We start from the raw sequence: 144179 nt of genomic DNA on the forward strand, positions 1-144179 counted from the left end.
AAGGTTCTAACACCTTCTAGTCTTTCCATAGGAACCAAAGTCTTAGCATTCTTGAGAATAACCTTTGCACACTAATCTTGCTTTATTTCTTGAAACTTTTCCATCTTCATTTAGCTTATTTTTAAATACCCACTTTGTACTGATTACATTTTTATCCTTAGGTCTAGGAACAAGAGTCCAAGTTTTGTTCTTTTCTATTTGTTCTATCTCTTCACTCATTGCTTCAATCCAACTTTCATTTTCCAAAGCAACCTTAACACTTCTAGGTTCAAATTTAGCAAGTAAACATGTACCTTTTAATTTTCCTCTTGTTATTGTTCCATCTAATTTATCTCCAATGACCTGATCAAGTGCATGATGCCTTCTAACATATCTTGCTAATATGGGCTCTTTGGTCTTTAAATGAGTTCCACCATCTTCATTTTGAATTTTAGTTTCAAGCTTGAATCCTTTTGTTTATGACTCAGGTCCATCAAGCTTGATTTGAACTAGCTCAGTAGCCTCTAATTGAGGCTTGGGTCCTTGTAGCTCGGGTTGCACTGTTTGTAACTCGATAACTATTAGAGTTTATGGGGACTCAGGAGATGAAGCTTCTTTTCTCTCAGATAGATTTGGTAGGGTATCAGGTTCATAGTAAACAAATTAGTTGTAATCTTCTGGCTCCTTGTTGCTTTCTTCTTCACTCTTTTCTACAAAATTATCAATTCTGACATGTGCACTTTCTATGATTTTATGAGTAGAAAAATTCAAACATATGTATTCTTTAATTTTGTAGGAGTATCTTAGAAATATGCCTTCATCACCTTTTACATCAAATTTTCTTTTTCTAGATTCTTTCAATATATAACATTTTTTGTCAAATACTTTCAAGTAACTTACATTAGGTTTGTAACCATACCATAGTTGATAAGGTATTTTGTTTGAATCTTTCTTAAACTATACTCTATTCAAGGTATGAACTATAGTGTTGATAGCTTCCTTCCAATATTTTAAAGCAACATTCTTTTCAATCATCAGGGTTCTTGCACAATCTATGATAGATATATTTCTTCTTTCAACTATACCATTCTGTTGTGGTGTACCAAGGGCTGATACTTGTCTTTAATTCCTCTTTCAATGAAAAATTATTGAATTCATGGGAGATGAATTCACCACCTATGTCTTATCTTAAGCATTTCAATTTCTTTTCAGTTTCTTTTTCTACTCTTGCCAGACACCACTTGAATTTTTGAAAGGCTTATGATTTTTCTTTTAGATACATTATTGTCATCATTCTAGAATTTTCATCAACAAAAAGAATGAAAAAAAATTCTCCACTATAGCTTTCTATTCAATGGGTCCACATATGTCTATGTGAACAATTTCCAACACTTCTCCTAACTAATAGTCTCTTCTTTTGAAACTAATCTTTCTCATCTTACCAATTTGGCAATTCTTGCATAAACCCATGTTAGGATTTTTCAAACTAGGAATACCTCTTACTCTTCTATGTTTTCTTATCTTAACCAGATTATCAAAGTTTACATGACATAGCCTTTTGTGCCATAGCTAACTTTCCTCTACTTGAGCAATAAAACATGAACAATCACTAAGATCAAGATAAAATAGATTACCTTTTGTTTGCTTGCTAGATCCAACCAAATTTCCTTTTCCATCCAGTAGTTTGGCTTGTCCATTCACGAATTCTACCTTGAATCCAATGTTATTCAACTATGCCACACTCAGTAGATTATGCTTTAGTCCTTCAACCCAATAGGCATTGTCACATACAAGTTCTTTAGTCAATAAAATACATCCTTTTCCTTTTATGTTACAAGGTTCATTGTTTCCAAATATTACACTACCTCCATCATAATATTCCATGTGCTCAAATTTTGTTTTTTCTCTAGTCATATGATGTGAGTAGCCACTGTCAAAATCCATATATCATTTTTGCTAACATGAGAGATAAGTATGTGAAAAAAAAAAGTAGATGGTGAGCGAGAAGGGGAGCGGGCAAGTGAGTGGGCAGGAGAGAGATCGAGAAGCGCATGTTCAAATTTCAAACCTGGCACTAGGTGTGAAATCTCAAGGAGGTGGATCTTGAAAACTAGGTATGCAAGATGGGATCCAAGCTGATTGTGGAGAGGCAGAGTCTAGGGATGGGGACCCACGTGCAGCCAGTAGAACCCAAGAAAAGCCAGTAACACAATCCAAAGTGGATAGGCCAGGGAATCTCCCAGTAAAATGGCCCTCACTCTTTGGTGTTAAGCCTTCTAGTAAGTCCTCTTTCCCTCTGGTTAAGGTTGTGTCAAGTCTGGAAAAGGGATCGTGCACAATTTCCATTCTAGACAAAATTGTTGACCACAACATTGCTATGATGTCGTCCACACTTGTGGGGAAGTTTATGGGTCAAAGACCAAACATCAATGTAGTCTGATCCTTCACAAAGAAGAAATGGACTCTGAAAGGGCAGGTCAATGTTATTGTTATGGCAAAGGGTTTTCTTTCTTTTGAATTCACCTGTAAAGAGGATATGGCTAACACCCCATGTAAAAGACCCTTGATCATTGGAAGGGATACCTTCGTGTTGTAAAAATGGTCTTCAAAATTGGATTTAAACGAATCTTTCTTTTAGCAACCTCCAGTATGGTTTAGACTCCCTAAGCTACCCTTGGAATTATGGAATGAGGATGTCTTTATGGGTGTGGCCAATTCTTTTGGAGAGCTTCTTTCTATAGACCCAACTACTGCTTCTAAGAGTAGGCTGACCTATGCAAGGATCTGTATAGGTGTTAGGGAAGGGGTTGATATGCCTAAAGTGGTGTGCTTTCAGTCAAAGCTTGGCACTCATATTCAGCAGTTAGATTATGAGAGTGTCCCTTTTAGATGTTATCATTGTTTTAAGACAGGCCATAAGGCTTTTCAATGCCCAAAAGAAAAGTTAGTTCAGAAGAAGAATCCTTCTACTGCTCCTCTCTTCAGGGTCAAGAAAGTATGGAAAAAAATTAAGATCACCAACCAAGGCCAGAAGGGTCTTCTTTTGGAAAATAAGAAGGTTGCAGAAGCTTTAAAGAAGGTAAATCAAATACAACCTTCTAATTCCATTTTTCCTCTGGGCATGGATGGAAAGACTGTTCCTTGGGATGAGCTATTGAAGACAGCCTCAAATTCCTCCCTATTCATTAGGGAGCGGCAAATGATTAATGTCCAACCCCAACTGAATGAGGCTGCTCTGGTTGAGGAAAGGTTGGATCCTCAAGTGTTTTCAGGAGATGTAGAAGGTAAGGAAGACCCATAGTAGGCTATTCAGGAGGCTATGATGTTAAGCTCTCCGCTTCCTATGGGAGGGCTTAACTTGGCTTCCATTGAGGAGGAGAAGGATAGAGTTAATAGGGATATTATCATCTATCAAGATCCAAAGAAAAATCTTGTTTCCTCTATGGCTAGAGGGACTAGTATAGGAAAGATGGATATTTTGGTGAAGAATCTGGACTAGTGGGAGGATCTTCCAATTAACACAGTTTGCTCTCAAGGCTTCTAGGTCATTGAATTTTGGCATGGAGAGTGAAGTTCTTCTATCCCCAAAGCCTAGGAAGAAAAATGTTAGAGAACCTTCTTTGGCCTCTTTGGTGGAGACTAGGAGCAGTTGCAAACCAGATGTGGGCTCAGTGGCCAAAAGAGGCAAAAAATTAGAGAAGGAAGCCAGAGAGGAGGAGACTAGAAGAAGCTTGGTGAATGGGCGCCAAAGAACTCTTCAAAAGTGCTCCAAGAATTAAACATGAAGATCATATCATGGAATATTAGGGGCCTTAATGGAGCCCATAAACAAGAAATTATTAGGAACCTGATTAGAGATCAGAGACCAGACTTCTTGATGATCCAGGAAACTAAGATGAAAAAGGACTTTTTGGGGAAGATTAAGTTTAGCAACTTGATGAGTGGGGAGGCTTCAAAATCTGATGGTGCCTCTGGAGGTCTACTAACCCTTTTTAACACCAAAAATTTTAGAATGGAATCTGCTTACAATGAAGGTAATATTCTTTTATGTAAAGTTTTTCATATCCCTTCCAATGATTGCTGGTTCTTGCTGAATTTATATGCTCCCAACAATAAAAGATAAAGAAATAATTACTAGACTAGAGCTTGAAGTCTAGTGCAGAGTAGCAATTTAAAGAAAAGAATTATTATGGATGACTTTAACACTCCTCTGTTGGATGAGGAGAAGGGAGGTCTACCTCCGGATTGGGAAGGTAAACATGACCTATCAAATTTCATTAATGGTCTAGATTTTTTGGATATGGACCTCATGGGAGGTGCCTTTACTTGGTCAAATAAATGCATTGGTCAGGACTGTATTCAGGTTAGACTGGACAGAGCTCTTATCGCTCCCAAATGGATGCAGTCTTCCTCTTGCAAATTAGCTCTTTCTCCCAGAGTGGGTTCTGACCACTCCCCTATTTCCCTTTCAATTGTTCCTATAGGCCCCAAAATGCCTCCCCCTTTTCATTTTGAAAAAATGTGGACCTCCCTCCCTGATCTTTTAGACAAGATAAAGCTCTGGTGGAGTATTGATGTAGAAGGCATAGCTATGTTCAAGGTAGCTAGAAAACTTAGCAATGTTAAAAGAATGGTTAAAGCTTGGAACAAGTCTAATTTTGGCCACATATTCTTTAAGAAGGAAGTCCTATCTGACAATATTTCTTCTATCCAAGCCTCTATTTAGGAGGATGGTTATGATGAGTTAAACAGGGAGGCTGAGCTATCTATCCTTTCAGAATTACACAACATTATCAGTAAAGAGGAGAAGTTCTGGAGACAAAGATTAAGGGTTAACTGGCTCAAAGAGGGAGACCAGAATACAAAGTTTTTTCATCTTACTGCTCTAAAACATCGAGCTAATAATAGAATCACAGGTTTAAAGAAAGGACAGGGTATGTTGACCAAGGATGATGAAATCTCTATTGAAGTTGTTTCTTTCTTCTCCTCCTTGTTGTCTTGGGATCCTATGCTATCCAAAGCGGATCAGGATGACATTGTTTCCTGCATCGCTCAGATCATCCTTCCTCACCATAATAAACTACTTCAGGCCATTCCCTCTAATTTGAAAGTTAGAGAAGCTCTCTTCTCTCTGTCGGCTGATAAATCTCTTGGCCCTAACGGTTTCCCTACTTTCTTTTTCCAAAAATTTTGGCCAATTTTGATGAAGGATGTGGTGAAGGTTGTTTAGGAATTCTTTGGGGCCATAAGCATTCTAAAGGAGATTAACTCTACTTTTTTAGTTCTCATTCCTAAAATTATTGGAGCCAATTCTTTGGACAAGTTTAGACCTATAAGCCTATGCAATTCTTTTTAAAAGATCATTTCGAAGGTTCTTACTTCCAGGTTGCTCAAGCTCCTCCCTTTGTTAATATCTTAGCAACAAACTAGTTTTGTCCCAGGAAGACAAATTTTAGACTCGATAATGATGGTGCATGAAGTGATTCACTCTATGGAAGCTAGAAAAAGGGAAGGGATGTTACTTAAACTAGACCTATCAAAAGCCTATGATCGGGTTGACTGGTCTTTCCTAGATATGGTGCTTAAGGCTTTTGGGTTTGATGACAAAACATGTAAGCTAATTTCTCAACTGGTAACTACTTCCTCACTTGCTATATTAGTTAATGGATCCCACTCTGATTTTTTCAAACCCTCTCATGGTCTTCATTAGGGGGATCCTCTTTCGCCTATTCTCTTCATAATCTTGGCAGAATGCATAGGTAGACTTATTGAGAAGAATAAGAAGGAAGGGAGAATCAAAGGTATTAAACCTTCTTCTAAAAGTGCCCCTTTTATGCATCAGCAATTTGTTGATGATACTATAATGGGAGGGGAGGCTTTTTTTAAGGAGGCAAAGGCAATGAAGGACATCTCAGATACCTATTCCAGAGGGTTGGGACAGCTCATCAACTGGGATAAGAGTTATGTCTTCTTTATCAACACTCCTGAGGATAGACAGAAGAAAATCTCTAGAATTTTGGGATGTAGTGTGGAGAAGCTTCCCTCTACCTATCTTGGACTCTCTTTGGACACGAACCCTCCTGATGCTTTCTGGAACAACATTATGGATAGATTCAGTAAGAAGTTGGTTGGTTGGAAAGGGGCCTCTTTTAGCCAAGCTGGAAAATGCCAACTGGTTAAAATCCACCCTTCAGAACTTGCCTATTTATGCTTTGAGCCTTTTTGTGATCCTTGTGAAATTTGTTGAGAGGATGGAAAAAATTCAGAGAGACTTCTCATGGACGAGGGCTAAAAGGAATAAAAGGTATCCCCTAGTTGCTTGGGAAAAAGTCTGCCTCCCAAAGAAAAACGGAGGTCTTGGCATCAGGAAGTTAACTTACCTCAACAAATCTCTTTTGGCTCAGAAAATATGGTGCATCTTCAGTAGCATAGGGGAATGGAGATACATTTTGGTAAAAAAGTACATAAAGAGGCCCTCCAAACAATTTACCCTCTCCAATGAAGATATCCCAAGAGCATCCGATGTTTGGAATGGTTTTTTAAAAGCCAGGGACCTGGCAAATTCTAGAGTCTCTTGGAAATTGGGAAATGGGGAGGATATCTAGTTCTAGTCCGATAGCTAGCTTAGTCAGGGCCCTCTTATGAACAACCCCAGCTATGAGGTCTAGTTGAATGACTACATCAACCTATTTGGGCAGAAAGTAAGTAACTATAGGAACGACCAGGGATGGATAGACCTTTTTGTCATCTCTGAAGATCTTAATCCTATTATGATAATGCTAAACTCTACGGCCCCAAATAACAATAGGGATGAATTGGTCTGGGGAGATAACACCAATGGGCTATATACTGCTGCCTCTAGGTATTCAGCCCTTTGGAGATTAAATGAGGTCCCTCCTTGGTCAAGGGCTTGGCTCCCTTGCCTCACTCCAAAAATTAATATGTTGTATTGGTTGGCTTTACAGGAAAAAATCCTCACCCAGGACAACCTCATTAAAAGAGGTCATATTATGCCCAACAAATGTGTGTTATGTAAAGATCAGATGGAGATTGGCAATCATTTGTTCATTCATTTCTCCTTCTCTAGGAAGGTTTGGGTTTTCCTCACCCAGGACTTGGGCTTTAGCCAGTGTGTCTCTTTTAACCTTTTGGATCTCTTTTGTCAATGGAAATGCATGTTCAATAGGTTTGATCTTTAGGAATTAAGTTCTTGGATCCTGCCTCATTTCGCTTGGAGCATTTGGAAGGAGAGAAACAATAGACTCTTCAAAGATAAAGAGGAGCTGACTATAGTGATAGGGAAGAAAATATTTGCTAACATTAAGAAAAACTATTTAGTGAGGAAAGGGGGAGATATAGAATTAGGTGGCAGAAAAAAGGAGAAGGCAAAAGATAGAAAGATGAAAAGACAAGAAGCCAAATAGATTCTCCCCCCGGAAGGATGGCATAAAGCCAACTTCGACGGAGCTTCCAAGGGAAATCTTAGCTCCTCGGCAAGTGGAAGCATAATAAGGAATGAAAATGCCTATGGTATTGCGGCCTTTTCCCTCCCACTGGGATTTCAAACCAACCACTTTCTGAAAGAAAATGTTGTGTGTAATGTTGTCAAACTGGCTTTTGAAATCAAAGTTACTAACTTAAGGCTTGAAGGGGATTCGAACAACATTATAAAATGTATAAAAGGAAACTCTCAACCATCATGGTCGATTGCTAATCTTATTGATGAGACACGTGAGACTCTTGCCAAATTTAGTAGAGTCCACGTCACTCATATATTCTAGGAAGCTAACCTAGTAGCCCACAGGTTTGCTAATATAGGGGTTAGTGCAAACCAAATTATGACATGGCATCCCAAAAATAGTTTGCTGGAAAATGTCAAAAGCATGATCGAACTAGACAAGATCCAAGGAAGTATGGAGAAGATCAATGTGTAATTATGAGTATGAATGGGTTAAGGGGAAAATGTACTTCCCAAAAAGGTAGCATGGGAAATCGTAATAGCTGTAATTTATTATAGACTATTCGACATGCTTTCTAGGTCATTTTTTGAATTTGCAATAGGAGCAACAGAAAGGTTAATTCTTTCTGCATTCTGCTCATACACAGAGGTTCCCATCAGTTACAATGTGAGGTGCATATGAGAATTGAGGGTGTACAAAGTGTAGATATGGTAGGTGAAAGGTGCAGAAAGGAGTCGGTGGGTGAAATAGAGAAATGGAGGAGTAGGGAAAAAGTCTGGGAGTAGCTAGAGCAAGGCAGGATTACCAGATACATTACGAAACTGCATAGATTTGATCAGGAGGTGACCAATAGCATGGTTGGATCATGGAAGGCTGGTAGATTTAAGGTGAATGGGGTCTCTTTGATGATCAGTGAGGAGGTGATATCAATTGTTTCTAAAATCCTGATTGAGGGTTTTAAGTTCTTCAAGACAAGAAGCTCTTAGCTAACGTTGTGCAGGATTTTGTGAAGGATGTGGAGGAACTGAAAGCCCTGAAGAAAATTGACACATAATATGTTCCTAATATCATGAAGAAACTGTGGAGGTATGTTCTAAGAGTTTTAATCGAGTATGTTACTCTAGACCCTAGGTTTGATCAGGCTCATACCCACCACTTTGTTCTTTTGAATCATTTTCGATACAACTATAAAAAAAAATTTCCTTTTTACTTGTTAACTTCCATGAGCAAGGCAGTGGACAGCTTCAAAAAGAAGCCCACTGATAACCCTGCTCTGCATGAGGGGCTCTTGTTGCTTATTTATGAGCACTTTAAGGCTTAGACAATAAGCAATGCCCCCCCCTCAGACTGAGAATGTGACCTCTAGAAGTTCTAGCTTCTCTTCATACTCAGATGATATTTAGAGCTTAAGCTCTGAGGATGACGGGATTGCCTCTGCTAGTAAAAAAGTCACCCATCAGGTCAAGAATTCGCCTTCTTCCATAACCCCTAGTAGAAAAAGCCCTAGGGCTCATGCGCAGAAGCAACCTGTGAAGGATGAGAAGGTTGATAGCGATGATGAGGAGGACGAGGAGACGAAAGAGGAGGAAAAGAAAATGCAGGAGGAAAATAAGGAAGACTGGGAAGCAAAGAAATGCAAGAGGGAGGGTCTGGAGGATGAGAGAATGCAGCAAGAACTGGATATGTCTTCGCTGCCTCTTTCTCCTATCCATATTCATGCCCAACCTGAGGAGCATAAAATGGATTCTGAGAACAAGGGAAGGGAGGTGCAGGTTAAAGACGAGAGGAAAGCTTGGAAAAACTTTAATGTTAGGACCTTAAAAATGGGCATTTTAGAGAGGCCATGAACCCGAAGGTCCTCGTGGAAGACCAAGAAGGGTCGCGGCTAGAAGAACTCATAGACCCAACGATTGTGGCTATTTTAGATAATGCAAGGGAAATTAGGATGAACCTCTTGAACAATGCCCGTAAAAGTATGATTGATAACTTTAGATCAATTAAGTGGCTTTTCCATGAGCTGGAGGAGGTCAAAGAGTAGGTGGGTCATATGGAGGAAAATAGGAATGGTGCGGATTTTGATAATAGAGATGGCCAAGGTGAGAGGTTCATTTTGGCAGAGAGAAGGATTAACAACCTCGAGATCTACAATCACAATCTCTTAAACTAGATGATTTCACTGCTAAGCTCCATTAACAACAACATCATATCTTTAATTGGTTGGATCAAAGAAAGAGATATGAAGGAAGATGAGGAAGGAAAAGACAGGGAAAAAGCCAGACTAGTGGTTGACCCTACAAAGGACAACATCAACAATGGTCAAGACCAGGAGGATCAAAGGGCACATCAGCAGGAGGCTGAGGAGAACCAGATGGCCTATGAGGCTGCTCAAGTCATGCAAGAGCTGGAGAGAAAGAACGAGGACTAATCCACTGCCTATTCTTTCGTTTCTATCTGAGCCTTTTTTTGGCTTTTTGTCAGGGCTTTTACCTTTGTCGATTCTTGTTGTTTATGTTCCTGGTCTTTTCTATGTTCTTTGTTGTTTGGCTGGGCCTAGCGCTTATTATCAGCCTCTGAACTTGACCTCTTTGGGCTGTGCTTTTCACGCTTATTTTTAGCCTTGTTAATGTTTTAACTCTTGGGTTTTAGGGTCCCTATAAAACTTGTTTATCGAATCAAAAACATGAGAGATAAGTGTCATCTTATCTCCTTCATCATCAGATTCATCTTTCAAGGTCTCATTGACCACCTTATAGATAGTAGGGTTTCTCTTTGCCATAGTAGGGGCAACTGGGGTAGAGGCATTAATAGGAAAAGTGGAGGCACCAACAAAGGCAAAGGCAAGTGTAGTAAAGATCCTTAGCTATAAAATAAGGTTTCTTACCTTTGTCCTTGTAGTTCATGTAGTTCTTGGAGTCCTTCTTGCCTTTATGCTTATTTCTTTTCTTCTCATCCTTGATTTCCTTATTTGGAAACCTAGCAGCAATGTGACAACTTCTTCAAAATAAAAGTAGATCATAGGAACTTTACCTTTGTACTTTCCTCTACCTATGGAATACTTCCTTGCAAGTAGGGCTTCAACAACTTCAAGATCACTAGCTAAATTTTTTTCTAATTTTCCATCTTCTTCACTTCCTGATTGATTGGACTTTGATTTCTTACCCTTTTCTTTGAGTGAAAATTTAGCTTTGAATGCAGATTCAATATTCTTTGAAGCAGGAACATAGTTATCATAGTTTTCTAATTAAAAAGTTCCCAAACTTCCTACTAGAGCATCCAAGCCTAATTTTTTATTTGGATCACATCTCATTTCTTGAATAAGAGACACTCTAATTACATAAATGGGAAGAAGAGTGTTGAGCACTTTACTTATAACAATTTCCTCCTTAATGTCTCCTCGAGATGGTTTTCTTGCAGTCACACTGGAATTGATCCTTTTCACATATTTTGCAATGTTTTCATCTTCTCTCATTCTCATTTGATCAAATTGTCCTCTAAGGCTTTCTTCTTGGGCTCTTCTTACATTGTCATCTCCTCCATAGATATCTTTTAGTTTGTTCCACATTTCATAAGCAATTTTGCAATCTTTTACCTCATCAAATTTAGCATAATTGAGAGCAAATGCAATATCTATCATCATGATATTATGATTCTTCTTTTTAGCAATATCTTCAACTGATAAAGTTCCAATGGGAGTCTTGTATTCATTATCAAGATACTTGCAACCTAAATCACTGATGGTATCCAGATGTAACCTCATAAGTCCTTGCCATGCCACAAAAATTGTCTCTGATTAGCTTGGGAATCTCTCTTTTGTAAGACATCCTAATCTTTAGCTTAGGTCCTTGAAACTTTCTCTACAAGCACCAAAAGCTCTAATACCAATTGTTGGAAATATAGGAGGAGTAACTAAGAGGGGAGGGATAAATTAGTTACTATTAAAATAAATCTTAATTCTCTTAGATGTCAGTATAGAAATGCAAACTGAAAAACCAAATATTATTGAAGCTCAGTAAACACATGTTGGAAATCTGATTGAAAAGATCATTGTAAGAAAAAGAATACTATCAAATCAGGAGATTGTTGCAAAGAAGGAAGATGGTTAATAAAGAATGTTTTCAATCATTGTTTTGTCATTGATGTCAAACCTGCTATTTGTTGGAATGACAATTGCTTATAAGGTCCAAGTACTATCACTTAGTTGATTGATGAAGAGGATTTAATCAACATGATGTAACAAGAGTACCTAAGGAAAGGTTGAGTTATGGTTTTGTAATGAAGTGCAAGGATCAGTTAAGACAATGGTTAAATTATGTATTGATAACATACTTGAAGATATAGAGGTTGGCCACACTTAGAAACATTAGAGGAATAATTTACAACAAGGTTGATTGCAAAGCTTAACTAAGTTCATTAGTAAGTGTCGAGCAAGCTAGTTAGAGCAAAGAAAATTTTTTAGTTAGTGTTGAGCAAATGAAAAATCTATTGTGTGCCAAGTAATATAGAAGGAGCCAAGCATGGTCAAGTGCTGAGAAAAGTAACAGGTGCCGAGCATCAGAAAAACTTAGTAGATGCCAAGTGAATCCATAGTAGGTGTCGAGCATTAGTAAAATGCAGTTGATGACGAGTAACACAATATGTGTCGAGCACTAGAATTTCAATAGTGTCAAGTTGTTGCATTATTTGAAAAGTAAAAGATTTTCCAAATCTAAGTTGATAAGTTTATTACCTTGAATTTTTTGAACTAGTTGGAAGATAAGGATGATGAGCTAGTGGCACAGAATTCTATGTAAACCATTTTTTAGCAAATGCAAGAGGAGTCTTCATGATGTTTCTAGAAGGAACAAGATGTGGGTTAGATTCAGTGAATCCTACCTAATCCATTCGAACTAGAATTAAAGTAGGGAAGAATGAAGCAGGAAAAGCAATTTCAAACTTCTATTTAAGGAGTCACAGACCAAGAAGCAAGATTTGTTGGAGTGTCAAAATTGCAAAATGGTTGGAAGGTGTCAAGGAGAAGGAAGAACAGAGCACAGAGACTCTGCTTTGATAAGTGGTTAAAAAGATGATTGCACTAGTACATAGAGCACAAAGACTCAAGGAGACAAAGCTTGAGAAAGGGAACAAGTTGTCAAAGCTACAGAGACTAAAAGTCAGGCAATGTGAAGAGCTGAATAGAGATCTGAACCCTGCAAGATAAGTTGTGAGTTGTATCAAATCAAAAGCCCTCATTGTTACTCTCTAACAATTGTATTAGTTAGGGTAAAAAAAATCCTATGGACTTGGTTGGTTTAATAGCCATTTGTAAATTCTTTAACAGGGTGACATTCCAAGTGAATGTTCTAAAGTCCTCTAACTAGGCCCACTTCTAACAAGGTGGTTAAATCCTTTAACCAAGTCACATTTAACAATGTGTTGTAGCCTTTAATAGGGTAGGCCTTTCATAGGGCATCACTTCAAAAGAGTGAGAATTGAGTAACATATTACTAGTGGTTTTTCCCAAATTAGGTTTCCACATAAATCATTGTGTTATGTGTTGATCTTTTCATGTGTTATGTTTGCATGTTGGTTTATAATAACTTGCTAAGTAGGAAAGTTTAAGCTTGGATGAATGAGTAGTTTGATAGGCTCACTTTACTTGATGAAAAAATTTTAATTGGACATTTGGACCTTGAATAACTAATTCAAACCCCCCCCCCCCCCCCCCCCCTCATTTATTCTAAAGCATTTCTAACAACACACACACAAAATGTTATGACTCGGTAATAACTAAATTATCTTGGTAAATAATTAACATATAAACCTTTAGATGTTATCTATGATTAACATTAGTTTAACTAAGTTGCAAAAATATAACAGAAAATAGCATGAATATAGCAGACACCAGGATTTAGTATGGAAACCCAATTTGGAAAAAATCAACAATTGCAACTAGTTACTATTTTTCACTCTTCTGAAGTGAGCCTTGTTAGGAGCCAACCTTATTAAAGGTTACAAAACAAATTTTTAGGTGTGACCTTGTTAAAGAATTTAATCACCTTATTAGGAGTAGCATGGTTAGAGGTCTTGAGACAATTCAATAGAACTACCACCTTGTTAGAGGATTTGCAAATAGTTGTTAAGCCAACTTTGTTAAGAGATTTAGATCACTACTACAATGGTTAGAGAGTAACAATGAGATGACCTGATTTGAATGCAACTGATTTGCTAATTAAAAATCTATGTTCTGGCTTGTACTTGATCCTTCTTGATTGAATATATCTTTGCTGCTCCACAAGGATATTCTGTTTATCCTTCAAATTTGCTTCCTCTTCTCATCACTAGCTCTTCAATCACATCATCATGAAATACACATGCACTTTGAAATCACAACTTGACCTTATACTTATATCTTTCACTTTGTCAAGTCAGCTCAAATACAACTTAGAATAATCAATATTCATCACCTTAGTTGGATGGAATCAATAGATAAAACAATTAAGCTTAGTAGAATAAAATAAGAAATTCCTTCGTTAGTCAACCCAGGTTGATAGAAACTGACTCAGAAATAATTTCCTTTGTTAACCAATAGAACCTCAATTAACACTACAAACTTGTGAAAATCCTTTGGCAACCGAGTGAGCTCATTTAGCATTGGTTCCATCTAACTTTCTTTCATTAACTGAGTGAGCTTGGTTAACACTCACTTTCTATAGATTTTCCTTTGACACCCGAGTGATCTCGATAGACATTACCTTCTGAACTAGGCAAACACAGGAACACTTGATAGACATTGAAAACTATCTTCATTACCCAAGTGATCTCGGCATACGTTGACTAATAATGATATGACATTTGTGTAACATTAAAGACAATAAACAATAATCAATTGTATCCAATAGATTTGAAAATATTTTCTAATTGATATTTGATAATGATCATGGATTGATAATGTATTAATCATGCCCCCTTAGGAGTGAAATCAAAGTATGACCATGTATGATAATAATTTCAATCAATTTAATTAATGAAAAGTGTTTAACTTTGATTATAAATGATGTAGGAAAGATTTGATCTAATTTTAATAAGTTTGCATATATTTTAGAACATGTTATGTACTTGTTTTAGGGCTTATTGACCAAGTTTGACCATGTTTGAACTTAAGTTGACCATGATTGACCAACCATTTTGAGCATGTAGAATTGTTTAGAATCAAGTTGATGAGATTCTCAAGTTAATATCATGTTATGTTGATTGATTGCATAAGTGGTCAACTATGTTTGACCTAAAATTTTAAAATCATCATTTTAACTTGATATATGATCTCAGATTTCAATTTTGATCCACAAAATGAACCCATGACCAAAAAATTAGGTAGTGCTTTAAATTTCACACCAATCAAAGTACTTTGAAAATTAGATCAAAATGTATATATGGCCCAAAATGCCATTTTAAAAATTATTTCACTCAAATGACTTTTGGAGAGCCATCAAAGAGACACTATGCCTATGCTAGTGGAGAGCCATTGTTTCAAGAGGTAAAGGTGACATAACTAGTTGCACAGATACCTGACTTTGGTATGCTACCAAAAACTCACATTTTGGTTCCTTTTTTAAATTATTGTAGTTGAGAATTTTCACGATTTTAGCATTTTTATATTGAATTTTTTTTTTTTTTTAGAACCTATGTCATCATATATTCCTCTAGGAAACTTGTAATGGCAATTTACAAATAATGTCTATCATTGTTTCAAAACATTAGAATTCTCATCACTGACCTGTTAGATCTTATAAATACAATATTATAAACCCAAGAAACTTGTATGCAAAAGCTTGTCACAAGAGAAGAATGGAGAACAAACAAATTGCTCTCAAAGAGTAAAATGCAATAAAGAGAAGCAAATATGTGGAGGCCTGAATTCACAAATCCATGAAAGAGGAAAAATTGCAATTGAATCAAAATTGTATTGAATTAACTTAGATCACAAAGAGAGATCAATCCTTATAACTAACCTAGGTTGTATGATAATAATTAATAAAAGAACTAATTATTATATGCCTAAAGTTTAGGTTAAGTAAACTAGAGATAATAAGTGACTTAATAATTTAACCAAAATGATTTGATTAATATAGAAATATGTTATTACTCTAACACCCCACTTAACATAAACTTAGGGAGTAGCTAAAAACTTAGAAACTATTACTAAATTAAATTTGGGTCCTGACAACAAAGCCTAATGAGGTACCCAATCACAACTAAATATTTGTAAATTGGAGAAATAGAGAAATCAGATGGGAAAAACCTACTCCAAGAAGATATGGAATGAATGTTGAAAGACTAGTGAAGGAGTACAGAAGCCTCCAAACTAGAGAATGTCCCAAAAGATAGGAACAAAGAGAATGATCATGAAGAACACCACTTAAGCATGAGGTTGTAAACTCTATCAAACTGTTGATGTCAAGAACCTCCACTAAATAGAACATGACCCAGTAGAGAAGACTAAGTCTGTAGAGATGATCAGTTGAATATGGAAGATATCTTCATGACCTCCAAAACTAGGAATGAGAGAGTGTCCATATGGTAAAGTATATATCTTACTGAAATGCATAGGTACCCAACCATTGCACCTTCCTAGTACATAGGAACAAATATTGAATTCTTAGCTCACTCTATCGAATCAAGAAAGCATTAGAACCAATAAAAACCTTCTATAATACCGAGAAGTAATACATGCACACTGAAACTGAATGCATAATCACCTACAGAATGAAGAACCAAGAACATTGAGAGTGTAGAAGAAGTAAAAATCCCTATGAAGGCACATGTCATTGACACATCATGAGGCCAATATCATGGAAGAAACACCCACTTCACAAAGGAAGATGGAAAAAATGGCCAACATGAAACCCCCCAAGACACTTTATATGTAGTGTGAGTATAATAAAACACAAAGATGTATAAGATCCTGAAATACAATAGAGTGGCACTTTATCTCAATCTGTTTTCATAAACATTCTACAAAAGATGTCATCAAAGATTAAAAGAGACATAAGACCGCTACAACAGAAATTACAAATAAAGACAAGTTGTCCCATGCAACAAAAATGATCCCCAGACCAGAAATAACCAAGATATTCACTAGATTGTAAAAATATAAAAAATTGAATAAAATATATCTGGAGAGGAATCTACAACAAAAAATCATCAATGGAAAGAGCACAAAACAAGCTTTCCAATGATTTTATTTTTATTTTTTTTAAACAGAGTTTGAATGCTCAGGATATGTCTCTCGGAGTGCAAAATAGAACCTATGGCTTTGAGTGTAAAAATAAGTAAAGAAACAAAAAAATCAGAAAACAAAACCTATGCCATCATGATGGGCTTCGAAAGAGCTTTTTGATGATGTATTATTCATTTAAAACTATCTTCGTACACCCAAGATACGACCACAAAACCATCAGCAAATATTTATGACAAAAAACTTAAATGAATGATTATTTGAAGGTCATCAAATTTTAGCTCATGTGAGAACCTACACAACTTTCAACACTGACATCCTTGGCTAACTCAAGTACTAACATGCATCAGTACTTGCTCCAAGAAGTGTGCATGTTTTATTAAAAAAATGTTTCACCTTTTTCTTAAAAAGAAAATGCATGCATGGACTTAAAAAAATTTCTTGAAAATGTTTTCATAAAAAGAAAAACTCCTTTTAAAAAAAATAAATTAACAAAAATAATTTATCGCTTCTCAAGAACCATGCCTAGACCATATGGTCAGGGGCAAAAAAATTGCCTCACCAATCAACTGTGTCCAAATTTAATGTATTTTACATGAAAATAGGAGTTTTTGGGTGCTTTGAACTCAACAAAAATGTCCATTGGGCTCAAAGAGACCTAAAATATAGTTTCCTCCCACCAAAATCTAATACAAATAAATCTCTAGAAAATAATGGATCTAAAAACCAAGGCCAAACCTCTTGTGAAGAGACCAGGGGCATGAAAGTCTGAAGCTCTGATACCATGTTAGCTTTGAGATATACAAATCTTTTAAACCCAAGAAGCATGCAGGTAAAAGATTGTCACAAGAGAAGAATGGAGACCAAAAAAAATTCTCTGAAATAGTAAAATGCATTAGAGAGAAGCAAAGCTATGGAGGCTTGAATTCACAAATCCATGAAAGAGGATGTATCACAATTGAATCAAAAGGATATTTAATCATCTTAGATGACAAAGAGAGATCAATCCTTATTAAAAGATATCAAAACTCTAAAAAGTAACTAACCTAGGTTGCATGATAATAATTAATAAAAGAATTAGTTATTATATGCCTAAAGTTTAGCTTAAATAAACTAGAGATAATAAGCAACTTAAAAATTTAATTAAAATAATTTAATTAATAAGGAAATATTTTATTTCTCTAACATGACCCACCCTTATGTCATCTGAGTCTAAGAACCATTAGGTCTTTTATTGTTTGCAATTTAGGTTTAGCTCATAGGACTAAAAAATCTTGTATGGTTCTACGAAAATCTAGTGAACTTTTTGAAAACTTATTTTGTTGTATGAATAACAATGAGCATTTTTAGGCTATTTTTTTGTGTGCACTTTTTCAACTTTGAATATGGACTCCTTGACATACGTAGAACTTTTATATGTGGTTGTTGCAATTGATTTCATCCTTTCTATTAGCTATATAAATCATGTTATGATATCCCTTATTTTGATTTTTTTGTAGATGTCAATGCTAGATTTCTAGTTCAGATCCACCTATGGCGCTACTATGAAATTGGCTAGAGATCTTTCTGATGTTGATCTTGCACACAATGATACTGTTAAGAAGTGAAGTCCACACACAACTAAGGGTGAATCAGTTCTGATCAAATATAGTTAAATCTAAACTTATAGAACTGATCACCAACTATTAGAACAATGTTGCACAAAAATAGAAACCATACACCATAAAAAAATTATTATTTTTAACTAGGGAAACCATTGATCAGAGGGAAAACCCTAATGGGGATGGTACCCACAATATAATGTACTAATATATAAGTTCTTGTGAAAGGATGTGATTCTGTTAAGAGTCAAATACAATTTATTTTAGTACAACAGTTTGTATTAGAAAAAAAATCCTCATTAGGAGACCTTAAACCCTTGCTAGAAGGTTCTAACCCAATTAAAGGTTGATAAGAACAAGTAGACCCACTTTTGAAATGCTCTAACAAAAGTGAAAGAAGGATCTCTTAGGATAACATAACCAACAAACATGAATTGACTGATCTGCAACATACTTGCTAAAAATAGTTCCTTTTAAGTCCACTTAGCCATCCAAACATCATCTCTACTCCAATATAATAATTCAACATCAAGGTTCACATAATATGTATCTAGACATACCATACATATTGTGCATCTATCCCAAATAATGAAAATATTATTTTTTTCATAGCCTCTATACAAATGATTAATTAGGTTGGCTTATTAGAGCTTCCCCAACGTACAATTAACTACATAGGACCATGATAAGGCATAGATCCTTCATAAGAATCTATAAAATCATTAAATTATGTTTCTCACATGCTATAGTGAGAATATAACATTTTCCAATGATAATACATACACTACATAAGCTCACTTGATTGTTAGTAAAATGCATCACACATTACACACCAGTGACCTTTCCAGAATTTAAAAAAATGACTCACAAATTTGAATATACACACACAAACAAGTCTTCTACCATCCTCCATGCTCGCCAACATTGATTCTTTCTCACCATTAGGATATAGAAAAAATACTACAAGTGCCTTTGTCATATTTTCTTGTGTACTATTTTTCTACCAGTCTTCACAAAACAAAGCATAACTTAGCCATAATATCATATAAATTATAGAAAACATAGATGTGATGTCTATACTCATTCTTCTACACAAATGTGAGCTCACATATCCAAATTAGTTAACCACTATCTATGTTGAACTGATAAGTAGCCTGCCATATACAAAATCTATGTATGTCATGAACTAAGCAATATATATTGATATTAAGGACAAAACCTATCATTGATAAGAACATCTATGTAACACTCGCAAGTTCCAACAATATCCTCAATTCCTAACAACCTCCCTTTGGCATTGATGACAACATATCTAGTGAAAAACTATCAATCCAAAAGTAAACAACAAAATACAGTTTTTTGAATATCCTCAACATATACAGTCTTCTAACATCCTATGCATATAGCTTCCTAGATGAAAGTTTTTTCACTAATTTTCTCCCTCTTTGACATCAATGTCAAATGAGCCAATATGCCAAATACCAAGCTCTTTTGCAATATTTTCCTCTTAAGACGTTCTCTCCCCTTGTAAGGAAGTTTTCTTCCCCTTTGATAATAAACTCTTCAAAATTACCTATATTTAATCAAGTTAATCTGATACCTTAAAAAATGTTAAGTACCAACAAACATTAGAGCTCTAGAGTTAGCTATGCACCATGAAACCTGTAATGTCCTCTTTTCGGGACATTAGAAAAGTTAAAAAACATATTCATATAATATTAAATTTGACTTGGAGAGTGTGACTCAAATTATAAAAGGTCAATTTAATATTATAAAGTGGGTTAAAAATGACAAGGAGAGATAGGACGAAAGCTAAGAAGGGAGTCAAAGAGTCATTATTAAGAGAATAAAAGGAGAAGAGACTCATTCATTTGATATGTTTGATTTATGATTTGGATTTCAGTTTCTCTCTTACGGGAGTTATTCGAAAACCTTCAACTTTCAACCAGTGTGAGGATGTAACCCCTCATACCGGCAAACAGTGGATGCAAACCCATTGTATGTGGAGACGTCACTTAAGGTGTTTCGTATGCACTTATAAGTTCTTCTCTTAATGTTCCAATCTAAATGTAAAACTATGTTTGAGATTGGATTTCAAGTGTTGGTTATTGTATTGTTGTTGTATAATGCAATAACATGTTTTATGAATTTTATGAGAGTTACTAGTTTTACACTGTTGATTTGTAATGCATTTTCATATGCTTGAATCCTGAATATTATTCTGAGAAAGAACAGGTTAATATCTATTGGATTATCTATTGGTTTCTATTGTTTAAGTTCTGAATATATATTGAAGAAGAAATTGGGTCAATATCTATTTGGGATACTTCAGTGGTATCAAAGCTTTGAACCTACCAACCTATGAGGTTAAGAAATAAATATAGAATATCCGAGTTTGGTAAAATTTCATCAAACAGACAAATTTGGAAGGAGATGGTTTGATTCAAAAATATTATAGGGTATTCATCAAGCATTCACATGTTTGCAAATCATATCTTTTGGAAAGAAGCTGGCCTTTCAAATGGAGTTCTGATTATTCGAGTGCCTTACCAAATTCTGAAGGCAATATCAGACGACTCAGGTTCAAAGTTATCGAATAGGGATTATATCATTGCTGGAGTTTTTTCGGGGGTCTTTTACTAAGTGGAAGATTGTCGCGTATGAATATCTTAAGGAATAATGAAGGTGGGGCCATTACTAATTGAACAAAAAAATCACTATGCAAAAGTTATACAAGATTTGCCGTCAAAAATTTGTGCTCAACCATTTCTTTAATTGGGATTTCCAATCTGAGCGACTATTATAGTGGGGTCCAAGAGCAAGTGAATATATTATGAGTTTTTTTTCTTGGCTTAAGAAAATCTTGTTGTAAGTATTCTAGGGAGAATTGTTTCATAATTACTTGGCAACGTGGCAACATTCCCAAACGTTATTTCTGCAAACTATAGAATGCAAATTACTATTTCATCATTTTTGGGCTTGGTGCCGGCACCCCCCCGATTGGAACATTCATTGGAGCAGTGCTGTCCAAAGGCAAGATCCAGTAAAACAAGCGTTAACAGGATACCGCATAAAAGTGTTAAAAATGGCTTGCATTTAACATAGTTGATACGATGAAGACCTGGAGAAATTACCAAGTGTACTAAACATGAAAGAAAAATGTCAGAGAGCCTTCATGTTGTCGTACATGTATTGAGAAATGGATTGTATTCGGGAGTTGGTAATGCCTTGTGGAAGAAGGAACCAATAAGCTAAAACCTTTTATTAATTGGGGTAGACTATTGTTTGACAGTAGACAATATCCTTCTTATTGAATTTTACGTTTCTGAGTAGGGGCTAGGCCTAAAGCAGATTCAACGACAATCATAGAAGGAGACTCAAAGATAGGTAAATCGAATTCTATTAACCATCTTGTGCCACCAATAGAAGAATGGAAAGTATGGAATGTTGAAGAAGAACTGAGAGCTAGGTAGAAAGGAGTCTAAGTGTAGATGTGAGGATAGCGGCTGGAAGTTGGGGTGCCAACGAGAAGAACATGGCTAGCAGTCGGGGGTGAAGTGGAAGTTATTGTCAGTCATTCTAGGTTGTGTTAGTTGTAACAGCAATTGCAAATGGTATTACATCTACTTCTAGCAGGCATAACCGAGTCAATGACACACAAGTGTTACTCATAATTATTTTGAGAATCTTTTTCAAGCTTTGGAGAATGGTTTATTAGATGTGAGCATTCGACAAGAAGACAACGGTAGAACCAATACCTCTAAGGCTTCTAGGAACAAGGAGGGAAAAGGTGGATTCATAAAGGTTGACACATCAAAGAATCATTCTAATAGAGATGACAATAATGCAGTCATTGGAGTTGTAATCATTGTACATTTGCTAATTTGAGTTCTATGATTGTCTGTAGCATGTTTCATCATGCACAGTGATACAACTGTGATTACCAAATATCATGAAAGACAGCATAGATTGTAAAGCTCTACATCATTTTCATTTGATCTTGTTGTCTATGCTGACCTTTTAAGAATGTTTTTATGTAACCTATAAATTGAAATTGATGCTCTATATTCAAGCTCATGTTAGATAGGAAATTTTAGGGGTGGAAATTAAAGGTTTACTGAAGCTAAGACTTTCTCTATTTGAGTATACAAGCAGTTGTTGCATGTTAAAGTAAATAATTAATTATTAATTATTTATTCTATTTGCTTAAGCTTACTTAGGTCATGCATTTATTTAATATTTTATATTTAATGCATGTAGTGGTTAGTTGTTGACAACACGGGAGTTTGTTCCCTTCTAGTTGTCACACTTATCTTCTACCACCTTCTAGCTTGTTCTACAAGCTTCCATGAGCTCTTTATAAGCGGGCTCTTCTCATTGTATTTTCAACATATCACATAAGGCATTCTCATTATAAATACATTTTCATTGTATTTGCACATATTACTCTCATGTCCGTTTAGGGTTTTTCCCTTGCTCCATGCTCTTCCTCTTCTTGGCTTCTCTTTGACAGATTTTCGCATGCAGGTGATCTTGGGTGTCTTCGGAGTTGGCTTTTCTCAACTCCAACATGGTATCAGAGCCTTCCTGCTGCTGCCTCGTTGAAGATATTTTGAAGCCGTGATTTGGAGTCACAAACCCTAGTTTGTTTGTGCAATTTTTCTTTAAATCGGAGGATCAGCATTTTTTTAGAGCACTTTGGGACCAAACGGACATCACCATTGGATCCGGAAGGCCGTTTGCAGTCAGGACTCATATAAAACTTTTCGATTTTGGACATAGGGCATTTTTGGAGATTTTTTGAAGCCTCCAGGGTCTGCCGTATGGATCATACGGACGAATTTCGCAGAAAAAAATTTAAAAAATAAAATTTTCCAGCACGCCACCGCGGGGCCACCACCGCGCCACCCACGCAACGGCCGCAGCACTCAGCGCCGCCCGGGCTAAGCTCGGCCTCCTCCGCCACCTGCTAGCCACTCCTTCCGACGGCGCCTCCCCCTGTGCAGCTTCGTTCCCAGTCTCTACCGGCAGATCTGCCACCTCCGCTACTCCATGCCCAATCTCCGCTGCACAGTCAGCAATAGGCATCAGCGCCCAGTCACCTGTTCTGAGCGTGACACGAGGCAGGCGTGCCACGTGGTACATTGCCATGTGGCCCCTGCCATGTCATCTTCTGTACCTACCACGTGGCGATGCCACATGGCATCCTTTTTGCGACGACGACATCCAAGCCATCAAATTTAATTGCCTAACTTGCTGACGTCAGCGTTGTGTCATCACCCTGCCTTGCACCTCTCCTGATTTGCTTTTGGACCTACTTGTGGTTTTTTGGCCATAACTTTTGCATACGGAGGTATTTTTTCGATCCGAAAGAAGCGCCGGAAAGCTGGTTTCAAGACGGAGATTTTGGTGTAGGTAGTTTTAGGTTTTGATGCATTTTTATTGCTTATTTTTTCAGTTGAAGTCCGAAGTCCTATTTTTGACTCCGATAAGCATATCTTTTGCGTCCCATGCCTGTTTTTTGAAAAATTTATATTTCTGGAAAGTTGGTTTTGTGTACTTTTCAGAAATGTAGTCCTTTTTCTTATTTTTTGGCCTCTACTCTTTCTATCATAGTTTTGGCATTTTTGCTCTATGGTGGATATTTTGAGTGTTTTAGGCCTGAGGATCATTTTCTTAGCATGGTTTGCTTTATTTTTTGCTGTACTTTCCTTTGTTGCAGCTCTTTTTCAGTTCTGATCATTGTAGCTATCATTTTGAAGCACTTTTTTGTTTCGCACTGAGATAAAGTGTCACTTTTGCATTCCGGGGATCATGAACATTGTTTTGAGTCAGTTGTACTTGCACTATTTTCATAAAGCACCATGGGGGGGATTATTTGTTTGCTATTTTAAGCATTCTCCCTTTGTCAAGTGAGTGTCCCTTCCACGACATTAACCCTATGCAGAGTCAGTTTGACCGTGTCTTTATCGGTGTTTGTACCTCTTTCCCTCTCTCCTCGTTCTTGGTTCGTCTGCAAGAGACTTTGGCCCACCTTCTCAGTTGCCTGTCATCACACCCCGTCTGCATTAAGGGGGGGTTATGTTGTTGTTCTAATGCATCTGTGGTTCGATGGTTCGATAGTGTGAACTATGTATTCAGTGGTTGATCCTATGTACAAGGCGATTGTAGTGGCTGGCCACCTATGCATTTCGGTGAGATGGATCATCTACCATATAGACATGCTCGGTTCGTGCCTTCTTCTTCCATGGAGGTTTTTCTAATCAGCAGTTTGGCAAATTTTGCGGCTTCTTCATGCTTCAGTGATGCTGCTTCTTCATGATCGCTTCTTGTTCCTGTTTTAGGGGACAATTTCCCTAGTTGGACTTCTTCAATTCTTCACTAGGTTACCTCTTTTTGGGGGAGGGTTTTTCCCATGTGGTTTTCTCTCTTTCCTCGTTTACAGAGGTTGCATCTTCTTGCATTGTACTTGGGTACCTAAAATGGCCTCAATGTCGGGACCCATTATGCATTCATCTTAGTTTTGTGAGCTTAAGGCATTTCCCTAAGTTGCACTTAAGGGGGGGTGTTAGAGTAAATAATTAATTATTTATTATTTATTCTATTTGCTTAAGCTTACTTAGTTCATGCATTTATTTAATATTTTATATTTAATGCATGTAGTGGTTAGTTGTTGACAACACGGGAGTTTGTTCCCTTCTAGTTGTCACACTTATCTTCTACCACCTTCCAGCTTGTTCTACAAGCTTCCATGAGCTCTTTATAAGCGGGCTCTTCTCATTGTATTTTCAACATATCACATAAGGCATTCTCATTGTAAATACATTTTCATTGTGTTTGCACATATTGCTCTCATGTTCGTTTAGGGTTTTTCCCTTGCTCCATGCTCTTCCTCTTCTTGGCTTCTCTTTGACAGCTTTTCGCATGCAGGTGATCTTGGGCGTCTTCGGAGTTGGCTTTTCTCAACTCCAACATTGCAAAGCATTCTTCCTTCTAGATATAATAGCTAAGTAGCTAAGTTGTCGGTGAAAGTTGAGTTTTGACTGGAAGTAAAGCTTGGTCACACAACCGTAATAAATGGATTGAGCTTTGTATGTAACAGCTTGAGCATATAATTGTGGGTCTCATTATATTATAGTAAGGGAAAAGCTTATGTCAAATGATTAGAATCTAAAGAATAGCAATTAGTATCAAGCATTATTGAAGGTGTTGGTTTCGTAATCTTCAACAAACAGAGAGAGGGAAGTTTCTAGTGTAAAGTTTGGTTGTTGAAAATATATTTGAAGCTGAAAATACTATGGGCACTCTTATAGCTATAAGAACAAATATTGAAAAAATATTATAGCAAACCAGAATAACACCTTGGGATAAAATCATGAAGAATGTCATGAAGCAACCACAATAGTTAGCCCTGAATTTTGTACCCAATATAAGAGCATAAATAATCGATATTTATAGAGTATAAAAGCCTTCCTACCCAAGTTTAAAATGACTTATCATTCAGTGATTATCTGGATTTTCATCTAGAGTAGTAAAATAAGACTAATATGGAAAAAGGGAAGTATGTGGAATTGGTTTAGGACCTCCTAACAAAACACCACTACAAAAATGTGTATGAAAAATTTTTAGTAGACCAAAATCATCTTATAGAGGGTCTTGAAAAAGAAGAGCAGTCAACTACCATTAATTTACAACCTTCTCGTGATCACGTAGAAGACGTTACACAAGGTACAAGTTTCTATGTTGGTGATTTAGAGGTTAGCTTTGACAAGTAGGTTGATGAGGTTGGTTGCACATGAGGTAGTAGTAGGTTGGAATCTTTGTATGATGAACCATATATTTCTGATACTCGTGACATGAACTTAGAGGAACAATCTAAGATGACATTACAAGATGATAAACCACTTCAACATCACAATAATGAAATGCATACCTTAAAGAACTAGCTAAAGGTTGGTGAAGACATGGTTGTGGCATTTTCAGTACGTTATGACAACACTCACAAGATGGTTGAAGATCTCTACAGGAAGGCTCAAAGGGAAGTGGAAGGAGATTAGCCTATTGTTGTTTTGCGAGTGGTCAAAACAACTCTTAAAACTATGAAATCAAATTATTTATGTTTGCTTTCTGACAGGGATTATATTATTAAGGTTACTAAAATATATGTTGATCAGTTGAATATAGAAAGAAATGAGATTAAGGATCTCAACAGGGAGCTTAAGTATACTCATGAGGCAAAAGACCAGTGCAAAAATGTGTATGAAGAATTTCCAGCAGACCAAAATCATCTAATAGAGGGTCTTGAAAAGAAGAGTAGTCAACTACCATTGATTTGTGACCTTCTCGTGATCACATAGAAAATGTTACGCAAGGTACAAGTTTCTACGTTGGTGATTTGGAGGTTAGCTTTGACAAGAAGGTTGATGAGGTCGGTTGCACATGAGGTAATAGCAGGTTGGAATCTTTTTATGATGAACCATATATTTCTGATGCCTATGACATGAACTTAGAGGAACAATCTAAGATGATACTACAAGATGATGAACTGCTTCAACATGACAATAATGAAATGCATACCTTAAAGAACCAATTGAACGTTAGTGGAGACATGGTTGTGGCATCTTTGGTACGTTATGACAGCACTCACAAGATGTTTGAAGATCTCTATAGGAAGGCTCAAAGGGAACTGGAAGGAAATTGGCATGTTGTTGTTTTGCAAGTGGTCAAAACAGCTCTTGAAACTATGAAATCAAATTATTTATGTTTTCTTTTGGACCGGGATTATATTCTTAAGGTTGCTAAAATATATGCTAATCAGTCAAATATAGAAAGGAATGAGATTAAGGAGCTCAAAAGGGAGCTTAAGCATGCTCATGAGGCATTGGATGATTTCTCTTCAGGAAGTAGAAAATCAAATCAGAATCACGAACCATTTTCGTGAACATGAGGGTAAACAGAGGCAGGAGTTTTTCCAAGAAGTAGTTGAGGAACTTGATAGCATTCAGAAGACTTACAACTTGGATGGTTGTCCCAAAAGACCAAGTACCAAAGTTTTAGATCACATTCAACTTATAGACAACCCCATGTTTGAAATGGATGTTGATTGGACTTCTGATAACCCCCTTTTTAAGATAAATGAGGGAACTCCTTTTGATTGTCATGAAGAAGATGATTCTGAGTTTGAGATATGGAATCCTAGTATAGTTCCTAGCAATAAATCTTGGTCACTAGATGGGAGTAGTGGTTTGATTATTGTCAATTGTCATTGGATCAGTTTGAATATGGTTTTTGATTTCACCCCATACAGGAGTTGGATGGATCTCTTGCATGAGTCATTGAATAGATTTTGGTGGAATATTGATGAGAGCTATGTTTCAATCATAGTGAATAGCTTTTTAGCTTCACACTTACTCATAGCACCTATGTACTTGGGAGTTCTCTCGATTTATGATGACAGTATGGTTTTTAATGTGCCCGCGGTTTTAGTTTCAACTTTTGAGTAGCTTATTTCTTACATCATCTATTTAGGTCAGGTTGTCACCATCTATTGGGTTATACATAACCCCTAGATACATTTCTACCTCATCATATCAGCTGGTCATGACAACAAAGTTTGGATCTAGGTGTTGACAGGATGTATCTATGGCTTGTTGAGGATTTTTTTGTAGTTCTACTTAGTTTGAGATTAGATGCGAGGATAATCAGAGTTGTGTAGTCTACGGGTGCAATGATATTTCATAGATTTGTATCGAATCCAAGGGTCCACTTAATGGATGGGTTGCAAAGTGACACCTTGCTTCACAGTGCGGTCGAACTTCTTCTCATATTAAGCTACAAGGCTACCTGCAAATTCATATGGGATCCTGGTACTGATTGCTTGAGGACAAGCAATCTTGAGGAGGGAAGATTTGTAATGTCCCCTTTTCGGAACATTAGAAAAGTTAGACATATTCATATAATATTAAATTTGACTTGGAGAGCGTGGACTCAAATTATAAAAAGTTAATTTAATATTGTAAAGTGGGCTTAAAATGACAAGGAGAGATAAGATCAAAGCCACGAAGGGAGTCGAAGAAACTACTAAGAGAATAAAAGGAGAAGAGACTCAGTCATTTGGTATGTTTGATTTATGATTCGGATTTCAGTTTCTCTCTTGTGAGAGTTTTTCGAAAAACTTCAACTTTCAGCCAACGTGAGGACATAGCCTCTCGTACTGGAAGATAGTGGATGCAAACCCATTGTCTGTGGAGACGTTACTTCACGTGTCTCGCATGTGCTTACAGGTTCTTCTCTTAGTGTTACAATCTGACGATAAATCTATGTTTAAGATTGGATTTTGAATGTTGGTTATTGTATTGTTGTTGTATAAAGCAATAACATGTTTTAAGAATTTTATAAGAGTTACTGATTTTACACTTTTGCTTTGTAATGCATTTTCATATGCTTGAATTCTAAATATTATTCTAAGAATGGGTTAATATCTATTGGAGTATCTATTGGTTTCTATTGTTGTTTCATAATACATTTGCCTATGTTTAAGTTCTCAATATATATTGAGGAAGAAATTGGGTCAATATCTATTTGGGATACTTCAGTGGTATCAGAGCTTTGAATCTGCCAACCTTTGAGGTTAAGAAATAAATATAGAAGCTCTGATTTGTAAAATTTCATCAAACAGACAAATTTGGAAGGAGTTGGTTTGATTCGAAAATATTACTAAAGAATTTAATATTGTTTTATCTAAAGTTTTGTACTTGTTCTTGAACTTAATCAGTGTATCCATCCTTTGCAAACTTAAGTAGATAATCAATGCACGATAATATCACTATCTTAACTGATCTTTGTACTCATTTTCCATATCATAACTCAATCTTTCCTCTAGGTGCTATTGTTACCTCATTTGATCAAATCATCTTCATCAATCAAACAAATGATAGTACTCAAATCATCTAACCAATTGTCTTACCAGCAAGTAGCAGGTTTGACATCAGTGACAAAACAATAATTGAAACACATTCTCATACTTGTATCATTTTGTGTTCAACAATTTTTGCATATTTTAAAGGTAAACCCTTGCCTTCTCTTGCCTTTTTCTTCTTTATGATAGGTTTTTGCATACAGGAATCCTGTTGGATCTGTGGATTTGTTGTCTTCAAATTCTTTAGCTACAATAAGATCACCAAAAATAAAATACACTTTAAACAATTATGTTGTCCTAGAATCTACACATTGAGTGTATGTTCTTCATCATTTCCATAAGTCTTGCATAGAGAAAATAATAGTCAAGCTACCTATGGTCAATTTTAGCTTCAATGGATTAAAAAGGTAATCCTTCTACTAAACTAGGTCGTAATCAAGATTTTGTTCATAAAGATTTGAGTCTGTCCCTCGTTACAGCTTTTGATCAACTTGTTTCTTACATCATCTATTTAGGTTAGATCGTCACCATCTACTGGGTTATACATAGCCCCTGGATACATTTCTATCTCATCATATCAGTTGGTCATAACAACAAGATTTGGGATCCAGGTGTTGACAAGATGTATCTATGGCTTGTTGAGGATTTTGTTGTAGTTCTACTCAGTTTGAAACTAGATTCGAGGATAATTAGAGTTGTATAGTCTACAGATGCAACCATATTTCATAGATTTGTATAGGATCTAGGGATCCAGTTGATGAATGGGTTGCAGAGTGACACCTTGCTTCGTAGTATGACCAAACTCGTTCTCATAGTGGGCTACAAGGCTACTTGTAGATTCATGTGGGATCCTAGTATTGATTGCTTGAGAACAAGCAATCTTGAGGAGGGAAGATTAGTAATGCCCCCTTTTCGAGACATTAGAAAAGTTAAAGACGTTCATATAATATTAAATTTGACTTGGACGATGTGGACTCAAATTATAAACGGTCAACTTAATATTATAAAGTGGGCTAAAAATGACAAGGAGAGATAAGATGAAAGCCAGGAAGGGAGTCGAAGAGTCACTGCTAAGAGAATAAAAGGAGAAGAGACTCATTCATTTGGTATGCTTGAATTATTATTTGAATTTCAATTCCTCTCTTGTGAGAGTTATTCGAAAAGCTTCAACTTTTCAGCCAATGTGAGCATGTAGCCCCTCATGCCGACAGACAATGGACGCAAACCCATTGTCTGTGGAGACGTAACTTCAGGTGTCTCGTATGTGCCTCCAATCCGACTGTAAAACTATGTTTAAGATTGGATTTTGAATGTTGGTTATTGTATTGTTGTTGTATAGTGCAATAACATGTTTTAAGAATTTATGAGAGCTACTAGTTTTACGTTGTTGGTTTGTAATGCATTTTCATATGCTTAAATCCTGAATATTATTCTGAGAAAGAACAGGTTAATATCTATTGGAGTATCTACTTGTTTCTATTGTTAATTCATAATACATCTGCCTATGTTTAAGTTCTGAAAATATATTGAGGAAGAAATCAAGTCTATAGCTGTTTGGTATACTTAAAATTAAACCAGTCCCTCTAAGGAGAAGTATGTGCATCAATTACTCTTCATAAGGTGGGGCCATCACCCCAATCATACCTAGAGATACTCAAAGGCATCCTTAGCCAAAGATTTAGTAATGATATCTACCACCTTCTCTTTTGTACTTACATATTTCAATTTGATTTCCTTCTCAATGACTTTCTCCTTAGAAAATTGTACTCCATAGCAATCCTCCTTTTTAAAAATTTGCACTCCGTGCATTTTTCTCTATAACAAATAGGTTAAACTGGTTTCTTATTTAATTGTTAAATTGATCTCAAGAGGTCATTTGATCTTGTTTCCTTAATATCATGAAATACAAGAGAATCTTAAACTAATTTAAAACATGTGCTACTAATTTTGACTTAGCAAGAATCCTTTTTTTCAATGTATAACAGTGCATGTTTAAGTATATACCCTAGTTAAACTAGCAAATGGGTATGATATTATGTCTCTAATCTCCTACAAATGATGAAATCTCCATCTTAGTCTCCACATTCAATAGAAGCTTCTTTGGTAGACTCTTCTTCATCAAAGAATGCCTTGCCTTATAACTTTTTCATGAGTGACTTTAACAAGATTTTCATGATCTCATTTAGGAAGGCTTGTTATGGTAGCTTCTATTTTGAGAAACCTTTTTTCAACATCCATGTATTTCTCTTCTTTATTGTCCATGATCCTCATTCCTTTTCTCCACCTGTATTCTCTCCCCAAAGGTGATACAGACAATCCTCTTGTCCTTGTAATGTATATGAAAGAACAAAATTTCAAAGCTTTCACAAAGGAGAGACACAGCATGTATCGACATGGCATTGCTTGGAACTAATGGGGGAAACAATCATTTCTATAACACATTTCCAAAGGTTGTCACATCCTACTTCTGGTTATCAATCCCATAGAATAGAGTTGGTTCGACCTAACTAGACTTAAAACAAAAAAATTTAATTATTTGATGAATCAATAATTTTTTTTTAAATACTTAAATTCTATAATTAGAATTATTTTCTTATAAATATTAAAATTTGACAAATAAAATTCTATATATATCTCGTATTAAATATTTTTAATAGATATTTACCTACACATAACTAATTTAAATTGAATATAAATACTGATGAAGAAGAGAAAAGTAAAGGTTTTGAAATTTAAGATTTCAATTTCCTTCACATAACTTATGAAAATCTAATTTCAATATTATATAATAAAAACTTCTTAAAAATTAAAAGAAAACACTCAAAAATTGCATTAAAATGGCACTTAAAAAATTGTATTAAAAAAAATCTCATAAATAGGAGATCCTAAAAAATTGTATTAAAATAAAATCTCATAAATAGATGTATTCTCACTTATCCTCCACCTTCACCTACCATATTAGGAAGGAAAGAAATCTTTACTAATAGAATTTCAAATCTTATGGGCCCATAATGTATCATCTTTGAATATATTACTTTGTTTAATTGACCCAAACATCAACTTCTTATTCTTGTTTTTATTACTGTGAAATAGGAATAACATGAATAAATTTCAAAAATAAGAACCACACTAAATTTATGTCAAATGACCTACCCTGATCAAGATGGAACGAACAAAAATATTAAATCAATTCACATTGCTTGTTGAAGATGCTCTATTTACTATTGTGAGAAGACACTGATTTAAGACTATATAGTTACTTTGGAAAATTATATAAAAACCCCTCATCATAGATTTATTCTTATTTTGTCATACACTTGAAATACAATTAGCATTATCTTATGTACAATTGAAATATGCAGTTCAGACAAGGTGCCATGTACAACCACTGCACTGCATCGTGAGGACTGGAATCTCCTATATGAGGAAGTACAAATAATTTACTTGCACAACAGATTGTCTGATGGCAGCTTTCAATGAATGACAAACGCGTGTTGCATTCAAAAACATCTTCTTTCCCGGCAAATCATTTGACACAGAGAAATGCCTATGAATCGTGTCTAGTTAGCTCAGTTCTTTTAAAGGAAAAGCTGCTAAGATGTTCCTTTATCACTTTTCCATCTCCATTTTATACACTCAGAGAATTCCCACCATCCCACTCTATTTTCTTCTCATCAGCACAAGATTTGGAGTGCAAATCTGGAAGCAGATTGCACACACACATTTATCACCACAAACTGTCTCAACTTCTGCTAATGCAATTTCAGAAGAGTAAAAGAATTTAAGTTTGAAGTTTTTGCTACACCTATTAGTTCAGAATGATCAAATTCATAAGATGTTTACTATTGCAAGAAGAGAAGACAGCAAACAAGCTAATCTTGGAAACATGTTAAGAAGAAACAGTGATCAAATAAATGGACTTACAATTGTATTTACGTACCGCAAGCATATAGAGATCTCCTCTTTTTCTCTTCTGAATGCAATTCCCCGGGATCTTCATCACGGCCCCTTTTGGTATAGCATTTATTATATTTCCCTCTTAAATATTGGGAATGCTTATCATTTGTCCCTGTTTTCAGACCTATCTCATTAGTAATCAAAACCATTATTTTGAAAAAAAAACGATGAGACCTTATCCCCAGCCAAATGCAGTTGCTAGATGCCATATTTGACGCCTTTGAATAATCTTGTAGACATGGAGATTATAGCAAAACAACACAGCCAAAAACAGAATCAACTATACAACTCGAAGAAATCATTTGTAACCCACCAACGTTGTCTTCTATGGTTTTTCTTTTCTTTGGTGTGTTTGCACTTGTGGAATCCTCCCACAACACTTTTCTTTTGTCACCAATGGCCACTGCTTCAGGATTTGTAGAGTTCAAGTTCTCAGAGCAACTGAAATTGAAGCATGATCCTGCACAAAGGTTCCATGTCAGGTTCTATAAAGACAGAAAATGAAAGATGATGAAAAAAATTTGTTGAAATGCTTGCTTAAAATACAAAGATAAATCATAAGTGAATGATCCGACAAAGGTACAACCACTGATATGAGATCCATTCTCATATTTTATTACTTTCCAATACTTCATTTATTGGAATCTCCGAGCAGATCAAATAAGATTTCACAAATCATCTTGACATAATTACTCCACATCACTACAATATGTGTGTCAAGATTCATCGATGTAACCGAATTAAGTTCCATTCGGAAGGAAGATATCTTTAAAGGCAGACTGGACTTAAGAAAAAAACCTTCTCTTCAAAGAATATGGAAATGGTGCAATGAAAAAGGTACCACTAAAAGTGAAAACAACGGTGCTGATATATAATAAAAAGAATATAGCCTAAAAATATTTCATATCAATTATAGAAGGCATGTGAATTGAATTTGTGGTCTCTAACCTGGGTTGGGACTAATTCCTCTTTCTATTCCGAACCAATAAACAATTACTTAGTACTCATGGGTATCAAGTACATAAGATTGAAATGTGACAAATGTTCTTCCACAATATAGTCACTAGTTCCAACTAAGATGAATGGTTGCTAAAACTTATGCGTATGCATATATGTATGCACATATACATCATACATACATACATGATACATATATACACGCTCATACATGTATGTATATATTTGTGTATATACATATATACACATACATACATACATACATATATTTATACATACATACATTTATACATATGTTTATATATACACACACACTTATGTTGGAATTTAATCTGCTCCAATTGCCATTTCTAAAGGATTTTCATACATTATCTTCAGTATTCTTTTAGTATCAGTACCCCTCAATTCACAACTGCAGAAAAGATACACATATATATCTTTTCTCCAGGATACGCAAGGTTGATAAATGGAAACGGAAAATTTTGATTAACTTTTAGCATTAGGATTAGGAGTGTTGCAACTTAGCAGAGACACAACTACTTCCATATTGTTGTAAAACTGTGGTGAGAAGCAGACTTCCCTTCCAGATGTGTACTGAAGACTACCAATATAAATCAATGTCATGAGCTCAAATTGATGTATATACCCTGTCTGAATATTGCTATAGTAATAAATACATGAATTCCCTATTTAATGATTGGTCATTTATTAATTTCCTTGCTTTGATCAATACCATGCTAATCAAATTTAATTAATCAATATTATATTAATTAATAATTAACAATATAATATTTAATCAGTAACATTAATCTAAATATAATGTTAATCGTTAACATTAGTCTAAACATAGCATGACGAGTCATGTATGTCCACACTGGCATCCGTTTGGGACAAGAGAGAAGTCGCATCTCATGGAGAAAGACCTAACCCATACACAGATTAGTATAAGTAGTGGAAGAGAAAACAGGACATTGGCATCAAACAATAACAGGGAAAACCTCAGGCAACATAGAGATTACAAGAGACAGTAAGTATTGACAGAATATTATCGGTGGTTATCTGCAGTGTGGAAACAAAACATGTATCACCACAACTCTCCCATTTTGCACATTATTTGAGTAAGAATATGTACGTCATATGCATATGGATATCATATTCAGAGACATTAGTAGGATTAATTTAGAATATATAATTTTACTAGTACAAACTATGTGAAATATAATCATGACTGATTTCAGGCATTCTGAACAATCACAGATTCACATCTATGATTTAGATGCAAGAAATCTTAGGAAGTGTTGATCTCTATTTCATTTATTAATTTAATGCCTATAGTTGGTAAGGAATTTGTGAAGGGAGAGAATCAGGAATAATCCAGTCAAATTGAGGTGGAGAGTCCCAGGTGCCAAAACGGGTAAGAACCACGAGGGAGCCTCTTGTGGACTGTTTCCATACCCAAGCACAGTAATTCTACAATCCACTAGGGGCATTAGATAAAATGGGGAAAACAGCTTGAACCAAGATTTAGTAATAGTTCCTGTGTTGTTCTCGATTCTTTGCATTGAGATATGATAGTGGTAGGGTTTGAATACATAATTATTCTTGAAATTAAGGAATGAGAATATATCTAGTATATGAAGTACAAAAAATAAAAACAACTTAGTTGTTATTTTCCTTAGAATCCATTTCTAATTTCTGTCCCATTCTTCTCATTGGTTTATTGCCAAGAAAGTCGAAAAAGCGGTCATTATAATCAACCTCATTGGCATTACTGAAGGAAATAATGCTGAAAGGTAGAACGATTTTCCAAACAAATCAAATTAAGTTGCAGTACTCCGTTACTAATCATGTGCAAGGACATATGGTCATTCAAACAAAGAATCCTTATCTAGAGATTCACAGTTCAATACAGCTCCTGAACTTTAAGTCTAGTGACAAAATGGAACTACTGAGTTAACAAAGAACATTCTTTAAAATCATTTGCTTCAAAGAAAAAAAGAAATATTAATGCTCACAGGTGACACAAAGTAGGCCAGTGACATTCAAATGGGATTCCATCAGATAAACCTCAGTGTGAAAAGAACCTGAGGTATGAAAATAATTAAGTGAAAACAACTAAAGAAATGTGAACATAATAGTTTTCAAACCTTCACCTATAAGAACTAGAACGTCAGAGTGGCAATGTCATGTCTTTGGCCAACGGGAACCAATAATCTCGTAATCTATTCCTACAAAATGGCCAGTGCAGAATCTAATATTGCTCATAGAGGAATGACAGGACTAAGCAAGTTATGCTGGTCCATCCTAGGCTAAAGCCAAGTAATCAGCCAAGAAAACCTTTGGTTGTATACAATTATCTAGTAATATACAATTTCCTTTAGCAATCTAGGTGGGGAAAATGGGCAAGTTCATTCACACAAAAATGATGCAAGTCTACTCCAAGGAGTTGGGAACTGTGATAATATTAAATAATCATATCTACCAGACTTGAACTCAACACAGTTGGAAAATGGAAAAGACCATGAAATACAGAACTTTTTTTAGAGAATTGAAAGATTTTTTTACTATGGACTCTTCACTAAATCAACTTCAGAGACATCATAAACTAGTAAATAAAAAAGCTACTTTAATCATACACAGGTACACATGTAGAAAATAAGTACAAATGCAGAATTGAGCTGCATAAACCATGTTCAAAGATATAAATATTTTCAAGGCATTTAGAACTCATGGATTATGGTTAAAATGGCATCAAAAACAAATTTCATAAGTAGACTGTAGAACTATAGTTAAGAGTATCCTGCATTATGCAGCCCAAGCTCTACACTGAGTCCATTGCTGACATCTTAGGAAAGGTCCCCGCTATTGTTACAGCCATGATATATGCTTAAGCCAGCAACCAAAAGAACTTGTTCTTTCTCTCTCCATCCACCATGCATACTACCATAGCCTTGAGATCAACCTGATCAATTCATTTGGTCTTCAAAGAAAATAGGATCCCCAGTTTCAACGATCCAATCTAATCATGGATCAGCCTCTTCTAATGTAATAAGATTGTAATGTATATGGACAAGGTCATTCAACCTTTGTAGTAACAATTTAGTGTACTTCTTGAAGCATATATACTAAAACATTCTCCAATTACGCTAGCATCATTATTTTCTCTGTGGTTGCCTAAAGACATTTTCTACTGTTGCCTAAAGGCTCCAATGGCATCCTTCAAACTTTTGGCACCTTAACTACTTTGAAGATCTCAATCTCAAGACAATCCTCACTCTGAGTTCAGAATATGTTTCCATCCCTTTTATGACTATGTGGAGCCCATTCAGAGCCTGTTTGTTGACCTTGAAGCTCCAAGAAAAAATGAAACTCTGGATTCAAGAAACAAATGATTGCATTTAAAGGCTTGTGAACTTGATGTTGCATTTCACAATCAATAATTTTCCATACATGATGATATTTGTCCTCAACCTCACCATAGGTGTGATTTATAAACTATTGGTGGATATTCCACCTGTGGTTTGCCAACAATGGACTTTGTCTAGGAGATTAACAAAACTTAGTTTATAGAAACAGTCAATGAACAAGGAAATAGAAATTAAAAAGAACAAACCACAATAGTTAAGACTTAAAGAGACTATTTCCCACTGTAAATGCTGAAACCAAATAATATTATCTTAGGATTGATAATGTTGATCATTCAATGCTCTTTAGAAAAGTCCTTCAAATGTTGATGCAATAAGAGTCGTACTTAAATTTAAGTTAACAGTAGCTTGTTTCTCAGCATGTTGAATACTCAGATCCACAATGCTTGCATGATGATAAGAGCTCTCATGAATTGTAACTGTGTCTTAGACTTTATGAATGATAAAAGATTGCTTTTATATACAGGGTTCACAAGGTTTACACATTTAGACCACATCCTACGGTCAAACAAAAATATCAAAGATCATATCACAAATGACAGATGCCAATTCTCACACATGTTTGAAGTTGGGCCCATTTTGGAGGGACTATGGCACCTTTCAAACATGGACTAGAGAAAGGGGTGGCAAAGTATTAGGATCTAGAACATAGGATTCAGTCTTGAGTTTAGCATATTACAACAATTGGGTAGGATAGGGCCAAGATTAGCTTAGAATGATCCAAGATAAAAAAAATTAAAGCAAGGGTGCAAATAGTGTGAAATTGTGTAAGGATACAATTTACTAAACTACACCCATGAAGATTCAAGAGTACTTTAGGTTGCTCTTTGCCATGGTAAATATACAACATGAGTCTCTTCAAATCTTGATGACATGGTAATTGTTTTCCCTACTATAGAGAACTATATTTTGGTTGCATAAATATGGGCTGCTAAAAACAACACCACAAATACCCATGTGAGTAAAACTCACCATCATTTCATCAACAAATTTGAAAACGCCTACAAACTTCAATTTACATTTCTTACTAACAATCATATAAGAAGCACCTTTGATCACCCCAAACTATAGTGCATAGGGTGTTGAAAATATTGAAGGCCAATTTTATCAGCCAAATGTAGCATAATCAGGTTAGTGAAAACATGAATCAAATAATGCGTCAACCTGACTACCATTTATATGAATTTTGATGTTCAACTACATTTCTTTTGCCAACAAAGCAACCTTTTTAGTAGTGCAAGAAAGCATAGAATCCACTTCCTAATAAAAGTTTCACTGCCCTTTTCAAAGAAATATTAGAGTTAATTTTACTCTTCTTAACTTTCTTGTGAGAGTACTTTCCTAGATGCAAACTCCAACAAGAAGACTCTTACTGATCATCATTAGTAGAATTATTACAATGACAAAAATTTCTTGGTGCTATCAGAATTTACCTTTTTGTCCTTGATTTTGGCTACCTTGTCCTTAAGAGAGGTGAAGGCCTATGTAGCTCAAGGTAATGGGCATGGGCACACACTTCATCTATACCCACAAGTTTGGAAAGCAAAACAAATTGACAACTTACAGATCCTTTCCCATATGAACAGCACTTATATGACATTCACTAGTATAATCTTGCATACTTCAATCATATTTTTTGTTTTAAGAATAGTCATTCAATACAATTTCCTTTCTATGAGAAATAAGATAAAAATGTAAATTAAACTTTAAAACTTGTTCCTAACATCCAAGAAACTTATAGGAGCTTGTTTCCTTAATGCAACAGAATACAAGAGACTTGAACCAAGTTAGTATGTGCTTTGCCATTCTAGATCTAGCAAGAAACAACATTCACTAGTACTATCTTGCATACTTTAATCATCTTTTTTGTTTTAAGAATTGTCATTCAATACAATTTCATTTCTATGACAAATAAGATAAAAATGTAAATTAAACTTTTAATAATGTTCCTAACTTGCTAGAAACTTATAGGAGCTTGTTTCCTTAATGCAATAAAACACAAGAGACTTGAGCCAAGTTAGTGTGTGATTTGCCATTCTTGATCTAGCAAGAAAGATTTTTTTCATTCTGAAGTCAATGAATGGATGCTAAAATATGCCTCTGATTGAGCCAGCCAATAGTCAAGTTTCTCCATATTCCCAAATCACCTTCCAACAACAAAATGTCAATCTTAACCTCCGCTTTAAATAGGGGTTCATTTAGAAAACTTGTCACCCTTTGTCGTGTCTTCTTCATTGGAACTGGACTTATCATCATGGAATCTCTCCATGAGGATCTCCATTAGACATTTCATGATCTCCAATGACTGAGAGGCTTGCTATTGAATTCTCCATCTTATAGAGCTTGTTTTAGTATCCCCATATTTTTCTTCGGATTCCATGATTCTAAACCCTCTTCTCCACCTACAAGATTCAATGTCTCTTTATAAAGGTAAAAATAGTATCTACCTTTCCACTCAATTGTGTTGTGGGCATAAACCTACAAAACACTTGGAACAAGTACTTCCTAAAAAGAATGAAACTACTTTAATACCAACTTGATATGTAAATTCCACTAACAGTTCATCAGCAATGGATTTTATCTTGGTTTAAGAAAGCAACAAAACTGAACTGAAAAATATGGCCAATGAGCATGAAACTAGCATGACTGTTAAGAGATAACTTTACCCTAGAGAAACCAACTGTGGGTAAAAACTTGAGCTGAAAGCTGACCAAACATTGAAACTACAAATCACTTTCATGAGAGATATTAACCTAGTAGTCTTTCAAACAAAGCTAGAACACCTTTAAGATAGCTCAAAACAAACCCTGAATATTCTCAAAGCACTTCCACGACCTATATTTTAATGGCAATAGACCAAGGGTTGTTCCTTCAATTTACTAAGATCGTATCAAGATCACGACCCATACTCTTCATAAACCTAGTCCGAGAGTGACCTTGATCTACCTAAGTGGATCCATAGGCAAAGGGCCATGCCTTCAATGTACTTAGCCCATACCGAAAGTAAGAAACATAGCCAATGCATGCACAAATCAAGTATGGCCTATGCACCCACCAAACTCCAAAGCATAGTATATAACCAACACATTTGATTAAGACAGCTAATTCAATAGGTTGACCCTAAAGATATTTAAACTACACACCTCATTTCTTTTATAAGGTAAGCTTTATATCAAAGCTAATATAGATTGAATAAACTGTACAATTAACCAAACATAAGCAGACATTATTCTCTTGTACCTCTCTCATGTTTTATATAAATTTAGATGATATTGCATAAATAACATCTTTATATATGAACCAAATAAATTCTTCTGCAATATCTTCAAAGAGGATCTCTATCCTCCCAAACGTTTCAAGAAATCCACACACACATCAAAAGCATAAAATAAGCTTCATAATCAGATGGTAACCACTTTCATGGAAGGGGAGTCTCATGGTCTAGCATCAGAATTACAAATCCAATTTGGCCAAAAAAAAAAAAACACAGGCATAAATATAAACAAAAATATTCATCTATATTTCACCTTTAATTCATCTATATTTCACCTTTAGTTCAAGAAAAGATCATTCCAGGTTCATATTTAAGAAAAGTCTTCCCAATGCACCATTCTTCAATCTAGTTCAACAGAAAATCTTGAGGAAACAGGAACCAAAATGGCCACATAAAGCTTCAGCTCAATAAGAGTTGCTATTTCAGAAAAAGTCTCCCCACTACTTTTCATTTGTGTACCTCATCTTCAAATCTATTAGAATAATTAATCTTTTCTTGGCTTAGTTTATTTAGTATGGGATATTTGATTGGAATCCCTACATGTAATTTGTCCTCTTGTACGTGTGTGAGGATAAGTCATTTCTTTTATTTTCCTTTATTAAGAAAAATTAGTTTATACTCCTTATGAGGATGGTGACACTGCAAATAGATATTGTGAATGGTGACATTCATAGATATTGGAGATACTTTGTAGCTCCTCTGCTTCAAATCTATTAGAATATTTAATTTTTTCTTGGCTTAGGTTTATTTAGTATGGGATATTTGTTTGGAATCCCTACATGTAATTTGTCCTCTTGTACATGTGTGAGGACAAGTCATTTCTTTTTTTTTCCTTTATTAAGAAATATTAGTTTATCCTCCTCATGAGGATGGTGACACTACACCTAGATATTGTGAACCACCAGTGACATTCATAGATATTGGAGATACTTTGTAGCTCCTCTCCCCATCTTTATCTCCTCTCATTCTTTACTACCATCGTAATCTCTCTCTCTCTCTCTCTCTCTCTCTCTCTCTCTCCGTGCTTTGCCATAAGGAGTTTTTCTTTGTTTTTCTTTGTGTTTCCTCTTCAACCTTTATGTGATTGCTCTCAACTTGCTCCTTACTTTGGTAACATTACTGCAATCAACATACTTAAATTTCTTTTTCATTTTCTTGCTCTTGTATTTCCTTTCAAGATTTGCACCTATTATGGCAATGTTTGATGAATGGGATTTGTTTCCGGACCCTATTAAACAAAATCTGACCTTTGTCTAGTATTTAAATTAGAAAAGAGAGACAGATACACAACAACAGGATCGGAGACCGAGAGCACCTAACAGGAACCTAAAACATGCTATGAACAAATTAACTCTCCCCACCTTCGATGGCAACGGTCAGACATCCGCTAGAGCTTGGATTCACAAGCTTAACACCTATTTGACACTTAAACACATGGCTGAAGTGGAAGCCATCAGATTTACAACAATGCACCTTGAAAGAGCTGCATATGATTGGTGGCATCATGGATTAGTCACCCAGGATCATGGCCTCATAACTTCATACGAGATTTTCAGCTCCAAGCTGATTATTCACTTTGACAGGAAAGATATTGAAGTCTACTATAGGGATTTGGCTCAGTTACGTCAAAGTGGATCTTCGGATAAGTTTATTGATGAGTTTCAGCGTATATCAATTATGGTGCTAGATATGTTAGAGCAGCGCAAGGTGATGTTATTCATAGAGGGGTTACAGAACAGATTTAGGGGTTTGGTTAAGGTACTTAAATCGAACACCCTGGATGACGCAATTAAGATCGCTCATGATTTGGATTCACCTTCATCACTATTGCAACCTCCAAAGAAACCCTATAGAGGGTTTACATTGAATCAAGGAAACAAAAGCCAGTAGAAATCAAATCCTCCCAGATTGGATTTTGAGACTCGTAATGAACTCAAGAGGAAGAAATTGTGCTTCACCTGCAGGGAACCTTGAACCCCCAATCACAGATGCCTTGGTAAAGGGAAGATTCACTATGTTGAGGTACTTTCCGAGGATGAGGGAGAGCAACAAGAAGGTGATGATGTTGAGGACAGGAAGAAAGAAGAAGTCAAGGAGCAGCCCCTTAAGGACAAAAAGGTCACTACAGAACAGCCTCCTGTTATAGCCACTCTTTCTAGTGATCCAGTATGTCATCCTTTCAAAGTGAAGGGTGTAGTTAGGGGACAGCACATTGTATGTCTTTTGGATACAAGAACATCCAATAATTTCATTAGCACACGGATGGTATCCAAGAGAGGTTTGTAGACAGTTGACATACTCGAGTTTGAGGTAAAGGTAGCCGGTGGTGAGGTTTTGAGATGCACAAAGAAAGTAGCCAACCTTCAGATACAGTTTGACGATTATCTTTTAGAGACTGATTTCTATGTTGTTGATTTGGATTGGGTGGATGCCATTCTGGGTAGACAGTGGTTAAGGACTCTCCACAGGTACACTTTTGATCACGAGACCATGCAGTTGGAATTCTCACAGGGTGATCAGTTAGTAGTCCTAAAGGCCATACCAAATAGTGGGCCCAAATTGATAACAGCTCACAGGATGGAAGCCATTTTGAGGCATGATGATATAGAATGGGCGACACAGTGCTTCATCTCGTCCAAGGAGACACAAGATACAAGACAGCAATACCATTGTGACATTCAAATGGTCCTACACAAGCATGGGAGAGTATTTGAGGATTTGCCTTCAAGTATACCACCAGATAGAGGGTTTGAGCATATCATTGAGCTAGAGGAGGGTGCCAAACCTGTCATTACCACTCCTTATCATCACCCCAAGCACTACAAGGAAGAGATAGAGAAGACGATCAAGGAACTTCTAGATATGGGACATATCAGACCCAGTTCTAACCCCTTTGCCTCTTCAGTGGTGTTGGTTAAGAAGGACGGCACCCTTTGGATGTGTATAGATTACCGCGCCCTGAACAAGAGAGCCATTAAAAGCAGGTATTTGATTCCCCACATTGGTGAGTTATTGGATGAGCTTCATGGAGCTGTTTATTTCTCGAAGATAGATCTTCGATCAAGATACCATTAGATATGAGTCCGCAAGGAAGATGTGCACAAGATGGCTTTCAGATGCCACTACAAACACTACGAGTTCTCGGCGATGCCATTTGAGCTCACTAACGCACCAGTCATGCATGAACCATATCTTCAAAAAACAGCTAAGGAAGAGTGTATTGGTTTTCTTTGATGACATATTAATCTTTAGCAGGACTTGGGAAGAACATTTGCGACACCTAGATGAGATCCTTAACCTCATGGAAGAACACTTTTTATTCGCAAAAGAGTCTAAGTTCGAATTTGGGTTAAGCGAGATTCTCTATTTGGGTCATGTGGTTGGTGTCAAGGGGGTTAAGGTGCATCAGGAAAAGATATAGGCAATCCTAGATTGGCCACCATCGAGAGATGTATCTGAGTTACGAGGTTTCCTTGGTCTTTGTTCGTATTACTGGCGATTCACCAAACATTTTTCCCAAGTAGCAGCACCCCTTAACAATCTAAAACGGAAAGGGGCATTTAGGTGGACAGAGGATTCAGAGGTAGCCTTTGATAGACTGAAACAGGTGATGAGTACATGTCCAGTGCTAGCACTTTCTGATTTTTCTAGACCCTTTGTTTTGGAGTGTGATGCTTCGAGAAGCAGAATAGGGGTAGTATTGATGCAGGATCGTCATCCCATAGCTTTTGAAAGCAGGAAACTTAGGGGCAGCGAATTACTCTATTCCACTTATGATAAGGAGATGCTAGCCATAATGCATGCCTTAAGCCAAATTTAGCCAGTACTTGGTGGGAAGTAAATTTACACTGAAGACCGATCATAACAGCTTAGGCTACTTCTTGGAACAAAAGGAATTGAATGAAAGACAGCAGAAATGGGTCAGCAAGATCCAAGCTTATGATTTTGACATTGAGTATGTCAAGGGGAAAAATAATATAGTTATTGATGCTCTTTCCCGAAGATCCCCAGTGCTAGAATGCTATGCCATTTCTGAGATTTCAATAGATTGGAGGTCCCAACTGTTAGCGGAGTATTCTAAAAATACCCACGCATGTCAAATTATGGATGGTATACTTCAAGACGAGTGGTACAAGGTAATGAATAATGTTATATATTACAAAAATAGAATCTACATAGTACCCAAATCTAAACTAAAAGGGAATATTATGCACACCATACATGATCACCATCAGCAGGGCACCAAGGTTTTTTTCAAAACCTACAAGCAGATTAGGGAGAGGTTGTCTTGGAAGGGGCTAAAGGGCGATGTATTGCAACATGTTAGAGAGTGCCAGACTTGTCAACAGAACAAGTCTGAAAAGCGCTTTCCTACAGATTTACTTCAGCCTCTCCCTATTCTAGCTCAGAGGTGAGAGAGTATCTCCATGGATTTTATCGTAGGGCTACCTAGGGTCCAGGGCAGAGATTGGATTTTTGTGGTGGTAGACTGATTGCCTAAGTTCACACACTTCTTCACGATTGCCACGGATTGGTCAGCCTTTCAAGTGGCTGAGTTGTTCTTTCAATAGGTTTTCCGTCTCCATGGATTACTCAGGACTATTGCGAGTGACGGGGACAGTAGGTTTCTCAACACCTTTTGGTAGGAGATTTTTAGATTGACAAGAACAGAGTTAACTACCAACACTGGCTATCACCCACACGCAGATGATCAACCCAAAATAGTGAATAAATGGTTGGAAGTGTACCTAAGAAATTACATTGCAAGTCAGCAAAGAGCATGGGTTAAGTGGTTGTGTTTGGGGGAGTATTATTACAACTCCATTTATCATATGTCTATCAGGATGACTCCTTTCCGTGCCCTTTATGGTTACGAACCTCTCTTTTTTATTGATGTAGCCTTACAGGACAGCAAGGTGCCTTTGGCCAAAGATTGGATTTTGGATCAGCAGGATATCCTCAGAGCTCTCAACGATAATTTTTAGCAAGCATAGAACCAATAGAAGTTATATGCTAATCGGCATCGTACTGAGTAGAGTTTTGAGATAGGTGACAGGGTCTTTCTTCGTCTACAGCCGTATAGGCAGAGCTCCTTGAAGAAAAGTGGATCAGAGAAACTTAAGCCCCGATTTTACGGACCTTATTGCATCATGAAGAAGGTGGGAGAGGTTGCTTATGAGTTGGATTTGCCAAGTCACAACCGAATCCACAACGTATTTTATGTCTCATGCCTCAAGAAGGCCGTTGGCCAGCAGATTGTGCCTTCAGAGAGATTGCCCCCGTTTGATGAGGTGGGTAAACTTATTTTGGTGCCAAATGAGGTGATTGAAACCAGAGAAAGAAAGTTGCGTAACAGGACTATCAGAGAATATCTAGTTCGTTGGAAAGTCTTACCATATGGGAATGCCACCTGGGAAGGTGAGTCTATTCTGCAGCACCCAGCATTGAGATTGCTTGAGGGCAAGCAATCCCCAGAAGGGAGGACTGTCATGTCCCCTTCTCCGCACTAGTGTTATGGTGCCAGGTTAATCTATCTCCACATCCGAATAGATTAACAGCATAACTATCAAGATGCCTACCAGTCATATCGGAGATTTCATCTTAAGTAATTCAGCTATTATATTAAAGTGTGTGGATAAAGTTACTTTATGTTATAAAATCATTTACTTTATAAAGTGACTTAAGTGACTATAGGATGAAGTGTTGTTTTATCCCACATCCCTTATGTCAATGTTTTTTCCTCACTTCGAGGTTATAAAAGAGGGGACCTTGCAGTGGGATTCACACACAAGAATTTATGAATAGAACATATTGCAAGCTCTGGTTGCTTTAATGTGACTAGTCTGAAACTATGAGGATGAAATCCCTCAAGTTTTGAGATTCCAAGGGAGTTGGACATCACCCCAATCTTCCTTCCATACAATGTTGTACAGGTTGGGCAAAAAATCGGCAATTGTAGAGGTGTTCAAAAATTGAATCAAATGGGAGGTAAGTACAGTTCAATAATCCAACAAATAGATAGTTTGAATCCATGGTTTTGAGTCTCCAGTGGTAGAACTATATTCTAGACGCAAGGAACTTGTATTTGATGAGAATAACCAAGGCAGAATAGCGTAGAAGACACCCCCCACAATATAGTGTGGGAACACGAGTATATAGGCAGGAGAGGCACCGTTCCAGTTTTCTAACAAAGCCTTCTACGTAGGCATTTCCCTAAGCACAGCAAATACCTTTCTCGACATTGGAAGATTGCAAGAAGAGGTTCTACATGGGCTCGTTGCTAGTGTAACTATCACTGGACGTGGAGGTTTGCAGGTTCCATAAACAACAGTGAGGTGTCATTTGGGAAGCCGCAACAGTTTTAGAGAACACGGGTTCATCTTCCACAGCAATAGTGATCCTAAGCATACCCCAAGATAAGGGTCATGGCAGAGTAGCTATCACACAACAGAGATGTGTGCACACTCCCTCCAAATTGGTTCACACCCGCATCTAACCACGAATCAGAACAGACACATGAAAGAAGCTAGATTGTTAGCCACCGGCTTATTATACAATCGAGCTCAGCTAGTGTTAGGGTGCAGGCATTCTTGGACTCGGGACAAGAGTATTGGAAGAAGTGAGGAGGAACCAATCTGCAATTAAAAAGCTCTCCAGTTTGACTGTATGTTACATCCTTGTTAATCCTTAAATATTGCATTGTCATAGATCCTATTCTCAGAATTTAAGCATACAGTTGTTTGGATTGGCATTTTTATCACACTTGTTGCAATATTAGTATGTTGGAGACCATTTAGAAATCTGGCGAAAAGATTTAATTTCTTTGTTGTTTTAGCAATCTTCAATATATCATTTCTACTAGTAACTTCTACAGCAATACTCAATATTTAATTGTACCAAACTGGACTTCGTGACATTTGTTTGACGAAATTACCTTGAGACCTAGTCCAATAATTTTACTCCAACCCAACCAAGAATATTACATATATGTTGTTAATAAGAGTTTTCTTTGTGACAAGTAAGATGTTGTAGAATTTGAGACTTGTTGGAAACTAGTCTCCCTTGTGATTTTCCTTGTTGATTATGAGTTCTTATTCAAGTAAAACTAATAATAGTTGTAAGGACAGCTTTGAAAACTCTTTCACTTCTAAACGAACTCATAGTGAACATCATATAGAGTCAATGATGTCATCACATTGAGTGATTATGTGATGGGAGTTGGATGTTATGTTAAGAGAGTCCATGACAACATCACGTTCAGAGAGTCTATGATGTAAGTTGGTTGTGAGCCCTATAGGTTTGTCATGTTGAGAGATTCCATGACAACATCACATTGAGAGAGTCTACGATGTAAAAACCGTACAAGCTTGTCATGCCAAGAGAGTCCATGACAGCATCACATTGAGACAGTTAGTGATAAAAGCTTAATGTGATTCTTGCAGGTTTTTCATGTTGAGTGATTCCAAGAATTATGTTTTTATGAGGATCCATGTGATTAGATTTTATCATTGACAATTTGGTTGCCGCTTGTGTGACTAATTTGCTAAAGATTTCTCTCTTACTAAGAGGGAGTATTAAAGATTGTAGTTGCGATAGAGATCTTTGTCTCTAGAAATTTAGGCATTTTTACCATTACGGTCAACTTCAGCTGAAGAGGACACTTATGATAACAAATGTAATTTTAAATATAAAGACGTGTTATACGATATGCATTAAGGCATGCACGTAGAAATACAAAGAGTTGTGTATTTAAAAATGAAGAGCCATATTCTGAGAAATTCAAGAGACCTTCGGTTCTAATGTGAAAAGTCTCTCTATTGTTATATATATCCCATCAGCAAAGAACATTGTATACTTGAATATTTTATTATCAATAAAGTGATATTTTGTTGTGTGGCTGGGTTGTTCCCTTCATTTTTTGAAGTGTTTTCCTAAGTAACTTCTGGTGTATGTTGAATCTATTGTGTTTTTTTCCACTGTTGTTTATCATTTATTTTTGCAAAAAATCTTAACAAGAGCATCCACCATGAATTGGCCACTAGCATTAACCAAAATATTTTCCATTTTGTTTGTTTCAATTTTGATGTTGTAGTTGTGACTCCCTTGAGTAACATGTTAGAAAAATAGAAACAAAGCTAAGGCCTGTGAAATTTTTGACAACATGCCTCGAGAAGCGATCATCTCGTGATGGACAACCTAGGTGGTATGTTGGCATTTTATATCAAGAACATATATCACAAGGTCAATAATATTGTGGATTTCCTTGCCAATATGAGATTTTGTCAAGGTAAGGCCTAGGTCGAGAAGCATGGGATGTGATGGTACTCTAGAAAATTTTCCTTCAGGATGAACCATTTCTCATTTTTGCAGTCTTGGATTAAGCAAGGTTGCAAAATTATGATTTTTCACTATTTCGGAAGTATAGCATTTGCAAGGCATCAAATATCCAAAAAATCGGAATATTAGGCAAGTGATATAAAGTGGGCCTTGATTTTATGATTTCGAAGATGGCAGAATCTTCTCCGTCCGATTTTGCGATTTTGCCAAGCATTGAATAGTGATCATCCGATTTCACAATATCGCATAGGGAAAAATCATACTCATCCGATTTCGCACCTAATGAATTCTTGACAGCCCAATTTTGCAATTTCTCAAGCCATGAAATGGTGTTGCCTTGATCTAGCGATTTCCCAGATTGGAGATTTCTTCAAGGCCACAATTGCAATAATCAATGTTAAAGGACAAATTTATGTATTTTGTTTCTTCAACCTCATAGCTGGAGAAGCGTAAGAAATAGCTAAGTATATTTGTTGGTCCTAGATTCGCATTGAATTTGGTGTGACAATAATTTTATGATGGCGCATGTGGAAAGACGATCGAAGTTAATGCACTTTTGCCCGTTGTTAACTGGACACCATGAGGTTGCTCATAAAAAAACATTCTTGCAGTACAAAATTTGATTTTGTTTGTAGGTTTCAAAGACACTCAACCATAGGATTACCAATTCAAGCTTACAATGCAGAGGATGACACGAGGCCTGCTATGCAACCAGATTTCACTCTTGCCCAAGAAGCTCAGTTGGATGTTCTCTAAAGTATGTATACCATTGCTTGGGAATTGCGAACCAGTTATGCAAATTTTGCCAGTGGCAGCCATGAATTGGAGCTTGAGGAGGACAAGGCTGAGGTTCATGCCATTCTTGCAGAGTTTCAAGATCTTCAAGGGAACAAACACTTTGATGAGATTCTCAATATGATACGCGAATTATAATTTTCTTAAGCTTTTTAAGTTACGTTATTGTAAATTTGGTGAATGGTTGTAATTAGTTACTAGTTAGTTTTTTGTAAAGGTCTGAAGCTTTTTGCACCCTTTCATTTTCTACAAGAAAGGGTACCAAAACTTTAGGATAGATAGCAAAAGACAGCAAAATATAGAAAAGAAATACTGATATATATACATGTATGTAGTATAGGATAGATATTGCATACAGTCACAACCCAATTGTACTTTCCTTTTCAGAATAAAGAAATGTACTATGTTTCTATTCCAAAGTCCGAGAATTGATTATCAATATTGCTATCTATGAATTGTTCAATTGGATTAGTAATGCCATTGATAGATTGAAATTGGGCAAACCCTCGAATAAGAAAAACTCATATGCTTGTGTGTGTTTTGCGTAATTAGTCTTCATCTTTTGGAGTTAAACACAATTAACTAGGGTTTTATGAATTCAAGTTCTTCGTCCAACAATTGATGGTAGCACGCCTATCTCCAGGCAGTTTGATATTTGTAGTTAATATTGAAATTGACTCTATTCTCCCAATGGAAAGGCACTGGTCTTTTATTTCTTCTGAAGATAAGTACAATTTTGTGGAAGGTGATATTATTTATCATATCCATCTGCATACACCATACAAATACTTTATTACACTCCACTACTTGATAACCTTCATACACTTTCAAAACATTCACACATTTGATTTCTCCTTGAGAACAAACTTGCCAACTCAAGAGTATCAATTATAAAGTTTGCAAAAGCAAGCCTCCGCCTAACTTGAAGGGTTGAGATAAAGGTACACCCACCTAGGTCCGCAAAGCCTAAAGTGCGGAGATTGAATTATTAGGTTTCAATCTCTGAAGTTAGCCAAGATTGTGTTCAGATTCCCAGCATTGAGCAAGCAAGGCTCATAGGAATTTAACCAATAATTTTGAGAACCAACAAATTGGCAACTCCGCTAGAGAGTTCCTCACAATTCAAATTGTGCAATTACCCGAGAATTTCAATTTCACAGACCAGAGAAAGTTGGAGGGAGAACCAAGAAGATCCAGAACAATTTCCTTAGAAGAGATGGCAACTCTACTCATAATTTTTGAATATATGTGTTCATGAATGATCAGCTATTTGTAGTTGAAAAGAATAGAAGTAATAGACATTTATCCCTAAAATTTATGTGGGGAAGAAAATCAATTCATTCCAGAACAAAATATCTTGAATACACTCCCAAGAAGAGCAACAAAAAAGAGAAACAAACCAATGATGTCTTTCATCGGTTATAAGAAGTTTGCTGGCAAAGAAAGAGAATTCTATGCCAATGATCAGGCCAATAATGGTGAACAAAGGGAGGAAAATCCATTTTACAATATTGGTTTGTTTCTTAATCCAAAGCAACCTGAAGCTCATCAAGTGGACAAAGAGATTGATGAGGAAGGAAACGACCAAGACGATGGTATTAATGAAAATTCACAAAAACTTACAGAAGCTCTTCAAATATTGTTACGCCCAAGTAAAGCACCAAAAGCCCTGAGAAAGGTTCCCAATGAGTTGTTGGAGATATTATGATAATAGATAGTCGTCTATTATTAGTTAATGGTAATCTATTGTAAATATCTAGTTAGCTTTAGTTTGCTTTCTCTTTTTTAGCTTTCTCTATCAGAATAAAATGTTTCTAATCTTTACGATCGTTTCTTAAGGAAACATCGTTTTATTCTTTTGCATATAGACCTTTCAGTCTCTATTAATAACAAGCAAGTATTTTACCAATTACTTCCGTAATATGGTATCAGAGCTAATACTTCAAATCTTTTCGAAAATTCTATAATTTCTTTTTGGAATTATTTGCTTCAAAATTTTCGGAATTATTTCTGCGATTTCTCAAAGACCCAACTAGGGTTTTTCGTTTTTGTGAAGAATTCGTGTGTTTACTACATAGTTCCAAGCATCACGACGATTCACACGATCCATGCGATTCAGCGATTCGATTCAAGCCAAACAATTTTTCATGATTTAGTTCACTATTCATTTTTAGGGCTTTTTCAAAAGAAACGTCTGCTGAAAATCGCAAATCCGAAGGTCGTTTTTCTGCAACTTGCATCCTCATCACATCTAAAAATCATCACTCCAAAATCTCTTTCATTTTGATCTCCTCTGGTCTACTAACGTGGGTTTCTTTTTGCAAACGTGGGTTTCTACCATTGATGGTTGTTTCTAGCAAAATCGCAACTTAAAAATTCGTGGTTTTTTTGTGCCTAAATCACTTTTTTTTAATCAAACAGCTCTGCCTCTCTTTCAAGCGCTCGTGACTGCACATCCCACCATTGTTTGGAGTCAATACAACCATCTTCAATGCCACATCTGCCTATAGCTGCAATCTGTGACGAAAAACAACCATTTTTTCCACAAATTCGCCATTTATTCGAAATTTTTCTTCTACAGTTGTTGCCGACAAGGGTTTTCTTTGAAGCCCTAGTTTTTGAGCTTGGAAATTTTTTTTGATTTCAGATTCTTGGTGGGTTTTTTGAGAGCTCAATTGGGTCCTTGTCAATTTTTTTTGGGTACCTCAATTTTCGAGCCAATCGATCCAGAAAATGACACCATATTCCTTCAAGGTTTTTCAAGCTCTCTTCTAGGTCACTCTCCGATTTTTCGGGGTCTTCCATTTTTTTGCCTCGAAGAACATGTTTTCACTGATTTTCACAATTTTTCATTGAAAAACGTATCATGGCATCTCTGACAAACATTCTACTCGAGCACAACTCCAAATTCAATGGTCGAAATTATGGCACTTGGAATTAGCAGATCATCGCAATTTTTGAATATCAGAACACCGATCAACTTGTTTTGGGTGTTATGAAGCGTTTGACTTCTCCTAGTCCTGATCAAGATACATGGGATCTGAATAATCGAGAGGCTGTGATGCGTCTCAAATTATCCATAGCTGATGATCAGCTTTCTCAGATTCCATCCAACAAGACAACGAATGAGATCTGGACACATCTCAAAAGTCTTCATGAGACTTCTAACAAAAGCAGAGCTTTCTTTCTTAAAAACACTTTGTTTTCTATTATCATGGATGAACGCACCTCGCTCCAGGCACACCTAAATCGAATTCAGGAAATCTATGATCAGTTACTTGCCATCAATCGCAAGATAGCGGAAGAGGATATTGTGGTTATCACTATTTGGAGTTTACCAAAGTCCAATGAGCATTTTATCGAGACTCTCAACATCACATTTTCTAGTGTTGATTTGAAGTTCACTAATCTCTGCACCCTACTACTTCAACAAGATAAATGGAAACAACAATTTGATAGCAACTCCAGTTCCACCTCTATAGAGAAAGCCTTCGCTGCAAAATCCTTTCAGAAGGATAAAGATAAGTTTCAGCAGCCATCTCAGCAAAAGTCTTCTGCTCCAGTATCAGATGGTTCTCAAGAGAAGAACATTCAATGCAACTACTACCACAAGTTTGGACACATGAAGGTTGAATGTTGGAAACACTTAGTTGTACAATCTAAGCAATCAGGTTTGCAGCCCAAAGAAAACAATGCAAAGCACACTGAGCAAGTGGAATCTACCTTTTACGCCTTTATGGCTAAAAGACCTGCAAATCATGTGAAGTTGTCTACTTGGTACATTTATTCAGGTGCCTTTTGTTATTTCACTCATCGCGAAGACCGGTTTATTGACTACCAGCATTATTCAGACTCTGTTATTTTTGGTGGCAAAGAAGAGTACACGGTTGTCGGTAAAGGCAACATTCAAATTCAGTCTGCTGGGAGAAATCTCATATTCCTTGATGTGTACTACGTTCCAAGGATGGAACTAAATCTACTCTCAGTCAGTCAGTTATTGCGACATTCTCCACACTTGGATGTCACCTTCAGTTCACATCAGTGCACCATCACTGGTCGAGCAACTAAGTCTACTGTTGCAGTGGGTCTTCAGGATCGTGATCTTTTTAGACTTACTGATTCTAGTGATTCTCAGGACTTAGATATCGCTGCTCGGCAGTCTTCTATCAGCACACTTTGGCATTAGCTATATGGGCACTTAAATATGCATTATCTCTCACAGCTTGCTTGAGATGAGCTTGTTCTTGGATTGCCAGAGATTCAGACTCAACAGCTTGGAGTTTGTGATGCATGCTAGGTTGGGAAGCAACATTGCAAACCTTTCACCAGTGGCGATTCATCGCGAGCTTCTCAGGTACTTCAACTTGTTCATGTCGATATCTATGGCCCTATGGCCACTCCTTTTGTTCTTGGGTCAAAGTATTTTTTGTTATTTGTTGATGATTTCAGTAGAAAAATGTGGGTTTATTTCCTTAAAAAGAAATCAGATGCATTTGCTGTATTTCAGAAGTTTAAACCTTTAGTTGAAAAAGAGTCTAAGAAATCTATCATTACTCTTAGATCAGACAAAGGGGGGAATTTTATTCTAATGTTTTCTCCAGCTTCTTGGATACACATGGCATCAAATGCCAGTTAACCACACCCTGCATGCCATAACAAAACAGTGTAGTTGAATGTTGAAATAGGACAATCACCAAGATGGCTCGATCTGTGCTCGAACACAGACATGTTCCAAAGAAGTTTTGGGCAAAAGCAATTAACACTATAGTCTATCTGTTGAACCGGTCACCCACAATGGCAGTCAAAGGTAAAACTCCAAAAGAGGCCTAGTGTAACATACCAATTTTCCTAATCAAGTTTCAAACTGACAAAAAAATTGATTTTCTAATTCGCATGACTAAGATTTCCAATGGCTGTTATAAACTCAATTAAAATCTATTCACAATGCTGAATTTACCAATAATACATAATGAGAAGATAACAATTAACTAACTTAATCAGCTGAAAGTAAATATCAAATGTAATCATTTAACTACTTCTAATTATTCAACTAAAATTAAGTAACAGATGTTCTTGGAAAGAAATATCTAATTTAAGTAAAGTTATTTGTAAAAGCTAATTAAAAAGTAAATAACTTTCATCTTGAAATGAAATAACTAAACATTTAGAGGTGAAATGAACATACAGTGAATATTGTGTAGCTTCTTTTACTTGTTGTCCAAGCCCTGGCTTTGGTGAGAGGAGAAGCATTGACATAGGCTTGACCTCTCAACCACGGACCATTACTTATCCCCACTTATTCTAATTTATTAGAACAGCCCTCCCTACCCCGAGGTCGGGCTTGGGATGTTCATAGATCCAGCCATCAGAGTATCCAAGTGGGTTGAAGTCCCAAGAGTTATTCGACAAAATAACTGAAGCGTCTAGACAATCAACATAGATCACTTGTTCCGGCAAATCTGCCTAATTCCACCCTGGCCAAGGATTTCAAAATGTGAGTCGTCAAACCCGATCTCCACCACTCAGCTTGACAACATCCTTCATGAGTGGAACATGAATGAGCTAATGCATTATTTGTTTTATTAATTATTTAATTATGATATCATCCTTGTTTTGCAGATGTCTTTTCACCTCCTCACCATTTTCAGGCCAACAAGCCAATGATTCCTTGGTGCCTTCAGATTAACTTCACATAGATACTTTACACCTTCTTCACTATATACTGGCATTTTCGCCTAGTGAATTCCTTGGTGTACTGGTTGCATTATCTCACTTTCAGTAATTTGTATTATATCAGGATGTATTTGATTACCAACTGAGATAATAACATTCTTTCCATTGACCTTACATGATTAAAAGAATGTCTACATATTCGGATGTTTATATGAATAAAGGAAAACGCTATGTATAAATCAAAGTAACAATGTCACCAAAGGGGATTGACTGACTTACAAGGTAATCAACAGACTTGTGCATTAATTATTGTCAGATTATCACAAATGGAAAACAACAACTTTGCAAGGGTCACAGCATACTTGAAGAACAGTTTAGTGGTCATTTCCACATGCTATTATTGTCGGCTTAAAGATTAACTTTTGCATTCATATTTTTAAAATAAAAGTAAAAGAATACACGGATTATATTTAAGAGCTTACATGACTCTGTCAACAAACTTTGCGAAGAGTCCTGTGCTTAGAAGAAATCTCCTAGCCTGCTGTGTGACTCGCGGAAGTTGGTACTGATTTGGTTTAAGGCAGAACATAATTGATATAGGGTTGTTCAGTTATGTTATCAGGCTGAGATCAGTCTCTTCGATGGTATCTTTAGGTAACTCGATTGCCAAAGTATAGAAAAACCAAGGGAGTGTGTGTAAGAATGAATGCCGATAGACCTTAATAAAGAATAAGCCTAACTCTACAGCTACCTACAGTTACAAGACCCAATTCGAAAGTCTTTCAAAACGGCTAAAAAGAAAAGAAAGAAAGGAGGGAATAGTGAGAAAGAAGATGAAAGGTTTTCAAGAATTAATATTACTTTATTATTGTTTTATTTTCTAAACTATGCTTATATGTATGTAATGATAAGGTAGCATCATTGGATTAATATTTTTAATGTGATGGTGTCATTTTATTATTATTTACATATGACCATATTTGAGAATGTAAGATAATAATTAAATAATATTAATATTTGATAATTCTTAAAGGTAAGAATTTAGGTTTATTTTACATTGTTTTATTATAATATTCCACATTATAGCTCGTGCGGTTCCACCATGAAATATGTTGCCAAGTCTTAGTAACCTTGCCAAGATAGTTTTAGGTAAAACCTATCGATTCTGATGACTGAACCATTCGACCATCCCCTTCTGATGACCTCATTTCGCAATGCTTCCCCTCTCTCATTAGTCTTCATCCTGTAATCATTTAAAACAACATTTTCACCAAGACATCAATTCAAGATTTATAAATTGCTAATTCAAAATCATCAAGTGACCATTAGGGATTTCATCAATATCAAAATAACTAACTTTACATAATCATCATATATGTTCAACGGCTATAATTACTAACTCAATTTCACATGATCCTGAATAGATTAATACAACAGCTATAATTAACTGACTTACTTTCATATGATAATTAAATCAATACAACAGTTAAAATTAACTAACTCAATTTCACATGATCATGAAGGTATAAACAATGGCTATAATTAACTCAATTTCACATTGTTATGAAGAAATAAACAACGGCTATATTAACTAACTCATTTTCACACGATCATGAAGAAATAATTGATTCAACGGCTATAATCAATTTAAAATTTTAGGGCAAAATTTGGGATGTAACATACTCACCCCTTAGATTTTTCATCGTCCTTGATGAAAATAATATCAAATTGTACTTAAACAATTAAAATAAAGGAAATAAAATATTATGTTTTCAACTTCAAAGAAAAGGTAGGGATACCTCTGAAAAATATCATGATAATCTTCCCAGGTGGCATTATCTTCTATATACTGGTTCCACTGGACTTTGTATTGTGTTACTTCACGATTTTGTAAGCGTAGCTTATGTACCTCGAGTATTTTGAGCAGTTTTACCTCTACCACTCCTAGCTCTCGCACCTATAGTAATTTCCAATCAATCATATGCTCATGGTGACTAATAAACTTTTTAAGGTAAGACACATGGAAGACGTTATGCATCCTAGCAAGGGCTGGTGGTAAAGCAATCCTGTAAGCCACTAGGTTGACAACTTCCAAAACCTCAAAAGGTCATACATATATGGGGGCTAATTTTGGATTCTTGCCAAACTTGATGGTACTTTTCTGAGGTTTAACTCTTAATAACACCTTGTCCCCTACTGAGAATTCTTTGGGTGTTCTTTTAGCATCAACATAACTCTTATGTCTGTTGTTCGCTTCTTTCAATCTCTGACGAATTTGAAGTACCTTTTCTTTCATTTCCTAAAGCATTTCAGGCCCGACAATGACCTTGTCTTCCAATCGATTCCAACTTACTAGAGTTCTGCACTTACGGCAATACAAAGCCTCAAAAGGAGCCATTTTAATTGAAGATTGATATGAGTTATTATATGCAAATTCGACCAAATATAAGTATTTTTCCCATTAATATTGTCGATCCATGCAATATACCCTTAGGAGATCCTCTAAGACTTGATTTACTCGCTTGGTCTGACCATCTATCTCAGGATGATAGGCTGAACTTATATTCAATTTAGTGCCCAAAGCTATGAATAACATTTGTCAAAATCTAGAAGTTATCCTAGCATCCCTATCTGAAATAATTTTCTCTGAAACCCTATGTAACCTAAAAATTTCTTTTATGAACTTATGAGCAATCTCAGATGCTCCATCGGATAAATTCCCTGGTATAAAATGTGCATCCTTAGTCAATCTGTCAACTACGACCAAGATAGTGTTGTGCCGATTTCGAGTCATAGGTAGCCCTTGTACAAAATCCATGGATATTACCTGCCACTTCCACTCAAGCATCTCATTTGGATGTAACAAACCTACTAGATATCGATGTTCTGCCTTCACTCTCTGACATTCTAAACAACTTGCTACAAACTCGATTATTTCCCTCTTTATTCCCTTCAAGAAATATAAAGGTTTTATATCAAATAACATCTTTGTTACCCCTAGATGTCCTGAATATGGGACTGAGTGATATTCACCTAAAATTAATCTTCGTAGTTCAGGTTTATTTGGCACATAGATTCTGTGGCGATATCTCAACAATCCATCTTCTTCTAGGCTAAACTCTGAATACCTGGGATCCTGCGGATCTCTAATAAGTGTCATGCTGATTTCTGTATAGAACTCATCATGCTCTAAATGCTGCAAAATTTGGTCTCTCAATCTGAAATTTACCATAATCATTGTCGAGATATGTCTTCTCCGGCTTAGGGCATCAGCCACCTTGTTTTCCTTTCCTTTAATGTAGCTTATGTCGAACTCATAATCTGCTAAAAATTCTAACCATCTTCTTTGTCTAGCATTAAGATTCTGTTGGGTGAAAATATATTTTAAACTTTGATGGTTGGATCTGAGCTCAAAAGGTTTTCCAATTAAATAATCTCTCCACATTTGTAAGGCATGCACTATTGCTGGTAATTCAAGGTCATGAGGTGCATAATCTTGATCGTAATTTTTCAATTTCCTAGACTCATACGCAATGACTTGTCCTTCCTGCATTAATACACCCCCTAAACCTTCACCTGATGCATCAGTGATAACCACAAATTGTTTCTGCGGATCGGGTACCCTTAAGATAAGTGCAGTAGTCAATTTTTCTTTCAAAAACTCAAAAGTTGATTGACATTTTTCTGTCCAAACAAATTTCTTTTCTTTCCTCTAGAGTGAAGTGATTGGATAGGCGTGAGAAATTTCCAACAAATTTCCTATAGAATCTAGCTAGTCCCATGAAGCTCCTGACTTCAGATACATTTCTAGGTATGGGCCACTCTTTAATTGCTTTAATCTTAGATGGATCTACTGCTATACCTTGTGCTGAAATAATATGCCCTAGGTACTGAATTTCTTTCTGGTAAAAAGCACACTTAGATAGTTTTCCATATAACTTGTGTTCTCTAAGTCTTTGCAGAACTATCTCTAAGTGTTTTTGATGTTCTTCATTTTTGGAATATATTAAAATATCATCTATAAAGACCAGTACAAATTTGTCCAAACAATCCTAAAATATACTATTCATTAAATTCATGAAGGTTGTGGGGGCATTAGTTAATCCAAACAGCAATACTGTAAACTCATAATGTCCATATCTAGTTCTGAAAGTAGTTTTATGTATGTCCTCATCCTTAATTCGCAGTTGATAGTATCCTGATCTTAGATCAATTTTTGAAAATACAGTTGCACCCTTCATTTGGTCAAAGAGATCATCTATCCTTGGCAATGGATACCGATTTTTGATGGTGACTTTATTAAGCATCCTATAATCCATAAATAATCTCATGGTTCCATCCTTCTTTCTTACAAATAACACTAGGGCTCCCCATAGTGAGACACTAGGTCGAATCATCTTCTTTTGCAACATATCCTGCAATTGAATCTGCAACTCCATTAACTCGGTGGTGGTCATTCTGTATGGGGCCCTAGATATGGGTTCTGCTCCTGGTATCAAGTCTATGGTAAAATCAAATGCCTGAGAAGGAGGTAATCCAAGAAGTTCCTCAAAAAACACATCTTGATATTTCTTCAGATAGGGGTATTTTTCTTGAAAAGATTCTTTTAATTTTTGTTTAATTTCTCCATCTTCATAAATATAATCATCCCCATATGTGGTTTCCCTTGTATATTCAACCCTAACTGTGAATATTTCACAGCCTTTCCTTCTATATCTCTTAAGTTGCCTCACAAAAATTTGTTGTGCTCTAATTTCATGTTTGATCTTTGAAATACTTGTGGGTCTACCTCGATCATCCACACAATTTACAATTTTGGCAAAACAATCCACCTTAGCCTTATGTTTACTAAGCCAATTAATTCCAATGATAATGTCATAAGACCCTAGCAGAGCTACATATAAGTTCAATTAGTAGAGAAATTCGAAAAATCAACTTGAGCTTAGAACAGGCATTGCTCTACCTTAGCCCTTGACTAGTTTGCATATTCGACCATCCATGGTTTTGCCATAAAACTAGATCTTTTTGAAAATTTACTTAACAGCCTAGGTGATATAAAACATTCAGTTGCTCCAGTATCAATTAATATAGACACAGGGTTTTCATAGATCTTACCTGGAGTTTCAATGGGACCTATATATTGCTTCACTTGCCTATTATCTAAGGCTGCATGAATCCTCTGCTGAAAAACTTTTTGCTATTGTGGCAAAGGTGGGCACTGTGACTGGTTGTAGTTAGGGCACTGATTCTTAAAATGATTTCCTCCACAGATAAAACATCCTCCCGATGGTCCTCTCTCCTCATTATTTCTGTCATTTTTGTTCACATGAAAATTTCCTTTGATGTCTCTTGTTCCACCACTTTTATTCTCAGGTTTGTTATTCTTATAATCCTTAAATTGTTTTCTCAACGGTCCAAAATCAGCACCTTCTGAATTATAATCATCCTTTCTAATCTTATGCTCTTGTCAGACAGACAGCCTTTTCGAAAGCCTCTTCCATGGTTCGAGGTGCAAGAACATCTACAGCTCCCCCTATCCTGTTATTCAGTCCCATGATAAACTTTCTCACCTTCAGGTTGGTATCTTACTAATAAGGAGGTACATATCTAAGCAACCGAGTAAACTTCTCCCAATATTTATGCACTGACAAATCCCCTTGTTTTGAGTTTTGGAAATCCAAGAGTTTCTAATCATAAAAAGTCTGAGGCAGCCAACGTCTCTTAAATATGTCTACGAACTTTTCCCAGGGGATGTCAGTAGATCTAATGTTTTGTTCTACCTTGGAGTTTCCCCACTAAGTCGCAACTTCCCCGCTGAAATGATATATACTCCATACTGCCTTTGAGGTTTCTGAGAAGTTTTTAATCTCGAAGTATTGTTCCATTTCAGTCAACCATGCTTTTGCTTCTTCTCCGGACTTGGAACCAAAGAACTTAGGTGGTTTAATCTTCTTTATATCTACTGATAAATCAGCCACTATTTCTTTCTGCTTTTCTGATTGTTTGGGGGAGGGGGTTTCGTTACGTTCAGAGATTTCTGTCTCTGCTCTAAAAGTGGGTGTGGTTTGCACTTCTTCACGATTTTGCCCCATCTGGGCTGCCATTTCACTCATTCTCCTTTCCATGGTTTCTAGTTTTAATTGTCTCTTGCAAAATTTCAAGTAACAATTCGTTGGAGGATTGGGGGTTCTGACAAACTATCTCTTGGTTTTCTGCATTCCTATTGTTATTCATTTTTGTGTTTCAAATCTCTCACCTGTTAGTTTACAATTATGTTAATGTGCGAAAACAAAAATCTACAAGCACATAATTTTCAAATAGCTCAACTAAGTATTATGTCTTACACAATTTAGTTTCATTGCTCGAATAAGCAAAATTTTATTTCCATTATTCAAAATTTCATTTTCATTGTTCAACTAAACAATCTCATTTACAAGATTCATTTCCATTGCTCGACTAAGCAATCTCTTTTTTACAAAATTCATTTCCATTGCTTGACTAAGCAATCTTTATTTACAAAATTCATTTCCATTGCTTGACTAAGCAATCTTTATTTACAATATTTTCCTCTATTGAGGAAGTCTACATTCACACAGTATCTTTATTCTTGCTTTGCAGCATCTGGTTCAGACTAGTACGTCTTGTACCATCCAAGACCTATGAAAATGTAAAAAGGGGCTACTCTGTTGGGCATTCCAATTCTATATCAGTTTGTTTCTATAAGCCGCCTTCTTGGCAAGAGTCCATCTGACTCTCTCCTTCTTCATCCGTTGAATTGCTTGGCTCAGGGTTTCATTATCTTAAGGTTCAGAACAGCAGGAGTAATCATACATATTCATGTTCTTAATTAGATAGGGAAAAATAGGATGCCGAGTTTTCTTGCAAGGTCTTTTACGTACTAACATCCTGTAATCATTTCAGATTTCTATTATGTTTTTAAGAAGGTGATGTGCCCTAGGTTTAGTGTCGAACCCAGCGCTCTGATACCATATGTAACATACCAATTTTCCTAATCAAGTTTCAAACTAGAAATAAACTAATTTTCTAATTCGCATGACTAAAATTTCCAATGGCTGTTATACACTAAATTAAAATCTATTTGCAATGCTGAATTTACCAAGAATACATAATTAGAAGATAATTAACTAACTTAATCAGCTGAAAGCAAATATCAAATGTAATCATTTAACTACTTCTAATTATTCAACTAAAATTAAGTAATAGATGTTCTTGGAAAGAAATATCTAATTTAAGTAAAGTTATTTGTAAAAGCTAATTAAAAAGTAAATAACTTTCATCTTGAAATGAAATAACTAAACATTCAGAGGTGAAATGAGCATACAGTTAATATTGTGTAGCTTCTTTTACTTGTTGTCCAAGCCCTAGCTTTGGTGAGAGGAGAAGCATTGACATAGGCTTAACCTCCCAACGGCGGACCATTACTTATCCCCACTTATTCTAATTTAATAGAATGGCCCTCCCTACCCCAAGGTCGAGCTTGGGATGTTCATAGATCCAGGCATCAGAGTATCTAGGTGGGTTGAAGTCCCAACAGTTATTCGACAAAATAATTGAAGCATCTGGACAATCAACATAGATCACTTGTTCCGGCAAATCTGCCTAATTCCACCCTGGCCAAGGATTTCAAAATATGGGTCGTCAAACCTAATCTCCACCACTCGGCTTGACAACATCCTTCATGAGTGGAACATGCATGAGCTAATGCATTATTTGTTTTATTAATTATTTAATTCTGATATCATTCTTGTTTTGCAAATGTCTTTCCAACTCCTCACCATTTTCAAGCTAACAAGCCGGTGATTCTTTGGTGCCTTCAAATTAACTTCACATAGATACTTTACACCTTCTTCACCATATACTGGCATTTTCGCCTGGTGAATTCCTTGGTGTACTGGTTTCATTATCTCACTTTCGGTAATTTGTATTATATCAAGATGTATTTGATTACCGAGATAATAACATTCTTTCCATTGACCTTACATGATTCAGAGAAAGACTACATATTTGGATGTTTATATGAATACAGGAAAACATCGGACTTAGTATAAATCAGAGTAACAATATCACCAAAGGGGATTGACTAACTTACAAGGTAATCGACAGACTTGTGCATTAATTATTGTCAGATTATCACAAATGAAAAACAACTACTTTGCAAGGGTCACGACATACTTGAAGAACAGTTCGGTAGTCATTTCCACATGCTATTATTGTTGGCTTAAAGATTAACTTTTGCATTCATATTTTAAAAATAAAAGTAAAGGAATACACGGATTATATTTAAGAGCTTATGTGACTCTGTCACTAAACTTTGTGAAGAGTCCTACGCTTAGAAGAAATTGCCTAGCCTACTGTGTGACCCGCAGAAGTTGGTACTGATTTGGTTTAAGGCAGAATAGAATCGATACAGGGTTGATCAGATATGTTATCGAGCTGAGATTAGTCCCTTCGATGGTATCTTTAGGTAACTCGATTGCTAAAGTACAGAAAAAACCAAGGGAGTGTGTGTGTAAGAATGAATGTCGATAGACCTTAATAAAGAATAACCCTGACTCTACAACTACCTACAGTTACAAGACCCAATTCAACAGTCTTTCAAAGCGGCTAAAAAGAAAAGAAAGGAGGGAATAGTGAGAAAGAAGAAGATGAAAGGTTTTTAAGAATTAATATTATTTTATTATTGTTTTATTTTCTCAACTATGCTTATATGTAAGTAATGATAAGGTGGCATCATTGGATTAATATTTTTAATGTAATGGTGTCATTTTATTATTATTTACATATGACCATATTTGAGAATGTAAGATAATAATTAAATAACATTAATATTTGATAATTCTTGAAGGTAAGAATTTAGGTTTATTTTACATTGTTTTATTATAATATTCCACATTATAGCTCATGCAGTTCCAACATGAAATATGTTGTCAAGTCCCAGTAACCTTGCCAAGATAGTTTTAGGTCAAACCTGTCAATTTTGATGACTAAACCATTTGACCATCCCCTTCCGATGACCTCGTTTTGCAATGCTTCCCCTCTCTCATCAGTCTTCATCCTGTAATCATTCAAAACAACATTCTCGCCAAGACATCAATTCAAGATTTATAAATTGCTAATTCAAAATCATCAAGTGATCGTTAGGGATTTCATCAATGTCAAAATAACTAACTGTACATGCTCATCATATATGTTCAACGACTATAATTCCTAACTCAATTTCACATGCTCCTGAATAGATTGATACAACGGCTATAATTGGCTAATTTACTTTCATATGATAATTAAATCGTTACAACGGTTAAAATTAACTAACTCAATTTCACATGATCATGAAGGTATAAACAACGGCTATAATTAACTAACTCAATTTCACATTGTTATGAAGAAATAAACAACGGCTATATTAACTAACTCATTTTCACACGATCATGAAGAAATAACTAATTCAACGACTATAATCAGTTTAAAATTTTAGGGCAAAATTTGGGATGTAACACCTAGTCAAGTCGCAAGCCCAAAATCAATCACCTAAAGGTTTTTGGCTCCCTTGCTTTTGTTTGGATCCTTGATGCATCACGCACCAAGTTGGATGCCAAGAGTCAGAAGCTCGTGCTTGCTGGATACAATAGTCTTCACAAAGCCTACCGCCTGATCGATGTTGAGACATCTCGTCTCATCTACAATCGTGATGTAGTCTTTGATGAGCAGCGAGGACCATTCATGCTTGTTTCTCCTATTCTTGATCCAACAAACCATCCTATGAAGTCTCATGATTTGGGAGTTCGACTACCATTAGGTCCATCAGATGGGAGGGCTCCAGTAGCTCCTGCAGCTCCAGTTATACTAGTCATCCCTGTACACACACCTTCGGCTTCTTCTGCAGGATCACCTCGCTTTGTAGATGCTTCACCTGAGTTTGATCCAGATTCTTCTAATGAAGAACCTAATCATCATGCATCTCCTAATACTCATGTTGGTCATTCTCCTATCCGGCCTAGGTGGTGGGCTAAGACACTTGCTGAACAGGCCAATAATGGTGATAAACAAAAAAGAAGTTTGTTGGCAGAGAAAGAGAATTCTACGCCAATGATCAAGCCAATAATGGTGAACAAGGGGAGGAAAATCCATTTCACAATATTGGTTCGTTTCTTAATCTAGAACAACCTAAAGGTCATCAAGTGGATGATGAGACTGATGAGGAAGGAGACGACAACGAAGGTGGGATTAATAAAAATTCACAAAAACTTACAGAAGCTCTTCAAATATTGTTATGCTCGAGTAAAGCACCAAAAGCCCTGAGAAAGGTTCCTAGCAAGTTGTTGGAGAGAGCAAGGCTGAAAAAGTTTGAAATCACTGCTCCAAAGCAAACTGGAAAAAAGGCAAACAAAGAAAAAGGTGAGTCATCTAAATACACTCAAAGATAAAATTTCTTCATTTAATACTATACACAAAAATCCTTTGTATAATAAGAGTGAAGAGACAGGTCATGAAAGAAATTGTTGATGTTTTGTAGCTTCACTCGGATAAGTTGTAGCATATATATATATATATATATATATTTGAGAATGTATATATACATATATATAATTAATTATAATATTGTAATTATGTTAATGAACAGACATGTCCCATGAAGGGACATGTCTATTCTTTCCTCACTTTCTTATATATATAAGAGGTCGTTGTCATTTGGAAAACATATACCACAATTATGGCAATGTGAATACATTTGTAGCAGACCTCTAAAACTAACATGTTATCAGAGCAGATCGACTCCCACCTATTAAGACAACCACAACACTACCAATCACAATAATATCATCAATATCCATTACTATATGGGTTGGACATTTGATGAACTTTCATAGTACTGAAGATTTATTATTGTTGTTACACATCGTACGTGCCAATATCTATTATGCGTTATCAAATATGAACACATATTCAGAGATTAGTAAAGTAAGAAAAGATGTATGAAGTGCCACTTTGTTCTTATGTTTCGAAGAGTGGAATAACATATCTCATTGATAGCAGTCTTCAAGTATCGAAACTGGTTTTAAATGGATAAGAGGATCCCTATAACATTTGATTCTGCCAAACCCAATTATGAATTTATTTGATGCAGATACCTAGAAGCATATCTAGATGATTTCCTTCTGCCATGAGGGAAGAGATGAATGGGAAAATCAGTTATCAGAGGATAAATTTCATAGGAACATAGATAGAAGAATAGCTTTACACTTTAATGCAAAGACCATGATCATCGAAGAAAGACTTTTACACTCTAAAAATCTAGTGCCCGAAAATTGTAATTACTCTGCAATGATGATTGAAGTAAATGAAAGTTGCATTGAAGCAAGGGAGAAGCCAAAATTTGGTGATTAAGGATATTCAAAGTGACTGTGTGCATGATTTGCGTCCAAGAAGGCTTAGGAATTATGGATAATACCTGAGAACTAAGCATTTAGAGGTTATCATTTAACGCAACCTATGTGGAAGAGTGCACAACTATCAATGGAAAAGATTGAACCTTGAACACTTTAATGTTTCTCGGAGCATTGAACGTACAACTTAAATATTATATTAGGCATAATAACAAGGTCGTTGAGGACTTGAAGGACAAAGTTTACAAGGCACTATATTGAGATATGTGCACATAACCGATACGTCACTAAGGCATAGTTAAGAATTGAGCACGATATTTCATGAAAGTGGCTCACAAAGAATGCTAACAATAATAAAATGAAGGCATTAGTGGCATTACGCACTGACCCATTAAAGGTGGGTATTGAGAAAGGTGAAAGAAATTTAGTGTCCTATGTATAATTTTCACACTAGCAATGGCAAGTACAATCAAGTATGTTGATAAGTGTTTATTTTCCTTGAGCATTATAATTGTCTATTCATTGTAGTTTCTCTCTTATTTATTATACCATAAGAGTAATGTGCCTTGATCTTTTCCTCCGAGAATGTTATTGCAGAAAAAAGAGGGAGATTGAGACTCAAAGGGAGGTTGATATTTCAGGTAACCTTGAAAGAGAGGGAGCATATAAATGATATGATTCAGTCAACCTTCGGTGATCTTGATCATATTGATTAAGAGGGAGTAAATCATGTTGTAACGTATTCTTCAGTGATCATTGAATTGTACCACTCAAGAGGACTGTGATTCATGAATATACATTGTGACCAAGTGATTTTAATGGGCCTACCCCCTATGTACATCATGAGGAAGTGACGACTCCCAAATGATGTCACTTGTATTTGCAAAAGTTATTATAAGGTGACGATCTTACAATAGCTTGTTTTATGAGATCAAATAAATTGAGTAAATGGTGAATGTCTTGTATCTCAAGGGAGACCATTACTCGGAGTATTTGGTGAATATCTTTGATATTTTGGGAGGCCAATAGTCTTAATATCATATGTGATATCAAACCCTATTTTGAGTAATTGGTGAATATCTTATGATATTCTAGGAGACCAATACTCGTGATGTCAAATGTGATATCACACCTTATTTGAGTACTTGGTGAATATCAGATGTCAATATTATAGAAGGCCAATACTCTCAATATCAGATGTGATATCAAAACCTTTTGAGTACTTGGTGAATATCTTTGATATTTTGGGAGGCCAATACCCATAATATCAATTGTGATATCAAAATGATAGATATCATCTGATCAAAGAATATTTTTTTTGTCATACTTAATATTACCAATGGTGTAATAAATGTCCTGCGTTTATCCTCCCTAACTAAGAGGGGGTGTTGATGCTTTGTAGCTTCACTCGGATAAATTGTAGCATATATATATATATATATATATATATATATATATATATATATATATATATATTGTAATTATGTTAACAAACAAACATGTCCCATGAAGGGACATGTCTATTCTTTACTCACTTTCTTATATATATAAGAGGTCGCTGTCATTTGGAAAACATATACCAAAATTATGGCAATGTGAATACATTTGTTGCAGACCTCTAAAACTAACAGAAATAATGTACCTAATCAAAGTAAAATCAGAGGGATGAGACTGATGGTGATTGGAGAAATAATCGTGCTAATAATCAAAACAATATGGCAAATAATCAAAGAAGACAAAACTTTCACCATGCAAATCAAGGAACAAGGGCTCCAATGGTAATTGAAAGGTATAAACAATTAGATTTCACTAGGATAGCGAGTTATCCAAACCCTGTATCAATTGATTTGAGAATTGCTATACCAAAATTTTCTGGAGAAGAGAATCAATCTGCTGAAACACATGTTATTAATCTAAGAAATATTGTTGAAGAATTCGAAGAATAGAATGGGGATGTGTTTATGAAGTTGTTTGTCCAGTCATTGACTAATGGTACAGAAGACTTCCTGATAAATCTATATCAAGTTGGCAAGAATTTGTTGATTTATTTCTTAAATGATTTGGAAATCATACTGATACCTCCTTTGCCTCGCATGAATTAGCTAGTATCAAGAAAAGTGTCAATAAGTCAGTTTTTGAATTCAATAAAAGGTTTAATAAAGCTCTAAACAGAATAGCTCAAGATATCAGACATGTTGATTCATTCCTTATAAACTTTTATTTAAGTGCTTTTGAAAGTAAAACTCACTATGAGATAAGGTCATATTGGCCAAGCATATTACAAGAAGCCTTTAAGGTTGCAATGACAATTGAGAATGATAGAAAGATTGCTGGTAAATTAGGCAAGAGAGATGACCCAAGATTATTTGATGCTAAACCCAAGATTATTTGATGCTAAAGCCCCTAAGCAGAATAAAGATGAAGATAAGATTGACAAGCTTATGGCTATGATTAAGGGTCTTCATATCCGAATGAAGGAATGAGGTCTGATAGGAATGATAAACCTTACCATCAGGCAAATAGATATAGATTGCAAGATATGCTTTATAACACGTCTTGGAAAGATGGCAAACCAATAAAGAACAATGAAACTATTGATCCTCTAAAGAAGAATAACAATTATGTTGAAAATGGTCCCTCGTATGAAGCTTGCAAGCTAGCTCATATGCCATAGCAATGTTTAGTGGCAAGAAGCATATTAGAAGAAGAAGCTCACCCAGGAGATGATCAACAAACAGTAGATACATTATCATTTGAACCCTTTTGGGGAGAAGATGACTCTTCTAAAGAAGAATACATTCCTGATATCCACACAAGGAGAAACTATAATGAGGCTATCAATTGAAGAAGAAAGAAGGGTTTGTACGATTGCAGCAGTCGAACAAGCAAGGAGTAATTACAAACTAAGAAACAGAACTATAAGTCCGGATATGAGAAAGAAGGCTGAAATGCCCACTTTAAATAAGAAGGATAAAGAAAATACGATGCCCAAGGATCAACAACAAGTCAACCCACAAGTAACTCATCCTTCAGCAAGTAAGAAATTGGTAAGTAAAAGCTCATTCATTTCTAATGCTTTGTCACAATTGAAAATTTCAGTTCCATTTTTAGAAATTGTTAAAATTCCTGAATATAAATATCTTGTCTGAAACTAACAAAGAAAGGTATATTAAAGATCAGAATGTTGACAAAACACCGGTTATTTACCTTGGGACAACCATTAATAAGAGTACCCCACAGTTAGACCTTTTTTTATTGTTGATTAATAACAAATTGGTGAGAAATTGCACGGTGGATTCAGGAGCAGCTATGAACATAATGCCAGCAGATTATGAAAGAATTAGGATTGAAAGTAGATATTCCTTATGGAAAGTGTTATGCCATGGACAATTAGGCGATACATGTGATTGGCATAACAAGAAATGTTGATTTCAGATTCCTCACTTGTCCAAATGTCTCCTATAAGACAAATATAACTCTGGTGGAGGTTCGCGCCTATTATGGCACGTTACTTACAAGACAACGGTCAAATTTAGTTGGAGGACATATACAATTGGATTTGTCTTATGCAACTATAAATGGCCAAAATATTAGAATTGATAAGGAACTGAGATTTGATTACCTCGTTGAAAGCTTTCATCCTGATATTAGAATCAACTTCTGCTAGACAAATATTGATAACTTCCAAGTATAAATAAACCCATACAAATTATAGATGATACAAATGAGGTTCCTACACAGGAAGAAAACAATGAAATATGGCAGATGCATTTTGATGGAGCCTATAGTAAGGAAGGTAATGGTACGGGGATAATCCTTACATCCCCATTAGGTAAAGTGTCCAGGTACTCCTTTTTGTTGAACTTTGATTGCACAAATAATATTGTTGAATATGAGACTCTAATCCTAGGACTAAATATGGAAAAATCCCATAAATTAAAGTTGCTTTCAGTATTTAAGGATTTTGAATTAATAAAATATATCAGATTAGAGATAAATTTATGAAAAAATATTCAAGGCTAAAAAGGTACAAAAATTATGTATGGGATTTGCTAGAGTTCTTTTATGCATTTTCAATTAATTGGATTCATAGAATTGATAATGTTTTAGCTGATATGATGGCTAATTCAGCCATCAAACAAATTGACATTCCATTACAATAAGTTGTGCATGTTGAAATGAAAAATAGTCCATCTATTCCTGATAAAGTGCATAACGGCAAGTTTTCAAAAATGACAAAGATTTGCTGCAATTCCTAACATGTGAGGAAAATTATTAATATATTATGGCAAGGCTACTGTTCTTGGAAAGGAGATTGTACAGCTTAAGTCTAACAAGCTGCCAAAAGGATTAGTGGCTTTGGAGCACATCTTTGATGAACATGAGAAACTCAAGACTCACACCCCTGTTGCTATGCAAAAACAAAATGAGAAATTTAATCTTGGGAATGAACATTCTCCTAGGCAAATTTTTATTGGAAAACATCTATCAAATGAAAAAAGGTCAGAATTAATTACTTTATTAAGGAAATATAGGCACATGTTTGTCTAATCATATGACGATTTAAAGCATATAGGGAGGACTTTTTCTAGCACAAAATACTTTTGAAACCAAATGCCAAGCCTTTCAAGCTAAGCAAAGACCAATAAACCCCATGTTAGCCCCTAAAATGAAAGAAGAACTGATTAAAATGAGGGATGTTGGTATAATCAAACCCATCAAATATTCCACATGGGTCTCTAATTTGGTTCCTGTTAGAAAAAAGAATGGAGACCTAAGATTGTGTGTTAATTTCAGAAATCTGAATATATCATCATTAAAAGATGCTTATGCTTTTCCAAACATGGACGTTTTATTGCAGAAGGTAACTGGAAATGAACTCTTGTCTATAATGGATGGTTTTCTAGCTACAACCAAGTGAAAGTCAAGGAAACAAAACAATATAAAACGGCATTTACTACTCCATGGGGAACATATGTCTATGCCAAAATGTCATTTGGATTGACAAATGTTGGAGCAACTTTTCAAAGAGCAATGGATGTCGCATTTAAAGGACTTATTGATCACATCTTGGTGGTCTATCAAGATGGCCTTACTACCTATTCAAAGAAAGCTGAGGATCGTTGTAAACATTTGGAAAAAAAAATTAGGAAAGCCCTTGAATATGCGATATCTCTTAATCCGAAAAAGCGTTAGTCTGGAGTCATAGAAGGAAAATTATTGGGACATATGGTGTCCAAACGTGTAAGAATAGATCCTAATAGAATTGTTGCTATTGATTAAAAGATCCTAAAAGTGTTAGAGTTATTCAGTCATTCTTTGAGCAAATTAATTTTGTAAGAAGATTTGTATCCAATTTTGTAGAAATTATTAAGCCCATGCCCAGAACGTTTAAAAAAGGAGCAAATTTAGTTTGGGATGATAAAGCTTTACAGACTTTTGCAAATATAAAGAAAGCAATAAAAGAAGCCCTAGTTCTTAAGGCACCATATTTCAAGAAACCTATTCACCTTTGCATCATATCATATGATTGATGCAGTCATGCTCCAGAAAAATGAAGGACATGAACAACCAATTGCCTTTTTTGGCAGAAGTTTGCAAAGCTCGGAGTTGAATTATGACATCAATGAAAAACAAGCATATGCTTTGGTAAAAGCAGTTAAAGCTTTCAGAACATTTTTGGTAGGTGTTGGTGTTGTAGCATGTGCACCTAATGCTGCAGTTAAAGATATTTTTAGACAAACAAAAACTACAAGAAGGTGTCGATGGATTAATCAAATCCAGGAATTCAATATCAATATTCAAATAACCAAGTTAGTAAGAGGTCAAGGATTAGCTAAGCTCATGGCTGATTCTAACTTAAAAGCTACACAAATAAATCAAGTGGAAGAAGAATACTTCAAGTATTGAAGGGTGCCCTTCGTACTCTAATATTTTATATTACTTAAGGTGTATGAATTATCATGAGGGTTTGAATGAAAATCAGAAAAAAACTATAAAGTTGCAAGCAGCAAAATACATCCTTATCCAAGGAGATCTTTATTGGAAAAACAGAGATGGCGTATTACATTTTTGCCTAGATGTTCATCAAGCATTTGTAATCTTGAAAGAGATGGATGAAGGGATCTATAGAGAACATTTTTCTGCCAAGACAACTGCTCACAAGATCCTATGAGCGGGATATTACAGGCCACATCTTTTCAGGGACTGTTGTGCTTATATTAGAAAGTGTGAAGCATACTAAAAAAATTCAGGAAAATTGAGATATAATGGAGCTTTTTCCACTTAGAACCTTGCAAGCAAAAGAACCATTCCAGATGTGAAGAATTGACTTTATAGGGGACATCAGTAGTAAATCAAAGAGTGGGCATAATTGGGTCCTAATTACCACAGGTTATTTCACTAAATGGGTAGACGCTATATCAACTAGACGCTCCACTAGCATGGTTGTTACAGATTTTCTGATGAACAATAGAATGAGCAGATTTGGAGTTCCTCAAAAGATTATTGTTGATAATGGTATGTGCTTTAGATTAGAGGAGTTTTCAAAATTTTGTCGTAAATATGGTAAATCTGTGTCCTACTCTTATCCTTATCATCCTCAAGGGAATGGACAAGCTAAATCTAGTAATAATAGTATACTTAAGATCATCAAAAGGATGTTGGGTAATAACAAAAGGGCCTGGGATTCAAATTTGCACCTTGCATTATGGGCGGACAGGATTACAAGAAAAAAGGTCACTAGATTCTCACCATTCGAACTTGTATATGGAAAAGAAGCCAAGCTTCCTAACAATAACCTATTAGTAGTTTACAAATTCATTAAGAAAGAACAAATAGAGGACATTGACTTTATGGATGAAAGGATTAATGCATTGGCAAAATTAGATGAGAGCTGGAGAATAGCATTAGAGCATAACATTGAAAAGCAGAAAAGGGTCAAGTATCTTTATGACAAAAGATCAATGGACAGAACATTTAATGTTGGTGATTGGGTGCTGAAATGGAATGTAAGGGATCAAGATAAAGGAAAACATGGCAAATTTGATGTTTTATGGCTGGGTCCTTTCATCATATCTGAGAAAGCAAGAGAGCACTCATTCTTTTTACAGGATACTAATGGGAACATACAGGAGTTTCTTGTTCATGGCCAATATCTTAAACCCTTTTTCTTTTAATATGGCATGTTCATTACTTGTACATTACTAGAATAGGACTGATTATATTGGTTTTTATTGTTTTTGTTCCAGAGATAGATGGATTCTCGTCATATTCTTAAGTAACATGCGTCCCTAGAAAGAGCCACTGATGGTACTCCAAAAAATTTCCCTTCAAGATGAGTCATTTCTCATTTTTGGAGTGTTGGATTAAGCAGGGTTGCAAAATAACGATTTTTCGCTATTTTGGAAGTACGGCATTTGCAGGGCATCGAGTATCTGAAGAATCAGAATATCAGGCAAGTGATATAAAGTGGGTCGTGATTTCGTGATTTCGAAAATGGCAAAATCTTCTTCGTCCGACTGCGCGATTTTGCCGCGCATTGAAAAGTGATCATTTGGTTTTGCAATTTACTCATCCAATTTCACACCTAATGAATTCATGATAGCCCGATTTCGCGATTTCTCAAGCCATGAAATGGTGTTACCTCAATCTCGTGATTTCATAGAGTGGAGAGTTCTTCAAGGCCCCAATTGCAAAAATCAATGTTAAAGGCAAATATGCATTTTGTTTCTTCAAACTCATAGCAGGAGGAGCATACAAAATAGCTAAGTATATTTGTTGGTCTTAAATTTGCACTGAATTAAGTGTGACAATAATTTTATGATGGCGCTAATGCACTTCTTCCTGTTGTTAAAAGGACACCATGAGGTTGCTCATCAACAAACATTCTCCCAGTACAGAATTTGTGTTTTTGTTTGCAAGTTTCGAAGACACAAAACCATTGGATTACCAACTAAAGCTTACAATGCAAAGGATGACATGAGGCCTGTTATGCAACCAAATTTGACAACTACCCACGAAGATCAGCTAGATGTTCTCAACAGCATGTACGTTGCTGCTTGGGAATTGCAAACCAGTTATGCAGGTTTTGTCAATGACAATGATGAATTGGAGCTTGAGGAGGACAAGGCCAAGGTTCATGCCATTCTTGCATAGTTTTAGAATCTTCAAGGGAACCAGCATGTTGATGAGATTCTTGATATGATACGAGAATTATAACTTTCTTAAGCTTTTTAAATTTTGTTATTGTAAATTTTGGTGAATGGTTGCAATAAGCTATTCTAAAGGTCTAAAGCTTTTTGCACCCTTTCATTTTCTATAAGAAAGGGTACCAAGACCTTAGGATAGAGAGCGAAAGACAAGAAAATATAGAAAAGAAAAACTGACACACACATTTATATACATGTATGCAATATAGGATAGATATTGCAAACAATCACAGTCCAATTGTACTTTTCTTTTCAGAATTAATAAAAATCAAAGTAACGAGAATTGAAATCGGATTGGAATCAGCAAGGCTGAATCAAATCACAGATCAGCCATGAATTAGAATCGAATCGGCCACAAATCGGCAAATTTAAAAAACCCTTGAAATTTAGTAACTTATTTCATTAACCCTTTATCGCTGATCCGATTCACTGATTCACAAAAAATCGTTTGGCTTGAATTGAATTGCCGAATCGCGCGAATCGTCGCGATTCTCGATACTATGATAAAAATACTATGTTTATGTTCCAAAGTTCGAGAATTGATCATCAATATTGCTATCTGTGAATTTTCCTCTTCGATTAATATTATTGTTGGTAGATTGAAATTGGGGCAAACCCTCGAATAAGCAAAACTCATGCTTGTGTGTATTTTGTGTAATTGGTCTTCATCTTTTGGAGTTAAACACAATTAACTAGGGTCCTATGACTTCAAGTTCTCCATCCAGCAATTGATGGTAGTGCGCCCACCTCCAGGCTGTTTGATATTTGCAATTAATATTGAAATTGACTCTATTCTCCGAACGGAAAAGGATTGGTCTTTTATTTCTTCTAAAGATAAGTATAGTTTTGTGGAAGGTGATATTCTTTATCATATCCATCTGCATACACCGTACAAATACTTGGTTACACTCCATTACTTGATAACCTTCATACACATTCAAAGCATTCACACATTTGATTTCTCCTTGAGAACAAACTTGCCAACTCAAGATTATCAGTTATAAAGTCTGCAAACGAAAGCCTCCACCTAACCTGAAGGGTTGAGATAAAAGGTACACCCGCCTAGGTCCACAGAGCTTGAAGTTTGGAGATTGAATTATTAAGTTTTAGTCTTCGAAGTTGGCCAAGATTGTGTTGATATTCCCAACATCAAGCAGGCTAGGCTCGTAGGAATTCAACCAATAATTTTGAGAACCAACAAGATAGACTAGACCAAATCCTTGAGGCAGATTGGGATAAGACAAAATCAGGATTTTGTTTCCATGTATATGCTATGGATTGTACAGCATACTTATTCTTTTTTGTGCCCTATTTCAGCTCTGCCATCACATGATGTATGTTGATGGTGGCGGTATAGTGCAGCTTTCAACTATCGATTGCCTCCAATGATCCACAAGATAAAATATTTGAACATAAAGCAAATTAGCTCCCTTAGCATCCTCAGTCAATTCTACTCTTGTCTTGGTACATTCTAGACAATCAATAAGTAGGAGATATTTTCCACAGCAAGTCAAAATGTGATATTGCTATCAAGATTTAACTGTGTAGTTTTTGAGTCCACCTCATTGACCTATATTTCATGAGATATGGATCAATGAGTTTAACTCAAGAAACTACACAGTTAAATCCTGATAGCAATATCACATTCCAGACAACCTCAATTATCTTTTGCTTAGGCTGCACCTTCCCATTGAGGCTGATGTTTCCCCAGACTAGAAACTTAGCAACATAACAACTATATCTAGAGTCTTTTGTTAATGTGTCGAGGTTGACAAAATGCCTCAATTTTTTTAAGGCTTTAGAAAATTCCAAAAAAAATTCAATGTGGAAAGCATAAAGTTGAATTCCTCAACCTTTCTTACCATCCTCACGACCTGCAGATTGACAAATGTAAAGATAGATCAACACATATTATTGAAATGGTGTTAGAAACTTCTATGCATATACAATCAACAAGCAGAAATAAAATTGAAAGTCTTTGTTATAATGAAGCATGGTATTCAAAATGAGTTTGTATCATTGGAAGGTATTGAATCAACTTCTCTTCTGACAGAACGTTGTGCATTCATTGGAACTGCTTCTATCAAGTTGCCTATAGAATATGAAATAGTGAAAGGTTTCTTGGATAAAAACTACCACGAAAGAGGAAAGGACAAAGACATCGTGAATGGATGCCGATCCTATATGTAGAGGGAGGCATCAAAGTGTGAATAGTGGGCTGCATAGTGAAGAGAAACAACAACCCAAATGCAGAGAGGCGCTGCAGTGGGAAGTGAATGGGTGCATGAAAAGAAGCCTGTAAGCAATGAGAGTAAGGAGGCCAATGAAAAGGCCCGATTTTGCAATTTAGTTTATGAAGATTAGTTTTCATTTAATGTTACAGATTTAATAAGAATTTTGCTGCAATTTGAATATTGCTTAAATGGCAAAGAAACTCTGTAATTACCATTTGTGTTAGAGTATTATGTTTGCAGCCAAAGGAGTACTTATCTGCATTCAAGGGTATGGATAGATTGCCGAACTTGAGGCAGTCTACATTAGGATATAGGGGTGAAGAATGGATTTGTGCTTAAGAACGCCAAACGTGAGGCAGATTGTGCCAAGAACTACAGATGAAGAATGATGTTGTGTGAACTGATCACCAACCATGAAGCAGTTCACACTTGAGACTGTGAAGCAAATGTGGAGAGCTCAAAAGGATCGTTGCAGGTGTAAGAAGTCACGATCTGTTGAGAGCTTGAAGCCACAAAGAAGAGAGAGAATGTGAGAAAGATTGCAGTGGATGAAAGGATGAGTTTGGCAAAGAGGATGAAGGGGGTCATGAGGAGGCCCATGTTGATTTCATTTGTGGAGTGATATTAGAAAGAGAGCTATGAAATGTGGAGATTCCCATTGGAGGACAGTTGCAGCCAAAAGAACGATATGATAGCAGCCCCACAAATGAAGAAAAATGAGAGTGAAAATGGTTGCGGTGGACCGTCGGTTGGTGGATAAAAGCAAAGAATGTGATGGAGGTGAAAATACCTCGCAGGTTGAGGTAGTAGAAGAGGAAGAAGTTTAGAAGGTACAGGTATATGAGGGCCAGGTATTTTATTAAGGACCCAAAGAGGATGGTGCATTGCTTGGAGAGAAGATCATTAAGGTTGAATTGTTGTTCGCGTTGATTGAAGATGTAGACAACCTATCCAAGCTAGTTACAGATGCAAGTAGAGGTGATGAAGCCACCATTGGAGCAATAGAATATGAAGAGGGTGTTGCTGCAGAGGTAATCATTGAATCTTTTATATTTTTAAAAAAGGAGATTTCTGATAAAATAGAAGTGAGTTAGTTGTAGACACTGTATATGGGAATATAGGGAGAGAGCAAGTGGATTATGCAAAGATTGCAGACTGGTTGAACCACAGTGGATTGAAATCCATGAAAGGGGGAAAGAGTAGAGAAGTTATTTGATGGAGGTCAGATACTAATAGGTTGGATCCCATGAAGGAGGAGAGGAGAGTGCCTTTGGAAGAGGACAGTCCATGGTGGAAGTGAGTCCACATGGATGAAGAAGGAATTGGTGAAAACTCGGTGGAGAAGGACGAAAAAGATGCCAACTAAATGTTAGAAGAGGCCAAGGAAGAAGCTATCTATGTCTACAACAACGATGGAGTTTACTACAAGTGTTAACAACCTGAGAAGGTAGTTCATCTACCTAGCTCCATTTTGTGTTTTCTACTCACAAAAAAATTCTTACCCCGCATGTCTAAAGCAGAAACACATTGGGTGAATCAGCAATTGGCATCAACCAAAAACATTTCCATTTCGATTATTTTGACTTCAATTTTGTAGTTGTAACTTGTGACTTCCCCAAACAACATGTCTGCAAAATGTCGAAGCAAAGACAAGGCTAGTGAAATTTTTGACAGCATGCATCAAGATGCTATAGGGCATGTTTGGATAGTATGTTGGAATTTTTTATCAAGCACATATATCATGAGGCCAACAATATTGTGGATTTCCTTGCCAATATGAGATTTTCTCAAGGGAAGGTCAACGTGACTGACGATAGTCTAGAGGCATAGGTTGGGCTAGACCAAATCCTTAAGGTGGATTGGGATGAGGGCTAATCAAGATTTTGTTTCCATGTGTTGTCCTATGGATTGGATAGGGACTTGGTGGCAGAATACTTATTCTTCTTTGTAACTTATTTCACCTCTGCAGTCGCATGGAGTATATAGATGAAATCAATATAGTGTAGTTTTGGACTGTCAATCGCCTCTAACATATTTGACCCTAAAGCAGATTGGCTCCCTTGTCTTAGTACATTCCTAACAATAACAGCCTCAGTGTTCTTTTGCACAAGCTGCACTTTCCCACTGAGACTGATGTTGCCCCGACTAAAAACTTAGCAACATAGCAACCATCTCTAAAGTAATTTGTTAATTTGTCAAGGATGACAAAATGCATCAACTTTGAAAAGGCTTGTGGCAGGCATAAGGCCAAATTCCTCAACCTTTCTTAGTATCGTCATGGTCTGCAGATTGACCGATGTAAAGACAGATCAACACGTGTTATTAGGAGGACATTAGCAACTTTTATACATATGCAATCGACAAGAGGAAGTTAAATTGAAAGCCTCTGTTATAGTGAAGCATGGTATTTGAAACCCCTTTGTATCATTAGAAGGTATCGAATCAGGCTATCAGCTTCTCTTCTGACAGAACATTGTGCATTCATTGGAAACCTTTCTATCAAGTTGCCTGTAGAACGTGAAATGGTGCAGATTTCGGGGATAAAAACTAACATGACAGACAAAAGGACGAAAAAATTGCAAATCGATGCCAATCCTATATGTAGAGGGAGACATAGAAGTGAGTGGTGGGCTGCATAGAATCGGTTCAAAAGCAGAGAGGAGCTGCGATGAGAACTGAATTCAGGCTGCATGAAAAGAGGGATGTAAGCAGTGAGACTGAGAGCAAGGCCAATTAAAGGGACCAATTTTGTAATTTAGTTTCAGAGGAGTAGTTTTTATTTAATGTTGCAGATTTAATAAGAATTTTGTTGCAATCTAAATATTGTTTAAATAGCAAAGACACTTTGCAAATACTATTTGTGTTTGAGAACTGTGTTCGAAGCCAGATGAATGAAGGTATTTTACTGACGTTCACAAGACCAAACAGTCTAAGGGACAACACATCAAAAACCTAAACCATTTTCATATTCTTTTCAATACAGCTCCCCTGTTATGAATTTTTATTAGAAAACTAGTGGTTTTGTGCAGTCTTACTTTGTCAAACAATTGATGTAGACAACCCTCCTTCAAATTGTTCTCATATTAACAATAATAATAATGACAATCAAAAAGTATGCTAGCTGTTATGGAGCAGCAAGTTGTCATTCAGCTGACAATACAGAGAGTGTCTTTCCAATAGTTCAAGCATCGTTCTGCAGCTAGGGTTTCAGAGCAACTAACCCTGCATGTGGCAATGGGTTCTATAACGGTGGAATTGGGAGATGAGGATGAAAAGGAAGTTGAACTGTAATACAGAAGATCAGTGAAAGAATGAGATCTGACAGGTTGCAGGGCAAAAAACATAAATGGATTCTATTACAACGGAATTGGGAGATGAAGCTAAAAAGGAAGTTGAATATAATGCTAATGTTTTCTCTGAGCTAAGATTGATAGTGTGCTTCAGAGGATTGTGGCCCAGACTAACGAACTGCATAAGTGGATTGCAGAGCACTGAGAGCCCATTTTAGAAGGGAATGTTCAACTTTACCCTTTTGCCAAGGGCATTTCATTTTAATTTTTGAAAAAGTTGAAGACAAAAATAAAGTTTTATGTAAGTAGGAGGGCAGATTTCCTTTAGTGTTGAAGCCATGGCATCCATCCTTCTCTCCTCCTACAGAAGTTTTTGACAGGGTCCCGGTTTGGGTGAGGCTCCCAAACCTTCCCATGATTTTTTGGTTTGGTTCTTGCTTCCAAGCTATTGGAGACTCACTTAGCAGCTTTTTAATGGTGGATGAGGGATCTTCAGACCTTTTACACTTTGTGTCTGCTCGAATTCTGGTGATGGATGTTACGGTTGGTTTTCCTAAAGAAATAAAAATTAAAACTTCAAAGAATTGGTGGTTGATTTCATTGGATTGTGAAGGTCTTCCATTTAGGTGTAGGAGGTGCTTTCAAACAGGGCATTGGGCTAATCAATGTGCCAAACCAAAAGCACCGAAAATGGCTGCCTTTTGCATTAGTCATTACACCATAGAGAAGAAGGATGGGAAGCAACAAAGTTATTCTCAAGTTGAGATGGGAGATGGATCACAATAGTTGTTTGATTCTCCAAAGTGTTCAGCTTCTCCAAAATCGACATTGCTAATATCTCTAATGGTAGAGGGGCAAAGGAGCAGAAGCATAATACCAGAGCTGTGACTCCAGAGGGAAGGGAGAAAAAAGATACAGAAGGTCCTGTCACAGGGAGATCGGACCAATGGTAAGGGGTGGACAGAATCAGCAAAAGTGTTGCTTCTTTGACATAGAAAGGACTCACCATGAGAGCTTAGAGGATTGGGAGACTAAGGCAGCCCGAGTAGAAGAGGGATGGCAAGCAATTAAACAGAAAAAAGATAGGAAAGCAAAAAGGGTACTTTTTGATATGGTTCTACACTAAGTTACACGGGTACCCCTCCCCCCCCTCCGAACCTCGAACTGGTTCGAACCGGTTCGAGATTCTGGTCCGGTTTGACCAAGGTTCGATTTTCAAATCTTGGTTCGAACCATGGTTCGAACCCGAGCAGACCAGCCTGGGAAAATCGAACCAAGTTCGAACCCATCCAAGAACCCGCCCACGGATGCGGAAATAAAGTGATTTATTTACATTTTTTAATAATTTTTGGGATCCATGTACCCTAAAAAGGTGTTATGAATTGGTTTTTCGCTCTCTCATAGTCATTTCATGTTTCTAAATAGGTTGTTTTGCCTTGAAGGAGAGCACATAAATTTTTGAGCAAGCATCCGGTTGTGCAAGGAGGAGTTTGAAGATTGACTTGTTGGTGTTCTTGAAGTGTTTGTGCATCATTTATACACATTTGCAAACTTGCAATGGCTGGAAAAGGACCAAGAGGTAAGATCTTATTCCATTTACTATTGTTTTGTTCTAGTTTTTCCTTCTTTTTTTTCATTTCTCTTTCAATCTTCATATGTTCTAAGTTCTCGAATCTTTTCCATTGTTTCAAAATTCGTCATTTTCTTGCATATAGATTATGAACATATATCTAATTAGTAATTTCTTGCCATAAGGAAAGGTTCGAAAGTAATGTCATCTACCTCTTCATCAATAGGCAACACCGAACAAAGAATGGAACCCAACTCCGATTCTCCTCTATGGAAGTATGTAGACATTATAAAACCCATTCTAGGAGGTGGTGCATTCCATTGGAGATGTCGAGGATGTGATGTAGAAAGAAATAGTTCTTATTATCGTGTGGTAGGCCATCTATGTGGTTATACTGAAAGAGGAGTCAAGAAATGCCCTGGCAAAAATGGTGTCCCTATACCAAATCACACCGTGTTAAAATATATTGAAGAGCATGAGGCAGCAGAAGAGAGAGGAGGACGCAAGGCAATAGAACTCGGTAGTAGTATCAATAAAAGTAAAAAAGCTAAGGGAATGCAGCCCCCCTCAGATGTTATTGTACAAGACCACCCCTTCTTCAATACTACAATGGACACTGACACTAAATCTGTCCCCATTGTACACAAAAGAAAGGGGCCAATAGAAACTTCTTTTCAAAACAAGGCCCGAGATATTGCTGACATTAAGGTGGGAAGATGCCTCTATGCAAATGGGTTGTCTTTTAATATTGTCCGCTCTCCGTTTTGGAAGGACATGTTGAGGGGTGCCAATGAAGCTCCAAAAGGGCATTGTGGCCCCAGGTATGAGAAAGTGCGCACCACCTTGTTGGATGATGAGGTCCAACGGGTTGAAAATCAATTGAAGCCCATAAGGGACTCATGGGTTGAGATAGGGATGACAATTGTTTCAGATGGCTGGAAGGATTCTAGGAACCGTCCCTTGATCAATGTCCTTGCGGTGTCCCCTAAAGGGGCAATGTTTCTGAAAGCGATGGATTGTGAGGGCAAAGTAAAAGATGGGCCATTTATTGCTGATATCTTAATTGAGGCCATTGAACAAGTGGGTGCAAGAAACGTTGTCCAAGTCACAACGGACAACGCAAAGAATTGTAGAGCAGCAGATTTGTTGGTTGAATCACGATATCCACATATCTTTTGGACACCTTGTGCAATCCATTCACTCAATCTTATGCTACAAAAGATTGGGAACCAAATTGAGTGGATCAAAACAGTGTATGAAGAGGCTGAGGACATACAAATGTTTGTCACAAACCACCACATGACTCAATCTCTTTTCAGGAACTACTCAAAATTGGAGCTATTGAAGGTAAATGAACTTGAACTCAAATTAGTTATTTAATTTTTAATATTTGACAATTTCTGATTTTTCATATTTTACTTGTGCAATTGCCAATGTGTATACTTTTCTTAGTTTTCTAAAATATGTATCTAATAGTTGTTTTTTGCTCTAATTTATGTCACAGGTTGCTGAGACCCATTTTGCATCACATATAATCGTCTTAAGACGACTTGTGCAAGTGAAAGATGCACTTCAAGGTATGGTAATCAGCAACAATTGGGGTGTATGGAAGCAAAAGAACACTGAAAGGGCAAACAAAATAAAGGATAGGCTATTGGCTGACTCATGGTGGGAACGTGTGGAATATCTCCTTAAGATCACCGAGCCCATTATGAGCATGCTTAGGTACACTGACATGGATAGGCCTTGCCTTGGAGAGATCTATGATGGCATAGATTCAATGATTGAGAAGATCAGACAAGTTATAAATGAGCAGGAGCAAGATCTGCAAGACCTTTTTCAAACAAGTGCAAAAAATTATTAATGAAAGATGGAACAAAATGACCACTCCATTACATTTGCTTGCCTATGCCTTGACCCCCAAATACTATAGCTCACAATATTGTGATCTACCAGGAAGGTTGCCACCATATAGAGATATGGAAGTGTCTGACGGGTACCAAGTAGCATTTAGAAGAATATTTCCTGATGATGATATAAGAGATGTAATCATGGATGAGTTCATAGCATTTGTCAATGCTACAGGTCTAAGTAATGATGCTCTTCGTCATCGGTTCAAGAAGCATGCTCATGGTTGGTAGTACCTCCATGGCCAAAAATTCCGAACATTGCAGCCCCTTGCAATCAAAGTCATATCACAAGTAAGTTTTATTTTTTTTTAAATTAGCTCACTTTATCTTCAAAAGAATTTTTTAATAAGATTGAATTAATTCCTTTTTAATTGCCTACCCTATGTTATCTTTGTAGGTTGCTAGTTCTTCTGCATCAGAAAGAAATTGGAGCACCTATTCTTTCATCCACTCGGTGAAGTGCAATACGTTGCAATCAAAAAAAGCCGAGAACCTGGTATTTGTGCATAACAACTTGCACCTTCTTTCGCACAAGAGTCAAGAATACAAAGAAGGGGAGACAAAGAACTGGGATGTAGATGCAGAGATTGCGGACTTGGATGCTTCCACTGCTGCGCTTACAATTGATGATTTTGATGACTTTGATGCCAATACTCTGTTGCTGATCCCATTGGCCTTGGTGCAAGTAATAGCGTAGGCGGAGAAGGAGGAGATGAAGAAGATGAATATGAAGAAGATGAAGATGAAGAATGAAGAACTTAGAACTAGAAATTCAGAATTTTAATAGATTTTCATTCTATTAGTTACTGTTAAACATTGAATGTGAAACAATGACACTTGAACTTGATATTTTAAATGTTTTGAATCTTTCATCTCTGATGTTGAAGTTGATTGAACTATGTTACTATATGATGGTATGCTCATCATGATACATTGATATGTTATTGTTTATGCTGTTTTAAAGTTTTAAATGTGTTTATGGTACTATGCTACATTGTAATTTTAACTCATGCTTCATAAAAATGTATAGATATATATATATATATATATATATATATATATATATATATATATATATATATATATATTTTACATGTTTTTGTACTAACGAACCCAAAGGAACCCAAACCCCTTCCAAAATTTCGTTGAACCAGCGAACCGGTTCTCGAACCCGAACTGGAACCGAACCACGAACCGGCAACTTAGGTTCTACACTTTCGTACTAAGAGAGGAGCAAAATGGTAAAGAAGCTTGATTGATTGATATCACTGATGTTCAGTTTTAAAAGGCTTTTGTAGATTTGTTTATGAGCCTTGCTATGGTGCTTATTATGTGGGAAGGTGGTTTCCCTAACTATAATCACCCCTAGTACGGAGCCAAGATTTTCCCATTGATTTATAAAATCTAAAACTTATTACCGAACAACAAAAAAATGTTCTCATATTGCTCACGGATATCCTGGTATACAGCCAAAAATAAATGCCATTCTGTTTCAACACATCCTTTACTACAGGAAATACATGTTCTTTCATCCCAACCTCCTTGGGAACCGTCCATCTACCCATCTTGCACCGCAAATGATGGGATCCAATTATCAACTGTGCCACAAGCAATCTAGCTTTGCCTTTGATTGCCACCCATAAGAAGTCTTTATCTTCATGACCCCAAAAGGGATTGAACTCTTTCAAATAGTAGATTTCTTTCCACGCCATTTGCTTTGTCCGCATGGCAACCTTGAAGTTTTCCAACATAAGTCTCTTTATCTCTTCCTTGGTGTTGGGAATATTTTGTATTTCAATATCTCACTTATTCAACCATGCCTTGTTCTGCCTCATCCACGACTTCTTTCTACAGCCTAATCTCTCATCAATCACTAACTTTGGCCACGACATGTATCCATATTTTCCACTTTGTTTATATAGCCTAACAAACAGATAACTATTGAGACTTCCATTGGAAACATACCTGCTTCAGCTAGGAGAATCTCATACTGAATTGTTGATTTAAGGCCGGTAGTGATAAGATATATTTGTATTCTTTCAAATTGTTTACACTTGTGGTTAGAAAGACTACTACCCCAAACCTCACGAGTCTTAGCCATATAGTACAACTGAAGTGGCCAACAAGCCAAAAAGAATCTTCTTGGCTTTCCAATCCCCTCGTTTTGCTTGCTAAACCTGTTCTGAAGGAAGAAAGAAATTCTCCATCCCCCTTGCATCCGTTTAGCCCTACACATCTCCTAACAAAGCCTATTGTGAAAGTTACTTCCCAAGCACATTTCCCTTAAAGAGGAAATTAACCTACTGCTTCTTCCTCTTTAAAGAAAAAATCACGATCTTAGTCTTGGTAGTGTTCACCTGCATCCCAACTTCCCAACAAAAACTCTCTAGAGCACTCAAGTGTTCTCTTAGATCCTTGGCTGCTTGTGCAATTAAAATGAGATTGCTTGCATAAAAAAATAGCTTCACCGCGTATCTAGCAAGTTTGACGCCCTCCCCTCTAGTTTTGTTTAGACACTTTTTATGTTTATCAAAATACAAGCCAACTAGTGTGAGTGAGAGAGGACAGCCTTGTTTTACCACAGAAATACAGCCAAAACCCTTAGTTACCAAATTCACATATCGGATCCCGGATCCGGATCAGCACGTGGATCCGTGAGGATCCATGCAGGATCCGTAATGCTACCTGTGGATCCATCAGCCTGCGGATACAGATCCAGAGGCAAGATTACAAATCCTGCCCGGATCCTCGAGGATCCACCACAGATCCGTGAAAAAGAGAGGCAAGAAAAGTTGTGAAAAGTGGGCCCATTCAATTTTTTTGCCTAAACCCTAAAAACAGCCCTCTAAGTCATAATGCAAGTTCATTTATTCTCTATTTTGCTCTCTCATACTTGCTAGTTTGAAGTAAAGTGCTTGGATTTGAAGGAGATCGGTTGTGGAGCTCCAAATAACTTGCAAGAAGTGTTTAAGGTATGCATTTCAACCATATTCTTGAGTTCTTTCATAGATTATTGATTTATTTTTAATTTTCCAAATTTTCAAGTTTTTGTGTTAGTGTGTAGCATGGTTTTCTTTCATTTTTTTTTCTAGATTGCAAGAATAGAACAATGAGTAGTCAAGGCTCAATGCGTGGGGATGGGGCTGCATCACCAAGCTTCAAAATTGATAAGGGGTCTCCTTTATGGAGACACACAACAATAGTCACACAATGTCCTAAGGGTGGGGCATACATATGGAAATGTAATTATTGCAATATACAACATAAAAGCTACTATTCCTAAGTGAACCTACATTTTTTGGGCCCTACGGGTGAAAGAATTAACATGTGTCAGGGTAGTGATAAGAAGAGATTACCAGCTGCACAAATAGCAGCATTAGCAAAAGAGCAAGATGATGTTGATAGAGCAGTTGCAAAAGCAAAACATGGTGCTTCCAAAAGAACAAATATACCAACACCATCATCCAATCAAACAAGCACAAGAACACATCCTTTTTTGCCTATGCCAACTACAAATGATGAAGATGAAGACCCATCTCCACTCATCTGCAAGAGACGACCACTAGATAGGGCATTCCAAAATGAAAAGAAAGACATTGTTGATCACAAAATTGGACATTGTTTAATTGCAAATGGTGTTTCATTTAATTTTGTGAGATCACCTTATTTTAGGGAGATGGTAGAAGCAATAAATGAAGCACCCCCTGGTTACAAAAGTTGCACACTACCATATTACATGTTGGGAGGAAATCTGTAGAGGCTGAACTTCAACTAATAAGAGATTCTTGGATTCAATCGGGGGTGTGTCTATTATTTCGGATGGGTGGAAAGATTGTAGAAACCGTCCATTGATCAATGTTATTGTTGTATGCCCTAAGAGAGGCAATATTCTTTAAGGCAATTGATTGTGAAGGGCAAGTGAAAAATTTAGAATTTATTTCACGCATTCTCATTGATGCCATAGAGTCAGTGGGTTCTGATAATGTTGTCCAAGTGGTCACGGACAATGCAAAAGATTGCAAGGCTACAAGAATAATTGTAGAGTCTAGATATGATCATATCTTTTGGACACCATGCACCGTCCACTCTCTCCATTTGGTGATAAAAGCAATTGGCACCGAAATAGATTGGGTGAAAAAGATATGAGGAAGCTGAAGAGATTCAAATGTTTGTGATAAATCACCACATGACAAGCAATTTTTGGGCGTTTCTCAAACTTGGAATTATTGAAGGTAAATTTGTATATCTTATATATAATTGAATATTATTGGATTCCATAATTTTTTTTGTTGTTTACATTAACATGTTTTAATTTTTAAATGTATTACTAACTTGAGTTCAACATGTTCTTAGGTTACTAAAACCTGCTTTGCCTCTCACACAATCATCTTGAGACGACTTGTGAAGGTAAAAGAAGCATTGAAACATATGGTCATTAGCCCCCAATCGTCTTGAGACGACTTGTGAAGGTAAAAAAAGCATTGAAACATATGGTCATTAGCCCCCAATGGGGCGTTTGGAAAGATTACAATACAGCAAAGGCCTTAAATGTGAAAAGAATGATACTAGATGAGGATTGGTGGGGTCTTCAAACTTTGTGTTGGAAGTCACCAATCCAATAATGGCAATGCTTCACTTTGCAGACAGTAATGAGCCATGCCTTCGGGATATTTATGATTCCATGGACACCGTGCTGGAAAAAATTAAAATGGTAAGTTTTTCGCTCTTTTACAACAATTTTTTATTTGAGAGATATCCAAATTCTAAAGTTTAAATTGACATATTCACTAATTATAATTATTATTCATATCTCATATCCTAGGTCATACAGAGGAGGGAGAATGATCCTGAGGACACCCTTTACAAGAAGGTGGAAAAAATTGTTCATCATCAATGGAACAAGATGACCATACACCTTTGCACCTCTTTGCATATGCTCTATCCCCGAGGTACTATAGTTCTTATCAAATGCTTGTGCTTATTTTATCCAATGTTTGTGTTATTGATATTTGATAGTGTTCAATTGTCTTTTGTTATCCCCAGGTACTATAGTGCAAATGTGCTTCGCCTTCTAGGTAGAGTGCCACCATTTAGAGATGCAGAGGTTACAAATGGGTATAAGAGGGCACTAGCTAAAATATTCCAAGATCCAAAGATTGGGGCAATTTTGAGGAGTGAATTTGCTGTCTTCATCTAAGGTGAGAATTTCCGCCCTATTGCCATGGCAAACCAAAGCAGGATGGATGCCATCAAATGGTGGTACCTTCATGGGCAAGCCTTCATGTACCTCCAACCTCTTGCCATAAAGGTCCTATCCCAAGTAAGTTTGTAAAATTTATCACCTGAAGTTGATTTATGAAGCTTAAGGTTAACACTCTCAACTCCTTGAGTTTATTATTAAATTTATTTATCTTGATTGTTGTATCGATAATTTTTAATTTCTCTTTAGGTTGCCAGTTCTTCTGTAACTGAGCAAAATTGGAGTACTTACTCCTTTATCCACTCAATCAAACGCAACTAGTTGGCTCCACAAAAAAGCGAAAGACCTTGTGTTCATTCACAACAATTTGCGATTGTTGTCATGAAAAGATTCAATGTACAAGAAGGGGCCTAAAAAGCTTTGGGATGTAGCACCCGAGACTCCTGATTTAGATATGACCATTTGGGATCTTGCTAGATCCACTTTGATTGATGTGGATGACGAGGAGGAGGATTATGAGTTCACAATCCCCTCTACTACTACTGGTTTGGGTTCCTCTATCGATACAGATGCAGCACTTGCAGCTTATCAATACCGCTCTGATGCGAATTTTCTTGAAAATCCATTGATGATTAAATCAAAAACTTTAGTCTTGACTCTCGACTCTTTTATGAGTAAATCATGTTACAAACTTTTAAGTTTAATGATCTATATTTTGAATGTTACAAACTTTCACTTTCAATAATTCAATGTGAATGTGTTGATTTTCTTTATAATCGTGAAAAAAGATTAATTATCATTGATCAAGTATACTAGATTCATAGATGCATACTATAATCATAGATTCATACTATGAAATGATCTAGTTTTAGAATTATGTATATTTCTCTTCTTTTTTTTCTTTTTCTTTTCCTTTTTTTTTTTGTGTGTGTGTGTATGTGCACGAATCCTCCACGAATCATAATTGGGAAAAAAAATCTTGAATCACAAATCTGATTCACGTGCCCGAATCGGATTCATATCACGAATCAGCAACTTAGCAGCAAAACCTTCTGACATGCCTTCCTTTGTCCTGATTCTCATTCTAACCTGCTCGTAAAGTCTATGTACGGCTGCTCTAAGCTCATTTGGAACCTTGAGTTCCTCCAATCTTTTCCAACGCTTGTCTCTAGGAACTATGTCAAATGCTTTGTTTCAAATCGAAAACGCAGCAGAAGGCCTCCCTACCTTGATATCTCAAACCTTCTCAATAAGGTATCTAAAAGTGATGCACTGAGTAATCTTTCTGCATCATTCTGTTTTTTAAATCAAGTGAAGCATAGGAACCCATACAAACCCTATTTACTCCGATTAAAAACAATTACATGTATTTGTGTACATACACACAGATATATATAGAATATTTGTACATATATATATGAAAGGTATTTGTAAGCAATGAACCCATAAAACCCCTATTTACTAGGAGAAAAAACAATTACCTTTCTACGCTATGTATATAGGAAAAAATGTACATATGCATATATATGGTATTTGTAAGCAATGTTGCATAACTAGCATATAAATACGTACCTTGGCAGGAACTGCCATCCACAATTATTGGGTGTTGATGGGAGATGCCAGTGGGGTAGCCCTTGTCGGCAAAATACCGAAGAACGTCGTTCCAAGTGAGACAAGAGGAGATGCAGTCAGGGCCCCTGCTAATATAGAGGCCATTCAACTTAAGGTTGAGTGGGTTCAGTCCGAAGGTAGCAGCAATGCTACCCATGTCCAATTTAGAATCTTGGGTAACCACCAATTCTACCACCTTGTCAGAACCTGAATGCCGTAACTTAACTACTATTCCCTCTCTCATACTCATTGCCATCGATGAAATCATTTCATGCTTTCTTAGCTACCAAAATTAAAAATCTCTGCGCTTCGCTCTGGTAACGTCTCCGAGTCATGATAAGCGGGCGTTTCAACTTTTCTGGTACCTTCCGGAAGTTACTCTCTTCCGCTCGCAATACCTTCAGGAGTGCTTAATTTGAAAATACTGTTGTCGTCAGGAAAGACAATTCAGTTTTATGACCTGATAATTTACCAAGCAATTACAATAAAAACAAACACTTATTTGTTAAATTATTTTATCAAATATCTTAACATTAATCATTAATTTTTTTAGGTTACATAGTTTTATTCTTACGATTACTCATATGTAGTTTGAAGTAGATAACAAAAATGCAATGATGGTAATTTGAAATTGAGATAGGAGAATGGAGTAGTTGTATCTTCTTTCATAGCTTCAGTTTTTGAAAGGACCTAGTATCTTCGCATGTGTAGCTTAGAAGGACGGGAGTGGGAATGCACTTCTAGGGTTTACACTCTATGGGAACAAAAAAATCTCCTTTTATTGAATTGATCTTCATTTTTTCTATCAAAAGACATTTTGGGATTCTTTAAATCAAAGTAAGTTTCCTTATGTAGTGATGGATGGTGTTATTTGGATGGAGACCTACTTGAGGAGAATGTTGTTAGGCAACCTACAATGGGGATAAACACAACAAGGACCTAGAAAAGGGATGGAAATGATAGTAGCATGCCTAGTATGGCTTGGCCCAAGGTAGTTGTATAAGTTGATGTTGGTTCCAGGGGGGTGGCTCTAGGGTCTGATTGGAAAGGAGGAAACCAACTTCACATCCACAAGCTCTCTACAAGCAATAGGGTGTGTATGGGTTCTTAAGTGTTGGGGAGCAGCAACTAACTTATGTCACCATTATGGATTTAGAAGGGGAGGTGGAGAAAGAGGTGGCTCATAATGTTGTTTTTTTCTAAGAGTATGGTTTGATTGGACATTTTAAAGGTTTGTGGTCGAGTTAACATGATCTCCACAAATGGATAATGGAAAATTGGGAACCCATTTTGATTAGGTGTGTCCAAATTCATCGTGTTGCTAGAGGTCTTTTTACTTTATTGTTGTCTTTGAAAATATCTACGATGGAAAAAAGATTGTGTGATTTCCAATGGTGTTGGGGGGACACATATCCTCTAATGTTAAAGCCCCGACATTCTTCCTTTTACCTTGCCATTGTAATTTTTTATAAGGTTTTGATTTGGGTAAGACTTCCAAATCTTCATTTGCATTTTTGGTTTGATTTGTGTTTTGAGGTTGTATGAAACTCATTAGGCAACTTTTTAATGGTGGATGTTGGCTCTTCAAATCTAACACATTCTATCTTTACTTGGATATTGGTGGATATGGATGCCTCCAATGTTTTCCTAAAGCATTAATGCTCGAAAAACTTAAAAGGATGTTGGGTGCAACCTTTAAACTATGAAGGGGTCCCTTTTAAATGTAGAAGTTGTTTGCAAATGGGGCATATGTTTGATAAATGTGCCAAACAAAGAGTACATAAAATGGCTTCATGGTGGAAAGATATATCCATCACTCATTATATTGTAGAGAAGAAGATTGAGAGATAATAAAGTTACTCTCAGGTTGTAATGGAGAAGACATGCAACAATCTTTAAAACCTCTAAATCAAGGCAAGAAATCCATTTCAAATGTTGATAATTTTGCAAAGACTAAGAATACTATTGAATTGAATCATAAGGTTGTTGTCGTGTCAAAGCATAAAGATAAAAGCGGACTAGCAAGATCTTGCAATGAGGGAGAAGAACCTATGATAAGGATAGTTAGTGGCGCCAAGAAGAATATTTTGTAGGGGAGCTGGAGAATATGCCCTCGGATAGTTGAAAGGAATGACAGGATGAGGTTTCCAAAGTGGAAGGCAGTAAGCTATGAAAAGGAAAAAAGATAAAAAGGGAATGAAAGACCCATTTGATATGATCCTTTGATCTCACTTGGAGGGAGGAACTTGCAGTAAATCTTGTATTTTACCTAGTTTTGAGGTGTGATTGTGGGATTTTGGTTTAGGCTTGTTTATGGGTATTCATGTTGTTGCTAGATCTTTGAGAAGGTGATTCTCCTTGCTTGTGATCGCCCTTGGTCCAAGCTAGGTCTGTGTCTCATATTAATATTAAGAAAACTTTAACTTTTTACCAACCAAAAAGATTAATGTAATAATGATATTTATATGTTGTGGAAAATATCTTCTACTTCTAGAAAATCTTAAAAGTTTAAAAACATTAAAAAAAATGGTGTCCCTTATTGAAATATTGTGATAGCTAAGGATCTTATTGCCACCAATGAAGGATCTCATAACATCTATGTTTCTTGGTTTAAACTCCCTACTCCTTAGGTTGTGCAAGTCTCTTTCGCCCTCATTGTGATGCACCCTAGGTTTCTTTACAATCAACAAAAATTCTTGAGTGTGAATGCTAGTGATTAGTGGCAACCTAAGACTACTTCTTTGTATTAGAAGAATATTTTTGGGGAACCCCTCACCATTGGGTCACAAAGTCTGAAACTGAACCTTGTTGGAGTACAAATCAATGATCCCCCAAAGAAGGGTGCATATCCCTCTATGGCTTTGGTTAAGGCTTGTGGAGAAAAATTTGAACATGGGGCCTTGTCCATTATAGAGTGACTAACTAATAATAAGGTTTGTGGGATTCCTACGATGAAATATGGGAAGAATGCATTTTAGATTAATTGAGGAAAACCTCTCCCAAAATCATTTCTCACTCATCATGTGGCCTTTCTCTCAATAGATGTCTTAAAGGTAAATATGGGAGAGGAAGTTTTACAAGACGCTTATGAAAATGTGACTTAATTCACCAAACATGGATTGATTAGGAGATTAAGAGGTTACTAGATGAGTTTGGAAAATTTGCACCAATGGATCTCAAATACTTGGTGCTCCACTCTAATTAGTGATGGTTAAATCTAACCTTCTATGCAAGAATTATTTGTTGTGATTTTTTTATAAAGCTAAGGATGGCCACGAGGCTTTAAGTAACTATCACTGGGATTTCAATAAGCACTTACTAATGAAAAAAAAACATGGGATGATTCCTTTATCAAAACTATCGAGGTCTTTTATATTTTTTCAATCTAGGTAAGGTTGTTGAATCTTCCCCAACATTCTAGTTGGATTCTTCTTTTAAAGGCATCGATATTTTTTTAGGGAAATTTTTATGGGTTTACAAAGGTTCTAGAAAGATATCACATGCCACTTGTGCTTGCATTTTGGTTGATATCAACATTTCTAAGAATATCCCTACCGAGATATCCCTCATCACCAAATATAGATGCTTAAATCAAAGTGTAGAATGTAAGGGTATACCATTCTAATGTGGAAAGTGTTAAAATATATATCATATGGCTACTCAATGTGTTGAGAAGAGGATGATAATAAAGCTACTTGGTGGAAGTATGTATCCCTCATAATTACTCAATAGAAAAAGTTGAGCCATGTCTAGAAAGTAATACTAACATGGGTTCCTTTAAGAAGACATTTGAAGAAGAATCTCACGAGTTGTCTCCAAGTAGGCTCCAACTACACCATGAACTCATGTTGATCCCCCTTCACTAAAATGATAAATTCAAGATAACTTTGTCTCCTTATAAAAGATTAAAAGGAAATGTTGGGAGGGCTATTCTTAATACCCCTCTTGAAGGGAAAAATAGTGTTATAGCTCAAATTAATAAAGATCTAGAAGTGGGAGAGCTATCAAAGAACTTCATAACTATTTTAGATGGGGGTAAGGGAGAATCATTAAAAAAATAATCAAAGAACTAGTGTATCAAAGATTCTAAGAAGGATTGGACAATAGTTCAAACGAAAAAGAAGAAAAATAATATTAGTTTAAATAGCTTCTTCACTCTCATTCTTAAAATAGAGAAAAAAGTATCATATTTAAAGACTTTTTTATGCCCCCATTTGTCTTTGTACTTTTCCCTATGATCCTATTAAAGGAATCCAATGTTGGTTTACGGGAGTCTTTTGCTTTGGGCATGAATTTTCCCATATAGGGCCACACTTCATATAGGCCTTGCTAAATTTTCCTCCTCTTTAATTCAAAGGGTGAAGCCCCTATAGTTCTAAATTTAGTTTCCAAAAAAATGACATTTGTATTAAAATATAAGGAAAACACTAACTATTTTCCGTAAAAATTGCATTCTCTAAAACATTGTATCATCGTTCTAATATTTTCTCACAATTTCGTATTATAGAATCACAAATCTCAAACTAACATAATAGGCGTCATGTTTTGAAATTGTCGAGTTAAAATTTGCAAATAGGTTTTTATTATTATTATGCACTTGACATGGTTAATTTTATTTTGGATAATTGTCTTTTTTAATTTTCAAGAAAGACGATTTCTAGAGGAGATAGAAATTTGGATTCTTAGTACATTATCTCAACATGGAAACTAGTGATTAGTGATTACTAATTCATTTTTTGTGGGCTTTTAAACTAATGCAATATTTTTGTGGATAATTTTAGAGTAGAAATTTAAAAATACTAATTTAGTGAAGTCATTTTGGGGATATGTATTGACATGACACTTTCAGTGCTCTACTATTAAACTAATTTTGTTTCACTCCCTTGCTCACTTCACTTCTCCACTCCATTACAATCCCATCCACCCTAGTTATTGATATTTCATTTTTGTGGATGAATGTAATGCTCATGTGGTTTTCCATGTACGTAGATGAAATCTTTACATTTATTTATTTATTTTTTTTTAGGGACTTAAATAAGTTGCAGAGGTGATAAGAATTCATGGTACATTATTTCAATATGAAAACTTCCAAAATTATGTTTTATATGAGTTTTTTTAATAAAAATGTAATACTTGCATGATTGCTTGTATACATTAAAGATATAGATAGTTGAATGGAAAAATGGTTTATCATCTACGGTACGTAAAAGCTTCTAGGTACTTAATCTCAATCTATATTGTTATAATCTTCTAGTTTGTGTTTTTAATACATGCCCTATAGCAGTCCACATCGTTTCTTATTGAAAAAAATACAACCTTTATTCTATGACTTGTGTTTGATCTTGATTGAAAAACTATGTTTAATGTTATAGGCACATTATAGGTTTTTGTTATCATTTTTTATTGATTTTTGTAACACGTCTTTTGGGTTTATAACCTAAGTTGTTGTGATGGAGATTAAGATGTCAAGAATACTCTCCATCACCATTACACTACAATACTTTGTGCTAGGGTAAATTATATAAATATTTAATAAGTTAATTAAGGAGTCATAATTAGGACTTATTTTCCTTTTCTTAGTTGTCCATCTTGCCACTTTAGATAAGATTGTTTTTTTTTTTCTTGTTTCCTTTGTGTGGAATGTATGCATTGTTGTAATTTTATATTTTATAGTTAATGCTCATGAATTATATGATTTCATATGTATTTCCTTTTTGTGTTTTTTCTCTCTTGTAGAAGGAATTCTATAGAAAAGTTTAATCCTCGCATGGTGCTAGAGCTCATCGTAACATGAAAAATGTAAGTTGGTTGATTGGCAATGGTAATGAAATGATTACTGATTGTTGATTGAATTATTTTTCCACATTAGAGAAAATTAAAGAAGGTCCAAAAGCATAATCCTTGAAAGGGGTCCCAACCAAATCAACACAACTTTGGGAAGATACAAGTGGTGTCAATGCCAAATCTAAATCCCTTATCGATTCTACTCCAAGGACAATTGTATATCAATGTTCTTTCCCTTGCTTATAGTGTTATGGATTGATGTGATTAAGTGATTACCAAATGAAAGTAAATTGACCAAATGAGATGTAAATGATGAATAGACTTGTATAACATCTAGAAAAATGCAATAATCAAATATAAAACTAAATGAAAGGTGCCAGAAAATGATTAAATGAAGTACAAAACTCACCTTACAAACCAATGTAGAGGAAATAATTGGATCTATATAACTGTTGTCAAACTGTTGAAATTTGAAATTGTTCTAGATCTAGGACCTATGAACTAATATTTTCAAATTTTGTGAATCTGAGGGCCTCTAGAAAAGGACAACCTAGAGGTCATGGATGACCTAAAGGTTAGGGATGACCTGGAGGTCAAGAATGACTTGGGTGAGAGATGAGGTCATCTCTCACCTTCTCTATACAAATTTATAAGATTTAAAATCAAGTCTAAAACTTGAAACCCTAGAATTAAATTCTTAGTTCTATGCCCTAAAAATATGTAGATCTCCACTTGCAAATAAGGAAATTGGATTTCATTGGTGGGGAGGAAATTGCTTTAGTCAAGCCCCAATTGATGAATCAACCTTAAAAAGATAGCATAAATAAGCAAGACAAATGCAAATATTTACCTTACTTCTCATTCATGGAAGGATTTAGATCCATTCTCCATAAAGATGTATCAATGTTTGTATGTAGATGATGATGTATGTTGTCTCCACAGATGCAAAAAGATCCACTAATACCAAAAAATAGATTCATGAATGAAGACATGCTCTTCAATGCTTGAATGATTGAACTCTTGAATGCTCCTTGAAAGCTTTCTTGAATGGATGATGCTTTGGATGAATCTTACTCTCAAATGGATGCTTGAGAATGATAATGGATGCTTAAGGGTGTCAATTGAATACTTTCATGTGTATGTGACATCATGGGCCAAATAAGGAGAGAAGGCCATATTTTATTGCAATTCCAAAATAAATCGAGGACGACTGACACAAGAAGGTGGGAAATAATTGAAAAACCCAAAATTAAATTTGTGATTTGAGGTGAAATATCTCATGTAAGGGATGAAATTGCACCTTACAGGGTTAGGGACAAGTTTTTCCCATACATAGGGGTTAAGAATGACCTCAACCCTTACCCTAAGGAATTTCAACTTTAGGGTAAGAACCAAAATCTTGGGGATGGAAAAATAACAACAAAACATGGAGAAGAAACTCAAAAATAGGACTAATCAAGTAATAAGTGCATTTATGGACCTAGAAGATCACAAAAGGGAGGGATAATAGGTCTTATAAATGAAGTGCTTCCATTTTTAGATGATACATTTAGCCCCCACTTTAGCGGGAGTATGAGTCGATCACAAACTCATGGTAAAGTATACTAAATGAATAAGACGATATCATTAAGACTAAGGAGACAAGAAAACAATCAAGCCCCAAGTGAGATTGTGTCTTTGTCGAGTCCAAAACCAAGACAAAAGAGATATTGCTGATGAAAAAGAAAAAGAAAAAGAGTGTGATTAAATTTCCTATTAATATTCGTGTCTCTAAATTTCGTAGTAATATTTGTATCTCTTACTTTCCTTGTAATATTTGTGTCTCTCATTATGAATCACATTAGAGGCCACAACAACAAAAGATAGAATTGATAGTCTAGTGAGAGTGTGTGGCATGCTAGTTAACCCATCAAGCACTACTACATTTGGGCTCAAATTGCGATAGTAGGTCATTGCAATTGTGATGGCCACCTGTCACCCAAGCGACAGTACCATGAATTGGCTCTCATCGGACAGGCGTTAAACTTTTGATTTCACAAATTGCAATGGCAAGGGTGTTTGTCATAATTATGACAGATATAGCTATCATAACTTGGAATAAGACAAGGGCAAGAGTTCATCTTCATGTTGTCACAATTGTGATAGTACACCGTCGCAAATACAATGGCTTAGGCTTTCAGTCTGTCATCCCAATTGTGATAGTTGTGCGATAACGATACAGTGGGAGTGACAACTATCCATTTGAATAGTTCCTCGCAATCGTGATGAGTATGTGATAGCAATGTTGTAGGAGCAATGACTATCTGTGAAAACAAGTCATCACAATTGCAATGGCTTACTGAATTATTTTAAAATAAATTTGGCAGCAAACGTTGAATAAGTATTCCTAGAATCCCCACGAGGACATCACAAAGAGGCTCAAAGTCAGCTATGATGCTCTAGGGAAGCAAGAGAAGGAGATGTTCCTGGATGCAACATGTTTCTTCATTAGAGAAAGAAGAAGTGCAACAATTGTAGCATGGGACGCTGAGTTTTATGGAACACTTGGTTGGGCAACTCTTTTCAATAGATGTATTGTTAAGGAGGATGAAGATGGTCGGATAAGAATGCACGATCACTTGAGGGACATGAGAAGGGACATCGCAAATGGATAGGCACCATACTGCCTTTGGTCTCAAAAGAAGGTTATCAAGGTGAAGTCAATGCCTTATTATATGGATTTATTAGCCATGGCATGGTTATGCCTTTGGTCTCGAGATATTCCTCCTCAATAGGTGAAGTTAATGCCTTATTTTTATGGCTTCAATAATCATGGATAGGGCACCCAACTTCTCTAGTTATAATGAGCTCTAAAATATTTTTTATGTTTACTTTGATAATTTAGGAAGCAATACGAGTAAAAGCAATAACAATAGATTCACATAGTTAGTTGTCATGCGATCATAGTTTAATGTTGAGCTTCACTTGGTTTTGAGAATAGTTTAATATTCTCTACTAATCAGGGCCAACCATGTAAAGGTGGAAGCTCATTTGGCCCGACGCCCCTCCCCTCCCCCAACATCTAAATTCTCTGTTAACATCTAAAATTCATTCATTCATTAATAAAATTCATTCATTCCATTAATAAATTCCCTGTTAACATCATACCATTGATTTGATAAACTTGTGAATGCCACTATAAGTCAAGAATGCACGTACAGTTGCATTCTATATGCATGGACAATAGGTGGAGCTAAAAAAAACCCCCACATTTAGATTTATTTAATAGCTCTATGCAAACATGTTGGGTTTTTTCAACTCCACCTAATGTCGTATGCATATGGATTGAGATTGTATATTGAACTATGGTGTCCTTCTGCATTGCCTGAAACCAAGAGATTCACATAGTTAGTTGTCATGCAATCATGGGTTAATGTTGAGCTTCACTTGGTTTCGAGAATAGTTTAATATTCTCTTCTAATCAGGGCCAACAACGTGAAGGTGGAAGCTCATTTGGCCCCACCCCCACTGCCCCCAACATCTAAATTCCTCATTAACATATAAAATATTTAAGAAAGGATCAATCTTTAAAGTACCTGGAATGTCCTCATCGCCTCCTACTACTCTTGTGGGAAGTCCATCTTCATTGCTCACAAGCAATTCATCACAATTCTTCAGTGATTCATGTACATCTAATACAAGTACATCCAAGAATGTCCTCATTGTGTCCTACATAAAATTTATCCAATATTACAAAATGCCCCATAAGAAATAATCGTTCAAGTGAAATAAACACATGAACAATGAGAGAGAGAAAGATGAATCTACTTACCAACAGGCATTGCCATCACATCTATGGCCATGTTATGTGTTGAGTGAGTTTTTTTTTTTCTTGTGCCAAGATCTCTCTGTTTATATACATACATACATAGACACACACGTATGTGTGTATGTATGTATGTATGTATATATATACATATATATACATATATACATACATACACACACACACACACACACATATATATATATATGTATATATATATATGTATGTATATATATACATATATATACATATGCATATGTATATATACATGTATATATATACATATATATACATATGCATATGTATATATACATATATATACATATGCATATGTATATATACATACATACATATAATACACATACATATATACATACATACATATACATACATACACACACATATATATACATACATACATGTATATATAGAGAGATCTTTTTTAAGGTGCTTATTACATCTTAGCACAACACACAAATTTGATCTAGATGCATACATATTCCATAATCCAAATAATAAAACAATAAAACTCACTCAAAATCCTAGACACAAATAATGCAAAGTTAATGGGCAATGTGTGTGTGTGTGTGTATATATGTATATACACACATACATACATATACACATACATATACACATACATACATACATACATAAATGCATATGTACCTCTGCATCCTTTACATGGTTTATAGGTAATGTCATTGTGGGAGAGGCTTCTACAAGGGAATAAGCCTCGTGATTATGGCATTTACACAAAAGCAAAACTTGCTTCTTCAACTCCTTACACTCAACTCTTCACTGGAGTTATTCTTCCAGTAGTGAGAATAGCTGCTACAAATTCTTGGGAGCCAAGGGACCCTAAACCTATGCTACATTTTCTGGAGACATGGGAGAAGTTACTACCGGCTTTAGTACTTCATAACATTTTGGATCATACAGTGATGCCCAAATTAACAAAAATAATAGATACTTGAGATCCTCACATGGAGAGTGTGCCAATACATGCATGGTTACATCCTTGGCTTCCATTGTTGGGCCAGTGTATGGAGCTTTTATATCCAACCATTTGTTATTAATTGAGGAATGTGCTTCATGCTTGACATGCAAGTGATGAATCTACATATGTAATTTTATTACCTTGAAAAACTGTATTTGATCCTACTAGCTAAGAACAACTAATTGTTCATTTTATTGTACCTAATCTGATGACAGGTCTATAGGAATTTGTAATCAACCCAACTAATAAGTAACTAGACAAATTTAATTGGATTATGGCTTGTTTCTTTCTAAAAATATCTGCTATGAAATGTTTTTGTAAAATTTCTCGTGAACTCTATCCATTTTTCTTGGTCTGCATTATTTTTGTGCGGGACTACCCATATCACATGTAGGCACATTAAACTTGGATTGAGTAAGGGTAAAAGTTAGGAAGAGTGTAAAAATTAGTTGGAATAGAAGGTGTTATAGGTGGGACATTAGGAACCATAGTAGGAGGATTAGGATAAGTGTAAGAAATACTATTAAATGAAGGTTGTGAGATAGGAAATGAAGTAGGTGGAACACTCATAGGTAGAGAAGAAATAGTAAGACTACTAATAGGAGGATTAAATGGTTGATTATAAGTAGTCACAATAGGAGAAACATAAGAAGGAATGCTACAGATAGTTTTGGAAAGAGACAAGGTAGGTTCAACACTAGTGATACATGAAGTCATTCCTATTTCAGATGTGGCTTGAGCTAAAGGCTTAATGTGAGTGTGGACAAGGTGATTAAGACTATGCAAAAGATCCATGTCCATCATACAGATCACTTTCTTAAGAGCATCAAAAGCAGCCATGTTATTAATATTGTGATTCTCTTGAAGAAGCCAATCATGCATTTTATCAATCTCAGTAGAAATCTTATGAACTTATTTGGGAGGAACCCTTGAAGCCTCATCCTTATTATGAGATGAATGAGAAGAGTCATGCTCCATAGAAGGATTATGATCATGAGAAACCATAGGATCACTAAGGTTCCTAAAGAGAGGAGAAGAGGAATCTTGATCAAAGTGAGCCACAGGTCTATGACTTCTGCTAAGGGGATACTATAAGTAGGGCTTAAGGTAATATAGCCCAAGGATGCAATATTGTCAATAGCCCAAGGATGTGCCTACATTAGACACCCAAGGTTTGAATAACAAGATGTTCCATAAGTACTTATTAGCATTTGAAAAAATTCAAAATATAAATCTCATACGCATTCTTAATCCACAAATCCTCTTCATCAATCATCCTAGAAGTTCGTCCAAACTTACTACTATAACCAATTGAATCATCAAAAATATCAGTTCTTCTCTTGCTACTACAATTACCAAGATCAAATGAGTCATACCTTTTGCAAGCCTTCATTTGATTAGAAATTTTCTTTCTTCTTCCTCTGGTCTCAATCATAAGATCAGATAATTGTCTTTCAATGGTAGGAACCTCAACCATAGGTTTTTCTATCTTCAAACTGAAAGTCATAAAAACACTTAAGTTCACTACAAAAATTGGGGTCAAATTGCGATGATGTGGTAATTTGTGAATTTATTATTTTTTATTTTTTGCAATTTTCCTCTACTTTGTCACAATATCGACATTTGCATTGCAATTACGACACTTACATGAGTATATATATAAAAAAACATGACATAAATCATTCCCCATTTGTTTTGATTGATTGTAGAGAGCTGCGCATGAAAGAGGGTGGAGAGCTTTGAACGATGGTGGAGAGCTCTGAATGTTGGTGGAGAGCTTTGAGCTTTGAACGTTGCTGCAAATTTCATTGTCGTGCCCTTGTGATCATTGCATTTCATTGACGTGCACTTATGATCTCTGCATTTCATTGTCATACCCTTGGTGGAGATCAGTGGAGATCTAGGATTTCATTATCGTGCCCTTATGATTGTTGCATTTCATTATCATGCCCTTGTAATCTCTTCATTTTGTTGTTGTGCCCTTGTGATCTTTGTTCCCTTGCTCTACAATTTTTTTTGTCTTGTCATGCCCTTGTGATCTCTGTGCCCTTGCTTTGTGATTTTGTTCAAGGAGAGAAGAGGTACCTATGTAAATGTTCTTTACTTTTCCTTCTAAACATGTATCTCTTTATATTTCCCCTAGCAGGTGATTAGAGAAGTTTCTCTTTATGTATATGTCTATGTATATATACATATACACACACATATATATGTATATACATACATACATATGTATATACATATATGCATGCATATACACATACATATATTCATACATACATATTTATATATACATACATATATACATGTGTACATACATATACACATACATATATACATACATACATACATCTGCATATGCAAATTTATCACCTTGAAAATTTGTATTTGATCTTACTAGCTGGGAACAACTGATTGTTCATTTTATTGTACCTAATCTGATGACAATTCTACAAGAATTTGTAATCAACCCAAGTAATCAGCAATTAGACCCATTTAACTGGGTCATGACTTGTTTCTTTCTAAAAATATTTGCTATGATATGTTTTTGTAAAATTTCTTGTGAACTTTGCCCATTTTTCCTGGTCTGCATTATTTGTGTGCAAGATTTTGAGGTAAGTCACTTAGCATGGGTTGAGTGAGTTTTATTGTTTTATTATTTGGATTCTAGAATATGTATGCAATTGGATAAAAAAAATTATTGTGCTAAGATGTAATAAGCACCTTTAAAATGATTTCTATGTATATATACATACATACATACATAGACACACACACACACACACACACACACACACACATGTGTGTGCATATGTATGTATATACATACATATACATAAAGAGAAGCTTCTCTATATATACATACATAGACTAATGCAGGAGCATCCTAGGTTGCCTTGTTATCTTGCTCATTTTGTTCATTTTGCATGTTGATACCGAGTTACCCAGTGTATGCCAAGTGACTCTTCATTAACCAAGTTACTCAGTGTATGCCAAGTGACTCTTCATTAATCGAGTTACCCAATGTACACCAAGTGACTCTTCATTAACCGAGTTACCCAGTGTATGCCAAGTGACTCTTCATTAACCTAATTACCTAGTTTTCACCAAGTGACTCTTCATTAACCTAGTTACCCAATGTTCGCCAAGTGACTCTTCATTAACCAAGTTACCTAGTGTACGCCAAGTGACTCTTCATTAACTGAGCTACCCAGTGTATGCCAATTGACTCTTCATTAACCTAGTTACCCAGTGTTCACCAAGTGACTCTTCATTAACCGAGTTACCCAGTGTACACTAAGTGACTCTTCATTAACCGAGTTACCCAGTGTGTGCCAAGTGACTCTTCATTGGCTGAGTTACATAGTGTACGTCGAGCATCAACATTTGGACATGATTTCAGTGAGCTGACTTGCAGAATTTATTTTTTCACTACATTTATGTTAAGATATTTTCTTGGGATGCATCCAGACCGTTGTTGGGTCAACCTTCCTCTTATGTAATGTTCTAGAATAATCTGTAAGCCATTTTGGCAAGTATATATAGAATGTTTAGGCTTGGAGTTAGGAAAGTTTTTGGGAGAAGAAGATTAGAGAGTAGAACTAAAAGTGCGAATTTGCAGCTGGCTCTTTGAATGTGAATGTATTTATAATTGAAGATATTTTGATGAATCAATAAAAGAATTTCAATCTTTGCTTGTGTCAGTTGGTATCAGAGCTTGAGGTTCATCCTTGTGGAGATTGGATCGTGTAGAACCCTAGTTTGGATTTGGTTGTAGGGTGGCAGATCTACAGATTTGACCTATAACTTATAGAGGGTTACGATCTTGTAGGAACCTAATTTATAAAGATAGTTCATGGTAGAGAAAATAATGTTGATAATGCTATATTGGATCAGTTGAGACAAATTGCAGCTGAATTAGATGCTATGGAGACAACCCAAAGGAGAGGAGCACATCTTGATGATGTAAGTGATGATGAAGCAACAACACCAAACCATAATCCAAAACTCGAAGAAGATCAAGATGAGGAAAGATTGTTGCAAATATTGTCTTGGGCAAATTCAAAGTCTATTGTAGAAATCGTTCCTTATGATGGAAAATTGGATACCAATGTTGTGTTGGATTGGATCTCTGATATTGAGAAGTTCTTTGAGTATGAAAACACTCCTGATAATAGAAAGGTGAAGATTGCAGTCACTAGGTTGAAAGGTCATGCATCACTATGGTGGGAGCACTTGCAAACTGATAGACAAAGGAGAGGAAAGGAGAAGATCAGAACTTGGCAAAAGATGGTGAACAAGGTAAAGAACAAATTCCTTCCTGCTGATTACGAAGTTAGCTTGTTGAGAAAGATGCAAAATTTGAAGCAAAAAGACATGACTATAAAAGAGTATATTAAGGAATTCTATAGACTAGACATCAGATATGGACATGTGGATGATGATGTTGAGAAAATTGGAAGGTACATTAATGGATTGAGATCTAGAATACAAGATGAGATAAGTTTTGTGGAGTTGGAAAGTGTGGAAGAAGCATACCAGTACGCCTTGAAGGTTGAGGAGATCTTGACAAAGAAGCATGAACAAAGACAAAGAGGTAGAGGTGGTAGATTCCAGAGAGGCAGAGGTAGAGCTTATGGTGAAGGTGGCTGATCTGAAAGTTATGTGCAGGGTAAAGGCAAATCTGAATGAAAGAATGATGACAATGGCAAGACTGAATGGAAAAGTGGTAATTCTTATCGAGGAGGCACTAGTTCTTATCGAGGAAGAGGTAATTCCTATTCTAGAGGTGGATTTCATGGTAATTGTTTTAGATGTGGTAAAGAGGGACATAGATCTTTTGAATGTAGATCCTCTGAAAGTATGCAAGGTAATAGAAATGGTGTGATTCAAGAAGATGACGAGGGTTCACCAAGTGGACCTGAGGCTGGAGAAAATTTGATGGTGAGAATAATCTTATGTAATAAGGGAGGTGATGAGGAACCTATTTTAAGGAGAAGTCTTTTCAAGACAAGATGTAAGATGGTTGAAAAATGTTGTAAAGTGATCATTGACAGTGGAAGTTCTACAAATCTGGCATCATAAGCGCTGGTTACAAAGTTGCAATTGCAAAAGCTAAAACATCCCAAACCTTATCATGTTTCATGGATCAAAGATGAGCATAAGATATTGGTAAGTTAGCAATGGCTTGTGAAGTTCAAAATTGGACATTACTTTGATGAAGTTTTGTGTGATATTATGCCCATGGATTGTTGTCATATTTTGTTGGTTAGACCTTGGCAATATGATAGATATGTTGTACATGATGGAAGATTGAATCAATATACTCTTTGGGTAAATGGGAAGAAACAAACATTGTTGCCTTTGATCGAAAGTCCAGATGAGGTTAATTGTACTGCTGTAAAAATTTGCATGGTTAATGGGAAAAAATTCGAAAAGGAAATGAAAAAGAATCAAGTCTATTTTGCTATAATTCCAAGAAAACTAAGTTTTGTCAATGGAGACCGAGTGCAAGAAAATAGTGTTAACCGAGTGCTAGTTAGTGGTGATCAAATGACAAATGGTAGTATTGATCGAGTGCCAGAAGAAATTGCAGAGTTGTTGAATGAGTATAAAGAAATTATTACTGATGATATTTCTGATGGTTTACCTTCAGTAAGAAGTATAAGTCATTGTATGGATCTGATCCCTGGAGCTAGTTTGCCAAACAAAGCACCATATAGATTGACACCTATAGAGAATGAAGAACTTAATAGACAAGTGTATGAGTTGTTGCAAAAAGGTTTGATAAGAGAAAGCTTGAGTCCACGTGTTGTACCTGTTGTATTAGCACCTAAAAAGAATTGAGAATAGAGAATGTGTACTGATTCCAGAGCCATTAACAAGATAACAATGAAATATAGGTTTCCTATGCCAAGGATGGATGACATAATGAATTGTTTGAGTGGAGCAAAGTATTTTACCAAGATTGATTTGAAGAGTGGCTATCATTAGATTAGAATCAGAGAAGGTGATGAATGGAAGACTACTTTCAAGACAAAAGATGGTTTGTATGAATGGTTGGTTATGCCTTTTGGTTTGACTAATGCACCTAGTACTTTCATTAGGTTGATGAATGAAGTTCTGAAAAGATTCTTGGGTAAGTTTGTGATTATTTTTTATTAGGTAAAACAGGTTTTACAGGGATCTTGAAACCCAAAGTTTTACAGCAAAAAGAGCGAGAAAAAATAGTCTAAACAAATAGAAAAACTGCATCAGAAGGCCAGAAACAAAAGAAGGCCTGAAGCCAAAGTACAAAGGCCAGAGACAAAGCCAGGCAAATAGGCTAGTAGCCATCTGTGTCCAAGGCCTACAGGGTTTCTGCAGCATCATTATCCTTCTAACTGGCCGCTTCATCGTGAATCCTGGTAGGAGTGTTCATCTGGTTCCCTTGATTCACCTGGTCACTAGCCTCTTTCTGAAATTCATCCCAGTTGAATCCTTGCTCTATGTTCTGCTCTGTATCCCTTTTAAGGCCAGTTGTAGTCAGATAGTCACCCAGATTGACAATATTCTCATTCAAGGTGTGAAGGGTCTCTACTATTTGTTTGGTGATTATCTGGTGGACAGAATCCAGCCTTTGGACCTTCTGCTCTAGCTGGGTGAGTTTGTCATCCTAATGGTCTCTAGAGACCTGGCCTCTGTCTTTCTCCTGGCTACCCACCTGGTCCTTGCTCCCTCTGGCTTGCCGGTCCTTGTCAGTATCCTATTTGTTGGGTTGGTTGCTCCTGTCCTTCAGAGCCTCAATTTCTTGAAAAAGCCACTTGATGGAACGAAAGGTTTCAATCAGACTGTTCTTTGCATTATTCAGGAAGTTGAAACCAGTTTCCCGCACATTATCAGAGATAACCAGAAGAGCCGGGTCAAGGAGCTCGTCATAGTGGGTGCTTCTGTCAAGGTCCTCCAGCACCTGGATTTTAGCAGGTTCTCTAACAATACCCAAACTGACCTTGTCCCCATAGAAGTTCCTCCAAGCCCTCCTCTTGTTCTTTCTGATTACAACCCCCCTTTTTCAATGATGATTTCAATCATCTCCTCCAGGGGTGAAATGGGAACCTCCTGAGGCGAATTGGGCAGGGTGGGGCTGAGGGGCACATCAACAGGGTCGCTAGGATGTTCTTGGGTCAGGGCCTAGTTCACTTTTCTTTTCTTGGGGTTAACCTTGGGGTCCATAGGGGTCTCTATCTCCTTGTCATTATCTCTCCCCTTATCTTCTTCCATCTCACTTTCCTTCCCCTTCTCCTCTTCCTCCTCCTCAGACTTTGTATCAGACTCCACATCATCATCACTGGCCTCTTTCACCTCCTTAGGATGAGGAGAGGGGGGATAGGGGGAAGACATCTGGGGATTTTCCTTCTAGGGATGTGGGGGTCACGGGTAACAGGGATAGCTTTGCTTGGGGTTTCAATTTTCTCTGATTTCGCTACAAGCTCATCCCTGGAATTAGAACTGGCAGTGTCCTCTAAGGCACTACCCAAGTCTCCAATGGTTTTACCTCTAGTTTGGGTTTTCAAGAACTCATAAATCAAAAGCAAGAGACCCTCATGGAGGGCAGGATTTTTGACAGGGCATTTCTTGAACCCCTCTATATTCTCGGCCATGGAGGTGAAAATGAAAAACGAAAAGAAAATTTTCACTTTGTGTCTAAAATGATTTAATAGAACAAAATGGTAAGTTTGTGATTGTTTATTTGGATGATATTCTAATATTCAACAAGACTAAGGAAGAACATCTTGAGCATATTAGACAAGTATTGTAGAGGTTAAAAGAGGAAAAGTTGTTGATTAATCTGAAAAAGTGTTCTTTTATACAAGTTTAGACTGTGTATTTGGGATTTGGGATTTCAGTTGATGGATTGAGGATGAATCCTAAGAAGGTTAAAGCAATTTTGGAATGACCTACACCTAAGAATGTGGGTGAGGTAAGATCATTTCATGGTTTGGCTAGTTTTTACAGAAAGTTTATAAAGAATTTTAGTGTTCTTTGTAATGCTATGACTGAAACAATGAGGGGAGATAAAAAGGAATTCAAGTGGACACATGGAGTTGATAAGTGTTTTGAGACTTTGAAACAAAAGGTTGTTGAATTACCTATATTGGCTTTACCTGATTTCAACAAAGTATTTCAAGTTGAATGTGATGCAAGTGGTAATGCAATAGGAGCTATATTAAGTCAAGAATGTAAGCCTATTGCTTTCTTTAGTGAAAAGTTGAATGATGCTAAAAGGAAGTATTTTGTGTATGATCAAGAATTTTATGCCATTGTTCAAGCATTGAAGAAGTGGATACATTATTTGATTCCTAAGGAGTTTGTGTTGTATACTGATCATAAAGCTTTACAATACTTGGGAAGTCAACATAAATTGAATCAAAGACATATGAAGTGGGTTGAGTACTTGCAGAGTTTTACATTCGTGATCAAGCATAAGAGTGGAGTTACTAATAGAGTTGTTGATGCATTGAGTAGAAGACGTTCTTTGTTGACTGAAATGAAGGTTGAAGTTCTTGGTTTTGATAAAATGAAAGAATTGTATGATGTTGATCCTGATTTTTCTAAGGCATGGAGAGAGTGTCGAGCACAACATCTGACAGACCACATAAGTAAGTACGATGAATATTTCATTCAAGAAGGTATGTTGTTCAAAAGTATTCAGTTGTGTATTCCTAGAAGTCCTATGATGTTGAATTTGATTAAGGAAAGGCATAGTGGTGGATTAGGTAGACATTTTGGAATTGATAAGACATTGAGTTTGCTAAAAGAGAAGTATTATTGCCCACAAATGTATAAGGATGTTTAGAAATTTGTAAAGAGTTGTAGAGTTTGTCAAGTTGCAAAGGGAGCGAGTCAAAATAATGGTTTGTATACACCTATTACTGTTCCTGAGAAACCTTAGACTGACATTAGTATGGATTTTGTTCTTGGATTGCTTAGAACAATGAAATGGTATGATTCTATATTTGTTGTAGTAGACAAATTCTCTAAGATGGCTCATTTCATACCATGTAAGAAGACATCACATGCTGAGCATGTTGCTGAATTTATTTTTTAAAGAGATTGTGAGATTGAATGGATTACCAAGAAGTATTATTTCAGACAGAGATAGTAAGTTTGCTGGTTATTTTTGGAAGACTTTGTGGAAGAAGATGGGTACTGAGCTAAAGTTCAGTTCTACATTCCATCCACAAATAGATGGACAAACAGAGGTTGTGAATAGAAGCTTGAGAAATTCGCTAAGATGTTTAGTTGGGAATAAGCCAAGTAATTAGGAGATGGTATTGGCACAAGCTGAATTTGCATATAATAATTCTGTGAATAGGAGTACAGGGAAGACACCTTTTGAGATTGTTACCAGAATGCATCCTAGAGGTATATCAGATTTGAGAGATGTTGCTGGTGAAGAAAAGAAAAGCACTGCAAGAGAAGAATTTGCTGATTTTATGGAGTCTTTGCATAAGGAAGTGAAGTTGAGGTTGGAACAAAGCAATCATAAGTATAAGGAGAATGCTGATCAGTCTAGAAGACACTATGATTTTCAAGTTGGTGATGAGGTGATGGTTCATCTATAGAAAGGAAGATTCTCAGTTGGAACTTATAGTAAGCTGAAGATGAAGAAATTTGGACCTTGTAAGATCTTGAAAAAGTTTGATAGTGGTAATGCTTATGAAGTTGAGTTACTTGATGACATGGATATATCTCCTATATTCAATATTGCTAATTTGTATAAGTATCATGAGTCAGATGATGAAGTTGTTGTATTAGAAGATTATCCTAGGAAGCAGATTGAAGAAGTTGAATAGATATTGGATCAGAGAATTGGCAGGAGCACAAGAGGAAAAGATTACTATGAATATTTGGTAAAGTGGAAGAACATGCCTATTGAAGATGCTTCATGGATTTTGCAATTTAAGTTGGATTCCACTCAGATTGTGACATCTCAATGATTCAGGAGAATCATTCCTTTCAACCTCGGTTGTCTGATGTAGGAGCATCCTTGGTTGCCTTGTTATCCTGCTCATTTTGTTCATTCTACATGTTGATACCGAGTTACCCAGTGTATGCCAAGTGACTCTTCATTAACCAAGTTACTCAGTGTATGCCAAGTGACTCTTCATTAACCAAGTTACTCAGTGTACGCCAAGTGACTCTTCATTAACCGAGTTACCTAGTGTATGCCAAGTGACTCTTCATTAACCGAGTTACCCAGTGTATGCCAAGTGACTCTTCATTAACTGAGTTACCCAGTGTATGCCAAGTGACTCTTCATTAACCTAGTTACCCAGTGTTCACCAAGTGACTCTTCATTAATCAAGTTACCTAGTGTACACCAAGTGATTCTTCATTAATCGAGTTACCCAATGTATGCCAAGTGACTCTTCATTAACCTAGTTACCCAGTGTTCACCAATTAACTCTTCATTAACCGAGTTACCCAGTGTACGCCAAGTGACTCTTCATTAACTGAGTTACCCAGTGTATGCCAAGTGACTCTTCATTTGCCGAGTTATCCGGTATACGCCAAGCGTCAGCATTTGGACATGATTTCTATGAGTCGACTTGTAGGATTTATTTTGTTCACGACATTTATGTTAAGATATTTTCTTGGGATCCGTCCAGACTATTGTTTGGTCGACCTTCCTCTTATGTAATGTTCTAGAATAATCTATAAGCCATTTTGGCAAGTATATAAAGAATGTTTAGGCTTAGAGTTAGGAAAGTTTTTGGGAGAAAAAGATTAGAGAGTAGAATTGAAATTGCGAATTTGCAATTGCATCTTTTAATGTGAATTTATTTGTAATTGAAGATATTTTGATGAATCAATAAAAGTATTTCACTCTTCTTCCTCCTATGGTTGTTGTTCTTTGTGTTCACTTCTGTTGTGTTAACTCTTGCAGGGTGGTTTGGATAGCTGGGTGAGCCTTTGACCCTAGTTATTCACTCTTTTCCTGCATCATAGACACACACATATGTGTGTGTATGCACATATATACACATACATATACATAAAGAGAAGCTTCTCTATTCACCTATTGAGGGAAATATAAAGAGATGTTGAAGGTGATTAGATTTCTTACAGATTTGACTATGAATGTCTTTTCTATTTTCATAACATAATTATTAGTAACCTTTGCTCTTTATATTTGAAGTTAATGAACACCAAAGGAAAGACATTTATTGATTTTGATACCTCTCTTGGTTGTTTAGTTGGGTAAAATTATTGTTTCAAAAGACACAAAGCCAAAATGCATGTCATAGGAGGACATTTCTCATGTCCAATTGATGCAGAGTGCATAGCTAGAAAGGTGTAAATGGGCTTTCCCACTCTAACACCAAATCAACAAGTTACCAAATCCCCAACCTTCTCACAAGGTCATAACTAGTTCGAATCCTCCAAATGTTGAAGAAAACATGACTACCAACTTCTTCAAGGACCCATGGTCTAAGGATCAAATTCATCCAAATTATGGCTTCACGACCTAATCCCCATAACTAGGCCAACATGAGGAAAACACAAACATGGTTTTCTCCAATGGTTTCAAGGCATGAAATGTACTTAGGGCATCCACATAACACAAAATATATCATTGGTTTGATCCCCACACTTCCACAATGTATCAAACCCAAATTCATCTAGTAGCCATATTAGGCCTCCTTAAGAGAATTTTGGTGTTTAACTTCCAAAATTCCCAAACCAACCTTAAAACAAATTAGGGTTCTAGATACACTTTTTAGAGTTATATCCAATCCTAAAGCACTAGGACTCAGTTCTACTCCAGCACTCTCCTTCCTTTACTAAGCAACACAGTCCTAATTGGCCTAATTAGGATTGGTTTACAAAGCAACTATGGGAAACTAGGGTCATGGAAACACACCCAGTACTCAAGAATGCCTATTAAATTTCCTCACTTCCTTCCAAACACTCAGCCCTCCAACATGTCTCCTTCTCCTGTTATACTCCAAACAACATGTTCACAAGGTCAAATCCTCATAAGCACTTGACTTAGGAGTGGTTAGGAACAATAGCAAAACACATTGCCTAGTCTTGAAACCATGGAATCACTAAGAGGACCCATCTAATTGTCATTCCCCTAGAGGCCATTAAAAACCAACCATGGGAGTCACAACTATGTGCCCATCTTTGAAGCTTGCACAAAATTGTTGTCCTACAAACCCTCATGTACAAAAAATGGAATAACTTGAACAAAACTTCACACAAAATGATGAAACCAAAAGCAATGGAAAGGTAAGACAAACATCTTCTTAAAACAATCATCTGATCATGCTTGCTAGTCCATACAATATAGACAAAGTACAAGAAATCAATAAAATTGCTTCAAAACTAAAAAGTCTCTTATTGCAACTTCTCCCAATTCGTACAATCTGCCCTTTGTGACCTCACAAATGAGGTATATATCCTTCCTACATCCATCCCAATGGTTAATTATTTGTTTGAATAGTTACAAATCCTTTTCAACTAAGTTGTATTTTTGAGCAACTTTTATAATTTTGCAAATTAGCAATTTTGCACAAAAAGTGCAACTTTTGCAATTTTTACAATTTTTCAGTTCTAACACTTGGAAAAGGTTCCAACTTGTTCAAAAACATCTAAAAACACCTAATCCTTGGCTATCTTAACCAAAAACTCAAAAGATCCAATTTCGCCCAACTGTCAACTTTGTCTTATAACTTACCCAATGTGACTTAGGCATACATGAAGGTGCCTTTTCACTACAACCATGGATTTTTCATCCAAGTCTTATTTATCCTAGCTTGATTAGGTGAGAAACTAAAACATTAACCAAAATCCACAATTTTGCCTTGGTGCTCTGTACCACCACTCATGACGTGGCTATCTATATAAACAATTATTAACCTTATACTAATTAATTTAGTTAATGCTTAACCAAACATGATTTATATTAAGTCATTGATCTGGATAAAGCATAAATGTATCATCTGCTCAATTCTATTATGACTTAATGTGAATGCATTTGATCATTACCTCGATGATATTATGCACGAGATCTTTACTTAATCACCAAGAGATAATATAATGTGTAAGTACAGATTTATGCATAATTAGTTTGGTATGAATAGTTTCAATTGAATGCAAGGATAATTGCTTGTGTGAATTCAAGACATGAACGATTAATTTAATTTAGCACAAGTAATATGCAAGTGTGTAGGTATGCATGTAAAGTAGTTCACATAGTGAACTAATACACATGCATACGTGCACATTTAATCATTATAATAAGTTATCCTTGAATTTGACCAAAGGTGTTATATATCAACAAGAGATACATGTTGAGAAGAGGAAAAAAAAAAGAGCATTCACATAGGTACCTCTTCTTGCCTTGAAGAAAATCACAAAGAAAGGGCACGAAGATCACAAGGGCATGACACGAAAATGAAATACAACGATCACAAGGGAACGACAACAAAATCTTAGATCTCCACATATCTCCACCAACATTTAGAGCTCTCTACCCTCGTTTGAAGCTCTCCACCTTCTTTCATGCGCAGCTCTCCAGAATCGATCAAAACAAATGGGGAATGATTAATGTCATGTTTTCTTTTTGTTTATAATCCATAGTCCACAATCCACAAGCTCTCTTTGTATACATACATACATACATACATACATTGACACAGATGTGTGTGTGTGTGTGTGTGTGTGTATGTATAGATACACACACACACACACACACACATATATATACATATACATATGTATATATGTACATACATATACATACATACATACATACACATACATACATATATACATACATACATGAAAAACAACAATACACTTTCTAAGAGTTTACAATTGTTCAACAAAATTAATGTTTTAGAAGAAAATGCACTTAAAGAACTATTAGCTCAAAAGCAAGAACATGGTGTTGACATAGTACAGAAAGTGCTTGACATGAGAGATCCACAAGTGACAGTGTTGACCAATCTTGAAAACTTTAATGTTGAAATGAAAGATATCGATGATCAAACACCTATGCCAGAGTTACAACATAACGTGAAGTTGGTTTTAGATATGGTAGAGGCAAATATTAAGAAGTTTAAGGCATGAAAGAGAAGGAGTGATTTTAGAAAGAGACTACAGAGTAGAAACAACAGCTAGACAAAATAGAAGATATTATGGGAGCCACTAGATAGAATCCAAGAAAGTGTTGCAGTAGGTATTATGACATTGGAATCACTTGCAAGTGTCTTTGAGAATTTACAATCCAAATATTGGGAGGACTACAAGTTGTGCAATTTTTCATGCATTGCATTTGCATTTGCTTATAATAGTGTTTCAAGTATTGGCACAATCTCCCTGTGATGATCCCAAGTTTCAAATGCTTATAAGAGTGTTTCAAGGTTGGGAACCACTTCAATATCCTTTGCATGGTTTAGAGGTAATTTCATTGTGGTAGAGGTTTCTACAAGGGAATGAGCCTCGTGATTATGGCATTTACATAAAAGAAAAACTTGCTTCTTCAACTCCTTACACTCAACTCTTCACTGAAGTTATTCTTCCAGTAGTGAGAATAGTTGCTTCAAATTCTTGGGAGCCAAGGGACCTTGAACCTATGCTATGCTTTCTACAGACATGGGATAAGTTACTATTGACTTCAATACTTCATAACATTTTGGATCATGTAGTGATGCCCAAATTAATAGCAACAATAAATACTTGGGATCCTCGTAGGGAGGGTGTGCCAATACATGCACGGTTACATCCTTGGCTTTCATTGTTGGGCTAGCGTATGGAGCCTTTATATCCAACCATTCATTATAAATTAGGGAATGTGCTTCATGCCTGACATGCAAGTGATGCATCTACATATGCAATTTTATCACCTTAGAAAACTGTATTTGGTCATGTCAACTGGGAATAACTAATTGTTCATTTTATTGTACCTAATCTGATGACAGTTCTACAAGAATTTGTAATCAACCCAACTAATCAACAACTAGACCCATTTAAATAGTTTATGGCTAATTTCTCTCTAAAAATATTTTCTATGATATGTTTTTGTAAAATTTCTTGTGAATTCTGCCCATTTTTCCTAGTTTGCATTATTTTTGTGCAAGATCTTGAGGTAAGTTAGTTACAATGGGTTGAGTAAGTTTTATTATTTTATTATTTAGATTTTGGAATATGTATGTAGCTAGATCAATTTTTTGTTGTGCTAAGATTTAATAAGCACCTTAAAAAAGATCTCTACGATACACATGTTTAGAAGGAAATATAAAGAGATACATGTTTAGAAGGAAAAAAAAATAACATTTACATGGCCCTTGAAGAAAATCGTAGAGCTAGTGTACAGAGATCACAAGGGCACGACATAACAAAAAAATCATAAAGCAAAGGCACGAAGATCACAAGGGCATGGCATGACAATGAAATCGCAAAGCAAGGGTACAACAATGAAATGTAGAGATCACAAGGGCACAACAACAAAATCATAGAGCAAGGGCATGACAACATAATCACAAAGCAAGGGAATGACAATAAAATGTAGAGATCACAAGGTCACGACAATGTTCAAAGCTCTCCACACTCTTTCACACACAACTCTCCACAATCAAAACAAATGGGGAATGATTTATGTCATATTTTTTTTGTTTGTTTATACTCATGTGGGCATTGTAATTACAACGCCAACGTTGATATTGCGACAGTGTTGGGGACAATTGCAATATATATATGAAAATCACCACAAATTATACTGTCGTCGCAATTTGACCCCAAATGTTGTAGTGGAAGATGCTCCCTTAGGGACTCCCCTCACTAAAAGAAAAATCTAAAAGATGATTCAGGCATAAGGATGTGTGTATCCTTAATGGACTAGAAGAAAAAAAGGATTGTCAATAGTCCAAAAAGGAATTCAAAAAGAGATTGGATCAGGCCTTACAAACTATTAATAATACAATAAGGATTCCAAAAAGAGAAAGTATTAGGACTTATAAATTTTAGTAGTCCAATAAGAGATCCAAGAAAGAGAAAAGATCAAGCTTAAAATTTGTTAGTAGTCGAATAAGGAATCCATTTATGTAAAATGTGAAAAGAGTTCCAAACCTCCTAATATGAACCATCATAAGACCCTACCCATCTTGGTCAGTCCCTACCTTATTATTTTGTTAGTCCCTTTATTCAAATTGGTAGAGATGCCAATTCTTAGTCAAAGATAATGAGATTTTCGTGGAGATGACATTTTATGTTGTCTCCCACCCTGTGTTGTTAGCACAAACAAACTAGTCATCTGCACCCCCTAACTAGTCTTCCTGGAGATGTCATTTTGGCAAATGGTATCTTTGCAAATGATATTCTTGTGATTGTAATATGTGCAAACAATAGTCTAGCAATTATTATCTATAGAAATGATAGCCTGGCTTCTGTCATCTACACTTTGCATTGCAAAACCCTTGTTTTAGCCCCCTAAATTTGAGCAAATAAAAAGTTGATAAAGATGAGCTTAGTCATCTATTGGTTGTCTCATGATTGTATGTTTTTAGTGTGTCCAAACACGCTCTCCAAGCTAAAGTCTCATAAAGGGTCCATATCACTCTAGTTTTTTGCACTCTTTATCTACAAATATGATATCTCCTTGGGACCCTCAAGGGCTTCTATAGGCCCCATAGAGCCCATTTTTCATATTGGCCCTCATTTTTTGTCTCAGCCCCCATTTTTTCCAATCTACCTTGTAAGTCATGTAAATGTCCAAAATCTTGTTTTTCTTACTCATTTTCCTCCTAGTACCATTTTTGAAAAAATTGATCAAAATTGTAGTTTTTGTCCTATTTTCTTGAGGGGTCACCCTCCTTAACTTTTTATCGCTACAACATATCTCCTATCTTTTTCTCTCCCCCCTAGGGAATCTTACATTTTCTTTTATCACCAAATCTAAAAGAGGGTCAAAACGTAAACACTTAAAATCATCCCATAATACTATATAAATATACTTAATAGCCCTCCTAACAATATAACTAATTATTCAATATTAATTATATTTTTTTGTATTCAACTACTTATTGAGTTTATTTGATTAAATTGATTCATTTATAATGCATTCAAATCTAATTCAAATACTATCCCCTAATATATTTAATTTAATTTAACACACATTGCTCCATAAATCGCCTTCCATATAAATTTTATTTATTTATTCCCTCCATATGGATTTTTTTTTCATAACCCACTATTAAATTAAATCCAAATGATTTAATCCTAATTTATCCCTAAATCATATCCTACTAACATCTATTTTTATCTAATAACCCTATCCATCAATTAATCCTAGATCATCTTCCTACAAATATTAGTCCTAATTTTTTGTCATGCACGTGTGAGAAAATGTCCAGTTATTCACTTTTCAAATCACTTACCTTATTTCCTCCAACCAAGGGACTCACAAACCACTTATCACATCTCTTACACTTTCTAAAATTGTATATAGGTCTTTTCCTCTTCACCTCTTACACACACTTACACATGTGTACTTGGAGTACACATTGACCCACCACATCTCAAGTTTCTCACACGTGTGAGAAAACCTTGAACATTGCATGGCTTATGTGTCTCCCTTATGACATCTATTTGGATGCCACATAGACGGCACCTCCTCAGAACTCTCCAAAATTTTATAAATAAAGTCCTTGTCTCAAGCATTTTCATCTCCCATTTTTGCATAAGAATTATTATGCTAGTTTCATTTTAGAGATTTGTAGTATTTATCATAGAATTTTACTAACCTTTTTTAGTAGATGTATTCACAATTTTCAAATTTTAGTTGCACTTATCATCTCATATTTAACGACATTTACTACTTGTTAGACCTTTGCACTTACCTTTACACTTAGTTTAGATTCAAGTTCATCTACTCTTCATCTTGCAATGAATGGTTTGAGAGTGATTAATTAAATAATCATCTCTTAAAACATCCAAGCTTCATACATCTAGGATCTTTCATCTAGTATCAAATATCTTTTTCATTTAAATTCAACCATTGTGGGATAATTTTTGGTGTTTGGGAGAGCACATCTACAAACCTTATATATAAGTAGACTAACAAGGCTTGGGTGCCCTTGTTGAACTTCTCTAAGGTTCTGTGAAGAGTTTTTTTAGTTTAAGTTATATATTTTGCAATGTATATCTTAGTTACGTGCTTTAATTTTGTATATCAATATGTTTGTTAACTAACTGTTTATTGTTTGAGCTTGATCCTAACAAGCAGGTTTTTCACACATACAAAAATTGCTACTCAGTGTAAGATGAGATCTAGAAAAAAGAATGTAAAATGTCATAGATATAGAAAGATTGGATAATATGAAAAATCATCCAAATCAGAAGTTGTGTCAATTGAAAATATTCAAAAAGCACACAGTGATTGAAACTCAAAAGAAGGAATCAAAGAAAAAGGTGAATAATGATGGCAGTTTGATAGTGCTAAACTCGGGCACTTGCTCTACTAATAATTGAGGTTGGTATTTTAGCATAGGAGAAGAGTGGAGAAAATCCATATTTTTATCTCACGTGCCAAAGAAGGTATATCAATTGCATTTTTGGGTGTTATCAGTGAAAAGGCGAAAATGTTGATATATTAATCATCAGTTGACAATGTCATGGAATTGTGTATAGAAAGCATATTGATTACATTAAACATAATTAATTTGAGTGATATTTTTGAAATGATCAAAGTGATAGCTTATAAAATCGTATTTTTGGAATCACTTGGCATCATTGTGGATAGTTCTTCAAAATCAATTTGAAGTAGCAAAGACTTTTGCAAAATTTAGTAGTGGTGCCTAGGAATACTACTCATAGAGGAAGTTCAAAGATAGGAAGAAGGAAGGCTATTAAGTTGTAAGATTTTTATTACAAAAATATTAAAGACCTAGAACTTGGATTACTAGAGGACTAGATTGAGAAATTCATGAAATTACAACTTGACATCTAGGGTAAATGTTTGTAATGAAATGACATGAAATTCATCTCATTCATGTTGAGGAGATTCAATGAGGAAACTTTAATGTTGGATAGATCTTGTGTGGTGACAAAAGAGGTAATTAGAGAAATTATTTGTTTGTGCAATGAGGGGGATGTTCTAATAAATAAATCTATAAGCTATGAAGAGGTACAAGCCATAATACAAATTGGAAGAAATTTACACACATTTATTATCTACTTTGGAGAATATACTATCACAAGGTATGTTTCTTATGGCGTGTCTTATAAGGTGCAATTTCAAAATCATGAAGGTTCAACCTTGGTTATAGCTATGTTCGTCATCTGTAAAATGATTAATGAGGACATGAAGATGGATGTTTGTGAGATGCTCTTGAACAATCTATTGTTGAATGTGAAAATAACAAAGGAAGAAGGATATGATTTTCATTTCGGTTCATTGCTTGTGTGTTTGGTTTTCTACTTCATGAATTTTTTGCTTGGAAAAGAAAATACATTTTGGCAGACTGACACTCCTATTAGAAAGAACATATACAAGTATCTAGAGGATTTGGATAACAAAGAGGATGCTTGCAAGGAATATTTTGATATTTTGAAGATATGCTCATCCCAAAGGGTGTCTCTATCAATGATACACTGATAACACAAGTTGTTATCGGTTCCAACTCATAACAAGGAGCATTGGAAGTAAACATCGACATATCCCCCTATAAATTTAAGAGGACAAGAAAAAGGATAAGAAGTAGAGGTGATTTTGGTATGTGAGAGTGATATTGATGCTCATAGCAAAGCTCATACTACCAAGGACAAAAAAGAAGAAGAAATTTCAGGTGACTCATCGGGTAGATCGGGAAGGATTGATCCTAATGTTGTGAAAGCTATGATGGATGATTATGAATTGAACATGATATACAATATGTGGGATAAGAGTCATTCTATTGACATGGATCATCTTCTAGTGATGATTTTTGATCATATGATTGACAATGGTATATCAATTACTAGTATTTCCTTGTAAGTTAGATTTTGATGTTGATGTACAATTGCTAAATTCTGGTCTTGGTTTTCAAAATGGTAAGAAGGAGATGCAAAAGAAGTGTAACCTTGTGATGCATACATTGTCACTTTTGATCATTCAAATGAGAGCTACTCTAGAAGAAATCAATGTTGTCTATTGATAATGTTTGTGGTGACCTAATGTAGTTGATGACTTTTGGGGATAATGCAAGAAGATTCATAATGAACTGAACAAATATTGACAAAACCTTCAAAGTTCTTGAGGATGTGGACAATGCTCGAATAAGGAGAGCCGATGAGTTGCAAGATGAATTTCTATTTTAGTAGAGACATAGAAAAGGCATGATCAAGATTTTTTTTTAATCTTGTGAAGGATATGATTAAAGTAAGGATGGAATACATTGTTGGTTTGGTGAAGGAAGCGAAAATATTTGTGTACAATTTTTATGTCTCCATTTGGACAGGATCACTTAATAAGATGTCGGAGTGTAGCAATTTGAGTGCTCAATTGTGAGTTATTATTACCGATTGAAAGAAGAGTCTTCCAGTATTGAAGGAAAGCTACAAGAAAGTCTTTGTAATTAAATATTTTATTTTTATATAAACTTTTCTTGGTACTTCGGTTCCACAATTTTGGTAGTTTTTGACTATTTTCTATTATGGCAAAAAGGGAGAGAAGTTCTAGTAAGAAACTAAAATATTTCATCTACCAAGGGGAAGTGCTATACATTTGATTTTCCAAATATTGATTTTTTGTTTCTAGAAGTTTTGTCATCAATAACAAAGGGGGAGATTATTAGACATGGTATATTAGTGTTGGTATTGATTGTCATTAATTTTAAAATATCCATACTGACACTCTTTTGGTGTTGGTTATTATGTGATATGTTTTGGTGTATGTCACTCATATAGGTGATAGTATGGTCAGCTTGACAGAAGCATTACTCAAAATGAAGACATCCCACATCTTTTGTTCAAATTGGTCTTTGTGAATGCAATTTTCAATATCGGTTCTCCTGGTGCATTTTTCCTAACATAGTTTGATTAGTCATTAGTAGGAGTATATCATTGTACATTTCTTGTTTTTGGTGAACTTATGTATCTGATTCTTTTGGTTATGCGAGGTTCAAGTTTTGGTTTGGATTTGACCAAAAAATTTAAAACCATTGTTAGCCTTGGTACATGTGTATGACCATAATTTAAAGTCGTGGGTTTAGGAGACTCAACAACATTGGTTGAAGATGAGGGTAATAAATTGGTAGACTCAATTATATTAATAGAATAAGAAGGTAAAATATTGGTATAAATTTGAAAGTTTTTTTGGGGAGGAGAATTGAATTTTCTCCTTGATCATTAACACCCTTAAAAGTTATGCCTTCGACAAATAGAAATACTTATCAAAATTGTGACTAGGTTGATGATAGTATTGACAAGAGGCTTTAGGATAAAATTATTTAGATGCTTTCTTAGATGGTTATTGGTTTAATGGGAAGAAGAGCTACAACATTAGAATGAATTACCTTTGACATTAATGCAAAGATTTAGGAAGAAGTGTAAAACTATGAGGTTTGTAAATAGATGACAACTTTTTCCATATTTGAATATTGTTGCCACTTGTTGTTTGATGAATTGTTATTTTAACAAAGTCTTTAGATTTTTGAAAATTTTGAAATGGATGGGATGTTTCATTACTCTTATTAATTGAAGGCATTGGAGAAGAGCTCTCAAATTGACTCACTTGAATGATAACTCAATTAGAGGCATCACTCTTATCAATGGAGTTGTTGCAGTGGAATTCTCAAATGTACACAACTAGGTAAAAGAAGTAAATTAAAAAATCAATATCCTATATCTAACTTTATTTGCAAATTAAAAATGAAAACATGTTGAAAATCAATATTGGGCACAAGATAGTAATAAACCATCAAATGATTTGCTCTACAAAAATGATGAAAACGACAAAATTCCCAAAGAAAATAGGAAAAACAATCATTCCTAGACACAAGCCTCCCCTAAACTACTATGCGAATAAACCTCAAATAATGGAGGCAACTCTCTCCAGGTTAAAAATCAATTTGCAGTCCTCTCCACGATTGAGGATGAACAACAATTTTGCAAACCATTAAAAAATTTGAAAGGTTGTGAAACCCTAATTCAGCTTTATGAACAATGAAACACAGCCATTCATAAAAGTCAAAACAAAAAAAAAGAAAATGGATGGAAGATCATTCAAAACAGAAAGAAGGATAGACAACAAGGCAAAATTTGGATCACAAATCCATATATCAGGAACGAAGGTATGGACCAGGGACTGAAGAATCAAGAGGTCTTCTTCAAAAAAAACCAAATACACTAGCAGAGAAGATCATAAAAGAGGCATAGCAAATACAAAAAAAAAAAATATCAACACACCCTGATTTTCGAGCCCAACAACATACCCTTAGGCCCTTCCCTGTCTTGAACACAAGCTCCAGTGGAAAGGCATGAAACATATGCTTCTATACTAAAAAACCATCCAAAAAAACTTACACAAAAGGGATCTAAGACATCCTTATCATTGGTATACATTCCTCCACATCAAAAGAAGCAATATGTGTCAAATAAACTAAGTGAAGGAACAAACCCTATTCTAAGCAATTCAACCGAAATAAACAACACCAATACTATAATCATTAGCAACATATATAGTGATGCAAAATGGCAGGAATGTGCTAAGAAAGGCATTCATGTATATTGGAACGGTCCAACAAAATTCAGAAACAATATGGAATAGAACCTAGCTAAAATCTAGGGAGCAAAGGTAAGTAACATAATTCCTTATGCAAATTAATACTGGTTTCTGCGATGTCAAGATATAGAATTTAGAAATGAACTATTAGAATTATCAAATTATTTTTAAAAAGGGCATCATATAAATTTTATAGCATGGCAACCCAACTTCAATGAAAACTACAATAAACAAAAATAGATAGTTAAATGGATGGAATGTGCAAACATACCATCTGAATTAAATGATATCCATATTATTAAAAGAATAGGATAATCTCTAGGAACTCTAATTGGATTTGAAGTTTGTAAATCTAAAATCAGTAAGATAAGATTCTTAGTAAAAATAGAACAAAGCAAATCCATAAATAGGAAAATTATAACAAACAGATCAACATATAAATTAATTTTTATTGAATTCATAGGAGAAATAAATAAAAGTATAGGAATAGAATTTAACATCATAAATATCAAGAACAACCTAAAGAAAATATGAAGGACAAGTAGGAAAAAGGATAAAAAGGCAGAGGAAAACAAGGTAAGAAGAACATCAGAAAAGAAAAGAAATCAAGCCATGGAGAAAACAAAGATAGTCCAAGAGACTCAAAAGGAGAATCTGGAAAGAAAACAAGAGGCAAAATATGGATGGACAACAAACACTAAATATCAGCATCATATAGAAAGATACATAAATTGTAACAATTGTAGAACAGAGGACACAATACAAGAGATGGAGACTAATGTTAAAAAATTAAAGATGTTTTCCCATGAGATATTGTTACTACAGAATAATCTGGAAGACCAATGTATCATAGTAGAAGTTAATCACATAGAACACAAAGGAAAGAAGATCTTGAAGCTAGAAACAGAGAAGGAACTAGAAAAAAAAAGGTAATATACAATTCAAATCATTAGAAGAAGAGATAACAATGGAACAGGAAGGGAAGAATTGCAACAATCAGACAAAAACAAAGATTTATAGAGAAATAGAATCAGAGCAAGAATTGAATCAAGAACAGGATCAAATAGTGGAAAAGAATGAACAGAGTCCAAATATCTTGCTAGCAGAATCAACCCAATGGAGTAATGCAGCTATTAGGATAAAATAAAAAAAGAAGAGTTATAAATTCTGGCAGACACCAAGCAATGGAAAGGACATGTTTGATCAAGACAGAGAAGAAAACAGAAGGGAGATAGATATAGGAAAAACATCCTTAGAGATAGAACAAATCAGTAAGCAAATAAGCATGCAAGAAGAAGAACAAGAAAAATAGAGAAAAGAACATCCAATATGGGAAGAATGTGGAACTATGGTGGAAAGCCCCAATTGGGAGGATGGAATAGAGAATGAAAGAATGGAGGAAGAAGGGCAAAATATAGAAGCAAAAGATTATCAAATAAATAACCAACTAATTAAAGAAATTTTAGCAAAGGATAACCAGGCAATAGAAGAATCAGAAATTGCAGTTAGAGTAAACAATCAACTAAATTTGGAAAATTTGGGTATATCCATGAATCAGGAAGGCTTAAAGACACCCAACTATGGGAGACTAAAATAGAAACGAGGACAAAAATTATTAAAAGAATTAAGGGAGGCAGTAGGACAAGCAAAGGAACAAACTAAGATCATAGAAATTTGACAAGGTGGGAAGGGGAAGAACCTTCCCAAGGATCAATGAAATTCACTACATGGAATGCTAGGGGCCTAAATGCCCCTAGCAAGAAATGCTTAGTGAAGCATAATCTAACATTATTTAACATAGAGATTCTATTAATTCAAGAAACAAAATTAAACGAAGAAGAAGGCTTAAAGTTAGGACACAAACTAGGAGCTTGGAAATCAGAGTTTAAACCATCACAGGGAGCCTCGGGAGGATTGAGAATAATCCGAAATAATCGGAAAGTCCATATAGAAGGCATAACCTCTTATTCTAATTGGATGAGAAGTAGAGTTTCTAGCACAAAAACCAATCTCTAGATGATAGTAATAAATGTCTAAGGGCCCACACAAATAGTAGATAAACTAGCAGTTTGGAGCGAGATCAACATCTTTCTCAACACACTACAAAATGGGAACATAATTTTTTGGGGAGACTTTAATGCTATATTAAATAAAGATGAAAAATATGAAGGGATAAGGACAATATCTAGAGCTACAAAAGATTTTAGAAAATGGACAGAAAGGAACACTCTCATAGACATTCCTACAAAAAATAGAGTGTACATATGGAATAATAGAAGGAAAGATTTTAGCTATATAGTAGAAAGATTGGATAGATTTTTTTTAAAGGAGAATTAAGTAAGTTGGGCAGAGAAATTAGTGCAGAAATTCTACCAATGGCAGGATCATATCACTTTCTAGTTAAAATTGAAATCAAGGAATAGGTTAAACTGAGTAGGAAGCCATTCAAATGTGAAAAGATGTGGTTCATGGACAAAAAAATTATGAATAATATAGAAAACTGGTGGCAAGAAGAACAATTTCAGGGCTCTAAAATTTTATGTTTTGTGTCTAAGCTAAAAAGTATAAAAGAAAAGCTACTAAAATGGAATAAAGCACAATTCAAAAACATATTTAAAGAAAAGTTAGACACATAAAAGAAACTGGAAAAATTAAACAAAGAAGTTATTAAAAAAGGAATGAATAATGAAACGTACCAACTAGAAAAAGAATATCTACTAAAATAAGAAGAAATTTTTAGCTAGAGAAGAGGTGTACTGGAAGCAAAAATCGAGAGAGAAATGGCTGGTAGAAGGAGATCGCAACACGAAATTCTTTCATAACAACACTCTACATCTTAGAGCTCGTAATTACATAACAAAAATTAAAAATATGCACAGAGAATCAACAAATAATCCAGATAAAATACCAAATATTTTTGTGGAGTATTTTAAAGATATCCTTAATAATTATGATGCTTCTAATAGAATAGAACAAGAAGAAACGTTGAAAACAATACCTAAGGTGATTTCATCTGACGATAAAAAAAGTCCTCAATAAACCATTTACATTGCAAGAAATCAAAATGACTCTCTTTAATATTAACCCAGACAAATCACTAGGTCCTAATAGATTTCAAGTATTTTTCTTCCAAAAATGCTGGGAAATAATAGGTGTAGACTTATGGAAAGCATCGGAGGCCTCTAGGAATAGAGGAACCCTTTTAGCAGAAATCAGTCACACCTTCCTAACACTCATACCCAAGAAAAACAAGAGTGAAGAACTAGGAGACTTCAAACCTATTGCACTATGCAACACTATCTATAAAGTTTTTTCAAGAGCCTTAGCTAACTATCTCAAAAATCTCCTCCCAAAATTAATATTAGAAGAACAAATAGGATTTGTACCTAAGAAATCTATTCTAGATGACATCTCTATCATTCAAGAAATGATTCATTCAGCAAACAAAAATAACGAAGAATGCATGTTATTAAAATTAGATATACAAAAAGCTTATGATAAAGTAGACTAGAGATTCCTATGTAAAACACTCAAAGCTTTCAGTTTTTCAAATCAATGGATAAACATCATTTTTCAATGCATTTTCACCCCAAAAATCTCACTCCTCATTAATGGAACCCCAGAAGGATTGTTTAGTATATCTAGGGGGCTCCGACAAGAAGACTCGATTTCCCCATTTCTTTTCATCATTAAGGTAGAATCCTTCAAAAGAGCAATTAAAATAGCACAACTCCAAAGTAAAATCAAAGGAGTAAAGGTCACTAAAAATGTGGAAAATACCACATACCAACAATTTGCTAATGATATAATTTAAATTGGAGCAAGTACTAAGAAAGAGACAGAATACTTCGAATCTATTCTGAACAATTATACGAAGGCCTCTGGTAAAAAAATCAACGTAGAAAAATTTGAAATCTTTTTCTTAAACACAACAATAGATAGAGAAGACTATATGCAACAACCTAGGATTTAAAAAGGGCACCTTTCCATTTAAATATCTAGGAATATATCGGGGGAAAGGAAAGTAAAATAACCAAGGATGGAAACAAACTTTAGAAAAAATAGACAACCAAACAAAAGCTTGGAAAGGGAAATGGTTGACTAAGGTTGAGAGAACAACAAAAATCAAAGTTATATTATCGGCTATACCTACTTATCAACTCTTGTGTTTACAACTACCTAAGAACATAAATCAAAAAATTAAAAAGAAATTAAGAGATTTCTTTTGGAATGGCCTAGAAGACAAAAAGAAGGCAGCATTGATCATATGGGAAAAAATTTGTAGGCCTAAAGAAGCAGAAGGACTGGGAATTAAAAACCTAGATTGGCAGAATGAAGCCTTAGGAGCAAAACAAGTATGGAGAGTGTATCAAGAAAGAGACAACAAATGGGCCAGAATTCTATATAATAATTATCTAAATGCATCAGACAACACTTCATTATTTAGAACCAGGAACCCTCCCAAATGTTCAGCAACATGGAACTTCTTAATGAAGTTTCGTCCCTTCATAACGTAACATACAACTTAGGATATTGGGAAAGGAGATAAAGCGTTATTCTGGGAAGACTCTTGGAATGGGTATCCCCCCTTGAACACTCTGATGTAGCTCGTAATGCTAAAGTACACTTACACACAATCTAGGGATCTAAAGTTGAAAATTATATCCAAAAAATTCAAACCAATGAAGAAACCTCCTGGGAATGGAAATCCTTAGTCAATTGTGGTCTTAATCAAGTAGATCAAGAAATCCTAGAAAATATACTTAAAGATCAACCAATCAAAGTTAAAAACAAGGAGGATAGACTTATCTGGGTAGCATCGAAAGATGGAAGGTATAAAGTAAAAGAATGATATAAAAAAATTATTAATTCATAGAGATGGGAAGCTATAAACATCTCGATGAATCTCTGTTGGGACCTAGCAGAGCTTCCAAAAGCAGGAATCTTCTTATGGGCAACCATCCAAAAAAGAATCCTAATAGTGGATAGAGTTAGAAGAATGGGATTTGAAGGCCCATCAAGATGTACCCTCTGTAAAGAAGAATCTAAAACAATAGAGTAGCTTTTATATCAATGCAAAGTTGTGAAGGAATGTTGGATATGGCTCAAATCAAAACTAAATTGGATTGATCCTCTACCAGAAAATCGGCTAGATCACTTGATAGGATGGCCAAAAAAAAGTAGAAAAGAAAGTTTATGGTAAACTCTGGAATATTACTCCAGCAATTCTAATTTGGGAGGTATGGAATGAGAGAGAAACATATCTTTCAAGATGTAGAACTTAATATACCATCTCTCTGCAACAAGATCGAGGCTAACATTGTGGAGGTAATAAATAGCGATCTAAGGAAAAACTCAAAAGAAGAAGGATCATTCACAGAGTGGGATGCTGAAATTAAAAAACACTGGAAACATCTAATCAACCCACCCCTCACCTATAAGAGGAATAATAGTGTAGCCAGAAAAGAATGCAAATGGGAACCACCACCAAAAGGATGGAAGAAACTGAACTTCGATGGGGCCTCTAGAGGCAATCCTAGAAAGGGAGGAATAGGATGCATAGTCAGGGAAGAAATGGGGAAGTAGATTGCAAAAAGAGAAAACTAGGTGTGACCTCTAATAACATACAAAAACTCAAAGCAATAGCAAAAGGACTAAAAATTTGTATCGATCTAAGAATCAAAAAAATTATAATCAAAGGAGACTCAAAATTTGTACTAAATGCACTCAGGAAAGGGAAAACACCAAACTGGATATTAAACTCCAGACTAGAATTAATCTTAAAACTATTGGAAGAATTTGAAGAAGTTAGATTTTCTCATATATATAGAGAAGGCAATACTGAAGCAGACAATTTAGCAAACAAAGGTACAGATGGAGAAAACATATCAACATTTAATCAAAACTAGCTAAAGATTATTATGCAAAGTTTTATCCACTATTACCATCCCCTTCGACACTTAGATTCATAATTTTCCAAAATGGCACAAATTTTGGCTCATGTATCTCCACAAACTTAAAATCTGCCTCTCACGGATATCGTGAATAAAAGCATCACTTTAATTATGATCTCGAGAGGAGAATAATCATTCAAGTGAATGAAGATGGCATCATCTCCCATCATTCTAGAGCCTTCCCATCTGCTATTAAATTAACTCGAGTTGGTTTCAATTTTCTCATTATCACCTCTTTTCACCTGAATTTGGCTCTGTGTCGTCCCCCCATTATGGATACCAACATCTTCTTGTATAATGCCTTTGAAAACTAAACCATGGCCTTCTGTGGTCCAATAAAACCAGATAGATGGAATCGGCTACTTTTCCCCATAGATGACATGAGTAGAGTAGCTATTAGTAGGGTTCTGGGGGAAGGGGTCTTAACTATGACTACTTGTGATGCACTAACAACGACATTCTAGGATTATGGATAGGATGTCTAGCTAGGGTTGGAGTAGAGAAATGGGACATTATTAGACTAGTTATAACCTATTTGACCCGAGCTGGCTGATAGGTTTAGAGAAAGTAGTTTTTAACATTGACGGTAAACTCAAAATCTCATTGCCTGAAGCTTACATGGAGCATGAACTCGCCAAAAGCCCTAAACACCCCTAGTTGGTAATCAGAGGCAACATTCTCTTCCTCCAAGAATGGCCGAGGATGGAGGCTAGCATGCAATTCTTACTGTGATAGACATGCATTAAAGAGGACCTAGCAAGAGATTTGCTCACAAATTATTTGCAGGCCTTTGACACCTATATCCACCTAGATGTGGATCTCTCTGACTTGGAAGTAGTTGAGTTTTGCCTCCCTAACTATGAAAAATCTAGCAAAACGAGGAACGCGTATGAATTCCCACCTGGCTCTAGGGTAAAAAATCTCCAAGAAGCCACATAAACCATTATGGTCTTCATGAAGCAGAATAGAGAAGCATAGTCAGGATCTCAAGATGATCTCTTGTTTTGCTTGACTATGGTGTTTTCTTCCAACCCTTAATAGTTCTGGGTGGTATTACTATTTATAGTTTAAGGTATTTTAGGTTTGGTACTATTATTTTTTCATAGGTAACTCAATGTATCTTTGAAGTTAAATATTAGAGTAGATGTTGATGTGTTGCATTTTACTAAGGCAACTAGTAGATTAAACACAGTCCATGGCCCTCATAATACTTGACAAAGTATGGCAACCTTTTATGTAAATTATGTTCATATTAATTTATAAACTATATTTAGATAGTTTGGTTTTGAATTCATTAGGATTGGGTATGGATCTTGGCTTTCATCTATTGACGTGTTCTTGGTCTTTAAATCTGATTTATTTAAAGTTTAATTTGTGCCCTTTCCTCATTCTTTAAGGGCTAATCAATTACAATTAAGAATCATTAAACTGCAAATGACAAGGATGAAACCAATACTATCACTTAGAACCATTTAGTAAATATTTAAAGATTTTAGAAGATTTTATGGTATCTCTAAAAACACTATAACAAAAATAACTATTAGAAATATAGACATTTAATAAAATATTACTCTAAACTATAGAGCATAAATGACACATTAACTTCAATTCTAATTATTAACAGATTGATACTTAAACTTTGAGAGACGATTCCTTTTACTCTAGTTTGTTCTCACCCACTAGTTTTTTGAATCTTATCACTTATTAGATTGAGATTTTAGGAAGCATCTTCACATTAAGTCTAATCTAATCAGGTCCTAGCCTCTACCATTTTATTTGATTAACAATGAACATTGTCTAGTGGTTAGCTTGTATAGTTGTTGTTTCACTTTTTAGTAGGTCTCCTCCTCTTACCCTAAGGTAGCATTTCTCTGGTGCTCTTGGATTATTTCCTCAAAAAGAACTTGTTGTATTACTTTTATGCTAAATTGTACAAGGATTCTTTGATCCATTATTTTACTAGGGTATGCCCCTTTTATTTCATGTATAATAAAGGACTTAGGTCTCGGGCTAGACCGAAGGTTTTCTTACCTTGTTCTTTCCTACTAGTGCTCGTTAGAACAGAGAATTTTGTAATCTTATATTTTAATCTAATATAATATAAGGCTCAGGCCATTTAACGACCATATATATATATATGGCACAAGATTAAAAAAATCTAAGCTTGCAAATATTTAAATCTACATATGAAATTAGTAACTTTCTCTTTAATACATTGTTTACAATTGAGATGGAAGAGAGCTCGATTCAAGTATAACAAACTAATGGGTGTTGTCATCAACTTACCATATATAGTTGATGGTGGGAAGAGAACAAATTACGTTTGCTTGAGATATTAGGCTTTGAATATTCCTTATTTCCAACTTTCTTGAAGCATTATCTCCACCTTAAGAACCCTTAAGCCTTGGTCTCTTATTAAAATTATCACCACCTCCACTACTTGCTAAACTACACCTTACATAAGCTTTATAACCAAAAAAATTATGATACTAGTTAAATCTTTGTTATGCTTTGAGTCTTTGATTGCTCTCATTTTCTAGATACACTATTAGTATATTAAGTCTTACTTTTACTAACCAAGATCTAGATCTCTAAAACACAAATATAGTTCTTTCTTTAATACATGTCATTTACGTATTCCAGTTAATAGTTGGTATTGTTAGCATTTGAAATGCTTTTTCATGCAAAAGGTTGATTAAACTATTAGAGTGGTGTTGTCATTACACCAAAAAATTGTTCCATCAGTGCTTGATACAAGCACTCAACTTATTGTACACATGAGAGGATTATGCCCTTGACACAAATCTTGAGGGGAGCACTGAACATTTTGCGAACAACCTTCCCTCAATGTTATTCAAGGGTATGAGGATTCAAACTTGTTGAATTTGATGAAAAATCAACCCCACATCTCTCAAGAATCACCTGCATACAAACACCTATCACAGAAAGAGAGAAGCAAAAGCTACGGAGGCTAGAATTTTCAGATACACAAATAAGACATTCTTGATGAGAAAAATTGATATTGCTATTATCATAAGTGAATTAATTAATTACAAAGAGAAAGAAATCCTTGTAAAAGGAGATCAAAACTCTAAAAGGTAAAACCTATGTTGCATGATAATAATTAATAAAATAATTAATTAGTATATGCCCAAAGTTTAGCTTAAGTAAATTAGAGATAATAAGTGACTTAATAATTAAACCAGTATGACATAATTAATAAGAAAATACTTTATTACTCTAACACCCCCCCTTAAGATAAACTTAGGGAGTAGCTAAAAACCTAGAAAGTATTACTAAAAGTAATTTTGGGTCTCGACAAAAAAGCTTGATGAGGTACCCAAACACAACCAAATCTCTAAAAAGATGAGAAATAGCGAAAACCACATAGAAAAAATCCTACTCTAAAAAGAGATGGAAAGAATATTGAGAGAACTAGTGAAGGACCGAAGAAGCCTCCAAGCTAGGGAATGTCCCAGAAGATAGGAACAAAAGATGATCATGAAGAACACCACTAAAGCATGAAGCTGCAAACACTGCCAAACTATTGATCTAAAGAACCTCCACTGTATAGAACATGACCAAGTAGAGAAGACTAAGTCTGAAGAGATGATCAACCAAAGATGGAAGGTATCTTCATGGCTTCCAAAAAAAGGAATGAAAGAATATCTTTATCTCAGTGCTGTTGCATAAATACTACAAAAGGATGTCAACAAGAATAAAAAAAGGCATAAAGCTTATACAAAAAGTAGTACAACCCATGATGAATCATATGAAGCAAAAAAATCAATCTCCAAGCCTAAAACAACTAAGATATCTACCAAAATGCCAAAAAACTAAAAATTGAAAGGGATGTTCCTAGAGAAGAATTTGGAAAATAGAATATCACAGAAAGAGAGAAGCAAAAGCTATGGAGGTTGGAATTCTTAGATACATAGATGATGCATTCTTGATGAGCAAAAAAGATATTGCTATTATCAAAAGTGAATTAATTAATTATAGAGAGAAATTAATCCTTATAAAATGAGATCAAAACCCTCAAAGGTAAAACCTAGGTTGCATGATAATAATTAATAAAAGAATTAATTATTATATTTCTAAAGTTTAGCTTAAGTAAACTAGAGATAATAAGTGACTTAATAATTAAATCAATATGATTTAATTAATAAGAAAATATTTTATTACTCTAACAAAATCTGAGACCAAGCTCTAATATCGCTTATTAGAGTGGGGTTGTTGTTACACCAAAAGATCAATCTATCAGTGTTTAATACAAACCACTCAACTTATAGTACACACGAGGTGGTTAAGTCATTGTCACAATTTTGCCAACATAAACCATTCCCATCATCTATAATGCTTTTGGTTACCAAATCTAAATTATAAGTTTTCAATTGAACCAAAAATAGTAATATTCTGACATAACCGTCACTATCAAATAGAATCTTCTTACCATATATTTTTAGCCGATAGGCTATTATAGGTGAGCATTTGAGGAAACCTATCCGTTCAAACCAATAGCATTGATTATTTTAGTCTAAGCTAAAACTACTTAACAAACAATAAAATTTGCAATCTCATATAAAATCGACCACATTAAAGCTAAAGATCTTGACGAATCTATGGATTGCTGAAATCTTATGATAGATTTCCTTTTAGAAAGATATTTCTAATAGATTAAATTTTTATCAACAACATTAAATAGATTTTTGGCTGCAACATATCTTGAAGGAATTTGCACTTTCACTTCCACTGCCCTGATTTTGATTATATGGAGTCAGTGGTTCCAATCTATCTAGATAGGGGTATTGAACTTACACGAACAAAGCTATAGTTACAGAGTGCATATGGGATGGAGAAACCTGACTTTAGGATAAATGTTTGATGTCATTTAAATCAATGTCTTGTTGTGGGATCAATTTTAGTCGAAGCTTTAGGGCTAAAGCATTGCCTAAAGCAACAGAGGGAAGGCCATCTGCAATTGAGGAGGCTAGGCACGACATAATTTTCTCACCATTACCTTTTGCTATTACTCTGTGTGTTTTGCATCACCATAATTATATCAAGACATTCTACCATTTGAATCCTCTTAACATGCAAAACAACCATGGTGGATTGCTAGTCAATCTACATTGAGGCCACGGAACTCCTTGGTATAAGCAACCAATGTTTGTTGGTTGAATTCGCTTGATCCGTTTTCTTTCTCTGTTATCCGCAATTTGATCTTCATAAATGATTAAATTATGCCTTTCGTATTTGCAAATAGTTTTAATTACTTTGAAATATTATTCGTTGTGGTTTGCTTCTGTTTTCAAAATGTCTTTGTTGTAATTTGTTTTCAAAATTATTTGTAGCTTTTTTCAAATGTCTTTGTCGTAGTTCACATTTCCACCCTGAGCTAACCAAGGAGATTTATTGTCAATTGAAAAACCTCAGAATCGTTAGCTGGGCTAAGTTCGAATCCCCAACGCACCTCTAATTCATTTTTCGAAGGGAAATTGTCTAAGTCCCTTCGCTTTCCTTTGACGAACAAAGGTTTGTGATGAGCAGCATGTTTTTAAAATCTTCACGATACCTTATAATATTTTGTTGCTTTAGCATGTCATATTCAACAATATTTCATTACATCTACTTTCTCTTCTTAGTCAAACTTTCTATCCCCTCTAAAGTCTAAGGTTTTGAATTCTAACGTGCAAAATTTTGAACATCATTTTATTTCAGCTTTAGCAATTCACTGAGTCTTCGTTAATGTTTTAAGCCCATATAATCTCACCAACACTTTTCCCCCTAAGATCTTCATCCTCATCTCTTTTTATTTCCAACACATAACTACTTCTTGCTAAATTTAATAATTTCCTACAAAAAGACATGTGATAACAAACATATTAAATAGTGACAGCTAACTCTGCATACCATTCTAGCTATAGTCTCTTATTTAAGCCTACCCATTAAACCAAATATCAGTTACAAAAATAATTTTCTAGTTAGAATAAAGAGGTCTATAGCAAGGCTACAGAAGCAATCACTAAATAAATGTAAAGTAATTGCCCTAAATTTTGTAAGACTAAACTATCCTGAGTCCAATGTAACCAAATCTTACCTCAAATTTTTTTGATTCCAATGTAACCAAATCTTACCTCAAATTGTGAACACTGAAAATTAGAGATACGATATTTGTAAAACATGGATAAAAAAAAATACTATAGCAAATATACTATCATAGTTATTTGATTTGAAAAGACAAAGATAAGTATTGTAACATATAATATTGATAAGTATGATTGTAGGCATTGAACTTATTTTTTAAAAACTTAATCTTGAAGAATTCAGAGTACCATGTTCGTATGTAGGTTTTAATCAAATTTACTATAACAAGATCATTTGAACAATTCAATTTATTTGTATGATATTTGAATGTACTAATAATATTGTATTTCTACTACAATCAATTGAAATCGTAGTGAATGAAATCAGATCAAATCAAACCTTCCCTAAATCAAATCAAATAAAATATAATCTTGGGCAGATTAAATCTGATATCTTGCAATCAATTAATATTTTACCATCAAATTGGACAAAATGATCAGATCGTGCATGGCAAAAGAAGTAAAGAGGAGTAGAGGGAGAATGTCTGTGATCTGCACAACCCGCCAAGCTTGTAAGAGCAACCTACGAAATCATTTTCTGTTGCCCGTGTGAATATAAATCTACTTATTGTCACCTTTCTAAGAACCCCTTGTGCTATTACTAGAATATGTTCTTAGATATAGTTAGTGGGAACATTGGTCTTTTCCCAAAAATAGGATTCACTAAAATCATTAATAGAAATAAAATCTTTCTGTCTAAAAATCGAATATTTGCAAAATCAAATCTACCAACGATCTTTGCAAAATCAATCTTCGAGTGTTTTAGGCAAAAATGAAAAATTGATTTGTATACTAGTTAATCAAGAATTAGAAACATATAATAAATAAAAAGGTTGATTTGTATATCAATTAATTAATCAAATTTTCTAATTGCTGAATATTTGCAATTAGGTTAAGTATTGTTATGCAATTCATTAAAGATGATACATTGTTCTAAAAGATGATATAAATATACTAATTATTTTAATTGCAAAATAGTTTTCTATTTTCTATTCTAATATTGTTGTTAAATAAGACATTAATATAAAGTTTTCTAAAATTAGAACAAATAATATATTAGAAAGGAATATACAATATTACACTTGTTATTATTATAAGTGGAGTGTTTAAAAAAAATTCATAAATACTAAATACTCTAGATTTTTTTTAAAATCATAAATACTAAATATATGAAAGCCTCTTGATCAAATAGTTGATACATGATACGTAAATACCATTTTTTGTTGTTGAATATTTCTTAGGCTCAACAGGGTAGCCATTGAGATTTTTTAAGAATATTTAATGGTGAGTAGTTCCATGAAAATTTAATGGAAAGAAGAATCCTATGTTCCATTAGACCATACTAAAATGGTTGTAACGTTCTTGTTGTTCAACAAAAAATACAATATTCACAATATATTATATAAAAAACTACCTCCTTGAAATTGAAATCAAAATCTGAATGACAAGTCATTTAAATGATGTTATCATTGTTTGAAAGAAAGTAGCATTGATTTGTAATTTTTCTTTTGTTGAACAACTTTGAAAAGCCAACGATCACAGTAAGTCATCAAACTTTGAGGAATGAGAAGAGCCATGTTCCAATCATACTTTAAACAATTATCAAATTATCAAATATTTGGATTATAAAATTGTTGGTGAATATATTTGTGATATTTACAAGAGTATAAATTGCATCATACACATTATCTTTTGTTTTAAAGGATATAAAAATGAGTACATAATCTTTTTTATGGTAAAGTTCAAAAACAACTTCACCCTTAGTTGCTATCCACTTAGGTGAAATAGAGATAAAATCAAATTAATTTCAATTTTTAAAAATCAACCACATGTAATTATTTTTCGGGATATGTTGATGATCTATATTGAGGTTCAATTATCTAGCCACTAAAGACCTATATCATGCATATATCATTTCAGGAAAATGAACACCACACTATGTTGATAATAATGATCCAAACCAACATTGAAAAAATTAACTCTAAAATTATTTGTAAATTTATGGATACAATTTTATAAATAATTTATTTTATTCAACATAAACAATTGTTGCCTTTGTTTTATTACCTTGGTTTACATCTTTGTCAACATCTTTTAAATTTTACATCAAGTTTTACTTCTTATGCATCTTTAATAAATATAAATAACAAGTGGCACAACCTTATATGATGAGGAAGTAAATGTTCCTTAACTTTAACTATAGTGTAAGTTTTTACTATAAAAGAGTACTTGATATACCTAATCTTGTAAAATAATCAATCATAACATAACCTTTCACTTGCATGGCACTATATGTATCTCATAAAATAGACAAAAGATACAAAATTTAAGTCCTTTATTGAGTAACCTATAATATGATTCTTTCAAATGTTATCTTTTCTCCAAATTAGTTTGAAGACAAAGTACAAACCAAATATCTATTTAAAATGCAAATAGTACAACACATAATTGTAATTATCATTTGATTTCACTATAATTAGTGAAATTAATGTAAGATTTTATTTAAAGATAAAGATTACGGTTACTAGATTATCCAATGGATACTACACAATTTTATCATTAATTACTTGTTTGTATAGTTCAATTGGCGGGGTATATCCTATAAAGAGGATGACTATAGAAATATTTGGCCAAAGTACCATGACAAGTAATTGTTATAAAATTTCTATTTCTATTTTATGAGTTATCCATGTCATGATAATTGGAACTATTAATGCTCATTAACAAGACTATATGTGCTTCATATAGCAAAAGATCTTTTAAATACTACCTTGTGTTAAAATGTTTATGCAATGGATTTATCTATGCATATTCTTGTAATTATGGTAAAGTGAATAGTTTGAGGGCAATTAAGCTTAGCTTGAAATCTTTAAAGTTTTGATGAAATCAAGAATAATAAGTGATAATGAATAAATTTTAGTTTGAAATTTTATATTGACTTTTTTTGTAGCTCATCTTTGTTAAATCTTCCAGGGAGATATTTTGTAACTAGTTTTTTTTTGTCCAAGTGTACAACAAGTTAGTTGTAGAGACTTATGTGCTTGTAGCCTATGAGTATTAATGATGTGTAACAAAGATTTTTTGGAAGCCTAAACAAATTAGAGCACTTGTATGATGTGGGAACATCTTTTTTTAGGTCAGAAAGTTCTTTAAGGTCTCATTTTGGACAAGACACCATTCTAATGGTTCATAGGATTAGTGTCTTTTGGAGAAACAAGACCTAACCCTTTTGGACTTTTCTTCATTTGGTTTCATTTGATCATATTAATGTTTTATATTCTTATCATTTTTTAATTTCTTGCTTATAGTCATTGCTTCTTTACATATTCCATATTCATGATAACTCTCAAATAATTCATGTGAGAACTTGCATTCATTTTGCTTGTTACAACAGAAAGAATCTAGGGATTGAATCAAAGAAGTGATTGATTTAGGAAGCATGTGATCTATTTTAATGAATTAAGTTATGGATTCTCCACACTAATTTATGGACAAAATTTATATCAAACCAAGAACTTTTTGTATAAGTGAGTCCTAGCACATGATAATGTAACACCTTGAAGAAAGATTTCTTAAGCTAAAATAAGATACAACAAGCATTTCACGGTATATAAAAAGTCTATAATGTCCCCCTTTTTAAAATAGGATTTAATGATAAATAACAATAAAATTAAAATGTTAAAAAAAAATTATATAATCTAATTACAAGAAAAGAAGAGAAAAGGTGAGAAGACAATGCACAATGATAAAATAACATCAATGTGCAATGATCAAATGTAATAAATGATGACTTCACCATTGAGTGTCTATCGGTGTAACTCTTGCATCTTCTTTGGATGCAAGTGCTAGTTAATTTTATTTTAACAAGTCTTTTTCAACATCTCATACATAAAAATATGACATACATAAATAGTAGCTTGGTTCAATTTGGAATGACACCCCAAATATTACGTTGGCTTTAAACCTATTTATATTAATATTACCTATTTGCCCATGGACTTTGATCCAAAATATTTTGCTATCAGCAAACCAAGTATGATTGAAGGAAATACCTTTGAAGCTAACAATCCAAACATATATGAATATGGGGAATCGAATTATTGTCATTGAGGTGGATTCTTCCATAGATATTCTAACAATGCCTCCATTAAACATTCTCATATTAACATACTAAACAATATTGTTTACTTATTAAAATCTATCGCTTATCCAACATTACTTAAGAGTAGTAATTAAGGTTTTGATCAACCCGTTAGTCGTGAATATTATTATGACATTTTGTTTTCAAACAGACCATATAGTATTCATTTGTTATGGGCAAATCCATATTTTTATAAAGATAAAAAAATAAAACCCAATACACAGATAGGTTATTGGTCCTTGCCTTCTATTAGGCAGAGAACTAAAGTTCACATTCATCCTATCAATTTTTATGTCCGAAAAAAATTGTTCCAAGCTAAGGTTTGTCGACGTAATATTTTTAAATTCATTTTCTATACTCAAAATTCTTATTTACTATTGGCCTGTGGCCAATTTTCGAGGGAAAAAACTTTTTTTAGAATAAAAAAGAATAAAAAAAAGCCAAAAAGGTTAGGGATGAGAATGTGATAAATGCTTATGAGGAAATGGCCCACCGCCCACACTTTTCCACATATCCCGATTGGGAAAAATATAAATACTTGTAAATCAAATTCAATTTTGATCTTCTCAAAAGATTAAAAAATGGTTTAGATTATGAAAATTTATTATTAATGATGAACGCCAATATTTTTTAATTTAATTTTATATTTTTACTTTCTCTTTTTCAAAATTTTAATTGATTGAAATTTTAAATGTAAAAAAAAAAAATTCAAATTACATGTAAATTTAAAAATATATATATATACAAATTAGTTTAAGATTTGAAAATTTTAATATTTAATTTTTTTATAATATTGGTATAATTTTAAAACAATACATACATAGCAACTTATACTTCATAATTTTTGAAGTAATATAAAATATTAACATGTAATTTTTACATAAAAATTAATATATTAGTAATTACATTTAGAATAGACTTCAAAACTATATGTGAATTTTCAAATATTATAAAAATTAAGAACATATAAAAATTATTAATTATGTTTCTTGTAAAATACAAACTATTTTTAAAAGTATCTTTCATAAATTTACAAGAGAAAGGACAATGTACACTTTCATCAAAGAAGTCCTCCAATTTTCACAAAGGCAAAAAGAGCTTGCTAAAATAGAAGATAAAAAATTCACTCTATTAGATTGTACAAGATTTTGTGGATCTAAGAATTTAGAATTTAGAATGTGAGTTTCTTCTTACCTAAAATGAGATAAGCACTTTTAAAATGTGAGATGGTTTGGTTACAACCTTGCTTATATATTCTGATCTAATTGTTGGAGTGTGTTTCCACTCAATATTCCATTATTATTTGGAAGAAGATTAGTTCTTCTATTTTTCAAATTTTCTTATGATGTTTTCATTTTTGTAAATAATTGGACAATGTCAATTGACAAATATTCAATCAATTTGTTATTATAAACTTTAAACTATTCTATAATGAAATTGAAATTACTTGAGGCGATACTATTAACATGTGAGATATTTTGGAGAAGGTAAAATTCTACATTTAGGGACTACCAACTCTTGAATAGCTAATGTTCAATTGGTTTAACCCTACCCAAAATCTAAACGAATTACAAATTATGGAACAAACTTCCATATAATGACCTTTTCAATAATTCTTCAACCTCAAAAGTATATAACTTTTAGATAAAGAATTGCTTGTTTCACATGAGAAGTAAAGTAAAAAAGAAGGATTATTCGTTGGAAATAGTTTGGTTCTAAGCTAGTTTTATATTTATTGTTTTTAAGTCAACTATTGATACAAGGAATTTGATTTAATTTTAGCAAAAATAAATAAATAAGTCTAATAACATCAATTGCAATTATTTCATGCATGTAGGAGATGAAATTATTTTGTACACACATAAAAAATGTTAAAAGCTAGTCATTTACTTCATTACATGCGTTTAAGATGTTTTTGATTAAGTAAAACAGGTTTTGAAGGGTGCTTGAAACCCTTTACACATAAAAAAAAATTCAATGGAGCCCAAACAAAAGATACAACTGACCAAAGGAGAAATAGGTCACCAACCAAAAAAAAGTGACCAAGATAGCCTCACAAATAACACAGTTCACTTCTGTCACCATATTACAACTTCATAAAACCATTTAGCACCCTTTAGTCCCAAAAGAGTGAGATTCAAGAAGCCGATCAGAGGACTGTTGGGATCGTTTGTATTTTTTTTCTTTAAAATTTGTCCACCCTTCCTCCACCAAAGAAGCCTTCTTCTCCAAAACCAAAGTATCAACATTAGGCCCATCCGAAGAAACAGGCAATACCATACTAGAAAAATTACCCACAAGATCCCAACCTACAGAGGGAGGGGAAAACACTACATCCATATTCAACAACGGACCAAAAGCCTGGTCAGACGGGGAAGAACTACAGGCACCCGAAGCAACCATAGGCGTGGGGGAAGCCAAAGGAGTAGGGTCTTTAAGGACAGAGTAATGTTGATCCAAAGCCCCAGCCCACCAAGAAGGTCTTTTCTTTGATTTCCTCAACTCCGTAGGGCAGCGTATAGCCACATGTCCAATTCTGGAGCAGACCCTACAAGGAAAAGGAATACCTTCATAGTCTAGACTCTGAATCTAGGATCCATTAGGGACCTCAAGTCTGATCTTCTCAGGTAGGCCCTTCGAAATATCAACCACCACAAGAATGCAAGCATAAGTAGTATGAAGAATATTCAAAGTTTTAGAATCCATCATTTGGAAGTCACCAATGCCATCTCCCACATCTTCAAGAATTGAATCCAACCACAGGCGAAGAGGGAGATTTGGGAGCCTAACCCAAATAAGCATATGAGAAAAAGATTCAGAAGTAGGGTCGAAACCCTCATGCAAGGGTTTGGCCAACAAAGGATGGTGGTCCTCCCAGTTGAAGTGACTACACAAAATAGCTCTCCTATCTTTAGTAGCATCAAATTTTACTATGAAAAAACCCTCGGCCACAGGGTAGATCTAGATAGATTCAGAAATCAACAGGTCTTAGTGCTTAGAGATCCAAGCATGAAGAGCTGACAAGGAAGGCTAGAAGCCTCAAAATTTGAAAATAGTTGCCTTCTCAAAGAAGTCCTCGATCTTTTGAGCAATTTCCTCTACAACTTCATCCTCTAACTGCAATCAAATTGGATCGTAGAGTGTAATAGGAGTCACACCTGAGGACAAAATCGAACAATCCACAGCTGGAACCCCTAAACCATGGACCTCAGCTTCAAAAGCGGCCACATCCGCAAAGGAAGTAGCACAACTGTCTACAGCCAAGGCAGGAACCTTATCCCACGACCAACGGCCAGAGACAAGCCGAGAAGCGGCCCCAATAGTCATCCACAAACCAGGCAGAAGCAAGCGGGATGTGTGCGTTTAAGATGTTATATCCATCTTTGTAGAACCTTTTCTCTCATACTAACAATAATGAATTGTGTAAAATATTTCTTAATTGCCAAAGAATATCAACATGATTCCATAAGTAACATTTTGTGTTGAAGGAAGTAAAACATATGGTCTCTTCCCAAGACAAATGTTATGTCAATACATTTTCTAGTATCTATTTGTACAAGATCTATGAATTTGTAT

The 144179-nt window shown here is 35.2% G+C and overlaps 1 protein-coding gene across 4 annotated transcripts; it reads right to left on the minus strand.

Moving 5' to 3' along the window:
* Window positions 1–32441: 32441 nt before the first annotated feature.
* LOC149567504 (amino acid-ligase) lies at window positions 32442–91497 on the minus strand. Of its 4 annotated transcripts, none has more exons than XM_089820715.1 (4): window positions 90982–91497; window positions 33443–33589; window positions 33113–33241; window positions 32442–32871 (listed from the first exon to the last, which is right to left on the minus strand). In XM_089820715.1, the coding sequence occupies exons 1-4, from the start codon at window positions 91286–91288 to the stop codon at window positions 32801–32803; spliced, it is 654 nt and encodes a 217-aa protein (XP_089676841.1). In that variant the 5' UTR covers window positions 91289–91497; the 3' UTR covers window positions 32442–32800. The 4 variants fall into 4 exon arrangements, with proteins under 4 accessions (XP_089676841.1, XP_089676843.1, XP_089676840.1 ...); XM_089820717.1 differs by having other exon boundaries at window positions 32442–32921; window positions 33097–33241; window positions 90982–91446; XM_089820714.1 differs by having other exon boundaries at window positions 32442–32921; window positions 90982–91443.
* Window positions 91498–144179: the final 52682 nt, after the last annotated feature.

This window comes from Cupressus sempervirens, chromosome 3, assembly GCF_028749045.1.
Source record: "Cupressus sempervirens isolate cs-2001-9-10 chromosome 3, ASM2874904v1, whole genome shotgun sequence".
NCBI lineage: Eukaryota > Viridiplantae > Streptophyta > Pinopsida > Cupressales > Cupressaceae > Cupressus > Cupressus sempervirens.

Coding starts and splice junctions, on each gene's coding strand:
- LOC149567504 (XM_089820714.1), bottom strand. CDS start 91,288: ATGATTTCATCGATGGCAATGAGTATGAGAGAGGGAATAGTAGTTAAG. Junction 33,590..90,981: donor GGATGGCAGTTCCTGCCAAG/GTACGTATTTAT, acceptor ACCTTTGTGCAG/GATCATGCTTCAATTTCAGT. Junction 33,242..33,442: donor AACCATAGAAGACAACGTTG/GTGGGTTACAAA, acceptor GTCTGAAAACAG/GGACAAATGATAAGCATTCC.